This window comes from Rhamphochromis longiceps, linkage group LG7 (genome assembly GCF_057381845.1).
Source record: "Rhamphochromis longiceps isolate RC_006_pf linkage group LG7, R_longiceps_female_GT1.1, whole genome shotgun sequence".
Lineage (NCBI taxonomy): Eukaryota > Metazoa > Chordata > Actinopteri > Cichliformes > Cichlidae > Rhamphochromis > Rhamphochromis longiceps.
In genome coordinates, this window is record NC_140563.1 from 66,621,232 (window position 1) to 66,731,939 (window position 110,708).

The following is a 110,708-nucleotide window of genomic DNA, read 5'->3' on the forward strand; positions in this document are numbered from 1 at the left end:
TGAGGTGCTGCTGGTTGACAGTGTCCCAGTTCCTCAAGATTACCTGAAGGTGGACAGATCATGTATAACACCACCACTCAGACCTGCACCCCTTGCTAACAAACATGTCTGTGTTTCAGTAAAACCTGCTAGCTGCCTGCTGGGTTCTCCACGTGTGATGGTTCGAAGCCCTGGCTATCACATGGGACACTGTTTCGAGGGTCTGGGGCCACTCTCAGTCAATGTTGTGAACCCACTGAGATGGGGTTGGCAGCTTCCGCAGGAAATGCCTAACCGTTGCTATGGGGTTTGGTAGGTGGAAAGCCTACTGTTTTGGTGTTGAAACAGTTATGGATTTGATTAATTGTTTTGTTTATCATAATCATTTGACAAACCACAGGTTTGTATTTATGGGAGGGGGTGCCTTGTTACTTGCAAAGCAATTCATAGAAATATGTAAATGTGACAAATATACAAAAACTATGAACTCATCACTGCAAAATCTCCAGTGTTAAATTAACAATTTCGACACTGTTTTATTAACACTTTTGACAGTGTTATATTTCTACCAGTAACCTAGTCAGTGTTAAAGATTAACAATGACTAACATTAGCAGTGTTGTTTGTCTAACACTGAAATATTACTAGCATTTTTAGTTATTTTCCAGTGATGGAAAATCAGCACTGCTCAGTGACTAGCTTACTGTTGGAAATATAACACTGGCAAAAGTGTTAATTTAACACTCAAAAGAGCGGACACATAGAGACACTTTCTAGTGTCAATTTAACACTGGAGATTTTGCAGTGCATGAAGGGGGAAAATACTCAGAATAGTTCTTCCACTGCATTGCCTAAATCAGGTTTGCCTGTTAATTAATAACGTTTATATAATTGACAATAAAATGACACTAGAGTTCTGTGTAATTGACATGTATTCTCACGTTATAGGATTATTTGGAAATTTAAGCTACCGAAATTAAATGTTGTCAGCACTCTTAATGGATGTGATATTTCCTGAGTTCAGTGCCAAGTGGTCACTTTCTGTTCCTAACTTTTGTAACATGTTAAATACAGAAGCTGTTTGCATATCTTAGGAAATCTGAAAGGTTCAAATACATGTTAATCACACTTCCCTCACAGGATTTCCCAACAACATGCCACAGAACTGCATGTTGAAGGACCTCTGTCCTTTTGAGTGTATAAGTTGTGTTGCTATTAACCCTCTGAGGTCTGACCTTAACCAACAACAAGTGTTTGTGAACTAAAAATAAGGAATGTGGGATACTGTTTGTCCGTGATTTGAACAGCCCAGCGTGTGCTCCCGACGAAGGGAAAACCAATTCTGCAGGGGAGACCTACCTCGGCACTTGTGCAGGTGAAACCAAAGGGCAGATATGCTTCACCATATTTTCTAGTGTTTGGCTTTGAATGAAGTTGGCTTGGAAACATATTCAGCGATGCTTCATCTCCTGCTTTGCGTTTGTGGAGGCGCCCCATGCTACCAGTGTCCAAGCGTTGGTTTTTTTGTTTTTTTCCCTTTACATACCACGCCCTCCCTGCAATGGCTCTGCACCCCCCCTAGGGGGTGGCCCCCACACTTTGGGAAGGTCTGAGCTAGAGTACAAAGTCAAGGGAAAACAGCTGTCAAGCAAGCTCCAGGTGAAACCATGAAGATATTTAAAGTATGCAATGCTGTTAACATCGGTCCAGTCAACAGTGACCCGTTTAGGCTTATGTTCACATTTACCTCTTTACAGGGAATTGTTAACCATCTCGCACCACTGAAAGGGAAATCTTTTAACAGGACTGCAACCTATTTTAACCACATTTTTGTTTGGCATCCGAATCAGAATACTTTATTAATCCCGAAAGAAATTAGGGTTACAGCTGGCAGCACGCTAATGGCGCATGCGCACTTACAAAGGAACCTTCTGACCAAACTTTACACAAACAACACATTGGGGAGACATGTCAGAAAGGTAGGCTGATAGGAAAAAAAACAACGACAATACATAACATGAGGTAAGAGGAGGAGAAAAAAACTCCACTCAGACTAAGCTCCTAGTGGGAGAACAGTTTGATAACAGAAAAAACACCTCAGCACAAAAAGCACATGACTATCAATACACCATAGAAACACAAGACAAGCAACAGGGGCGGGTAAAGGGTAAGAGAGAGCCGGTGTAGACAGCGCATCCGGTCCTGCAGCGTGTCTGCGCTGGTCCAGTCGACCCGCCATCTTCCCCGGTAGGGCACAAGCATCGAAGGCGTTTGGAAAGGGAGGGGGGATCAGTGTGTGCATATCAGTGTATGTGTGTGTCCAGAGTTCAGCTGAGACAGTGTCCTTCGCCCTGCCAGGCTAAGTAAACAGTCTTCCAGCCAACCCAGGTGGCCTTGCATGGAATGGGGGGAACAGTCTAAACACAGTCGTTATCAGGGTGTTTTGTTCAGCTCCAGCCTTGAGGCCGCAGCTGGCGCCGAAGGGGTCTGTGCATGAAGTGATGATGGTTTTTACTTCAGAGCGAACAACTCATATGAATTTCAAAGCTGTTCTAACAGTCCAACACTGGTCTCTCAATCTCCCGTTGGAGAGCCGTGAGCTTTCTATGATGTTATCCAAACTTGCGTTCCGTGATGTTGTCATTCTTTTTGCTCAAAGAGCAGGTTCTGAGAACTCACGACCGCAGTGCACTTCCCCAAGATGTGATTGAATTAGCGCTCAAAGGTGTTATTGGAGCTAGCCCCTCCAGATATAATCCAGTTTTTCACTCAGAGGTCTTGTTCTTAGTATTCACGGCAGCCGTGTGTTCTCCAAGATCTTCTCCGTGCTGCACTCAATGAGCCCATTTTGAGAAACTCACGCCTCGTCCCATCATTTCAATCCCAGCGGGCAGCCTTGTGGGGGTTTGAACAGTCGGTTCCGTTTCCTTAATTCTTCGATAAGTCAGGGCCAAGCCAGCTCCGATCAGCAAGAACCCTGTTATCATGGTTCCAAATAGGTAGATATCTTCAGCAGTCAGGCTCACCCGAGCCCAGACTTCTCGTTGAGAAGGGGTGTCAATTGCATTCAGAGACCAGTTGATCAAATCCATAATTCCTCTTTTAGGTTTTAGAGAACAGACTGTGAGAGTGTTCCAGGGAAAAGTAAGTAAAAACACAAGACAAGACAAGGACATAAGCAGCTAAGCAGGAAAGATAAGGGCAGGAGAGGAGAAAAGTGCGACCGCCTTCGCTGAGAGCCAAAACAGAAAAAGAGAAAAAAATGGCATGTGGCTAAAATGCAACCTAACCCTAACCAGTGTTGGGTAAGTTACTTTAAATTAGCAACTTAGTTACATTACTAGTTACTTCTATCAAAAGTAACTCCGTTACTTCAAGTTACTCGTTACTTTCAAAGTAACTAGTAACTAGGGAAAGTAACTTTGGTTTTACTCAGAATTCTCTTGTTAATGTGTTGCTTCCATAACTTTGCCAGTCTTCTAGCTTGCTTACTTGCCACAAGTGCACTGTGCCACCTACCAATAGAAAGGAAAAGATAATGTGCATATTTCCACGAGAGAAATTCCACGCCTGGACCGTTGTTGACCGCCGCCATGATTCTAGCCTACGTCACAGCGTCATGTGCGCCTTTTACATCCAACACAAAAACTGCAGTCGTGGTGCTTTCGATTGTACTCAGAACTCGGAAATTCTGCCTTCTGAATAGGAAGATGTAGGTAACACCAGACAGCAGATGAGCTGCATACAGGGCTGGACTGGGACAGAAAATTGGCCCGGGCATTTTGACTAGAGACTGGCCCACCATTATAGGAAAAATCATAAAGCCTTTGAATGAAAACAAACGCTGTTCTGACAGTGATGTTCACTGTTCTGATGGTATATATGCATCAATCGTTTGTAAGATTCAGATAATTATTTTTTAAAAGCTAGACATTTTAAATGAGAATAAGAAAGAAAAGTATATCTTTGTGTCCCCCTTTCCCTGTTAATGCCCTACCTGCCCCCCTGGCAACACTTTGCTAGATCCGCCCCTGCACAGTTACCAGCTGTCAGCTACACAGAAAAGGATCCTGGTGTTATTTGTCTCTGAGAAACAGTTCATAACTTCCCTTCAACTCATTCATGTCACCTAAAAGGTAAACCTGTTTCTCCATCACCTGTTCAGCTCTGATGATTCAGTAAGGACATCTCAAAAGAGCGGACACATAGAGACACTTTCTAGTGTCAATTTAACACTGGAGATTTTGCAGTGCATGAAGGGGGAAAATACTCAGAATAATTCTTCCACTGCATTGCCTAAATCAGGTTTGCCTGTTCATTAATAACGTTTATATAATTGACAATAAAATGACAGAGTTCTGTGTAATTGACATGTATTCTCAGGTCATCTGGATTATTTGGAAATTTAAGCTACCGAAATTAAATGTTGTCAGCACTCTTAATGGGTGTGATATTTCCTAAGTTCAGTGGTTCAATACAGAAGCTGTTTGCACATCTCAGGAAATCTGAAAGGTTCAAATACATGTTAATCACACTTCCCTCACAGGATTTCCCAACAACATGCCACAGAACTGCATGTTGAAGGACCTCTGTCCTTTTGAGTGTATAAGTTGTGTTGCTATTAACCCTCTGAGGTCTGACCTTAACCAACAACAAGTGTTTGTGAACTAAAAATAAGGAATGTGGGATACTGTTTGTCCGTGATTTGAACAGCCCAGTGTGTGCTCCCGACGAAGGGAAAACCAATTCTGCAGAGGAGACCTACCTCGGCACTTGTGCAGGTGAAACCAAAGGGCAGATATGCTTCACCATATTTTCTAGTGTTTGGCTTAGAATGAAGTTGGCTTGGAAACATATTCAGCGATGCTTCATCTCCTGCTTTGCGTTTGTGGAGGCGCCCCATGCTACCAGTGTCCAAGCGTTGTTTTTTTTGGTTTTTTCCCTTTACATACCGCGCCCTCCCTGCAATGGCTCTGCACCCCCCCTAGGGGGTGGGCCCCACACTTTGGGAAGGTCTGAGCTAGAGTACAAAGTCAAGGGAAAACAGCTGTCAAGCAAGCTCCAGGTGAAACCATGAAGATATTTAAAGTATGCAATGCTGTTAACATCGGTCCAGTCAACAGTGACCTGTTTAGGGTTAGGTTCACATTTACCTCTTTATTGGGAATTGTTAACCATCTCGCACCACTGAAAGGGAAATCTTTTAACAGGACTGCAACCTATTTTAACCACATTTTTGTTTGGCATCCGAATCAGAATACTTTATTAATCCCGAAGGAAATTGAGGTTACAGCTGGCAGCACGCTAATGGCGCATGCGCACTTACAAAGGAACCTTCTGACCAAACTTTACACAAACAACACATTGGGGAGACATGTCAGAAAAGTAGGCTGATAGGAAAAAAACAACGAAAATACATAACATGAGGTAAGAGGAGGAGAAAAAAACTCCACTCAGACTAAGCTCCTAGTGGGAGAACAGTTTGATAACAGAAAAAACACCTCAGCACAAAAAGCACATGACTATCAATACACCATAGAAACACAAGACAAGCAACAGGGGCGGGTAAAGGGTAAGAGAGAGCCGGTGTAGACAGCGCATCCGGTCCTGCAGCGTGTCTGCGCTGGTCCAGTCGACCCGCCATCTTCCCCGGTAGGGCACAAGCATCGAAGGCGTTTGGAAAGGGAGGGTGGATCAGTGTGTGCATATCAGTGTATGTGTGTGTCCAGAGTTCAGCTGAGACAGTGTCCTTTGCCCTGCCAGGCTAAGTAAACAGTCTTCCAGCCAACCCAGGTGGCCTTGCATGGAATGGGGGGAACAGTCTAAACACAGTCGTTATCAGGGTGTTTTGTTCAGCTCCAGCCTTGAGGCCGCAGCTGGCGCCGAAGGGGTCTGCGCATGAAGTGATGATGGTTTTTACTTCAGAGCGAACAACTCAAATGAATTTCAAAGCTGTTCTAACAGTCCAACACTGGTCTCTCAATCTCCCGTTGGAGAGCCGTGAGTTTTCTATGATGTTATCCAAACTTACGTTCCGTGGTGTTGTCATTCTTTTTGCTCAAAGAGCAGGTTCTGAGAACTCACGACCGCAGTGCACTTCCCCAAGATGTGATCGAATTAGCGCTCAAAGGTGTTATTGGAGCTAGCCCCTCCAGATATAATCCAGTTTTTCACTCAGAGGTCTTGTTCTTAGTATTCACGGCAGCCGTGTGTTCTCCAAGATCTTCTCCGTGCTGCACTCAATGAGCCCATTTTGAGAAACTCACGCCTCGTCCCATCATTTCAATCCCAGCGGGCAGCCTTGTGGGGGTTTGAACAGTCGGTTCCGCTTCCTTAATTCTTCGATAAGTCAGGGCCAAGCCAGCTCCGATCAGCAAGAACCCTGTTATCATGGTTCCAAATAGGTAGATATCTTCAGCAGTCAGGCTCACCCGAGCCCAGACTTCTCGTTGAGAAGGGGTGTCAATTGCATTCAGAGACCAGTTGATCAAATCCATAATTCCTCTTTTAGGTTTTAGAGAGCAGACTGTGAGAGTGTTCCAGGGAAAAGTAAAAACACAAGACAAGACAAGGACATAATAAGCTAAGCAGGAAAGATAAGGGCAGGAGAGGAGAAAAGTGCGACCGCCTTCGCTGAGAGCCAAAACAGAAAAAGAGAAAAAAATGGCATGTGGCTAAAATGCAACCTAACCCTAACCAGTGTTGGGTAAGTTACTTTAAATTAGCAACTTAGTTACATTACTAGTTACTTCTATCAAAAGTAACTCCGTTACTTCAAGTTACTCGTTACTTTCAAAGTAACTAGTAACTAGGGAAAGTAACTTTGGTTTTACTCAGAATTCTCTTGTTAATGTGTTGCTTCCATAACTTTGCCAGTCTTCTAGCTTGCTTACTTGCCACAAGTGCACTGTGCCACCTACCAATAGAAAGAAAAAGATAATGTGCATATTTCCACGAGAGAAACCCCACGCCTGGACCGTTGTTGACCGCCGCCATGATTCTAGCCTACGTCACAGCGTCATGTGCGCTTTTTACATCTAACACAAAAACTGCAGTCGTGGTGCTTTCGATTGTACTCAGAACTCGGAAATTCTGCCTTCTGAATAGGAAGATGTAGGTAACACCAGACTGCAGATGAGCTGCATACAGGGCTGGACTGGGACAAAAAATCGGCCCGGGCATTTTGACTAGAGACCGGCCGCCATTATAGTAAAAATCATAAAGCCTTTGAATGAAAACAAACGCTGTTCTGACAGTGATGTTCATTGTTCTGATGGTATATATGCATCAATCTATCAATTGTTTGTAAGATTCAGATAATTATTTTTTAAAAGTGAGATATTTTAAATGAGAATAAGAAAGAAAAGTATTTCTTTGTGTCCCCCTTTTCCTGTTAATGCCCTACCTGGCCCCCTGGCAACACTTTGCTAGATCCGCCCCTGCACAGTTACCAGCTGTCAGCTACACAGAAAAGGATCCTGGTGTTATTTGTCTCTCAGAAACAGTTCATAACTTCCCTTCAACTCATTCATGTCACCTAAAAGGTAAACCTGTTTCTCCATCACCTGTTCAGCTCTGATGATTCAGTAAGGACATCTCCTGGTTTCATCTTCATGTTTCCCTCTCACCAGATATACAAACCGATATCATGACCAGCAGCTTTTACAGCTGTGGCTCCAGCAAACATCAGCTGATACTAGAGAATAATATTAAATAAATTCTAACAACAGCTGATCAAGATTAAACGTGCCGCTGTTGTTTAGCGCGACATCCGCTGGTTTCCTCTTTCTGGGGCAAAGTGGGTGATAAACAAACAAGAGAGAAAAGCTGATCATTGATCAGTTTCATGATTGAAGTAGAAACAGGAGAGGGAGGGGGAGAATGAGAGAAGAGGAGGCAGCTGTGCAGCAAAGACACAGAATAACTCCAGCTTTGTGTCTTTTTTATTGTAGCTGAAGTTCGGGACAAACTGTTCCTTTTCAGCTCAATAAGAAACGTATAATATTTTCTCTGAATACCAGACGATTCCGTTTTTTTACAGGATGGTTGGCAACTCTACTAACCAACCTTATGAACAAAATAAATTTCAACATCAGTAACATCATAGCACCCACCCAGATGTATAGAAACTCCGTCATGCTAGCTAGTACACAGTACGAAAAAGTCAGCATAACGAAAATAAACTCCACCTAAACTTGGTTTATATCTGACCCAGATAGACTGCAGGGCCCTATTTCAGGAAGCCGGTTTAGTGCAAACTCTGAGTAAGTATACCCTGAGTTAAAGAAAACTCTGGGTTTTCGGTTTCACAAAGCGAGTTTAGATTAATTCTGAGTGAGTTACTATGACGACACACTCCGTGAAGCTAAAATGCCCCCTAGCAGGTTTACTTCAACTAACCCTGACCTTCTCCGCCTCTTTGTCAGAAACCTGACTGTAGGAAGTGTCAGACATGGCGTGCTCCTTCCTTGAAGAGCCAGTAGATGTTGAAGCCCAAATTCGCATGTTATCGGCATATGCTGCCATCAGAATTTCGGCCTCAAGCGCTGTAAAATACATTGACCGCGCCTTCTTTCCCTCCGTCTCCATGGTGACTCGCTTAATCTGTGCTCCACTAATCAGGGCTTTATGTATCCTCGTGTGCGCGCTTAACTTGGGGTTAAAGCAACTCCGCGTTGACTGAACTAATTGTTATCAGCCTTTGTGAAACCGAATATTCCGAGTTGGACAGTTCGGGGTTACTCAACCCTGTGTATCATTTTTCACTCTGAGTTTTCTAAACCGGCTTCCTGAAATAGGGCCCAGGTCATAACTTCTTACCTGAAGTTCAGCTCACCTGACACTCGGACCGGCGGCTGCCTCGGGTCTCTACTCCTCCTCCGTCCCCTTTCCCTCCTCCACCTGCTGGCCTCCACCACTTGCTAATGCTACTAAATCTGTGGAAGCTCCGTGATAGGCACCTCAAAAAGTAACGAATAATGACCCTAAATCCCAGTAACGATTAACGCGTTACTGATTTTGGCATAACTAGTTACCGTGCTCGTTACCACAATAATAACGTAGTTACTGTAACGCGTTACTTAATAACGCGTTAGTCCCAACACTGACCCTAACCCTAAGTGGTTTGCTTGTGACCAAGTGGCTGTTAGTATGTAACAAGATGGCTATCACAGATTTGCTATAAAAAACATCTTGATGATCCTCGAAGCATTTGGGAAAATATTTTGTGGACTCATGAAACATAAGCTTCACTTTTTGGAAGGCTTTGGAGTCACATCAGAGCTGGTATCAAACTTGCAAAGCAATTCATAGAAATATGTAAATGTGACAAATATACAAAAACTATGAACTCATCACTGCAAAATCTCCAGTGTTAAATTAACAATTTCGACACTGTTTTATTAACACTTTTGACAGCGTTATATTTCTGCAGTAACCTAGTCAGTGTTAAAGATTAACAATGACTAACATTAGCAGTGTTGTTTGTCTAACACTGAAATATTACTAGCATCTTTAGTTATTTCCCAGTGATAGAAAGTCAGCACTGCTCAGTGACTAGCTTACTGTTAGAAATATAACACTGTCAAAAGTGTTAATTTAACACTCAAAAGAGCGGACACATATAGACACTTTCTAGTGTCAATTTAACACTGGAGATTTTGCAGTGCATGAAGGGGGAAAATACTCAGAATAATTCTTCCACTGCATTGCCTAAATCAGGTTTGCCTGTTAATTAATAACGTTTATATGATTGACAATAAAATGACACTAGAGTTCTGTGTAATTGACATGTATTCTCAGGTCATCTGGATTATTTGGAAATTTAAGCTACCGAAATTAAATGTTGTCAGCACTCTTAATGGGTGTGATATTTCCTAAGTTCAGTGGTTCAATACAGAAGCTGTTTGCACATCTCAGGAAATCTGAAAGGTTCAAATACATGTTAATCACACTTCCCTCACAGGATTTCCCAACAACATGCCACAGAACTGCATGTTGAAGGACCTCTGTCCTTTTGAGTGTATAAGTTGTGTTGCTATTAACCCCCTGAGGTCTGACCTTAACCCACCCTAACCCTGTATTTTGGAGAAGAGCAAAGCAGACGTTTTTTTTTTTCCTTTTTGGGGGGGTAAAATTTGTTTTCCATGTGTTGCAGTTAGAATGGTTATTTTCTGTGTTGCCCAATTGCAAGTCTTGGAGAAAAATTTAATAAAAACAAAAATGATATATTCTGATTGCAGAGGTTCAGAGTTCAGAGGGTTATGGTTGGGGTCATCACCGACAATGGCTTAGACCTCAGATGGTTTAGTCTGCCTAAAGCTAATGTGTTTAAAAGGCAAAGTACTACATAACTCCAATCCCGTGCTACGTGATATTTTTGGCTTTTGAGAATTTTTCAGGTGTTAAAAAAAAAATCGACATTGTAATTTTTACACATTTTTACACATAAACCATAAACCAGAACAAATATTTTTTTGTTTTTTTCTGTAGTGTGTTTAGCTTGCAATAAAAAGTGCCTTGATGCAACTGTTGTTGTGATCTGGTGCTGTATAAATTAAACTGTATTGAAGTGAAGAGCCCCAGGAGGAAAACGTGTCACAGAGCATGATAATATTTTAGGGATGTCATAAAAGTGTTACTCTGACAAAGTAGCTCTACCAGGATCTCCAACTCAGTATCTGGAGGATGTGCAGGAGGTCCAACCTCTCTATGTGAAATGCATAACTGGAAATGTGTGCAAGGTCCGTAAGACCAAGTACAAAAGATAAGAGTTCATTTTGAAATCAACATCTTCTAGTTTCTGAAAATATGCTTGTTCAGCATGTAGCTCAAATGCAACCCAACCCTAGCAGTACTCCTAAGCCACTGGCTGATTCCTGGTGGATGCTGAAGTTAAAGGATCTGATGCTAACATTTTGGTGTTTTGGGAATATGAGTAATAACTGTTTGGTGGATGACAGACCTTTTCCAAAAAGTCTTTTTTGTGCTTCTCCAAACAAAGTGTTTGTTCTCCTCATCAGTAATGGAGCAGCAGGACCCCCATCTGTCACTCGTTCAATTTTTCCTCATCAGGTAGAAAATTTCACGTGTTGCTGCAATCCCAACCACAAGAGGGGAAGTGAAACTCAACACACGCTCACAGTAGAGCTTAATGGGAGTGTACACAAGTTAGCTGCTGCAGTCACACACATGCCAAAATCACACTAAGACACTTTCATGCAGTTCTGCCGAGCGATCCAACATGAAGCTGTATGTGATTGTTCCACTGTGTGTGCTGTTTACCATCACCCAGCAGGTAAGAAAACACAGAAGACATTGTGATATTTTAATTAAATTAACTGCTTTTTATTAACTGATTTTTGCTTTGTTTAACATTTTAAATTTCAGATATCTTTGTCTGAGAATTGTGTCTGTGAATTTGCACAATCTGAGAAAAGTTTCCCTCATGACAAACTGGAAAGAGTTCAAGGTGCTGCCTTAGACTGCAACAGCAACCTTATGCCACAGAAGGTATGTGTGTGTGTGTGTGTGTGTGTGTGTGTGTGTGTGTGTGTGTGTGTGTGTGTGTGTGTGTATGTGTGCATTCATGCTAAGTACTTTATAGCCACTGCTCTGCCTGCAGATTATAAAGCTGGAGAGTTTGCTCCTTGGTTTGGATCGCCGTCTGCCTGTACTGGAGAAGGATGTATCGATGCTGGAGAAAGAAGATGATGGAGAGCTCTACGGTGTTCTCAGCCTCTACGTCATAGAGAACGAAATGACTGAGATCAATGAGCTGATTGATAAGCTCAACAGCACCAGTCTGGAACAGGAGCGTGTTACTGCTGCGACAACTCAACAGGTAAATTCACAAACAGATGAGGCATTATATTAAGAACTTGCTTTTCAAGTCTCGATCGCGTTTTAACGTAAAATGCTTTTTTCACTTGATCTCTGAAGTCTTGGTACTTGGCAGACAAAGCAAATGGTCACTCTGACTTACACACATCTAAAATAATTTACATTCCCATTAGAACATTTTCAAAATGAGTTACTGAAATTGATGTTTTTGAAGCTACTGAATTCTATAAATTCTGCAATGACAGAAATACATCATAACAACACTATAGTCTGCTTAGTCACAGTACTGCTATGACTTGGCCTTCTCACTGTATGTGCCGAGCCTGGCAGTCTTCTCAAAAAGTAGTCTGCTTCTCTAATTCACAGACTGCTCAGTGGTTGCTCTTGTTTTCCTCAAAGACTGCTCCTAATTAAAGGCTCAACACAAAACATTGTTTCTACCTGTAGAATAAATACTTTGTCTAATTTTTATCCATGGCAAGGTCTTCAGTCAGGCATAAACCCAGCCTTACTTAATGCACCATTTTCATGTGTCAGCTTGTATTTTGAGTAAATGCTCATTCAAAACTCTTACCATATTTTACGTGCAATTAAAATGAGTTTTTGATCAGAGATCTGTGATGTCTGCTGATGTCAGCTTCAGGACCTGAGAGAAGAGATGCAGGAGCTAGAGACATTTGACACAATGCAAGTGGTGAAAAGACAACAAGCCAACCAACGCCTGAAGAGGCACCTGGAACAATGCAAGAACGGGCTTCATCCCACCCACCAACCCACTGAGCGTCCACATGGTAATCCCCAAAAGCTTCCTTTATGCAGCTCAAAGCGATCTGACTATAGCATAGCATTTGCATATCTCCACACCTGCACAGATACCCAACATTAATTTGGCAGATATCAAAAAACGTGCTATTTAAGCTGCTTTAGCATGTCCACATTTCTGCAAGCCACTTTAAATTGAATTCAATTTTCACCTTTCAGTTTTAGTTATATAGCGCCAAATCACAACAACAGTTGCCTCAAGGTGCTTTATATTGTAAGGTAGACCCTACAATAATACATACAAAGAAAAACCCAACAATCAAATGACCCCCTATGAGCAAGCACTTTGGTGACAGTGGGAAGGAAAAACTCCCTTTTAACAGGAAGAAACCTCCAGCAGAACCAGGCTCAGGGAGGGGTGGGGCCATCTGCTGCGACCAGTTGGGGTGAGAGAAGGAAGACAGGATAAAAGACATGCTGTGGAAGAGAGACAGAAATTAATAATAAGTACGATTTAATGCAGAGAGGTCTATTAACACATAACGACTGAGCAAGGTGACTGAAGAAGCAATACTCAATGCATCATGGGAATCCCCCAACAGTCTACACCTATTGCAGCATAACTAAGGGAGGATTCAGGGTCACCTGGTCCAGCCCTAACTATATGCTTTAGCAAAAAGGAAAGTTTTAAGCCTAATCTTGAAAGTAGAGATAGTGTCTGTCTCCTGAATCCAAACTGGAAGCTGGTTCCACAGAAGAGGGGCCTGAAAACTGAAGGCTCTGCCTCCCATTCTACTTCTAAATACTCAAGGAACAACAAGTAGGCCTGCAGTGTGAGAGTGAAGTGCTCTAATAGGGTGATATGGTACTACAAGGTCATTAAGATATGATGGGGCCTGATTATTTAAGACCTTGTATGTGAGGAGCAGGATTTTGAAATCTGGATTTAACAAGGAGCCAATGAAGGGAAGCCAAAACAGGAGAAATCTGCTCTCTCTTTCTAGTCCCTGTCAGGACTCTTGCTGCAGCATTTTGGATTAACTGAAGGTTTTTCAGGGAGGTTTTTGGACATCCTGATAATAATGAATTACAGTCGTCCAGCCTGGAAGTAATAAATGCATGAACTAGTTTTTCAGCATCACTCTGAGACAGGATATGTCTAATTTTAGAGATGCTGTGCAAATGGAAGAAAGCAGTCTTACATATTTGTTTAATATGTGCATTGAAGGACATGTCCTGGTCAAAAATGACTCCAAGGTTCCTCACAGCGTTACTGGAGGCCAAGGTAATGCCATCCAGAGTAAGAATCTGGTTAGATACCATATTTCTAAGATTTTCAGGGCCGAGTACAATAACCTCAGTTTTATCTGAATTAAGAAGCAGAAAGTTAGCGGCCATCCAGGTCTTTATGTCTTTAAGACATTCCTGCAGTTTAACTAATTGGTGTGTGTTATCTGGCTTTATGGGTAGATAGAGTTGGGTGTCATCAGCTTAGCAGTGTAAATGTATGCGGTGTCTTCTAATGATACTGCCTAAAGGCAGCGTGTATAATGTAAACAGAATTGGTCCAAGCACTGAACCCTGTGAAACTCCAAAATTAACCTTAGTGTGAGAAGAGGACTCTCCATTTGTAAGCAACAACTTTGCAACCAACTTCCAGCACAGAGCTTTCTTGCATTCTGTATGTTGATTAATCATTGCAATATCGGTTGACAATGATGCCTGCTGTGTTCTGTACTGGAGTTTTGCTGCTGCTCTCCACTTTCCATGAAAGGCCCGGAGCAGAGCAATGCAACCAAACATTAACTCTTGCAGATATAAATAGTAGTCTTACCTTGACTATAATCCTGCTGAATGAACTACTATAGCCATATATGGGAAGAAATCGGCCATGCAAATTAACACTCTCGCTTTGTTTCCTTTAACATTTTATCCTCAGGTAATTGTCCCTATGGTCAGTTTCTGAATATAAGTGAACCGAGGGTCTACACAGCAGGAGAGTATCCTGGTTCATACAAGTATGGTGCCTGGGGTCGGGATCCCAAACCAGAAGCCGGGAAGGAGAGTTGGTATTGGCGGGTAATATTGACTTCCAGCAACAGATATGCCCACTACGTCCGTTTCTATTCCACCTTGAGCTCCCTCATCATTGGGGTGAGCGTCCCTGGTAAGAACCTGTCCTTTTGTAATATTTTTTGTGGCATACTGGGGAACATTTAAGTGTAAACTATTTACAGTACGGAAGGCAAGGTGTAGACTGACTTTCCTCCAATAAAAAAACGTAAGCTAGAACTAAACACTTCTGCTAGTCACACTACAGAGTCAGTTCCCAAAATTGTGGAAATGTAAGTTGTTTCACAAAAGGCACAAAAGCAGAACTGGCTCTATAACAGCATCACGTTTAGGGATGAGTATCAAAAACCAGTTCTTGTTGAGAACAGCTGAGGTTGTTGAGGTTCCCACTGTTTCAAAATTCCTTGGAATTGTCGATATCGATTCCAGTCGCCCCGAATGACGTCACCACGTTGCGGAGCGTCATTTACCTGGCAGGAAACATGGTGGCTCAAACACTCAAAAGTGTGGTTATACTTTACAAGAACTGATGACAACACGGCAACTTGCAAAGTAGATATTTCATTTAAGGAAGGACACACTACAAATATGCAAAAACATTTGCTCACAAAACACGCGATGACCGTAAATGAATGTCGTGTTTTTAATTCTGCTCCGGACTCGTGAATCTCAACCCAGCAGCAGCGGTAACGTTTGCACGTCCTCTCCCGTTAATGCGGCAGATAAATAATCAACTACCAGTGCATATTATGTTAGCGCGATCTGCCTTATTACAAAACCTGCCATTACTGTGCATTTAGGTGACCGTGATGAGAGAGACAGAGTCTGGCTCAGATGCTGGCAGTTCTCACTGCAGTCTACCGGTAGCGTCTCCTTTCAGGCCAGGATAGACGAATGTCACCGAGCAGTGACTGAGTTTGTGGTAAAAGGCTTGCACCCATTTGCCACAGCAGATGCCCCGATTTTCGCTAAGTGAATGTGTTTAATTGTAGGCAGGGACATTACTGGATATTCTTGTGTAATTGCTACAGAATAATTTATGTTATACTTTGTTATTGCTACAGAAGAATATTTATTTTATTATTTTACATTTACAATTTTTTTTCCTGGGGACCCTGTGACACCCCATTGAAGAGCCATAGGTTGGATCTCTTAAGATCTCACTGTTGGGTTTGTAAGGCCATGTTACTTCTAAATTTCTATCTTGTTCAAAGAGAAGATATAAAGCAAAGTTCTAAGCTAATCGACCTTAGTGTTCTCCTTCTTAAAAAAAGAATCGATAAGAGAATCGATAAAGAATCGAATCGTTAAACAGAATCGAAAATGGAATCGGAATCATGAAAATCTTATCAATACCCATCCCTAATCACCTTGCTCTGTCTATACTGCCAGTCTAAAAGTAAGTTGTAGATAGTGACTCCAGTAAACTCCTCCAGTCTCTCAGTAGTTTTTTTTTTTTTTTTTTTTTTTTAAAACACAGCATGAATCATGCGAAATCTTCTGATACTTTCAAAATCCGGCTCTCTTCCTGACAATCTCAGCACCAAAGGTTCACCCTGAAGGTGTAACTAATTTTAAAGAAAATTCAGTCAATCCTTAAACTTTTTAAAAAGCTAGGCACTGCTGGTTTTAGCAACATTGGGTCAGACGGGAATACACTTCAAATTTGTTGAAGGCTAATTTCAGCAGAGGATTGACACACAAGAGAATGTTTGTGATCCTGAAAATAATTTAAACAATAATCAAAGACCAATGAAAAGATGTACCCACCAAAAAAGCACAATTATTTTTTTGTGGATAATATAAAAACAGTATTATAAAATGTAATAGGTTTTGTTTTTTAATCAGGCTTGTCAGTTATTATCTTTTTCTTCCTTTTTCAGGCAACGTCCAGATCAGTCCCTCAAATCCAACTACCAACACCATCCAAGGTCCAAATAATGTTCTGTATGGAGGCGCTTTGTACTACAACTGTTACAACAAGGATGCCGTTTGTCGTTTCAACCTCACTTCCAAAATTGTTACCACCTTACATCTACCCAAAGGAACCAGGTTGATTCACTTAACTCTGTTTTTAAAAATGGTTATTTTGTAATAAAGATAATAAATACAGTTTTTATTTTTATAACAAGAATAGCAAATACTCTTTTTACTCATATTTTACTCAGTATAAATATTAGTTTTGCAAACACTCTCATGGGAAATATATTCTTTTAAAAAGGAGAAACCATAAAGTACAGGTCTTTAAGAGATAAGCAAACATGACATTTTTTGGTGTAAAACATTCATTTCTGTCCTCTGTTAATCAGGTACAATGCAAAGGGTAACTTCTGCAACCTTGAAGAATGCTACCAATGCACTGACCTGGACCTGGCAACAGATGAGTCTGGCATCTGGGTGGTCTACACCACCACCCAGGACTTTGGCAACTTGGTTCTGTCCAAGGTGGAAGAGGGTGAACCACCAAAGCTCGGACAAACCTGGCACACTTCAGTCTACAAGCAGGCAGTGACCAACACCTTCATGGCCTGCGGCGTCCTCTACGCCACACGTTACGTCAACGAAGAGGTCGAGGAGATCTTTTACTCCTTCAACCCCGTGACGGGACAGGAGAGGTTCAACGTTGGCATCTTCATGAAGAAGTTGGCTCCTAACATTCAAGCCCTGAACTACAGCCCTGTGGACCAGATGCTTCATGCCTACTGTGACTCCTACATGGTCTCTTACAAGGTGCAGTTTGAGTTACTGGATAATCAGTCCTGAAGCTAAATACTCACTCCAGTAATAGTTACTAAAGAATAAAAACAAGCATTGAATTTCTGAAAAATGACAAATACTATACACAATATGCATTATCAATTTACATACTAAACCAATTTACTGTTGTCTCTTTCTTTTTACTGTTTTCCTTCAATCAATTAAAAGCATACACTTCTGGTGTGGTTTTATTCAGTGTTATATTCAGGCTATGTTTCAAAAGTCAACATGGAGCTACTGGTATAAATTTAGATCAAGTAATTGTATAGGAAGTGTAGACTCCATCAGGAAGTCAGTTCAACTGGCAAACACATCTCACTTCTGAAAATTAGAAATATTTAAAGACCACAAGGTATGGTATTTCCACAATATTATAAAAAGATGCAATATCCTTCAGCAGACAAGGCCTCAGTGCTGGGTATTGCCTTCTGTACCAGAAATGACTTCTGATATTTTGCCTAATAGTTCCCTCATCTCCAACATCAGTTGGCTGAAACATGTTGACCCTTCTTCTCTCCACCTTCAAAATGTTTGATTTACAAGTTTACAAACTACAAGTTTCTGTTAGATTTGTATTCTTGATTGTCATTTATGCTTAGAAATATCTACTCATATATGCTTAGAGTGTTATAATCAATGTCATGTTGGTAGAGGTTTGATCCTTAATAGTCTGCAAAGGCTTTGTGTACATTCCAGAGTGTTCTGGCATTCACACCTACATCCTGGGAGAGGTCAAACCTTCTCTTATTGTTTTATGGTAGGATAAACGTAGCTATATCAGTTTTAGGCTAAGTGCCTTTTGTTTAGATGGACCGCTAGACTCCTGGCACCAGCTTTGGGGAGTCTTCACAGGGTCACATCTTGACCCCCCCCCCCCCCCCCCCCCCCCACACACACACACACACACACACACACACGCATGCTTACACAACGCACAGGCAAGGTACTCTTTGTGTGTATGTAGACGTCATATGTTAATGAACCTATGTATATTCATGTGAGCTCAATAAAAGGAGTGCTATGGGGAACCTGGCTGAGAGTCTGACGGAGGTCAAGTGGGTGGAACGACACTTGGCTCCAGGCAGGTCTCCCTCATGCATGAGTAACACAAAGAACTTTGCCTACTTGGTGTTCAATGCCTTTGCTGTGTAGTTAAATTGTCTCGTTCCAGCGGTGGGCCTGTGCTAGACAGAGCCAACAGTTTCCAAATGTATGTTCACATTATTTTCAAGCGTTTTAATGAGATGATCTACTTTGAATATTTTATTACTTGCCTACATTGTATGTATCTGGTATATGTTCCCATTACTCAGGTGTACAGTACATAGACTGCTAGCCAAAGCTAGCTTGCGTACAGAGAGCAAGCTTGTATAAGAACAGGCCTCAAACCACACTTTACCCTGTGGCCTCTGGCATCATAAACGCAATATTGCGCACTGGTTATGAAGAGAACCTTGAACCTTGAGCTGCTCTATATTAACCACATTTTTGGTGTCAAAGGGTGTCTCTCTATTAGGCTTCCCATGCACCCAAAACGTGACAGAAAACACCTGAGTCGTCAAATTCTGACGTAAAGTCTTTATTTCTCACTTGTTACTTGATCAGTACATTGACAGAGACAGTTTACTTTGTATATGTATTTATATAATATATTTAAACTTTACAGTACACATCTGGATGACAACGAAGTCGGTAAGAGTCTTACTGTTGTGAATAGAAACAAGCTCAGAGGGAAGATTCCCACAATATGAAACGATCCAAATGAGAAAAAAGAACTTATTGCTTAATACAAATTGGTCATAATGGCAGTAAGAAGAGAAATAGTGTTAGCACATGGACCAATAAAATACCATGAAGAGGTTACACCCTATTATTGTCTTTAAAAAAAATCTCCAAGAGAAGAGGAAAAGAAATACATTTTCTCACAATACGGTAATGTTAGAGTGCTCGGTTGGGGTAACCCGCTCTATAAATAAGTACCTACAAGTGCAAGGAGGACCAAGGTCTATACAAACTGATCCAGCGCTAGCTTACAGGACCTGTGGACTTTCACAATTCAACTTCACTATTTAAAGACCTCGAAGAGGAAGGAGCAGATAGGAGATGGGTTTTCATGTACATGGTTAAATGTCAAAGATAAAAGAAATGGAAAACATAGTGAGGATGAGGTGTGGGTTGACAATACTGTACAGCACTTCAAAAAGGGACAAGATACATTCAGGAGCCCCCCCAGGCAGTTTGAGTCATGTAGGAGGATGGCAGAAAATAGCTTAGTGAACAGAAGAAACAGTGAAAATGATCACAAAATCTGCTACATGCAACCTTGAGTTTTTGTGAAGTTGGCCGATGAGGTTCTATAAGAACGTCTTTGATCTGATCCCTGTTTTCTGCGTTTTGAGACCATTACTGAATATTTCAAGCAATTCAACAATCTCTCCAGCTTAAACGAATTCACATTCTTTTCCTTTAACATTCATTCAGCCATGTTTCAGGTCAGAATCTCTCTCTGTGTTTTGGTAATGATCTTTTCCCTTCCTCTTTACACAAATATAGCATTTTCTCATTTTCATTCCCAGCCTGTTGCTTTTTAGGGCCCCCTGGTGCTCACAACTATGACTAAAACACTACCGACATCTTAAAAAGTGACTTCAGCTGATAGCCCTTTAGGGTGCAGCTGGGTTTGCCTGTGAGAGCCGGGGCACCTTGTGATTTTTTTTTTGTTTTATTTTATTTTTATTTTTTTAGAGGGAGGGGTTTTGTTTTTTGTTTTTTTAAGTGGCTGGGGGTTACCCTACATTCCGAGCTTGGAGCCCAAATGGCGCCAAAAAAGCCCCGCCCCTTACAGGCTGCCTCAGGGAAGTGCACACCTCAGCAATTGGTAGCTACGCCCCTTCTGACAGGGGACCAAAGGGTTTTCCTGTAAAACTGAAAGCAGACGAAGGTGACTATGGTACATGAATACTGTACATTAATGAGCTAAAATCCAAGGGAGCCCATCCCTGATCACTATTAAGGTGATCCAGGATTACAGCAGATTGCAGCACACAGTTGCACTAGTCTAAAACTACACATATATACTCACTATGTTGCACTACACCAGTGAGATCGTGGCTTCACGGCACATCAAAACACCCACTAACCACATAGCAATGGATTCCATCTTGCATGTGAATTTTGTGTATTCCTTTTTTTCCATTACAAAATCCAGCCCACGCAGCTTTCACTTCAGTAGATGTGCGAAAATGTGTGTGTGTGTGTTTGTGTGGGTGGGTAGCTTTGGTATATCCACAAAGAGGGGCTGGATGCTGTAACGGAAGGCAAGTTTCTGTGACGTCGACCCAGAAGCGAGAGGTTGTCGGGCTGGCCTGGTCCTGCCTCAGCTCCCCTCCCTGGTCAAGTTTGGTTTGAGTCAGGCTGTGATTGTCATCTTAAGAGACCACAAAGAGCTGCCTATGGCGAGAACCACATCCATGCACTACAGCTGCAGGCTAATGAAGGTGTTTGCATCCTCTATTTAACTAGCCACAAGTAAGGTGCTAATGAAGAATGCCCTAATACTAGAAACTAATTACATACTAGAATGCCCTAAGATTACTTTCACATTGACATGCATATACATGTTAATAAATACTTCTTCTATTCTAGTATTATGCAGTGGATTATCTGAGAAATGTGAGATGACACGCGGCTTAAAGCTGCACTCTGGTGTATTACGCTAATTTAGCTCCAAGCGAAATTTTGGAGCTGATGCATTGTAACATCATGTTCCTGTGCCGGCCCTGCTCATGATGGGAATGTAAAGGGGCTTTCTGTGAATAAACGATTTTTTAAATGCAATTGAAATTGAAATTCTAGCTTTCTGACAAGTTCCTCGTTAACACAAACAGGTTAATCTGCACTTCAAGCTCATATAGCTACATTAATATTCCTCACTTTGCAAACTATATATAAGTATTTTGCTCGTATGGGTGCATTTTCCACCGTCTTTATTAAGCATTTACATGCTTTGCAGTGTAAGATATTAATAGTTTCAGGCTCACTTGATTTCACAGAAGGTGTTTTTCAAGTGCTTCATAACAACTTTGCTGCTACATTGGCTACGTTGGATTTGATGTTTTTAAATAATTTTTGGCTCATTTGATACCAAACAGCTCCAGATTGTCTTCTCACGCAAAATCAAGATGACTCAAAGACGTTAATGTAAATATTATTGTGGCAAAAAGAAGAAGGTAAAGCAGATAAACTGATAAAGCTCCCTGGTGGTGTAGTGGCTTGGTTTTGGTGCGCTTGTGACTGGCGGCCCGCGTGTAATTTCCTGTTTTGAGGTAATGAGCCTCAGAATATGTCTCAGATACTACACATGCAGAAGCACAGACAGCCTGAAAAATAGCTTATTATTTCAAAGTTTGAGCTGTTATAAACCTGGACTATTAATATTTTAATGTAAATGCATCAGTGGAGATAAGTTGAAGCATATACTGACAATATCACACTGTTTCAATCTAGTTATAGTTCACCCATTTGAAATAAGGTCTTACCAAGTGCAGCTTTATAGCAACGTTGTGAGCTCTAACTATGCTTACAAATCCTCTCTAGCGCTACAGGTGCACTCGGCTACGACATGCTGTGTTCTGCCGTCTGCCTAATTCTGGACACCCCCCCCCCCCCACCCGCATGATTCTCAAACTTCACAGAGAGAGATGCTCACAATCTGTCACATAAAAACAGAAAACACCCCATAAAAGTACTGCTCTCACAACACGTTCTCATCCCAAACAGTAACATTTTACGCTAGGTGACAAATCGTCAACATATTACGTTTTCGGGCACCCAACACGTTCCTACATGACGACATCGGAAAACTGAGGACCTATGACAACCGTTTGGACTCAATCTACACATGTTTACTCTTCTCCTTCAAATCGCTTGGGAAAACACTATTTAACGTCATTAAAGTGGTGGTTAAGCTTAGGAACAAGGTTATGGTTAGGGTTAGGGAGAAGGTTAGGTTTAGGGCTGGAATACAGGGCTGGAACGTCTATTACCGCGGGACCGTCATTCCACTGGATTTCTGCCATAACCCGGCGCGTACCATAAGAACGCGGAAGGTCACCTTTCGCGTTCCTCAGGAACGCCGCGGGACGTGACAAAACGTCGGGATGTTACGCCTCGGGAGTGAGAACGGTCTGGCTCTCATTGCTATGTCCTGCACTTTTACCAGCTCGTATCAGATTTCATCACTAGCTCTTTACAGCATATTTCTGTATGGACTGTTGACAGAATTACTGTTTTGTGTGTTTGGGGGGTGGGAGGTTAGAAAGGGTGCACGCAAAGAATGAGGCCACACTCAGCAAACACAAGAATGACACTTCAAGAGTAAATGCTAAATCATTGAGTGGTGGGAGAAAGGAAATTGAGGTGGATATTTAAATGTGTTTAGGGTGTTAAAGTAGCGTTACATATGGAATTTTACAGTGGAGGAGGGAAGAAAATGGCAGACACAGGGATAAGGAGGACGTAGATGAAGACAAAGAGAGCTGTCTTCAAATATTACTATCCCTGTCCATCAAGCCTGACTACCTCTCTCACACCTTCAATTCCACCTCTTGTTTGCACAGCCCGCCTCACTGTTTCTCTCTCCATCCCTCTACTTCCTCCCTCCCTCTTTCTTCCTGTGGTTTCTCAGCAGGACACCTCCATGGTATGGGTGACTGCGCCGACTCCCTCAGTGCTGTCCGAGTGGGTGCAGGCTCGTGAGCGGGATCCCTCCACGGAGCCGCCGCTGGTCAGGGAAGCCGTCCTGGAGCGAGCTAGGCGGGTCATACTGGCTGAGGGCACTGGGAGAAATTTCAACATGTCAAATTTCTTACATTTTTGAAAAAATAAATAAAAAAGTGCAATCAGTAGATGTTGGGGGGATGTAGGGAGCACATGCTAATGTGGATAACTGAAGAATATGTTTCTTCATAGCAGGTGAGAAACGGCAGCTGACTGGCTCATACAACAGTCATGAATTGTTAGGCTTGTTAATTAAAGCTGTTAATGTGTCTACCTGGAGACACATTAACAGCACCATGTACTCAGTCTGTGATATAATAAGCTCAGTTGTTCTCATGGGAACAGACTATGATTAGTGTGGAACTGGGTTTGTTTGGTCATTATTAAATGACTGCACTGAAGAAAGATAACAAGTTGAGCAAAGACATTTTTGGATTTCCTTAGAGTAATCAGGATTAAGTTAACCTGTATTCACACTTCACTGACTTATTATGGCTTCTTCAGGAAGGTGAAACAACCCAGAAAAGCATCCCTGACAGTTTTAACACCACACACGTTAGCCTACAGTTTTTCACTTACACAGTCAGTAGACAAAGACCAACATCAGGAGCCTGTTTTCAGCCAATTTGCACATTAAAGTTTAATATTTCTTCTTTGACCTCCATTATTACCTGGGTATTTTGTTTTGCTTCCCACTGAAAATAAAACTAAAATTTGCTGATAGGAAAAATGAGCAAAAATCCATAATTTGTAATAAATTGGAATGCAAAGGTAACCCTGGGATATTTGAATATCAAAGCTGAGTTTTAAATAAGGTCAGAAAATCATGGCTATTTGCAGAAAAACACTCAAAGCTCTGGACTTAAAATTCTCCTATCAGGTAAGCTATGCTTTATAAAATCTTCTAAACAAAGTTCAGTTCATTTCATTCCATCTTTCTGTGATACAAGGGAAAAATAAATTTTTAACCAGTGTAACTAAAAACAACTTGGTTTTGTCAACAGTTTATTTACGTTTTTTAAAGACATGGTGAATTATTGTTAACTTGGTCTGAAAGTCTTTGCTCAAAGCTAGCTGAACGCCATGCAAAGAGCAGGACTGGAGATGCAATGGTAAAGGAATGGGGGGAGTGGAAGTAAGGGCAGTATATTTTTCCATTGGAGGAAAAATTATATTTGATAAAACAAAGATGGGGGGTTAATGTCCTTAGGATAAAAGAAACTCCAAAAATGAGAGCAAAAGTAAAAAAAAAAATAACCATAATAATAATAATTAGCCCAAAATATTATATTCACAACCAAATGAAATTCAAAAGAAATTCTAAAATACCACAGTCATTGAATAGGGCAATAACAGGTCAGAGGTGAACGGGGAGGAGGAAGTACCTGGCCCTCCACTCAACCTCCGATCCTTCACATTAGCGACTGAAAGAACGGGGCAAGGAAGACAGAGGGCAAGATTAATATTGGTCATAACCCTCTGCATAAAATACATCATAGCACACTCACTCGACACTACAAAAATACACCTGAAAGTAAATTTTAAAAATAAAACAAAAAACACTGAATCCCACTCTGTCTCACTAACTATGGCGGTTTGGAGACTTACTGTAGCCCATCCCCTGCAGGAAATACTTGAAGGCTTCTGTCAGTTTGGCGGGCTGGAAAAAAAACACATCAGAGTTTTTATTCCACTCAATTCTGAGGAAACAGTGTCTTAAATGTGGATGGTGAGTTTGTGCTCTGTGGTGTTTTTATTTGTTTGTGTAGCAGCATCTTCATGATGCAAAGTGGTTTGTTTGTGTTACCTGTGTGAGCTGGGGCAGTCCACCAGAGTCAGCCATCTGCCACGGGAGGAGACAGCAGCCATCAGCCAACTAGCATATGATCAATCAACCATCTCTGTCTGTGTGACAGATCTATCTATCTATCTATCTATCTATCTATCTATCTATCTATCTATCTATCTATCTATCTATCTATCTATCTATCTATCTATCTATCTATCTATCTATCTATCTATCTATCTATCTATCTATCTATCTGTTTGGTGTCTTTGGTGGTCTATCATCAAGGTAAACAATGTCTATGTTATTATTTTTCTTGTATTTTCTTCTTTATGAAACATTCTGTCAGAATATATCGACCCAAGTATTTCTAAAGCTTGGGTTCAGTATTTCTTGTTTGTGAATATGTTCATAAATGTGTTCAGATTTATTATTCAACTTCTACACACTGAATTACTTCCAATGTAGAGTAATTAAGAAATAGCTATTTAGGATGTTTACCAAAATTAAACATATTTCTTTGAACAACACAACACTAAAGTAAAAAGGGTCAAAATAGCTTTTTAGAAAATTACTGAAAACTGAAACAAGTTGTTTTATTGCTGATGATCACACGTCTACTTTTCCTTTGTGTGTCTGACTTTAAAATGTTGCTTCAGTGAATCTACAGCAGTAGTAGGTGAAACGAGAGCAAACGTTTACCTTCAGGAAGGTGGTGTTGGTCGGGTCCAGTTTGGAGTTACACTCGACCTTAAAGACAAAACAGCAGGTTGAGCTGACTAAGCCAGATAACAAGAACAATCACATCTTTTTGCATGCTTTCTGATGACTTCATCAGGCAACATAACATAAATGTCCACACATTTACAGATAACATTCAAGTACAATCACGTTTATTTAGATACAGGGAAATTCAGAGTGTTTTACTAAAAACGTAATAACACACAAAAATATATTGTTGAAAGGCGTTCCTTTACTCTCAGGCAAAATAAGTGAGCTACTGTTTTTATAGTAGTGGTTTGCATGGCCTCACTGGTTACGTCAAAAATTGTTGCAGAATACAGAGCCGGGGGCCAAAAGTCACACTAGCAAGATTGGTGACACCATGATCAGTATGTTTCCCAAACTATGTAATTTTCTGCACACATACCAAATACAGTAACACTTAAAAGAGATTAACAAGATAACACAAGACAACACAAGATAACACTGGCTTCTTAGAGTTAACTCTTTCCCCCATAAAGTTGACATTGGATGACCTCCACTGTACCTTTATGATGAGTTTTGAAACCTCAGTATAAATCAATAAAAACATGGTTTGATGACCATTAGAACAGATTCTGGATTTTTCCTGTACAGGTAAGCTGTATAGGCAGAGCTCACCCTCTTCTGACTGAGCAAATGTGACGGATTGTCATGGTCCTGGGTCGGTGACTTTTTGTACTTTTACTTTTGATAGTTTTATGTATTATGACTGTTGTGTTTTAGTTTCCCAGGGTTTAGTTTGTGCTCCCTCTGTTTGGTGTCATCCCTGCCTGTGTATTACCTCTAGTGTAGTCAGGTCTCTGTGTTTAGCCCAAGTCTCTGAGTCTGTGTCTTTGCATGTGTGTGTGTGTTTTTCCTGTTTTACTTTGAAGGTCCGTGTGTGATCTCAGTATGTTCAGTTTACGTTTCCCCTGTCCCGTCATGTCTGATTACTCCCAGCTGTGCCCGCCTTCTGTGTCTCATTCCCTCGTTATCCTTCTCTGTATTTAAACCTGTCTGCCTCTGTTAGTTGCTGGTTTGTCTGCGTGTCTTCCTCTGTTGTCGCTGGTTGTCTCTCCATGTCTCCTGCATCTCCATGTGTCTCTAGGTTTCAGGTTTGTTTTCTATGCTTAGTTTTCCCAGTTTAGGTTTTACTCAGTTCTGTTTTTGCCACCCTCGCCTTTGTTTGAGCACGCTCCTTTAATAAAGCTTCCTCACCTCAGTTGTGCTGCATCTTGGGTCCTTTAATAATTCCATACGGCTCGCCTCGTGAACCGTGACACAGATATTATCAAACTTACCCCTAATCCAAAGGGAAAAGAGTTAAACTTCTCATCTCTTACAAGGGTACATGTCATGTACCATTTAACCAGTTATGCCTAATATACTGCATATGCTGCGGAGACTTCCATACGGGTTTTACTGTGTCACTTTTAGCTTGGATTATATTTTTTAATTCCTCAGATCTGTTTGGCTATATTGCTTGGTTTTCTTTTTGGGGCTCTGCTGTTGTTCATGTCCATGTGATTGGCCATATTATGCCAAACCTTACATATGAACACACTCAAAGGTTGATTGGGGAAATGTGAGCTGACAGTGAGTTCATAACTAACATCCACCGTTGGCCTATCTTAATGAAGATATTCTAATTCTATTGATTTTAGACTTCAGTGCAAGAATCAAGTCTAAGATCTAAAAATGCAAATTGCAGTGAGCAAGCAACAGCTATAAAGCCAAATGAAACTGCTTGCTATAATTAAAAAAGACACGACACACCTTAAACTACTAACCCATATAGAGTGCTGGCGTGCTTTCAACACACACTGAAACACTTGCTATAGATGGAAAACTTTCAACTCCAAGATAAACAGTGTCAGGACTTTATCAGAGATGGTGAATGTATAGTCCATATATGGAGACGACCCAGATACTGCAGTATGCTGCAGAGATGACTCACTCCAGCAGGATAAGATTCATCCGCAGTGTGTGCACACACAGATGTGCACAGAAACACAAACGATGCCTAACTGCTCACATGTGGACATGCAAAAGCACATTCAGGGCATCACACAGAAACCAACGAGAACATGCTTTTGCTCTCTGCTGCATTTAATCTTTAATCCTTTACACAGATTCCAAAAATACATTTTTGGTAATCTTGACAAAATAAACACGTATAACTGTGAGATGAATGCACATCTGCACTTTTTTGAATAAAATAAGAATTTTTCTTAAAAAATTTTTTAGACAAGCTTCATCTGCTGATACAAAACTGCATATCAATTACAAATTATTTGCACAGCTACAACAAAACAGTTGCAAATTAGTTGCAGGAAATGCAAATGTGACTCTTATAAATATGCATCTCTCCATATTCCACTCACTCTGCATTAACAGAATAGAATGGAATAGAAATAGCCTTTATTGCCTTTATTGCAAAATTGCCAGGCAGATGGAGCATGCAAATTAGTAAGTAAAGGGAAATATGTATAAGAATATGTACAAAATGTGCCGTATATTTATGCTTAAAAAAAGGAAGAAAGAAAAGCGTAAAGTAAGTGGAGCATACTCAGCAGCCTCAGCTGGTCATATCAGCAGATATGAAATATTAATATGACCTCCATCTGTCACATCCAATAAATTAACCTCTGTTCACATCTCTCACTTCCTCGCTTCCCTTCCCTCCATCCCTGCTTCCATCTCTCCATCCTTCTATCTTTTCAAGAGGTTTTATAACAACAACATCACTCTCCCTGCATCTCGTTCTCCATCTCACAGAGGATGGAGTGATTTGATATCAATTTGAACAGGCGGCAGATTAACTGGTGCAGAAGCACACATATCTGGGCCACTTCAGACAGCCCCAGAGCGAGAACGAGGCCATCTGGCCTCTGGAGAACACGTACACAAATAGACACACACACCTATAGTACACCTATAGTAATGCAGACAGGCAGGGGAGAAGGAGGCTTGTAGAGACGTCTCTGCTGGCTGACCTGTTTCTTTATTCACGAATGAGCACAGAGTGAGAACAAAATACTGAACAGAGTGAGAACAGGTGGAGGAAGAAGGAGGGGAGGGTCTGCTGGTAAGCTAATTTTTATTTACTCTGACAAACTGAGTCAGCTCTGTGGGGAATTTATAGAAGCAACATAAAGACGAAAAGAAACTGATGAAGCACGGCTACTACATGATGAGACAAAAAGGTCACAGACTAATTCCAAGTCCCCTCAAAATAGTCATACAAGCCTAAGTGATCCCACTCTGCACATTTTCTCAAAGATAAGTTCATTAAGTGAGAAATGTTTAAAACCTGCAGAGACTTATCCACTGAATCTTCAGCTTTAATGAGCATTTAGGGGTTTCAGCTACTTATTCAGCTGTTATTAAAGTGCTTTAATGGTAACAGAGTAGAGGTTCTGGTACTAGTGGTTTAAGGCCATTTGGGGTGTGACCAATATAAAACCTGTGCGGGATCATGTTTGGTACCTAAACAGGGAGAGAGTTTTTGTTAAATACCCTGATGAATGCATTGGTCAAGCATTACAGTTGTTTTTATGGAGCTTTAGTGCATTCATGGTGGCCTTATTGGTGGCATCAGACAGACACAGTTAGTGATTAACACGTGAGCATTTAGCAACTAAAGAACCAGATCTTTCTCTAAGGAGCTGGTGGAGACCAAAAGCGAAGCTAAAAGAGCGTAAACTAGACTAATGTTTGTCACATTGCCAGAAACATTGGTCGGAATAAATGTAAAGTTTTGATGTTTTGCAAGTAGGAAAGAGAAGATTTTGATCAGTGTAGCTATCCAAGTAATGAATATAAAATATGAATCCAACTGAAAGATTTTTTGTTTGTCTTAACTGGCTTTAGACAAACAGAAAGAAAAAGAACAATGACTCACCACTCCTTCCTCTGCAGGCGCATTGTCTCCAACAACCAACATCACAGGACACCTAGAGGCCATCAGTATTCTTTGTGAACATCTTAAAAATTTTAAGCATTGACATGATTTTGCTAATTATCACTTACAGCACACGTAACTCTCTCAGATTAAATATATGTCTGTTGTTCTGCTGTCGGGTCCAGACTACATGTTTGAAGATGCCTTTTACAAGAGAATCTTTTACATTATATTATCTAATCTTTTATAGCTGTTTATAATATCATGTGACTGTATTTACTCAACACAAGAAACTCATTATTCTAACAGCTGGTCAGCTGATTCCAGTGGTGTGTCAGTCTGTCCAAAATTAACAAAAATAAAAGCTTTAACCTCCACTAAACCTTAGATAACACTGTGCTGTGATGGCACATCTGAAGACTTACTTCAGGGTCTTGGCGTTAAGCACTGTCCCACTGCGGTTCATCTCCAAGTCCCTCCGACTGAAAGGGGCAAGACAAGATAGACGAGTTTAAAAAAAAAAACGCTGCGTGTTTATGTTTGTTGTTACGTTTATTATTCATATTACATATATTTATATGACTTAAAAATACACTGAGTTTGAGCTTCCACCTGTTGTACATGTTCCAGAAAAGCTGCAGGTTGAAGTGGTTGATGTTGTTGTTGATCTGCTGCCTGTAGCTCTGCACCAGCTCTGTGTTGCTCACCAGCTCCTCCTGCACAGAAATACAGCTGTGGTCAGTAGTACTCGCAGTTATACAAGAATAAATAATCAGTCGAATTGGATGATGACAAAATTACTTTATTAAAATTGTTTTTTTGGGTTTTTTTGTGCTGCTCTGTGAGGTTTAGCCCCCACTGAACTGGTGCTGAATGCAAACCCTAACCGTACCTGTACCTTTGGTAATCCGAATACTTGATGTTTGTTTTCAGTGTTATGATGAAATTGTTCCCCAAAGTTTTGTCAATCAAGGAACAAAGAAAACCATAATTGCTTCTTAGAATGAGGAACCTGTTATTAAACTTCAAAGAGTTACAGTAAACATATTTTCTTCCTGTTTTCCCGTCATGCTTGAACAATAACTGTAACTGTAATTTTTTTGGACAATTACAATGTTTTTTCCCTGGCATAAACAGTTTTTGAAGAGAGCAAAAATCTCATATTCTAATGGGGTTTGGATTAGGGTTAGGTTTCTATGGTTTTCACCTGCAATGACTTTGACCTCAGAAACTTAAGCACACTGGAAATTAAACAACATTATGTTTAAAGGTGAGTTTACCTGGCTGAAAAGATGTGGCAGCACCGTATCCGGCAGAGCGCTGGTCAGACCTGACAGCTAAGGGAAACAGAGTTATTGCAATGAGAAATATAAAAGGCATACGTAGGCTGATAAATGTGAAAATGGATGGATTAATGGATGGACACAGTATAGGAGAGGTACCTTGGTAGCAGCCCAGTCAATCCATCCCTTGCCATTGGGGTCGATGTTGAGCAGAACCAAACCCTCTACCAGCTCAGGGAAGATCAGCTGAGCGTAAAAGACAATAGAATCTTTTTGCACACCTAAATGGAAATGCTATTGTTGTTTCATAAATAACAATGAATAACTTTTGACTTACAGCAAATTTGGCCAGAATATAAGCTCCAGCTCCAACACCGATTCCAACGATGCTCTTGAATCTAAACAAGATCAATGAGACAAATAAGGATGCAATGGTTTAAATAATTCATATGTGTGGAAACCACAAGTATTGCTGCAGTGCCTACATGACAGAAAACTACTGTAGGACACACAGATGGGAAATTTATACGTGCAAAGAACAAGTGTTCTATATCTCAGACATGAAAGGTACTGTAGGCTCAGACTAAAATTATATCCAGCTGGCAACATCTGATATTTTCTAGTCCTATAAATTAATTTTCTACAGTTGTCATTAAATGAACTGAAAATGCATGACACTCGTTTTCATGTGAGGTGATTTTGTGTAGAACACAAATGGGAGCAGAAACATTTTTCTCTGATTTTGAACAATTTAACATGAAAATACAAGAAAAATACAGAATTTTTGTAAATTCAAAGCACAGAGCACCCACCCAAAGTGCTCCACAACAGTGGGCAGCATGCCAGCCAGCTGGTCCATGGTGGGGTACTGGTACCTATGGAGAGAAAGTAATGACTCATTTCACTCGAAACAATTTAAAAATCTATCAGATTCAGAACTCAGATGAGTTATTCCCAACATTTTTCTTTCAAATGTCAACCACCCGTTATGCTGTGTAAATGGGCGCTGTTTAAAGTGAAAGTAATTATATAGAGTTCTATGTGCAGGATCTGGACGGTTCAGTGACGTCTCTGTTCCCCTCAGTTAATGGTTCTAGATAATGGCACTATCTGCACTCATGTTTAAACAGATTATGCACTATCATTGATGACCATTGATGAATGAAATTACCCTTTTTGTCTTTCTGTTTGTTGTGATTCCTATTAAGGAAACTGCTTAATAGGAATCACAAGTTTGAATAATAATAATTTTTGGACTGACCAGCTCATAATAAGACTTTTCAAATGTAAAACCATTACACCCCCATAAATAAATACAATAAAACTAGATAATAAAATTATTCTATAGTATAATCAATAAAGGGAATATCACAATTTAAGAAATTAATTCAATTAATGATTTAAGGCATAAAAACCTATAAAACTTCTCAGTTTGTAAATGACTCCACTAAACACGAGATAATTAATCAGGGAAGAATAAATAATTCTCCATTCATTAGATGTGTTTTTTGTACCCTTGTGGGAACTGTGATGCTCCAGTCTGCTGTCCCGGGGCATCGACGTGGCACACCACAAAATGCTTGGTGATCTCCTGCATGTCTTCATTACTGAAGAAAGTGTTGAAGCACAGCTTGTCTGTAGGAGAGTGAGGAAATAAGCAGAGGTAGCACGGGGTGAGAGGACGGAGGGCTGGGAGCAGAGGAACGTGATCACATTGAATGTGCACCACACTCTGAGAGGATCTTGAAGGTGGCCATCTGTGCAGCTCATCCTCTGCCAGCAAGGAAAGGCAAAGTCTCCTTCTAGCAAATCTGACACACAGCTTTTATTCACTTTTGTTTCTAACTGAACTGATGAATTTCTTTATTTTAATGTGGTTTTTACACTTTACAAAATGGTCTGAAAATGATCTTCAAATGTCACTGATGCTTGGTGATGAGAAAACAGTGAGAATAGCCAAGGGCTGCGTGGAGATGCTGCATATGCAGTAGTGGGACATTCATTGCACAAAAAAGAGAGGATCCATATTCTTTTCTTGGAAGGAATGTCTGATTTATTTCCAGGGTCACGGAGGATTTCCCTCACTGTAGAGCTCTATTTCCTGAACCACCACAGAGAACATTAAATTCTGAAATAGCTTCATGTATAAAAGATGTCAGTTCTCTTATGCCCTCCTCCCACCGGCTCTGCAGTTGGCCTATTTTCTGCTCATGTGTGTCAGACTCAGTGAAGCCATGCAGCAACATTGTTTCCTCCTTGGGCTCTGCCTGAGCAATGCTAATTAAACGGACCAATTAACAAGACAACTAGGCTAGAGATGAAAATCAGGGGAGGGGAGCTGGACGCTCTGACTTTGCCGCAGTGCCGGCTTGCGGGCAATAATATGAATGCTACGTGACCACTGACGTGAGAAGTTTCTCATCACCAACACGCTGAATCACCGCTCAGCTCTTTCACATTATACTCCTACTGACTCCGTGACCTACTTTCTCCCTCTGTACTTTCTTTATCTGCCTCTCGTTCTTCCTCTCCTTTTATTTCCCATGCCCTGCATCCTGTACAATTAGATGCACACTTTGTTTTCTTTCCTAACAATTTCTACTCCGTGACCTGATTTCTACTTCTTAAATGAGCCCTTCTCTCCCTCGGCCTCTCTCTCTTTTTGCTGCACTCCTAATCTCTTTCTCTTTATTTCACTTTCTATTTTTTCCCAGCCCCCTCCTGTTCTCTTGTTCTCTCTTGATCTGTGTTTTTAATAGAGGGAACTGGCAGATTGCTGTGCCATCTGCTGATTGGGAGTCATTTTAATGGAACAATAAGCCCCCCACCAATTTTTCTTTATGCTTTCTATTTTTTACTGTGACTCCTTTCATCCCTCGCTCTTGCTCCATCCTATGTGATTGTGTGCTGCAGTCAACTGATTTAGTGACTAGCTGTGAATACTAATAGCCCTGTGGTTCTGCTGCAGCAGCAGAACATTTTCTATATGCATAATATTTGTGTGTACTTTTTTCTGGAGTGAGTGGATTTACGTGGGTTTTTTTCACCACCTGAGACAGACTGATGCAGAAAAATGTAGTCAGATATTTGCAGTCATACATATATCACCTCCGCTTCCTCTCATACCATCCTAATTCACCCCACCCTCCTTATCCCACCTCCACCCATCAAAGCAGCACCGCAGTGCCGCTGGCGCCGCCTCGCCTCCCTCTGCAGGATGTCCATGTTTTTCTGACCTACATTTCATCGATGCCTCTCAGCATCTCAATTTAAGACAAATGCTTTGGTTTTTTTCATTGTTTTTATTTTTACCCCACCTATGTATATGCCTCATTAAATTAAATTAAGTGCAGCAGTGCCTTTGCTCAATGATGGGAGTGTCATGACAGCATCCAGCTCTTGGTGCATGGAATGAAAATCAAGTCGCGATGATATGTTATCTAATGATGACAACATATTTTCTTGTCAAAGATAATTAATCTTGTCAAGCACCAAATGCACACAGCTTTTTAAGTAATTTAATGGTTTTTATTTGTTTCTGTGAGATGATGAAGTCTTTGCTGTGCTAGTTTTAGAGGAAACCTTTATATTGGTGATTGGAAATGACTGAAGGAGCTTTGAATGAGTCCCTCTTCAAATTAATCCTTAATTATGTTGTACTGGACTCTGGTGCAGTGACTCAGTACATCGTCTGTCAGAAACACAGAGACACTTTCATGTTCATGCCAAGTTTCTTCTGATTGGCTGGTTCTTGTAAACAGCAGGTTTGAACATTAGTTGTGGGCTTCTCCTGTGTTCATGGCGAGAGCTGACATCATGGAGAGCCAAGACTATAAAAAACTGTCAGCATGATTCACAAATATTTGACCATGGTTACGATGACCGTCCACCACTGAAATAGTATACATGCCCCAAACTGCTGACTCTAAGTCATTGATTACAACGTAAAATGTTCATTTCATGTAATCTGGTCAAAAGACATTTTCTTGAATGGGACACATTCAGTTTATATCAAGCTGATTTCTTTAATAATTTTTTTAAAGAAATTAATTAATAAAAATCTAATCCAATACACGTGCTTCTTTTAAATGTGACTCAGGCTGAAAAAGTGTGTGTTTGTGTGTGTATGTGTGTGTGAGCGTGCAAAGTAAAGGTAGAAAGCCAATTATCACCTTTGATAAGTGCAGAAACAGGAGCATCTGTTAAGACACCAACACAATACTCACGGTTCAGTCCCACATCGTGGTAGGTGAGGATAGCGGGCTTGTTTCCCTTGGGCGCCCCTCGGATCACCACATGCAGCATCCCATAAGGGGTCTCAACATCATGTTCCTGTGAAATACACAAAAGCAGACATTTACCTGGTGGTTCGCACATAGTCGCCAAACAACTCCTTCGAGGGTGCAGATGTCCTCATTAATCCGTTATCGCAAGAGTTTCCCTTTGTGCGCCAGCACACATTAAACACTCATAATTTCACCTTCTTTTTGTTGAACTTGCTCTTTTCTCATTAACAGCCAGTTCACACTACGCTCCTCATTAATCTTCCATGACAGAAGCAAGTGCAGCGATAATTAGTGGATAATCCTACAGATGATCTATTGGACATTAATTTACTTAGAAGGTCGTGTTTTAAATAATTCAACAGTCAGTGGCTTTCAAGGTCTAGAGTCCAGACTCTGATGGACTATTTTAAAAAGCAGGAATATGAAATATGAAAACAATTTCAGTATCAGTGGCTAACTACTGTTTAGAAATTGCAAAAACAACTAAAATAATTCAGCTGCAAATTGTGTGGAGACTTTCAGTAAAAGTCATGACACCCTTTGGACTGACTGACAAACTGTCATCCAGTCTTACACCAGTGGGAGACACCATGTGTGGTTCTTGTGAGTTTGAGGCTCCAACTCTGAAAACAGCTCAACGGTCTCTAAACTGGAAACTGTCACTTCTGATGAGGGTTAAGCTAATCTTCATAACCTTTGTACACCTTTGGTAACACTTTAAAATAAAACCACTGCTAATACAGAAACAGAAACTGATGCTTAAAAAGAGTAAATGCTGATATTTTTTTCTATATGTTTATTTTATTTTGGCAGAAAACAATGTTTAAAAATAAACTGTCAAACTCTCTGTTTCACATTCAGAATAAGAAACATGACAGATGAATATTAGCAATCCATATCTGTGATTTGGGCTGATCTATGTTAGCTTTATTGTTTGCATTTATATTTTTATTGGAATGTTGATATGTTTACCTCGAGGGAAAAATAATATGTCATATAAATAAACACCTTGAGCCGATGCTGATGTATATCTGCGCATCCCGACTTACATCGAAATAATGCAGAATCTACTAGAGATGCTCTTTTATTATTGTTGTTATTAATAATAAACAATAATCGTTATTTGTATGCAAAAAGACTCGCACGAATGCTTAGTATAAAATCCTTGGCAATTTAAAAGCTCCAAATATGCAAATATGGAAAAAAAAATCATATTTCAGAGAATATGAGTCCTGTGTTTTTTACCGATGTGACATCATCAAATAACTTATGTGTGCAAATGTGTCGAGTTATGACCCACATTTTGTCAGCATCTGCTGACCACAAAAAGCCAAACTCAAAATGGAGGCAGGAAAAATGAGAAACCATCAACTGCGCAACTAATACACACACACACACACACTCTTCACACAGCAGAGTGATGCTTTGGGATTATTATGCCAGGTTCAGGCGGTAAACTGCACTGAAGCCTTTATTGATGCTGCTCCCACTCTGGTCTATATTTTCCACTCTGAAGCAAACACACGCTGACAGGCTGCCATTACTGTCCTCCCCTCAGCATCCGTTCACACCTTAAACTGTTCAGATGCAGAGAAACAACTGCCTTAAATTCTCTGTCAGCCTGCTGCTGTCAATCTGCAGCATCTCCGACGCCCTGCCTGCTTCTTCTAAAATAACACACAATCATTGTGGAGTTATTTAAATAACTCCCAAATGACTCACAGTGCAGAAATACAGCAGTGCCACGGATGCAGCCAAGTGACAAAATTCCACATAATCCTCTCTTCTAGCAGCAAATAGTCATGCAGCCAACAGCTAGGAGTTAATCCGGCCGGATTATCTCTCTATTATTTCAGCGTTAACATCAGTGTTATCTGCAATCAGCATTCTAATTTGAGGCAGTTACTGCATCAGAGGCTTTGTTTGCAGTCTGTTGTAGTGACATTACACAGACACATGAGCTCCTCAGATAATTGCGATATCTTTAAGAGAGAATCCAAGCTTCCAACAATAACCGTCTGTGCAGCAACATGACAAAAGCGAATTATGTTATTTCGTTTGTATTACAAAACTAGGTGAACAGAAAGAGAAGGCTGCCTAGCCTGACCTGTCTCCCCAATGTGATGTTTGTGTATTGTATGTACGGTCGGCAAGGTCTGTCATCTCGGTTGTGGGCAAAAGACCTGCAACTGACAAATAAAGGCTATCTCATCTCATCATCTCATCCCAAGTATGCACCAACCTTACTCGTCTGCTTCAAGGTTGCATAAATGACACTGCAGAAGGATTAACACTTGCCCCACACGCCCTCGTCTGCAGAGGTATGCGCATCAGAGCATTGCACAGAATCTGTGTTAGTGCGCTTAAGTGTGTCAGTGGGCCAGAGTCAGAGCAGCCCATCAACTGACACTGACGCTGCAGTTTCAGCTGAATACAAAACAGCAGCACACAGCAGTACACAGAAAACACGCTGCTTTTATCTCCTGCAGCAACACCTGCGTTCTATATGATTCAGAATAAACAGAAGCATCACAAAATGAACTGGCAAAGAGCAGGAAAAGCAGTGTTTGTGGTGTTGATGACACTCAGGATTGGTCCTGATCAGTCACTCACCCCGTCCCAACACTCAGGCATGGCTCCCTCTCAAGTCTACGCTCAGCTGATGAAGAAGAAGAGGAGGGTGCAGACAGGCAAGCGAGCAGCCAGACCTCTCCTGTGTTACGGGACTAGGTCCTGGTGAGGGTGGTCTGCAGGACGAAGGGTTGGCTAGTGGATGCTGCAGAGTCTTTGTCTGCTTTGCTGCGCTCCCAGCCACGCTCTTAAACAAGGAGCTGGAGCCGCCCTCCCCACTCCCACTCTCTCTCTCTGACATTCTGCAGGCACCCGAGGCAGGCCGGAGACAATTGGCTCACCGTGCTGCCTCCCCTCCCCTGGATTGGTCCGCTGGCCTGTGAGTCTTCTGTGGCTCTCGCATCAGCACCACTGCTCTACTTTTGATCTTGTTTTGCTTTGCTGTTTTTCTCAGCAACCAGTTACCTTTGAGCCTTTTCCTCTTCATGAATTATAGAAAACGTTTTGTTAAAAGCCTTTACTGTGTGCCAGACTGGACATGGCATTTAATGTGGTGATGAGATTGATTATTATGCAGTTAAAGGATATCATAAAAAGCCAAAAGGAGAAAACTGAGCTTTTGACTCACAGAGATTACTTGTACCTGATTGAGCTGAGTATAGCTGAGTATGTGAGACTTTGTTCATGTTTAATCTGAGCTTCAGACACCAACCTTTGGGGCAAGCAACAAGCAAAACTCAGTGTATGTTTGCATTCCTGGAAGTTAAGTACCAGCGAGGAGCATTTAACTAGACAGAGGTTTACAGCAAAGGAGTCACATGGGCCAAAGAATGAGTGGTGAGTGAGCCACATGAAGCCAAAGAGGTCAGACATTTAGGTACTGACAGGTATTGAACTGGTAAAGACAATGTACACAGAGTACAGCGAGCAATCAGTGGCAACACCTCAGCGTGTGTTGCAGATGATATACATCAGCAGGATAAAGTAGCATAGCACAAAAAAGCAACATGATGGGAATAGATAAGAAAATTAAAGTATCCCAAGAGAGGGCGCCACATACAAAGCTTGCTTAACATCTAAAAGACTGTAAGACGTCCTCACTCAAAGCTGGCAGCAAAAAGTAAGGTGAGCACCTGTGTTTTCCCTCCACCTTCATTTCTCTGGTCAACAACAACATTTTTCTGTGGGGGTCAAGCAAGACTCGCCATCACTATCAGACACCGTGCAGCTACAGTAGGAGAAATATTTATTTAATGCCCTGCTGAATTTGTAAGCTTGCTCACCACTAAGAAATAAAGAGACTCTGATTTTCATGGTCATTGCATTTTGCTATAGAAAATCTGTGGAGGCAGCTGAAGCTTCAAGTTAGCAAGCGGCAGCCAAGGAACGAGACGTGTGCGGACCTGGTGGCTGCTGTGCTCGCCAACAAGGGTTTCTTCACCAAGTACTAAGTCATGTTTTCCTTGGGGATCAAATACTCATTTAATTGTAAACAAATCAGTTTATAGCTTTTATTTGATGTGCTTTTCTGGAGTTTTTGTTGATATTCTATCTCTGTCAATTAAATTGAAACTACAATAAAAAATTATTTGTGAGTGAGCAAATTTACAAATTCAGCAGAGAACAAAATAATTGTTTCCCTCACTTTATGATGGGGCATACAGCTGGGACAGGGTGATGATCTGAGGGCAGAGACATAGGCCTGGGTTGTTTTTAAGCACAATAAATTAAGGTACACTGAGTTTAAACTCAATGCACAACAGTATTGATACTGTAATCGTGTGCTTGTGTATCATAAAACTCAGCTACAATAATACAGCCATCTGCCCAGCATGGTGTGGCAGATTTGGGTCATGGACAAAGACTCTCTGAGGGTGTCCTGTGCTGTCTGGCCCTGGGACACTGTCAGCAGAATATTTGGATCCTGCGAGCTGCAGTTTTAGGTCTCTGTGGATGAAGTGTGGTGTCCTGCTGTGAGAGCTTGCCGGAGCTCAGAGTAGCTTTTGTTATAGATGGAATCGTGCATGCTCAGCAACATTGCTGAAGTACGTGTGGTACGTGTCGAAGTCACATCCACATGAATGTTAGTACCTGATGTTTCCCTGCAGGGTATTGCTCTGTAACAGGATCGTTGGTGTTATCAGTCTTTATCTTTAATGAATAATACTGTGTACAGTTGCTGTATTTCTCCATTTTGAGGGAAGCATGCTAAGGTGGAGAGAGCGAGGGATACGTGCATGTTCTCATGGCTGGGATGGTGTCTGAGTGACTATCGAGCTGGCTGCAGACCCTCCCCCTCTTCTCTCTGCGCTCTCATTTAGCAGCCCTGCATTTAGTCCTGTCTCTCAGTTCTCCCTCTTTCCTCTCCCTTTCTGCCTTCTTTTCTTTCCCACTCTATCCCCCTTTCCTGTTGAGAGAGAGCGCTCGACATGCTGACTTAGTAACTGTAAACACCACTCTTTGCTTTCCCATCCTTTCTCTTTTACTTTGTCCCCCCTTTCCCTTCCTGCTGGAGATTAACTCTCTCCCTGCTGAGTCTGCATCATGCTGTCTGCGTTAAACATACAGTCTCTGCCATCAAGCTTTCGAGGAGCAGCAATGGGAAAATCAACGCAGAAACGGATTCAAACGCAGGAATGAAATACAATATGTTGCTCATTAAATGTCAAACATTTTTATCTCAGCAGCAATTCGTAGGCCCACGCAGGCACAACTATTCTGATTCCTCACGTCTTTTTTCAGATCATAATTTAAATTTGGTGCTGATCTATAATCATCTGAATGTCTATGAGCATTTCTACCAAAAATTTCACAATAAACTGATGTTTTCACATCATGTGATGAATGTAAATTTTAACCCAGTCAGTTCTTATACGCCTATATTAGGTCTACAGTCAATCAGTCTGCCAGCTTTAGAGGAAAAGAAAAAAATTTTTTTTAATACAAAACATATAAATCATGATGTTTTTGTACACTTACTTTTAGTACCTCGACCTAACCAAAGAGTGAGTGAACATGAAAAAAGCCTCAAAGGGAACAGAAAGAAAATGTTACCAACTGGGATTAAACCTCAGTCCTCTGGAAGAAAATGTTCCTTTTACCAACAGCTAGAAGAATTTTTATGATGCAATCTTTTATTTGTAAAGAGAACAACAGCTTATTCACACCGTAGCCCGATAGACCAAAATAACGTTTTGAAATTTCCGTCCCTTTAATACGAGCAGCTTTACTGTGTGACTACAGACGCAGTGTCCACTGTTAGTTTGTGTGCAAAAATAAAAATGGCACATTGTGATTTCACAGCAGCCTACGCACTGTAATTGTTTCTTGGACAAAAAGGAGTAGATGCCCGCTGATATTTTGTTTACTATTAAAACCATAATCTGCATTTGTACATAAATGACAGTAATTTAAATCCCAGTGACTCTTCCCTACAATTCTAAAGTCTGCTTTTGGCACATTTCAGGAATCTCTCATCCGGCAAAGCTTTGTTCGATACTCTGATCAAACCAACTGCACATTTTCACAAATTCAGCAGAGATTTTTTTAGCTCATCGTCCATCTCCAAACACCTTACGATCGTAAAATTAGAACTGTTGATGAAGAGATGGTGTTTATTTATGGCTGTAGATTCCTGGGTTACAGCTGATCACTGGTTATATTAAAATACAGTAGCTCAAACAGCTGCAAAACCTATTTCCCCAGCACGGAGATGCTGAATTCTATAAGGCAAAACCACAAATATGTGTCTCCGAGTCTTCTATCAAAAGTTACAGCTAACTCTAAGGATTCAGTAATACTAGCTGTACCTCTTAACATGTTCACTCTGAAACTGGAGAAAAGGAGTTCAAATGTTTGCTGCGTATAAACAGATTGAAGCAACATTATTTTATTTCACTTGGATATTAGATGCTTTAAACTGTTTTGGGCATTTGCAGTGGAGGGATAGTGGATATATTGGACAGTGAATACAGAGCTGCCAGGCAGGAGGAAAAGAGGAAGATGACAGATAAGATTGATAAATGTAGTGAGAAGCAGAGGGTTGGTGAGACAGTCCTGTCCCCTAAAGGGAGCAGCACAAAGAACAAGAAGAGGCGCAAGAAGTTCTGAACATCTGTATATTTTGTCTTTTGTGAAACCGTGCACAGTTATCGCTTGAGAAAAAAAAGATCTCACTGCGACAGCCTGTTTAAATAAAGCTTTTAAGCTCCTTTTACTCAGGGAATAATTAACTAAGCTTATTTAAAACAACATGTGTATTAGCAGTGTTTCTGCAGTCAGAGCTGTGAATGTGAAAGACTTGGGGTTTTGTAATTAGAGTCAGCCCATCAGCTGCCACTATGTGCCTCCATTACATTAATGAGCGCTGTAATTAAACAATATAATGCAGATCGTTTGCATTATGCAAACAAATCGCAAAGGGATGCAAAACTACTACAAAAAAACACAAAAAGAAACCCAACAACAGCACAAAAGCAGCCATAAAATGACTTTAAACAGTTAAAACGTGAACCGACAAGGATCCAAACAGACCACAAAAACACTAAACCACAAAACGAGATGCCAAAGAACTGCAACAAGTTTTTCTGCCCCACATCTACTGCGTGTAGTGGGTCGAGGCCTTTCCTGGCTTGCTCTACTTCGGGGCTTTCCTTTTGATCTTAGATGCTGAATTCTGTCACTCATATTTTTGTTGAAGTCAAACTGTTTTATAACAAACTGTAAAGTCCTTTAAAAATCATTTTCATCTTTAGATCACACACATGTTCATACAGTCCAGTATCAATGCTGATGTTTTAAAAATAATGACGTACTTTGTGTCACCACTAGAAAGCTGTGTGAGAGCTCCTTTATCAGTTGAGCAATCACGATGGATCATGGAGGAAGTAGTAAAAACTTTCCCTACCCTACCCATCGTACACAGACTTTCACAGAAATCGCACATCACGTGGAAAAGAATGACTTTTATAAGTGAGGCAGAAACCTTTAAAATGCAGCGTTATCATCTGAAGCATCAGGTGGAAGTGTAAAGCAGACGTGTTCTGTGAAACGTCTGACGCTCAGCACACGTTTGATTAAAATAAACCAGCAGAGGTGAAGTGTGAAGCTCCACTCAAGGCTTATTCACCAGATTATGTAACAGTTCATGAAGGTTTATTCAGGTGTTATTAGCTAATTAGCTGGGTCCAGTTAAAAATCATGGCCCAGCAACTCATAGTCAAGTTGATGACAAAGTCGTTTTTGCTGTGAAAAGCCCTCGTTGTGAGTTTGTTTTATTGATTTATTGTTGGCTCTGTTGTAATTCTAGCTTTTGCTTCCCTCCTGTGTTTTAATGTGTATTCTCTGAGTCTCAATGGGACTACATGTATAAATAAAAGTTTAATTAAACGTTCCGGGAATGATAATACTTCAAATGTGATGCAGGTCATAAAATGTGCAAATTTAGATAACAGCAGTTATTCTATATGTTGCAAATAAAAGACATTTGTTTACTTGATGTTTGTGACACTGTGATGCCTCTTTATGGTCAGCTCTGTGTTCTATGTACCAAGTAGCCAAAATGTAACTTATATATTCAAGGCCACATTTTAAGAGCTAAACTACTCAGCTAAACCAAGTCAGCACCAATGACACAAATATTTAAGAGCAAAGGTTGCACAAGGAAGCAGGCTGAGTTGAAGGAGGATAAGATATTCTTTGCTGATCCCCATATGGAAACTCATTTACTGAATTAGGAGCAATTAGCAGCTATCATAAGGTGTCAGGGGACCAACTCGAACCTGCAAGCCTTGGTCCAGGGAGAATTAATCAGTGCCAGTATATAGAGAACACACACAGAAGGGTCCCACTCTGGCCTGCATTCAAACCTAGTGCTAACTACTGAGCTATTGCACTGGCCATAAGGACAGAGAGGGTGTTGAGACTAGTAGTTAAACAGATGCCATTTTATGACCAGTAGTCAATGTAGTAAATTAGGTTAACAGATGTAGGCCATATATTATCCTTTAGTTCTGATGGTGTGCTATGTATGTAGTTTAGTCTCTATTATACTCTTGAATAAAAGAAACATAATCATTTTGTAGTTCATTAGATAAAGTGTGCATTACTCTGTATCCTTGATCAGCTGTGAATGTCTTACACTGTTTTCTTGAAATGTTTTATTGCTGAATCATGTGAAGTAGACTAGGTGTCTGGGCAGAAGAGATAAAACCACATTCCTTAACCCCCTTCCTACTTCACACAGAAAGACAGGGAGGCAAGGTCAGGAGCCAGGCTCGCTAAGAATTAGAAAACATGTGAAGATGCAGCTTTTATGACAAGGAGGGGGGCTGTTACTAGCTATAAAAGTCTGTGAAAGTTGCTACCATTTTGAGACATGCTGTTGACCCTCTGCAAGCATCTCTCCCGTCCGGACGCTGTAATGCTCTGATTGTTGAATTGTATGGAAATAAATGATTGTTGATTGAGCATTTATACACCGAGTATTGTCCTTCCTTCAGCCCAAAGATTAAAAGAATTGGGAGATTTCAACAAGGGTTAGCTTGAAAAGTTTTACAAGCAGCAGTGTGTTTGAGTGTGGATTTACAGTACTTAGCAGGATTAGGAGAAAAAGATCAGTCCAAGCAAGAAGCACACTACATCGCCAGATGTAGCTTCTAAGTAGTTCCAATACTGCTCAATATACATTTGATTTTTTTCAATATTTAGCAATATATTGGTGCCAGTGTCCAGAAGGCACTTCCATACTTCATTGTCATCTCCCTCTTGAAGGGATCATTTGATTCAGGAAGACATCACTGTTTACCCAAGTAAGCTGACACAAAGTAATAACAAAGAAAGATGAAAAGGCCACAAAACACATGATAAAAAAGGTAACGGAGAGAGAAAGTCGAGCTTCCTCTCTCACACATCTACTCATACCTTCCAGTCACCTGGTGGCATCAGCTGTTCACAGCTATCCTGCAGAGAGAGACAAGCAGACATAACAGACAGAGAGAGAGAGAAAGAATTAAAACTGGAAGAAGAAGTAGTCTGAAGTCACACAAAGAAATATTCCTCACACATGCACTGTTGGAACTGAAGAGCAGCACAGACTGTGCACTGTAGGTCCAAACCACAGACACACAACAACACAGTTTCCCAGAGGCACGTCAGCAGTACAGCACACAAAATGCACTGTACTGTCTGTGACTTTTACAGTCATTATGGTAATTTCTGTGACTCTAAATATACATGTGTTTTTACACAACAGTCCGAATGGATTCAACAGAGGGCAAGACAACCTGAAGCTGCAAATCAGCACAGTGTTTAACTCCTCTCTGCAGTCACCTGTTTCTGCATTCATCTGGTTATTGCTTAATAACTTCTTGATAGATAGAATTATTATATCATTAAAACTGTATGCGGAAATAACTGAATTAATCTTCAAGAACTGTGTAAAATTACAGAACCGGATAAAACCACAGCTTTGATTTCGTGGTTATCGTGCTTCTTCTTTATGAATGTACCATTTTGGATGCCCAATTTGATATTTTACATACAACGTAAATGTTGCTTATTGAGAAAGAAAGAGGGAAACAATAAACTGAAGACGCCTGCGTCCACACACACAGGACAGTGCTGCAGAGAGCAGTAAAAATCAGCAGAATCTGAAATGCAGGCTTTCTTTCCAGCACTGACTATTTTTCATTTTGATTCCTGAGCCACAGTATACTTGATGCAATGCAATACTAGATAAACACTGATAAAAAAGTGTTCTTACTTTACATCTAGTTAATAGTTTGCAGTCTATCAAACGTCTGCGTGTGCGGTTAGTGCTGTAATGTGCATTCCCATTCAACAAAGATGATTTATTAAAGCGCATGTGGGAAACTGGGAACAAATCCGCAGTAAGAAAAGAAAAAGTGATGGAGAATGGTGATTTTTTTAAAAAAAAGAAGTAAACAGCCAGATCCCCTTGACAGGAGCCACTTCAGCAGCGTGTGCAGCTGTAACGCTGAGGTAAATGATCGAGGCATAAAAATAACACTTTTGTCGTCTGGCCTCAGCGGTGAAATGAGTCACGTCCTCTGGGCCAGTCTGACACCTTCACTGCCAAAAATAAAAAAAATCAAATCAAATTCAGAGACTGATTGATGACAAGCTGGTTTGAGTCAACGTGACAGCTGTGACAGTCAAAGCGTTCCAGCTCTGCCAGACAAATTATTAATCAGACAGTCGATATTTTTTAATCTTGCACGAGGGGCTCACTTTTTAGGGAACCTGGTCTCGACTGACAGTTGAAAGGATGGGCTCACCTTTTCTAAAGTCTTAAAACAACGCTCACACGTGCACTGAGACACGGTTTGAGATTTCAATCAAGTGACTCTCATCCAGAGTAAAATTTAATTTAAAAAGTACTTGCTGCTGAAGTTATGGTAACACATGTACAGGTTTAAGTCGACAATACAAAATATTAAGCAGAATATAATATTAATATCCATTAAAAAAATCATCCCAGGATATGATGCTACTTTAAAAAAAAAAAACACTTTTGATATTAAAGTGATATTTTTTATATTCCTGATGGTAACAAGTTAAAATGACATTTCAAGCTCAAAAAACGGCGAGTATCATAAAACATACTGTTAATGGTATGTTAATTAACATTATGTTAATGGTAGAAAACTAAAATGCTATTATGATGGTATACGAACTAATAAAAGCAAGTAAATATGTCCAAACAGACAATATTTTTTGATATTACAGTGAAACCACTGTTTTAATGGACAACCCAACAACTACTGATCCGGCTCCATAAAAGTAACATAAGAAAATCAATCTTTTTGGTGTTTATTGGGGTCTGGGCCATAGAGGCAGCGACCTAGGCAGAGATTGTGCCACCCTCAGCCCTCAGCATGTGTTAGGTCTGCCCCGGGATCTCCTCCCATTCCCTAAACACCTCACCAAGGAAGCATCCAGGTGGGGTTCTAGTCATGTCTGACCTACCTCCACTGGCAGCGTCCAATCTAGAGACATACATATTAACTGGAAAGCACGCTATATCAGAATGGGAATAGCTATTTAAATGTACATTTTTAGCCATTTATTAAGGAATTTTTACTTTTTTAAATTTCATAATGATGTCATTAGTATCACACACGTGCACAGTTTTAAATACAGGCAGACACTTGATTTATGTCCCACAGTATCCCACAGTTCATCACGTTTCAGTGCTCAGCTAAACTGATGTTTGTTTTAAGACACAAATAAACACAGTGAGCCCATCGTTTGAGAGCAGATGTATTTATAAAAAGCTTTTTTCTTTTCTGTCATAAATAAATGCATCCTAATGTGTAATAAAATAACACATGATTAGGAGTAACATTTAAAAGGATTTTGTTGCCATTTGTCATGACAACGGTGACTTCACCCATCCTAACCTGTGTTATTTTGGAATGTATCACTTATTCTTGCTCTGCTGCTTTTGGAAAGCTTAAAGCAGAGCAGGAACATCTGGAAATCCGGTAAAAAAAAAAAAAGTGAGTGCATGCACATGAGGTTAGACACCAATCAGAACATCACACAGATGGTCTTCACACTGCTTTGTTATTAAACATGCACAGTTTGAGTCTTAGGTTGTGAGTTTATATGAGGGATTCTGGAAACATTTCTGAAAGAAAATATGACAACATTAAAAATGGAATCTGCACATATGCATAGTCAAAAGAAAAAGTGCTGGAATAAGGGATGATAGAAGTTTAAGTAATTAGTAATGAATACTGAAAAAAAGGAAAGGAGTGGCACTCAGAGTCAGATCAGGGACACACCTAAAAAGAAAGAAAGATGTCACTAAAAACAGCGGGACCTGAAGTTGCCCAGCAGAACAGAATGAGCTAACTGTGTGGTTGTTAGAGAAGGTGAAGGTGTGAGGGTGACACAGAAACGTAAAGGGCAACTTCGGTCCCCGCAGATTTCATGCATTGTTCTCAGATGGAAAATGTTAGTGATGATAGTACGGTGGTCGGACCAGCAGGTGGCACTCTTCTCTTTCTTATTACTCCCATCCCCAGCAGAGTAGGGGATGTGCTGCATCTCAGTTCAGGGAAAAGGAAGATCACAAACACACTGCTCATGGAAACCAATAGGGATGAACTCTTAGAGATGGTGTAAGGCTTCCTTTACTGCAGGTGATCCCCACAGACTGTGTACTCTGTAAGGCTGCATAGTGACGCTGTTGTGGAGATGTTGTGGTTCTTTGCCGGCATCTCTGACTCGCTGTCAGTAGCTGGTTTAGTGAATGTTTGCCTTCATTTTTAGGGGTTTTCTTTTCTTCCCCGCCAGATATTTTTGTTGAAATGCAGGACTATGTATAATTAATCAGGTAGAGAAAGATCTGAGGAATGATGTGATAAAGTCTGATCTTAGAACGGAGAGGGGAAACAATGTTGTCATTGAGGCAACAAGTATAAAGCAGCATAAATAATACTCTACAAGATAGTAGGCCTAGTCACAGGTTTGTGTGTTGCAAGTGGTTTTATAGATTATATATAAGAGTAAGATATGGGGATTTTATTGTGAAAGTATTTGACGTATAAAGGAAAATATGCACTGCAAACCAAACATGTTTCTTCTGCAGCTGTTAACACATTTAAAATATTTAACATTTAAGAATAAAACATTGAAAAATAAAATTGGAAGTCTAAAAAATTACATTTGATCAGAGTTAAAGGCTAATTTGCAAAGCTGTGGTAGTTTCCAGGTCGGTTGTTTTTTTGACACATTTTTTACTTTTTTCTTGTAATATGATTATATTGATATATGATATAATATTTTTATGTGATATAACCAGTGTTGGGTAAGTTACTTTAAAATAGTAACTTAGTTACATTACTAGTTACTTCTCTCAAAAGTAACTCAGTTACTTCAAGTTACTCGTTACTTTCAAAGTAACTAGTTACTAGGGAAAGTAACTTTGGTTTTACTCAGAATTCTCTTGTTAATGTGTTGCTTCCATAACTTTGCCAGTCTTCTAGCTTGCTTACTTGCCACAAGTGCACTGTGCCACCTACCAATAGAAAGGATATGATAACGTGCATATTTCCACGAGAGAAATCCCACGCCTGGACCGTCATTGACCGCTGCCATGATTCTAGCCTACGTCACAGTGTCATCTGCGCCTTTTACATCCAACACAAAAACTGCAGTCGTGGTGCTTTCGATTGTACTCAGAACTCGGAAATTCTGCCTTCCGAATAGGAAGATGTAGGCAACACCAGACTGCAGATGAGCTGCATACAGAGCTGGACTGGGACAAAAAAATCATCCCGGGCATTTTGACTAGAGACCGGCCCACCATTATAGGAAAAATCATAAAGCCTTTGAATGAAAACAAACACTGTTGTGACAGTGATGTACACTGTTTTGATGGTATATATGCATCAATCTATCAATCGTTTGTTGTAAGATTCAGATAATTATTTTTTAAAAGCGAGACATTTTAAATGAGAATAAGAAAGAAAAGTATTTCTTTGTGCCCCCCTTTCCCTGTTAATGCCCTACCTGCCCCCCTGGCAACACTTTGCTAGACCCGCCCCTGCACAGTTACCAGCTGTCAGCTACTTAGAAAAGGATCCTGGTGTTATTTGTCTCTCAGAAACAGTTCATAACTTCCCTTCAACTCATTCATGTCACCTAAAAGGTAAACCTGTTTCTCCATCACCTGTTCAGCTCTGATGATCCAGTAAGGACATCTCCTGGTTTCATCTTCATGTTTCCCTCTCACCAGATAACCAAACCATATCATGACCAGCAGCTTTACAGCTGTGGCTCCAGCAAACATCAGCTGATACTAGAAATTAATATTAAATAAATTCTAACAACAGCTGATCAAGCTTAAACGTGCTGCTGTTGTTTAGCGCGACATCCGCTGGTTTCCTCTTTCGGCACAAAGTGGGCGATAAACAAACAAGAGAGAAAAGACGATCAGCTGATCACTGATCAGTTTTCATGATTGAAGTAGAAACGGGAGAGGGAGGGGGGAGAATGAGAGAAGAAGAGGCAGCTGTGCAGCAAAGACACAGAATAACTCCAGCTTTGTGCCTTTTTCATTGTAGCTGAAGTCCGGGACAAACTGTTCCTTTTCACCTCAATAAGAAACGCGTAATATTTTCTCTGAATACCAGACGGGACGGTTGGCAACTCTAATAACTTATGAACAAAATAAAGTTAAACATCATTAACTTCATAGCACCCACCCAGCTGTATAGAAACTCCGTCATGCTAGCTAGTATGCAGTACGGAAAAAGTCAGAATAACGAAAATAAACTCCACCTAAACTTGGTTCATATCTGACCCAGAGAGACTGCAGGTCATAACTTCTTACCTGAAGTTCAGTTCACACTTGGACCGGCGGCCGCCTCGGGTCTCTTTTCCTTCTGCGTCCCTTTTCCTTCATCCACCTGCTGGCCTCCACCACTTGCTAATGTTACTGAATCTGTGGAAGCTCCGCCATAGCCACCACACGAAGTAACGAGTAACGACCCTATCTAAATCCCAGTAACGAGTAACGCGTTCCTGATTTTGGCATAATAACTAGTTACCGTGCTCGTTACCACAATAATAACGTAGTTACTGTAACGCGTTACTTAATAACGCGTTAGTCCCAACACTGGATATAACAAACTACGTATGGTAACAACGCTTCAGTTTTATTGTTTATTCATTTGGTGAAAGAGAAAAAACTGATGCTCGGTCATTGGACCTAGTTTTTGTTTGTTTATAGAGTTTGACTCTGAATCTGACAAGAAGTTTACAATGCGTCACTACAACTGTCATGCTAGCTACTGTCATGCTAATACTGATACTAAATGCTACATTCTTCTATAGTGACAATGACAATTTGCTGATGACACCCAGTTATATCTCTCTTGCAAACCTGATTCCTCCCTCCCACCTTCTTCCCTTACAGAATGTCTATCCGAGTTAAAATCCTGGTTTAGCTCTAATTTTCTAAAGCTCAATGAGGATAAAACTGAGATCCTCCTTATTGGCACCAAATCCAACCTTTTGAAGGCAAACCATTTCTCACTCACCATCGATAACTCCACAGTTTTCCCTTCTCCTCAGGTTAAGAGCCTTGGTGTCATCCTAGACAGTTCACTTTCCTATAAATCTCACATCAATAATCTCACCCGTTCTGCCTACTTCCATCTACGTAACATTAATAGATTGCTTCCTTCTCTTTCCACCCAGTCTACGTCCATTCTTGTCCATAGTCTTGTTACCTCCCGTATTGACCACTGCAATTCTCTTTTGCATGGTCTCCCCCAAAAATCCCTCCATAAGCTTCAACTGGTTCAGAACTCTGCTGCTCGCATTATCACCAGAACCCCCTCCTACCAGCACATCACCCCTGTTCTTCAGGAACTTCACTGGCTCCCTGTGAAATTCCGGATAATTTTCAAACTTCTTCTGCTCACCTTCAAGGCCATTCATAACCTCGCTCCTCCTTACCTTTCTGACCTGTTAACCACCACCTGTTCTGCCCGTTCACTTTGTTCTTCTTCTTCTATCCAGCTTGCTGTACCTTCCTTCCGCCTCACCACCATGGGAAGCAGAGCTTTCAGCTGCTCTGCTCCCAGGCTGTGGAACTCTCTGCCCCCAGAAATAAGAAACATTGGTTCTCTCCCCCAGTTTAAATCCCAACTCAAAACTCATCTGTTCAAATCTGCATATTCACTGTGAATCCACTGTTTGTTCATTTTATCTTGTGCTTTTATTTTATTGTTCTTATTCTGCCATTGTTTTACTAAGTGTTTTATCCTATTGTAAAGTGTCCTTGGGTGACTTGAAAGGCGCTCATAAATAAAATTTATTATTTTTATTATTATTATTATAATTTAACACAATTTATGTTTAAAAAAATATCATAACCATAATTACCGGTGCCAAAAATGGCAAATATCTTTACATAAACCTTTACTTGTGTTGAGATTTTTGAATTTAAAACTAAATATTGTGAACAATTTACTGATCTTATTACTTAAGTGAGATTTTCTACACAGGAACTGTTTTTTACCATAATTGCTCCCGACTTTGTCATCCACCTTAGAATATTAAACATCTATTTTAGTGTCTAGTCTAGTGTGTGTTTGAATCAGTGTACTAGTGATCAGATGTTTCTACTTGTTATGGTAGTTACCGGGAGGACCCCGCTGGTCCGACGGCGGGTCTGGCGGAGCCAGTGCCGTGCGAAGACATGCCAGCGGTGAGTGGAGCGACTGGGGGGAGGGGGGTTGTTAAGAGGCGCGGGGGCGGTGGGGCCCTGGAGCCCCCCTGATGCCTCCTCTCCTTTATCCTGCTGTGTTGTGAAACAAGCATAACAAGGTGGTTACTGGGAAACATCTGGGGAAGACATAGCAGCAACATACAGTCAACATGAAAACATGCTAATCATTCATGGTTTATTTCTAATACGCTTAGAAATGAGCTCCAGGGGTGTCAAACATCAAACATAAGGTTCACAGGCCTGATCTAAATTCATATACGCTGCATGTTTTTGTCCCTCGATGGGTAAAAACTGTAAACCTTAAAGTGAATGTGCGGAAAAAATCCCACAACTCTGACTATCTATGTGTTTTGGACATTTTCAGAAGGATCTTTTACTTCTCTACTAAGACCGAGTTTATTAATATTAATTACTTTAAATCAAATTAGAATGAACCGGCATTTATATTGTGACTTACCAACAAAGCACCACTGGGCTGTAAATCAGGCCAGTGAAAAATAATGAGTTTGACACGCCTGCTCGAAGCCTTTAAATGTCCAAGGAAGGAGATTTCTTGCGTAACTTAATTGCTTTGTTTCTGTTCCAGTGTCATCCCAAAAGGTCAGGCTGAAGATCTGTGGCCTTCCTTTTATTGAGGAACAAGTTGTGGGCAGAGACCTGCTGGAGTAGACTGTCCACATGCAACTCAAAACCAGGACCATGCTGGATTCATATCACAAGGGAAGCTTCAGAGCGGAAAAGTGTGTCTCAGCTTTTAGACATACTAGATGTCATGTTAGAATGAATTATTATTACAGGTTATATGATATAATAAGACATAAGTAACATTTTGTGCGATGTCCTTTTAGCCTTAGTACCCCTAAAATCTAAACTAATTCAAATTTCAAGCACTAGTAAGTTAGTGTACAAAAATCTTTTATTTGTTATGAGGCTTTTAGTGTGAAACAACAGCTGTTGTTGTTTTTTCCTTGGCTTGTGGTTATTCATGTCGCAGCAATATTATATTATGCTGAGAAAAAGAAAGCATAATGCTGCCACCACCGCGCTTCACTATAGGGACGTATTAGTTAGAGAACCTTCTAAGTTTTTTCTACCATTTAAATGCACCACTGTTAGTTTATTTCTAGTTTTAAAAGCTCAGACACATGAAAATCTTACAGTTTCTGTTTCGCTGGATTTTAGGACGTCTCCGCTGTCCCCATATGAACTGAATGCAGCATTAGTCCGACATGCCTTACGACGAGTTTACCAGTGTTTGGTTCCAGAAGGTAATCACTCAGTAACCGCTCTTAAAGGTCACTAACATGCTACTGCAAACACCGGAGCAACAGACTTTGAAAGAGCTGGGGGGGATAAAAGTGTGAGTGTGTCTGGGGTGAAGTGCTCTTCGACTGAACGATAACTTGAGTCGTGCAGACACGTAGCTTGATCGATGGCTCCGTTATTTACAAGCAGAGAGTCGTAATGAGCAGGGCTAACAACCTTTAGCTGATCAATGGCAGAATTAGTCGTTCATATTGATGCGTGGCATGTTGTGCTCCTTCAAATAAGCTACTGAGACAAAAAAGACCTACTCTATATACTAGATGTCTTATTTCTGACGCACTGGTAAAGTGAGTCACGCCTAATGTGGTTTTATTTGCCGCCTCTCTGATTCCTCCAGCACAAATAAGAGGCCTGTCTGAAGCACAGGACTTGTCCACATGTATTTATGCTTGTTTTCGTGTTCTTCTGGGTTTGATTGATGTTGTTGCCAATTTGTTTCTATGATGATCACAACAGCTTTGTCACAATTGCCCAATCAGGGTGCGCAATCAATTTTCTTTCTCTGAACTTGCCCTGCTGTATTGGCTCAAGCATCCTTCATCTCTTTTCTTTCTTCTCCATTAACACAAAGTCACTTCACCAGGAAATTGCTCATATCTGGCCTCTTCAAGTAACTTTTTCATTTGGTATTGTCTATACCATTTTTATCATTACTGCAATGAGAGGCATTCAAGCGCCCCTGACTCAGCCACAACTTGTACCTGTTGCTTATTTAATGGATAAGTGGACTGGAATAAGTGGCTCTTATGTAACCACCTACTGCCTATTCACTGTTTTTCACTCTATGTCCTGCACCGCTCCCTCTCTCTCTCTTACCCTCCTCTTAAATGAGCTTTCATCTTCTCACAGTGCTGCTATCAAAGAGTCATGGTTGGATGGAGTTCATTAATTTCCTCCTCCACTGGTAAACAAGCTCATTGTCTAATTATAAGTCATCACAGCTAATGAGCACAAACATCTCCGTTATAATATGCCAAGAGTTTCTGAGGATGTCATCCTGCGCACGCTAATCAGCTACAAGACAGGAAGGTTAATGGCAACAAAGAGAACGCACGGTAAATAAACAGGTCGACTAACCATGTCTGAGTCCACTCCTCTCTGCTCCGGCAGCAGGGGCTTCTCCTCCGTGAACTGCTGCTCCTTCATCCCCGCCATCCTGGACAGCAACCTGCAATCACCATGGCAACACGCAGAAAAAGACACATCTAAGGTTACGCTCGCATTTCATCACACAGAGCACGCTGTGGAGCTGACCTTAAAACAACAGTTAAAATAAAACAATCATTCGCATCTCTGTGAGAAGACGGCAGCGGTGACGTCCTTCACCGGATGATTTCAGAAATCTGGGAGGAATCGGATCGCTGATTAAATGTTTCTGCTGACCTGGAATAAACAGAGCTGCTCACAGATGAGGAGCTGATTGGAAACAGAGACGGAATCATGATGCAAAACAGCTTTGCTACAAACCTGCTGCCATCCTTTGAAAAATTTTACAGCAATGAAAAATGTATTTCTATCACTTTTTGGAAACATAGAGACAAAATTTACATATACAGTGGGGGAGATAATCTAGAGCACAGTAATGACCAGAATTTTAAAAAGCCTGGGAGAAATGTCTAAGAGCAAATCCCCCATAGTGAGTCAGTCGATCCACTGGAGGCATTTATGACATTTGTAGATGCATATTTTTGCCTTCTCTTTTTGTGCTATTGGTTGTAACAAAAGGGTAAAACATGGCAGTTTTATCCAAAAATAATTCAAGAGCACAATTAAACAAAAAATGACTCCAAGAATGCATTTCATGTTAAACCTGAGCCCTAAATTTAAAGTGATGCTTTTTCTTAAACATCAATGTACACTTCTGTAAATGCTTGTTGGTAGCTTTTGAAGCATGTTTCATAGACTAGCTTCTGGCTTCGAAAGCACAATATACTAGCAACCAAAATGCTAATGTTAAAGCTTCTTGTTCAAAATCCGTGAGTGATGTTGCTATGATTACGCCCACTTTTTATATAAAAAAAAACATGCTGTATTTAAACGCTACTGTAAACATGTAAATACTAGAAAATGTTGCAGCAGCCAAACACATGCCAACTGGTCTCTAACAAGTTAGTTAGCAGGTATGATAGCGCTCCATGCTCTTGTTCATTTATGGCTAATGCTTGCTCCAAAAACATGGCTGTAGCCAAAATACTAACACTGAGGCTTAAAATGCACACACTATAAAATATGGGCTAAAGCACAGACACTATGTCCATCTTTTACATAGTGTGTGGTTCTGCACAATTCTAGACTCTGTATGTCAGTCCCCGAGGAGTAAACCAAAGTGGAGAGGAATAAAGAGGAAAAGTATGATCATCACTGTAATGATCATACTTTGCAAAGTAACAAAAACGCATTCACAATTGGAGTGGACATAGATGCTTACTGACCGCGATTCCTCTTTTAAAAGTGGAGCTTGGGAGTACACACGCTGCAAGAAAAACAGGGCTACGTGAAGGTCTGATCAAGCAGGCTTATTGTGCTTTACAACACGGCCACAGCACGTAGTTACACACAAGGAAGCCAACAGACACTGACACATGAACACACCCTGCGAGTGGGCTCAGCCAGCATCAGAAGATTAACAGTGCTAGATGTTGACATCAGTCCACCAACAGTGAAACACAGAGGAGCATGCCCACGCTCAAAGGGCTCAGGGCTAATTTAGCTGATACTGCAGGCCTCAGCACTGGAAGGCTTTGTTGCATTTATTTTACATTAAATAGCACTATCAAGACAAACTGAGGAGATGCAATGCCCTTCACTGGTAACCATCAGCCCAAATCAGCTGCATGCACGGCTGACAGAATTGTGTTACAGTTTGATTTCAAAAAGTACTTCACTCTATACACTTTAAGGACTTTCTCTGCCTCACATTTATGGCCAGTTTCATCACCAATTAGGCTAACATGCACATCTTTGGACTGCAGTAGAAAGCCAGAGCACCCGGAGGAAGCCCACGCAGGCAAAGAGCAAAAAAGGAAAGGCCCCAGCCAGGATTTGATCACTGTAATTACATTGCCACTGTGTTGCTGTCTGTAAATGCTAACCACTTTCAGGCTTTGGTGAAGCATGTATGGATTCTGTAGGTGACCCTACAAAGCTGCAGGTATGGTCACCAGCTAACTGCCTTGTCAAACCAACTCCTAATATTTTCAGTAATAGATGTGCAGCAGGTGTTATTTGACATTTTCCTTTTCAAATTTTCTCAAATTTCAGTTACATGAATCGATTAAATATCAAAGCAATAGATACTGAAAATATAACATAAAACCAAAACTATATGAAATATCCAAAATGTTTAATGAGATTTGGATAAATCCCCTTCAGCACCACCCTGACCGTGACATCATCATCTCTGCGTCTGATCCCTTCTGTCTCATTTTTCGTTCTCTCCAGCCTCTTTTGTCCTCTACTGCAGCCTCTCTCCTCTCTCTGGCAGTCATGCAGCATAATCTCTGCGTTTTATCCAACACCCTTAAAGAGACAAAGCCCAGATGCCACTTACACTTGCTCCTGGACGCTGATGAAGTGTGTGTTTGTGTGGGTGTGTGTGACCTTACAATGTCAGAACTACTACTTAACATGGAAAGAATCTTCCACCCTAGGAAACAAAACACATCATCGCAGCAGCGTTTTTTAAGCAAAGCTTCACCAGTCAAAACAAATATATGACTTGCTCTGTCTGTGCTAGTGGCAGTGACAGAAGGTGACTTTCTGAGCACAGAGTAGACTGCAGCCTTTGTGTCTGGTGCTCAACTAAATTCTCCAGAGCTGAATGCCTACGTCAGTTTACTGAGTCTGTCACTTAGTGCTGGGCATGTGTTTCATGGCACAGAATATATAGAAAGTCACTGGGACCTAAAAACTTCATGTATACAATCACAAGTTAATTTATTTTTAATGTTTTAAAAACAAGAATTAAGAATGTATGTTGTGGTTTTGGATGTCTAACACAGTATTTTGTGTGCTGAACTTCTAAGTCCTGCTGATTGCTGGTTTATATTTTTGGTATTCCTTCTTTCAGTTTACCCTTCCTCCCTTCTGTCACCCTTCCATTGTAAAAGTCTCAATCAGTGATTTCCCCAGTTTACTTATTTCCTGTTTTATTTTGGTAAGCCCTTTCTTGTATGTTTGGTATTTAGTTTTACCTTCCCTGTCTAGTTTTCCTGATTAGTTACAGCTGTGTTCCCTGGTGTTTCTGTGTGGAGAGAGCGCTGCTACGCACCTAGCGCTAGCATTGGAAGGAGATGCACTGCAGGTACTCCTTGACCTAGCCCCGGCAGAGCAGCATGAGCTCCAGGCCCTCACCATGGCATCAAGAGGCGATTTGGGCAGCGGCACTCCACTGATCAGAGCAGGGAGCATCTGACCATCCGGCCGGGGGAGAGCCTGGGCACCTTTGTAGTGGATGTTTTGCTGTATGCTTGTCGTGGCTACCCGGATTTCCCAGCAGCAGCCCGTGAGGAGCTTAGCCTGCATGCTTTTCTGCGAGGACTCTTTCCAGAGTGACTGCGCCAACACGGACGCCTGGCCATGCCTCGAACTTGGGCGTCCCATCGACAGACCGACCGTTGCTACCGGTGTGATGAGCCTGGCCATGTGGCACGCGACTGCCTGGCGCCCGCCCCGAAGACCAGAACTATGCGGCCTCAGGGAAACAAGAGGGGGAGCGGTGTAGTGAGGGGACCACCGCTCCAGCTTCCTGCCCCCCTCCAAGAACAATGCACGGTGGTGGGCCGAGTCGGGCATATCAAGGGACTCTACCTGAGCTGCTGTGTTGAGGACCAGCCCTGCCAGGCTCCGGTGGATACGGGGTCTACTATTTCCCTAATACGACCTGGGGTGCTCCCTGGGACGTCCGGGCCACTTGTGATGGGTTGGTCACCCACCGACACCCAGCTGATGACGGTGACAGGGGATAGGACTGACATGCGGGGGAAGAAACCATTGCGGATCCGAGTGAAGGATCTGGAGCTGGTGCATGACTTCTGGCTTGCTGACATCCAAGACCAGTGCATCATCAGCCTTGATCTACTGACCCGCTGGGGGGCCTGTGTTGACACCGTAAAGCTGGCTATCACTCTTGGTACAGAGACTCTGGCCCTCCAGTGCGGCCAAAAGCAGGGAACGGAGGGGACCACAGACAGACAAGCCGGGCTTCAGGCAGCTGCCACTCAACAGACTTCGGATGCCGGTGGCTCTGGACCATCTCTACTCGCCTCAGCCCCAGCCTCTAGGCCAGACAAACCTCCCTCGACCGAGACAACCCAAGCTGTTGATGACCTGTGGCAGCGCAGCAGCGTAGGTCTCACCGTTGACCAGTGCCAGCGGTTGAGGTGCCTCCTGGACGAGAATGTGGACATCATCGCCGCTAGTGACAAAGACTGCAGGCAGACGCGGCTGGTTCAGCACACCATCGACACCGGCTCTGCTCAACCCATCCGTCTGCGCCCACACCGGCTGCCCCTCTCGAAACGACAGGAGAACCGGGCCCAGGAGGCACTGGGCATGGCTACTGCTCAGGCCACAGCCAGCCGAGGGGGATGGCTCCCGTTGACCACGCAGCAGCTGAAGCGGGAGCAGGAGGCTGACGCAACGTTGGTTCAGGTGAGGGCCTGGCTGGAGGCGGCACAATGCCCAGGTTGGACGGGGGTGTCGGGACAGGGGCTCGAAGTGAAGGTCTACCACTGCCAGTACAACAATGTGGAGACCCACGACGGCCTCCTAGAAAAGAGCCTGCGACACCAGGTGCCAAGGGGGAGCTTTCATGCCTGGCGACAAGGTTTGGGTGTGCTGCCCAGTTCGCAAGAGAGGAGTGCCCCCCAGGCTGTGCAGTCACTGGCAAGGACCGGCAGAGGTCTTGGAGCGGCTAACAGAACTGGTTTACCGTATCTGCATACCAGGCCCGGGGCGCATGGTAATGTTGCACCAGGACAGACACCGTACCGACCGCCCGCTCCAGCAGCCGCCGGGGCAGGGGATGTTGGTGGCACCCCATGTTCTGATGGGGTCCCCTGCTATTCGAGATCGCCTTTGTGTTGGGTAATGGGGTTGTCGGGGATGACTGACCCCTTAGGTGTGGGCTATGTAGTGGGTCAGGGGTGTTTGGCGTTTGACAGCTACGTTCTGTTGTTCCAGGCGGCAGCATTATGTTGCTATGATTACAGGTGACGCTCTCTCTCTGCGACTGTGTGTTTCTGGGTGGAGAGAGCGCCTTTTTGTTGTTGTTGTGTTTTCTGTTGAATGCTAAATAACGGCTGTGCTCCCTGGCTAACTTGCGGGAAGCAAGACCAAATGACACCTCTGTCTCCTCCTTGTCTGAGCTCGCCGCAATATGTTGATTCATGGTTTTCTTCTGTTTTTGTTGTACCGCCTGCTATAAAAAGACAGGCCAGGAAAATCTCCTCCATGTTTTTCGGTGTTTTTTGGTCCATTACTTTAACACTGTGATGCTTACGCCTTTGATAAAGTCTCACAATTGTCACCTTTCTTTTTCTAGATATAAAAATATGGATATGTACTGATAAATGATGAGAATTATAATATTTCTGACTGTCTGAGGCAAAATTTCCCCGATTCAAATCAAATCGATCGAATCGAGGTCTTGTGAATTGTAATCGAACTGATTCTAGAAATCAGTGAGGACACCCAGCCCTAGTCTGTTGCGTTGGGCTCTTTTAATAAAACTCCTCATTTAGGCGATAACGTGGAATCCCACCATCTTTATTCCAGCTCACTCTATGTTCATGACATAGCATCACTTCCTGTCTAGAAGGGTAAGTACTGCCCCCTAGTGGCGCATGATATTCACCAATATAGATTACACCACATCCCCTTTACTGAAGTCAGACTGGTACATTCTTTTGTTCTTCAAACAAAACATAACTGCATATAGTTTTTTCAATACAGGCATACCCCAACATTTCAGGAAACATAAAGTCAGTATTGTCATAAACACTTTTTCTTTTCCTCCTGTAACAGAATAAACACTTTCTCTTTTCTTTTCAACCTGTAACAGAATAAACACTTTTTTCTTTTCAACATGCTACTCTTAAAACCACAACTTAGCATTTGAAACACACTTTTCCGTTTTCAAACAATCAGCTTCACAGATCAAGTCTTTTCGGTTTAATCACCTCCCTACCAGACCGGGTTCTAACCACACCTGGTGTATGGGGTGCGCTTGGCTCAGAAACTGTCTCTGTAGGAGTAGCTTGGATCTGTGTGGCTTCGGTTTGAGCCTCTGTTTGCGGGATCGGCACAAGATGACTGCGGTTCCTTCTAATTGTCCCTTGGGGCCCACTGATGACGTACGATCGTGGAGTCGGGTGGACTGCTGTCACTGTGCCCTGTGCTCTTGCATCCGTGATCCAGACTGGTTGTCCTGGCACCAATTTATCCAGTTCTCTTGTTCTATGTCTCTTGTTAAAACTTTCGGTTTGTCTCAGCCGTTTCTCTCTCTCCGAACAACTAACCTGCTGAAAATCAGGCAGACGGGGCTGTAAGGTTTCAGGAAGCATTGGCAAGGTAGTACGAAGCCTGCGCCCCATGAGAAGTTGAGCCGGGCTGTAGCCATTTGCCAGTGCTGTTGTTCTGTATGCCAGCAACGCCTTGTATGGATCGCTAACCTTTTTGAGGAGATTCTTGACGGTCTGGACGCCTCTCTCCGCTTTGCCGTTGCTCTGCGGGTACCTGGGACTACTGGTAACATGCTCAAAACAGTAGTCCTTTGCAAAGTCTCTCATTTCTTGACATGCAAATTGTGGCCCATTATCGGTGATCAATACTTCAGGGATTCCATGGCGTGCAAATATTGACTGTAAATGCACAATCACATTGGCTGAACGAGTTGGACTGAGTTGAGCAATCTCGACATATCTCGAGAAGTAATCCACTACTAACAGATAGTTTTTGTCTTTTAGTGTGAACAGATCAGCTCCTAAGTTCTGCCATGGCCTCTCAGGTAAACGTGTGGGCATAAGAGGTTCCCTCACATTAACTCTCTCCTGAATGCACAGCCTGCACTTAAGGACAAGTTCACCGATCTGGTTACTCAGGCCTGGCCACCACACTGCTTGTCGCGCACGTTCTCTACACTTGACTACTCCTTGGTGTCCCTCGTGTATTTTGTCCAGAACTGCGTTTCGCATGTTTGCAGGTATGACCAACCTTGTACCTCTCAGTAGTAGTCCATTGTGTACACTCAAAACTGCTCTTTCAGACCAGTAGTGCTTTACCACTCCCTGCAGCTGGTTCCTGTCCGGCCAGCCCTCTGCACAGTACTTCATGACTTGCGAACAGACGCTGTCAGACTGCAGCTGCTCACGGAGATCTGAAAGGTATTTGCTGCTAGTAGGAAGGCCCTCCAGCACTGTGTCAACGTAGATATCAGTGTCCTCCATAAGGTCATTGTCTCTGGGAATCACGTTGCCTGCCAACGGCAACCGTGACAGCGTGTCGGCCGTGGTGAGGCTTTTGCCTGGAATGTGCCTTATAGTGTAAGAATACCTCATCAGGCGCATGCGGAATCTCTGTATCCGCGGTGGAAGCAAATCCAGGGCTTGTCCTCTGAGTAGGCTCACTAGTGGCTTATGGTCGGTCTCAAGCTCAAAGTGTAGCCCTAGAATAAAGTCACTGAATCTTTCACAGGCCCAGGTGAGCGCTAGCGCTTCTTTTTCCAGCTGAGCGTAGCGCTGCTCTGTGGCTGTCAATGTCAATCATTGTCTTTCTGTAGTAAGACTGCCCCCAACCCATATGAAGAAGCATCTGCTGAGATCTTCTGGGGTTTGTTTGGGTTGTAGAGCTGTAGCACTGGTGCAGATGACAGTTCTTGTTTTAAACTGTTAAAGGCGTTTTGTTGCTCATGCCCCCAGTACCACATGTTTTTAGTTGAAAGCAAGTCTCTCAGTGGTTTGTCTTTTTCAGAAAGGTTTGGGATGAATTTCCCCAGCTGGTTCACCATTCCTAAGAAGCTCCTAAGCTCACTCACAGTGCTTGGCTCTTTCATCTTCTGCACCGCACTAGTTTTGTCAGGGTCGGGGCTCATGCCTTCAGATGACACAATGAATCCTAAGAATTTCACTGCTCTTTTGCCAAACTCACATTTTGACATGTTCAGGGTGACGCCTGCCTTCTCTGCATGGTCGAGGACAGCGTGGAGTCTCATGTCGTGCTCCTCTCTTGTAGATCCCCAGACCAGGATGTCGTCCATGTGGCATACGACTCCCGCGAGGCCGGCTGTCACTTCCGTCACCATCATGTTTTGGAAATGCTCTGGTGCACTGGAAATACCAAATGGCAGACGGTTGAAATGGTACCTCCCAAATGGCGTAATAAATGTGGTGAGGAGAGCAGATTCTTTGGACAGCGGTATTTGCCAAAAGCCCATGTTAGCATCAAGCTTGGAGAAATACTGTGCCCCTGTGAGCATGCCTAGTGTTTGGTCGACAGAGGGAAGAATATATCTTTCACGACACACCGACCCATTTAAAGGTGTCATGTCCACGCAGATGCGGACTGTCTCTTTGTCCTTTTTAGGGGCTACGACCATGCCGCAACACCAGTCTGTGGGCTCCTCCACACGACTGATCACCCCCAACTGTTCCATCCTCTGTAGCTCTGCTTTGACTTTGCCCAGTAGTGGGAGCGGAACACGCCTGGGCACTTTCAGTGAATAAGGTTTAGCGTCGGGCTTCAGCTTAATCGTGTACGGTTTTTGAACAAGCCCGAGCCCATCCCATAGCTTCGGGTACGCTTTCTTCACTGTCTCAAGGTCAACATTGTCCATTCGGGCAATTAGTTTCAGTCTCACAGAAGCTGTCCTGCTTAAGAGAGCTACACGCAGATTTCTGACTACATAGATTGTCTCTGCAGTGCTCCTGTCACTGTAGGAAATGTCCTCCTTTGTGGACCCAAGCACGGTCAGTGCTGCACCTCCTGGTCCATACAGTGGCTTCTCAGCTTTTTGCAGATGCTCATTTGGGTGCTTAATGTCTTTGAATGTCTCTTCTGAGATAGCTGTGACATCTGCCCCCGAGTCTAATTTGAAGGTCATGCTTTTGCCTCTCACGCAGATGTTAGCAAGCCACGGGTCTTCTCCTGAATCCAGTTCACCTAGGAAGAGTCCATCTGCACAGTCTGCCACCTCATGCACAGCTGTAGACCTACAAACTCTCCCGTAGTGTCCACGTTTCCCGCAGTTGTGGCATTCCGCATTTTTAGCTGGGCACTGTGCTGCTGGGTGCATCTGTGTTTTTCCACATTTAAAACACGTTTTATTTTCTTGTTTTTTTATTTGTGGTTTTCGTGGCTTGAACTGCTTTTGCTCTCTGCTTCTGAATTTATTGGGCTGTGACTTTCTGACATGCACGGCGTCCATGGCTGTTTTGCCTGTGCTGCTTTCGCCTCTGAGGTCAGTTTGCTGTCTTTTTATTTCCTCAGATTGTCTCGCCATTGTGATAGCTTTGGTTAGCGTCAAATCTTTGTTGAGCTGCATTCTCTCCGACAGTGATGAATCTTTAAGACCCACAACGAGCCTATCCCTCAAAAGTTCATCGTGGAGTTCACCATATTCACAGTTTTCAGCGAGAGCATATAGAGCTGTTATGAAGGAGTCAACTGTTTCCGCTGGCTGTTGTACTCGCTTATTAAACTTTGCTCTTTCATAAATCACATTCTTTCTGGGGACAAAATGTCTGTCAAATGCGTTTCTGACCGCATCGTACTGCTGGCGCTGCCCGTCTGTTAGGTCTAGTCCCCTTAGCACGTCGTCAGCCTCGTCTCCCATGCAGTATACTAATGTGTTCACTTGGTTAGCATCAGTTGAACCATTCAGATTACTTGCCATTCTGAAACGCTCGAAACGTCTGATCCACTTCTCCCATTCTTGGGGCTTTGTGAAGTCGAACGGTTCCGGTGGCTTGATGGTGAAAGTAGCCGCTGGTGGAGCTGCCGTAACCGGGCCAGGAGTCGCCGGTAATGCTGCTGCTTGCTCCGTCATTTTCGTCACTAGCCGTTCGCCAAGCTGACGGTTATTTTTTTTTCACTGTCTCTCTTCGCCGCCTAGAGCGAGTGCACTTCTGACACCATGTTGCGTTGGGCTCTTTTAATAAAACTCCTCATTTAGGCGATAACGTGGAATCCCACCATCTTTATTCCAGCTCACTCTATGTTCATGACATAGCATCACTTCCTGTCTAGAAGGGTAAGTACTGCCCCCTAGTGGCGCATGATATTCACCAATATAGATTACACCACAAGTCTACTGGACCTCTGTAAACACTTTGCTATCGAGTTTATGGTGTCATTCAGTCATTTCAGGTCATATTGAATAAAAAGTTTAAGTCAATTTAACAACTCTTGGTCATATGTGTGAGTGTGTGATGTGATCATTGGCTAATGACTGGTGATTAACACTTAAATGATTAAAGTTGTTACCAAATGAGCGTGCAGTTTTACAGCCAGAACAACAAAATAGCAACGCCCACGAATACTAAACTCAATTTTTGCCTTTTACTGTTTAATTTATCTTAAATATATTTAAGATATCTGTTAATTTTAAACAGTAAGCTTTTTATATTAACTATAAAAAACAAATGTATTTAATTTTACAGTACTGTATGGAATTTCTTATGTATAAAAGTTGCTACACTTAGGATTTTTACAACATTCAGCACTAACATCACTGTTAGAGTCTGTTACAATTAAATCAGGTTAAACAGATTTAATGGGACACTGAGTCAAATATTAATTTTAACTGGTTGTTTCAAAAGAGCTTTCCAAACAGAGTGTGTGAAATCCAACATGTGGTGACGTTTTCTAGTTTTTGTGTGCTCACAAACTATGAAACGTTCACGTTACTTAATTTTAACTCTGAGAAAATTAACATGAATTTTGTTTGGTTTACCAAATTCAAATATTTGAACTTAATGAACTATTAATAAATTGACACTACACAAGTGAATGAAATTTAACTGACAAATTTATGACCTGTTCATGAAACTTAATCAAAATACGTTAAGCAAACCTTTCATTTTTAGATGGAGATATGGTGGCATGATGAAATTACCTTCATTCTACAGATTAATTTTACTGCGATTTCTATGGACTTGGTTTGACCTTCAATAAATGATTGTTTCATTTGATATCTTCCTGAATAAGAGTCTTTCTTTGGGGTCCTGTCTTCACCAAATATGATATAGCATAGTAACGTGCAGCCACAAGACACAGACATGTTTGGAAGGTTTTGCACCATATTTTCTAGTCTTTGGCATGGAAGGAAGTTGGTTTGGAAACATATTTGGCGATGCTTCATCTCCTGCCTTGCGTTTGTGTGGGAGCCCCATCAAAAACCTGTCATACCGTGCCCCCCCCCCCCTGCCATGGCTCTGAAGAGAGAGGAATACGCTGCTGCACATCAGCCTTTTAAAGTAAGAATTCTTGTTTCAGTCTTTTGCAAAAACATCTAATATTACTAGAAAACAAAAATGTGCTAGCCACCTCAGTCACTTTGTTCTCACCATAGCAAAGATGCTATCAGGTCAAAACTTGATAGAGAAACAAATATCACTGTATAGAGACGAGCCATGTGCATTTTATTATAGTTTAATTAATTTTGAACTATGTAGTTTTATTGTTTTGGACTCTTTTTTCCTAATGTAGGTGTACTCAGACCACCAGCATTCAAAGGGGTTTAAAAAGAAAGCTCAAATATAAGTTAATTAGTAAAAGGCTGAAATTTTTAAAAAATCACAATGGAAAAAGATTTAACAAACTGAAAGCAGGTGTAGATAATAAACTCATGATCCACGACTGCACTAACAGTGGACACCTTAACAATGTGATAGTCCCGCATTGAAACTACAATATCACTAAGGCAGACTACAAAATGTGCAGCATAGTTCACCCCAATGTTTTCTTTAGTTTAGATCAATAAAAACAAAACCAGCAGTAAAAAAATATCACTTCATTATAAAGTTTGATATTGAGAATAAAACATATAGCCTATAGTTTTTTTCAAGAAATGAGTGACAAAGACAGTGATTGTATCTGCTAAAACCAGTAAGATGCTAAGGTGCTGTATTCTGAGCTAGCTAGACGTGACAGAGTGTCTCTTTAGGCTGTAGGACACGGCATCCAATTTCAGCTTTTAGAAGGGTCAGGGCACAGGACAGTTTTTCACTTGCCCTCAGTCCAACTAATATGAGTTAAAGAGGAAGACAAGGACAAATCAGAATGAGGTTATTTTCCACTGTGCCACAGGACTCTCAGTTGAAGTTAAACTTTTGGATCATAGCTACACTCGTTGCGTACTGGAGGAAAGTCTTTTGTAACCTAGCATTAGCAAGTGCTTGAGAGGAACACTTTGAAAATGAGGTCATTAGTGCTTCAAGGCAAAAGAATAAAACGCCCCTTAGTGGACACAGACCCAGACTCTTCTTTGTTTCGTTAGCTTGGGCTTTAATAGCAATATCAAAGAGTTTATGCTCATTAAAGTTACATGTTGCTTGGTGTTATTAGCGCTGAGGAAAGAAAACAGAAGAAGAATCTCTGACTACTTGTCTTCACATTAAAAACTGAGTTCTTTTAAAACAACATTCACACAAACGTCAGTCAAGCCTTCTTCCAGACCACATGTCTGTTTACCTCTTTCCTCCTTGTTTCCTTCCCCTCCTGTCTAGTTTATTAAATGGCTGAATGTGACCTTTCTGGAGCCACTGGAACAGAGCCATGAGGGGCATTAATATGAGAACAGAGACCAGACAACAACACCTCCCTTCGTCCTGCTTCCTCACTGAATAGCTGCCTGTCTTCCTTTTTCCTCTGTAATCACTTTGCCTCATTATCACCATTTCATCTTCATCATCCTTCATCTTTATAGAAAAGCAACACTTAGTTTTCCAGTTTGTTAAACTGAGAAGAAATATGTCAAAATGGGTTTGAGTTATATGCAGTTAATACAATAATGGTGGCATATTTGTCACTATGAATACCAGAATTAGACAAAAACTGTAATCGTAGCGATAGTTATTTTTCATCAATGCTGCACTTCAGAGGTACTTAAGCTGTCTTGCTGATAAAATGTCAGAGCTCATAGTATAACAAACACTGACCATGACCGAGGTGTTTTTGTTTATATAAATTGTGAAGTGAAGTTAAAAAACCATGAAAATTTTTTGCTGTACAGGGTGTGATTAAAGCGAGGCCCATAGAAACAGAAACTGTTTAAATTTAGCTAATCCCCCCTTTAACGCTTTCTTTTTAGATCGCTCACTGGAAACCCCTGTATGACCACTCAATAACATCAAACTATTCTGGATGTTTTGAAAGCTGTTAAAACTATTCATCTGTTTCTACATTTCAGGGTCTCTTTTTTCAAAGGAATCCAGTATTTTTTACGCCTTTTTTGTCCGTTTCATATGAAGGCTTTTGTTTGCCTGTTGAAAAGCGTAATCTCAGTAGTTATATGATACCCAATTAATTGTCGTGTAGTGGGCTTTGCATTTGAACATAAACACTAACATAAAGATCACATGTTTGTCCTCATAGGACCGGGATTTGTGCCACCATGGACTGTAGTCTTGGACTAATGTAACAATGTGACCCCAGGGAACATGCTTTTTTCGCCGTGCTAGAATAAATACTAGAATAAAGTGCAATTGCACATCCACTACAGTAGGTGGCAGGGTTTTTTGCACCGAGCATGTGCACACACACAGCACACAGCAGGATGTGTGTTTTCAAAATGTTTTCTTCTTCCTAATGGGGACGTAAGAGAAAATAATTGAGAAGCACTGCTGTAGTTTGTTTATATTTTTAATTGGTAATTATGCAACAGTTTAGCCATGTTATGGAGTAACATGGAAATAATGTATCATTAAGTAAATAACCAGTAATATGTAATAGATTACTTTATGTTACCTTCATATTAAAGTAACAAAGGAAGTGACTGGTTAAGCTGAGAGATTGCACTTAGTCACAGAAGATAGCAGAGCTGCTTGGATGTGACACAGATACTGCAGCTCAACGTAATCTAAGAATAAAACTATAAATTCTTATGTCAACTGGGAATGCACTTTTGTGGGTCTTCAGACTCCAACACAGTCTGGTGGAGATCAACTCGTATCGCACAGAATGTGTGAGCTGTCTAATGTCTGAACAGACAAACCCTAGTACAGAGACACGAACGTCACTGACCAATAATCCAGTGAAAATGACAACTTTACCCACACTATGCACATGTTTAGAGTATCTGTGAGCTCTGAACCTTAAAGATGTAACGGATAAAAATAAATCTTCAAGGATTAGCACTTTATCCTGATTTCACCTCAATAAATCCTTGGAATGAATTTCTCATTTGTCTGCATAGAAAGTGTTGCAGTCCTGCCTCCAGGGTCATCATAATATATCTGAGATATAAGGATAGCTTATAGTTCATTATCCAAAATATTTCTGTTTGCTGGGCTCTGATTGAAAAATCTATATTATTTTCTCAAGTAGCTAAAGTCACTCTTTATTTTGAGATTACTGGTGCCCCCTTTTTAAAATAATATCATCATTAAGTTGATATTAGGCATTCAAAGTAGGTGTGAGCAAGTGTCACTCACCATCTTCACTCTTTCATCTAAATATGGTTACTATTGATTTGAAAATGTCAAGATGGTAAAAACTTAGCTTAAAAATGTATCATTATGGAGATTCAAATTCAAGTTTGACTGGACCCAGAATACAGAGAAGAAGAAAAACCTAAAGCCAGTCATATAAGGCTCATTAAGGTTAGTTCTTAGCTTTGGTTAAAGCTAATTTTATATTTTTGGCCCACTGATAATTGAAAAATAAAATCTTACAGGGGGAAAATAACTGCAACAAATAGTGTAGCTTCTTAGCAGAGTATCGTCTGCTCTTTCAGACGTTTCCAGAAATGTAGAGTTTGTTGATTTTAGTTGCATTTAAATTAATGTAACGTATGTATTTGAAATAACTTGTTAAACAATCTCTTTCATTCAAGTTGACTAAAAACATAAAGAGGAATCCCTTTTTCAGACGTATTAGCTCAACTTAAAAAGAGTTAAACATTGTGGACTTTTAAACTTTGAATATTTAGTTTTAGTTAACAGTTTGTTGTGGGTCTGAGTATAAATGCGATGTTCCCAGCACTGGCTGCAGCTGTCTGTGTGGTGTTCTTTACTGGTACTTACTTTGTCTCTGCATATTTTTGTTTCTCTGAATTTAGGATTTGTCACAGCTGTTTGACAGTTTTCTGTCTCTTAGTTTTTCGTCCATTCTTCTAAACAGACTTGACACATTAGTTCTCTTCTTGCCCCTCTTGCATATGTCTGTGGTTGAACGCCTACCCCATCTCTTTAACCTTTTTTCTTTCTTTCACGCCGTTGTCTCATCCCCTCGTCTCTGCCTTTTTCCAGGCTCTTTCTCACCAGCTCTATTATTCACTTTGTCGTGCTTATGTAAGACAGCTGGTTGTGAAATCAATTACCGTTGCATTACATCGGCTATATTTGTCCTTGTGACGCCATTGCTACTAGTGGAAAGATACCATTATCGTCTCCTATGAAGTCTGTGTGGTGTGTAACTGTGGATCATCTGTAGATGATTTTTAAATTTCTATTGAGAAGGTGTTTTCCATTAGATGTGTGTAGGATTTGGTGTCGACATTGCCCCAAGAAATGTTTTCTAAGATAGTTTAGGACACAGTTGGACGTAACCCATAAGCAAGTTATTAGGTCAGCATATTTCCTCTGCAACGTGGAAGCTTTAGGATCTTCTAGAATGAATTATTAGGTTATTAAAAATGTACCTGAGCTTTTGTAAAACACTGTTAGGTCCTTATATTAACAACAATTTCTCAAATGTCATGCGAAAGAGCCAGGGTTATTAATCTTTCTCATCATATATTCTTTGAGCTCATTTTGTGGTTGAATGTCTTTGTGCTACTTTAGTATATCTTTCTTCTTCTTTTTTTTTGCTTGCTTTGCGTCTCCGTAGATATTTTGTGTATGTGTCGTTGCTTTGGCCCTCTTTGTGAATGTCGTGCATCTCTTTGCGGTTGTTTTGGCGTTGATCAGAGTCTGTTCTTGTTTTAATCTCTGTTCTTGTAAGTTCGAGTCTCTTTGTGTTTTTGTGTCTTGGTGTTGTAGTTGCGCCTCTTTTGTCTTTTGTATTATTTCTTATTGCTGCTGTTTTGTGTCTTCACAGAGAACCTCTACCCGATTAATAATTATCACTGTAGTTGGTACAGGTTTTCTACTACGCAATAAATTCCTGTTTCCCCACCCCTCGTGTATCTGCTGAGTTCTCCTTCAGCAGTGTGAAGGATCTGGTAAACAGCACTGTCGGCAAAGCTACTGAGATGACCAGTGAGGCATGTGGATATCACAGTCAACTTGCCACAGAGGAGGGCCTAACTTCAAAGCCTCTCTTCATCCTCTTAACTAACTGTGGTCAGGCAGCCAAAGTGTCAGTGGGTGAGAAGTTATTTACAGACCTGTTTTCAGTGTCCCTTTCACTGAGGAATGCTGCCCAGAAAACAGCAACAAAAAAAGAGCTTTTTTTCCTTCAGTGAGCTTTTCGAGTTTGGGGAGAAACAGTCAGTCTCTACAGCAGTTTCTTGAGAACAAAATGGACCTGTCCTCTTTTCTTTTCTCTGCCTCTGATGCTTCTGTTTCTCTCTTTAGCTCTGCCTAGGAATGGTTGCCATGACAACCAAGCTCAGTCCCACCAGGCATGGCTCACCTTTTTCGCTTTTAAACATTTATTTTCTTATTTTAATGAATCTAAACTAGCAAATTTGCACATTTTCTACGTTTTAAATGTTTACTGCTTTGATGAAAGCTTCGTCTTTGTTCTTTTGACTTCTCTTTTTTTTTTCTTTATATTTGTTTGTTTACTTCACCTCACTGCTTTATTAATCAATCACAGAGCTGAATTAGAACTCGAATTTGAAGTAGTGTAGTCATCAATCTAGAAAGAGGAAACAGGAACAAAATATACTAAAGTTCAAAGGTGAAAGTGAAACTTTTTTTGTACAAAATCTGGTCTGTGCAAAAATATTCGGTGGGATTATGGTCGGGTGTTTTCTATAGAAAATATGTGCTGGAAGGGAAAACCTGCTTTACATGATGATAATACATGTGACCCACAAAACAACACGAAACAGTGAGTGAAAAGCTGGAAGACTTCAGTTAAAAACTGGTATCATTTTACATTATACAGGTGTGACAGGAAACTGTCACTTTCCTTGCAATCTGCACATGACTTCACGAGTAAAGTTACACATATTTGTCTCTATTATTTCAGGGTTTCACCTTATAATCAAAAGCACTGTTGTTGTGATTTGGTATGATATAAATAAAACTGACTTGAATTAAACATTACTGACAGAACGATTCCCAGGAAGGCACATAGTGGCACGAATTCCATTATTGTATTAACTCTATTATCACTCTCACTCCTAGCCCTGTTTTAAAATTACACATAATGCCCTCTTTTGTTCTTCATTCACGAGGACCTCTTGCCAAATTACACATCTCAGTGTCGCACCATGGTAACCCTTTCTCACACTGCTTCCTTGTCCCTGCTCATTTGTGTAGGGTTATGAAACCATTTGTATCACTTTGGATTGTTACTGTGTATCTGTTCAGGTGAACTCAGGGCAGGTTAGAGAACTAGTGGAGGGATTTTAATAAGTCTTTATAAAAAAAGATGTTCTATGAATTATAGGAAATATTGGTGCACATCAGAAGTAAGCACACAGTACACATGCAATGCTGTGTGCTGCTGAACCTTTATGCTCTGATGGGGGTTTTTTGCTTCTTTTTACCTCTACCCCATTTCCTCGAGGCGAAGGCCTCCGTTGTAATTAAAATGTGTTGTTAATCCATAATCCAAATACAGGCTACAATGATTTATTGCAACACCTTTTGGTACAAATTTGTATTACACAAAGTACAGCATTTCCCTGATATATTGTATATGAATTAACTTTGTTAATTTTCAAAGATTCTGAATTATTTTTGCTCTCTTGATAACTTTTATTTCTTTTGCCTGTCATATCATTTCCTAAGTCTGGGTTAGACGTCAGTGGTAATAGTGGTTTTTCAACTTGGAGAAAACTGTCTGCATTGATACACTAATATAATGTAGGTAAAAGACAGAAAATAGGTGCGATAAAAACTACATGAACAGAAAACCAGGAGTCAATCTTGGCTGTTGATATTTATAGAAAGTGATCAGAGAACATAACAATAAAACCCTTGTGAATCTCATCTGAATGAGGCCTGAGGCAGCTAAAAACTCAGTTAGTTCAAGTTTGTCAGGTACTGGACATTTTGCTGCTACAGTTGGAACAAACCGTCATGAGAGTAAAGCTACACACGGATTTCCTGTATCTGTGTTAGTTATGCAACTCTGAGGGGAAGGTTGGAAACTGTGTCGCAGGTCTAGTCATTCAGTGACAGTGAAGCACTTTAATAACTCACGTCATCCTTTAAAATACTCACACTTATCACCCTAGGGACCGTTTTCTGCCACGCCCGAAAAAGTGCTATAAAAAATTTATATATTAATATTTTTTTCCACTTTAAATTAGCCAATCTTTTAGACCTACTTCTCCTTGAAATATTCATGTCAAGTTTTAATTACATTTCGCGGATTTTAACCCTTTATATCCCGGTTTCGTCACATGAGCGCACTGCTTTTTTTGCCCCAAAAAACAAAAAACTTGAATATTTTCCAAAAAAAACATTTGAGGTAATATTCAATTGTTATTATAATTAGGCCTTTAGATGGACTAAAGATTGGCACCAAGAGTCATTTCGATCGCCTTTTATTTTTTTTCCAGGAGCGGATTTCATAAAATGCACACTATCGACCACGCCCAAAAAGTGCTATAAAAAATGTATATATTAATATTTTATTCCACTTTAAATTAGCCAATCTTTTAGACCTACTTCTCCTTGAAATATTCATGTCAAGTTTTAATTACATTTCGCGGATTTTAACCCTTTATATCCCGGTTTCGTCACATGAGCGCACTGCTTTTTTTGCCCCAAAAACATAAAACATAAAACATAAAATATTTTCCAAAAAAAACATTTGAAGTAATATTTTATTGTTATTATAATTAGGCCTTTAGATGGACAAAAGATTGGCACGAACATTAATTTCGATCCGGTTTTAATTTTTTTTCCAGAAGCCAAAAATGTCCCCAGGCGGCGCTGCTGCTCCTGCTCCCCCGGGGAGGAGTGCCTCTGCCGCGGGTGTGTTTCGCGCAGCGCCGGAGCATATGGTTCGGTTCCCGTGTCTGCAGCACACACTTCCGCTACCACGTGAAAACAAATACGTCATTTCCTGTTGATTAAAAAAAAAAAAAAAAAAATCAAACGAACCTAAGGGCAGAAAATGGTCCGGAACGAGCAGCGGGCCAAGCTGCTGCTGTACGCGGGAAATTAGTCTGCCTTTTCCGGGTATCTGTCTCGAGCAGGCCGCTGGAGAACATGTGTATGTTCCAGCAGGCGTCACATGTGGAGCAAGGGCGCCACCCGGTGGACAAATAAAAAAATTACAACTCTAAGGCCAGTACTGCAAGCGGAAGCGGAAACATAACCGATCACGATCGATTTGACCGTAATTTTTTTGCCGTGAAAAATAGCGTTTATAATGGGTTTCAATGGGGCACAAAACGGTCCCTAGGGTGTTGAGTGTGAGTATTTTTGCTGCTAAGCCGTGTTAGGCTGTTGTAAGAAAATCAGACTGAAAATTTGAAGATTTTACAAAAACGAAACCGGCTGGCAAGTTTGGCTATGCTACACCCAACACAGCGGAAATGGCGTTCATACGAATGAAAAAAGTGGCACAAAAAGAGCCCAGTATGACGTGAGGGTTAAGTGGATGCAGTTACAGTATAGAGGCTAAGAGTGACGCTTCCTGTCAGGAAATCAATTGCACTGCCATGTGGAGGGGAACCATCTGATCTGACGGACACTCGCTCAATCGATGCTTGGAAAGTGGGACAGCACAGGACAGCAGAGGGACAAATATGACGACATAGTGTCACAAAAACCATGTTTAAATGTTTACAAGGCCAACATAAACCAGCAGAAGCCCCTTTAATAAAAAGCAGTGAGGCAGAAACACTGGTGTGATGTGCAAGTGTCACATTATATGTACTCCCCGCCTTGTAGTGCTATAGTCTGCTCAACGTGCCCTAAAGGCTTTTCGGTCACTGATTCCAACACTTTGAGCAAAAGTGCTGAGGCTCAGCTTCCTCTCCTGCACGGAGGATACAAGGTTACCGACTCTGCTCGAGTGTATTAATTAGACATATGGCTGCCACACTGCCCACCAAAGGATATGGATGTGGGTCTCTAACCCTTCTCCTTTTTCACTGTGATCACACACATCTATCTATAGATAGACAGATAGATATAGGAGGAAAAAATTTAAATAGTTTGAAGAAAAAATGTTTGCTAATAAATGAGGACGCTCAGTCACAAAGGTGGAAGTCAGGGATGAAATATGTCCAAAAGGAGCTCTGCTGTGATTCTGTAACTGCCAACAAGAATCCTCACAGAACTGATGTTCCGCTTCCTGTCTAGCCTCAATATGAGCACACTGAGCATCACATAACTAGCTGCTGCATTTTGACTCTGCCAAATATCCCATTCTTGCGAAAGAAATATCTCTAGGACTTCCGAAGGACTTCGATTGGCACAAAGTTTCACTTAGACTCAAGGATGAATTTATTCACTTTTAGATCTGTAAAACTTCAAATCTGTCCAATATTTATGAATTTATTTACATTTGACAAGTATCTCTGGAATTAATGATGAACTGAATAGACTTAAGCTTCCTTGCTCTCAAACACTAAGCTTCAGTTTAACTTTGACTGCCTTAAATTTAAACCATGTCAGCCAAGGTTTAAATTAGGGTTTTGTGGCATATTTAGACTTTTTGAGGATATAAGTCACAGGGTGTTACTGAACATTGCTGGTTAGCCATTTATGCTTGAATTTAATGAAATTCTCTGGATTTTCATCTGTTTTATATTCTATACTGAACATTTTAAAAGCAATGAGGACTGAAAAGCACAGGAGATTTTGTTAGCAGTGCTAAAAACGAGGCTTTGTGGTCGATTTTTGCAGAAATAAATTAGGAGAAAATAATTTTTTATATGTCAGTAGATTAATTTGCAGTTCAGTTTGTTAAAATGTTAAAATTAAAACATTAAAAAGCATTTTTAAAGCCTGATATAAAACAGGCTTGTGTACACTTTTGCATGGCACTGTACCAGAACTAGCTATCAGGAGCCTGTGGGAGCATTGCTAATGGCAGCCTGCTTAAGAAGAAAAAGATGGTATAGCTGTGTTTCAGTCCTGATACAAAACAAGTTGTTTTAAGCTTAGAATCAATAAAAGTCTCGTTCCTGGTGTTCTGCTTTAAGTCACCTTCACTGAGCTTTGCTCCACCGGATCTTCCATCCCTTGTTCTTCAGTGAATGTGAGCATTAGTACACTGTCGACTGCTTCACTACCTGATTCCAAAAACCTCTCTGGGGCAGATTAACTGGTATGTCATTTATCAAAATGCTTAAACATGTCTCAGATTTTGAAATGAAGCCACTTAAAATGTTAAACAGCAGCACAGCCCTGTCCCCGAACAGCCATCTATCTCGTCCTGTATCTGCTGCCTTGTTTCATCCCTTGTTCACTTGATCTTGTCTTTTTTATGATATTGAGCTAAGTAGATGCAATTCCTAAAGGAGCTTCCAGCAGATGTTAATCCTTGCTGACACAACCCAGCATTCACTCCTACAACTCACAACATCTCTTTCATCTCCATTACCTATGCTGTTGGCTTGTGGGTGGAGAAACACACCTTCACATGCATCTTCTTCCTTTTTAATGCAAAGAAAAAAAAATCTCAACATTTCTTAAAACAGTTTTTAACTCACAATTAGTAACAGAGCTATTTCCACTATTTGAAATGAGACTTTTAAATATTTATAGCTGCTGAATGTCTGGAGATGGCTGAGAAGCTACCTCAGAGCCAAGCTATCAATGTAGGAGTGGAAGATTAAATATTAAATATCAGCTATCGGCTCCAGACAAACACACAGCGGCACTTTCTGTTCTGGCAGAAAAAGTTTCCTCGTCAGAGAAATCAGATGAAAGCTTTGCGTCTGCAAAAAATGCTTCACTCTGGAGTCAGAAAAGCAGCTTAGAGACAATAAGTAAAGTGCATTCATACTCAGGATATTCAGAACGTAATGTGACCTGAATCAGACAGGGTGAATTTAAAATGGAAAACCAGCATAGAGGATGTAAGGAGGGTCCGGCCGCACAGTGGTGAGCTCACACGTTTGACAGCACATTCGCTCAGAGCTCTATTTTCACCTCATCTCTCAGCGGGAACGTCAGAGTCAGGGTGTGACAGGGTCATGCTCCCGAGAGCTGGACTTACCGCAACAGTGAAATGATAATGCTTACATTAGTTTAGATTTGCAAAGAGGACGAAACACTCCGGTTATTGGCAGCTTTCAGAAGACAAATTTAAGCGTCTCTAAAGTATCTTCAGCTCGCACCAGAATTCAGTTCGAGACCAATTTAACTTCGTGTTGTATTTTTCCCCCTGGTGAATGTCTCAGTACATTTGCATGGGCAACTCGAGCTGCACTGTGTCATGCTTCACTCTTTTCAGGTCATGCACTGAACTCAGCCTCCTACTTTGGTGACCACGTCCCTGTGACATGTCTGCACTGTTGCTGCCCTGCTGTTTCAACTCCTCCAGCAATCACCATTCAGGATGTTTACCCATTAATTCTCAGTTTCTATTTGCAGGAAGTGATGAGATTCACAGCCTGGGAAGGAGAATGAGCTTTATCTCTGATTCATCTCAATCTAAGAGCTGACATTATTATTCATCAGTTGAGGGATGCAAGACTTTGACTTTGTCTGCATGCCATCATTTTTACGCATAACTTAAGTAAATGCCACACTGATGTACATTCTGATATGTGATCCCAGCTTTGAAGGAGTTTCTTGGGTGGATGAGGAGCTGGCACTGCCTGAAGTGTGATCAGTGATTAAAGTGAAACCCACTTGAGTCCCACAGCACATACAGTTATTCACCTCATTAATTCCCCCGTAATGGAACCGACGACATGTTCAGAGGCACTGTACCGGGTCCTCCTTAGCTTTTCCTTCCAGCAGTTTTGGCTGAGTAAACATTTTGTTTTTGATCATCACCTTGTTTCACACACACAGGGGTGTGTTCACAGCTGCAACTTTACTCAGCAAGTTTGCAGAAAGTTGAATAAGATAACTTGAACTGATGTCGAACAGCTGCAATAAAAAAAAAAGCTGAGGCAACACATACGGCTGCCTGTAGCTGTTATTCTCCACCACTGTGTAAAATCATGACCTAAATAATAACATTATACTGCTACAAGTTTTAAACAAAGACTCCCAAAGGGACAACAGCCCAAGGGCGAGCAGCTCTTCACACTGAACCAAAGCTCGTAGGTGTTGAATACTAAAGTCTTACAGCTCGCTTCTCAGTGTTTGCTGATTTTGCTGTTTTCATGTCTTTGCAAAGTCAGAGGCTGAGGAGAACATGCATGAAGGACTGTTTTTTTTATATAAATAAAATTGAATTGAAGTGAATTGAAAAGGAAAAACATAAAACATCAGTAGAACATCTGTGAACTTCCTAGTTTTAATGATTTGTCCTGTGGTTTATAATTTCCTTCTCTGTTCACCTGGATGTGGCATTTTCAGTGGGAGGAACATTTGGTCTGAGACTGAAGAAGTCACTTTGTATTTCTCCCAATAAAAATGCTACAGTGTGATGAAGGAAGCTTTCTGGGATTTTCATACCGGGATGACTCAGCATGCATCGAGACAAGAGTTTTCTGTGTAACTGCTGAGCCACATTGCAGCGCGAGACCCGCTGCAGGCTATGGAAACATTTCCCCAGACAGTGATGCGTTGCTTTCTTTACCTGCAAACTTTGATGGACACTGATGATGGGACACTGCCTCAGGAGTTTTACGTGAATGCACAGCGGCAGGTGTTCACGGTGAATGAGGAATAAAGGCCCCGGGCTGTTTTTCATTGTGTTCTTTTGGTGTTGGATAAAAAAAATCCTCTCTTTTTCCAGCGTGACAATTCCCCCAAACAGAAAGGTTCTAGGACTTGTAAAATGCTGCCAGAGTTGTTTGTGTAACTTATATGAAGAGACTGACGTAATTCAAGGTTTTCACTGAGTGTGGCTCTGCATCGTTTGCTCTTCTGGGGCTTCTTCTAAAAAATATTTCCTTCACATTGCAAGCGTCTCATCCTCCTCGCAGTTATGTCATGATGCTGCAGAACTGAACTTTTAGAACCTGCTAACAGCCCAGCACTATCATCATCCACTGTATTTTAGTCACCGACATTCACACGTCATGACTTGAATTTATTTGGCTCATGCTGAATGGCACAGTTGGATCGTCCGGCAGTGGCGCTGAAAAATGCAACCAAATGTCCCTTCTAGTGATTGTGTTTCTATGGTCCGCCCACGGCGCTGTAGGACGAGCGCCAGCAGGACAGGCGGGCAGACAGCGTGTGGTCACCAGCAGTACACTGATGGGGGAGGGGAGCGGTCGGTGGATTCTTTCCTGAACCGAACGGAGAACCCGATGTCAAGAAGCGAAGCCCAATGACCCACGGTGAAGGGATGAATGGTTTCCTGAGCAAGCCGCAGTCACTTCCTCCACAGACGCATGGGTTTAATGCCACTACCACTGCAAGACAGGCCATAACCCACAACCCCAACAGCAGTGATTGGCCCTGCATTTTATACCTCACTGAGACTGGAGGTGTTACACCAAACAGGCATTGAGATGGAAATTTTGAGCTAAATTGTCAATATTTGTCACATTTAAATCTATTTAATGTTCAGATGTTTAGATCATTTTAGAGTTACATAAACATAAAAGTCTTAGAAGTGTTGTACATGCCTATTATTTAAAGACTTGGGTAACACTAACAATTTAATAGGCTGCATTTATATAGCGCTTTTCGAGACCCTCAAAGTGCTTTACAATTCCACTATTCACTCTCGCATACTGGTGGAGGTGAGCTACAGCTGCCCTGGGGCAGACTGACATGGCAGGCTGCCATATTGCGCCATCAGCCCCTCTGGCCATCACCAGTAGGCGAAGTGCCTTGCCCAAGAACGCAATGACCGAGACTGTCCGAGCCAGGGCTCGAACCAACAACCTTCCGGTTACAAGACAAACTGCCAACACTTTAAGCCACAATCGCCCTAATACACGTGTTGTTGTGTGGACTTAATGTGCTCTGATGTGTCGTCATTTGTCTGTGTTGTGTCGATTTGTTGCTCATTAAGCTGACCGGTCCTGCTTTAGACTGAGTGTAGAACCATACGCCCACTGATACTGGAATAAATACACTGCTCAAAAAAATTAAAGGAATATCTTTTAGTCAGGCTATAGCATCAAGTCAGTGAAGCCTCTGAGGTATTGATCCTATCAGTTACATAACAGAGAGGGTTGTTAATCATGTTCAGCTGTTTTGATCTTAAATTAAATAAAAACAGGTGAACTAGAGGGGCAGCAATGAGACAACCAGCAAAAACATGAAATTTACAGGTGGAGGCCACTAACATGTTTACCTCCTCATCTTGTCTGACTGTTGTTTCACTGGTCTTGTATTTAGTTAGGGCAGGGGTGTCCAATTAGTTCATTACCAGGCCTCTGGAGAACTTCAAGACATGTTGAGCCATTTAAATCAGCTGTGTTGGATCAAGGACACATCTAAAACTTGCAGAACACCGGCCCTCGAGGCCTGGTAATGAACTAATCATTTGATTCAGGTCTGTTGACCCAGGGTGAGATCTAAAACCTGCAGGATACCAGCCCTTTAGGCCTGGACTTGGACACCTCTGGGTTAGGGTATACAAACTACCTGTGCAACAGGTAGTCCACTCTTCCAGGATGCCACATCAAAACTTTCCACTGCCAGAAGGTTTGCTCTGTCACCCAGCAGAGTTTCGAGAGCACAGAGGAGATTCCTGTAGACAGTCCACAGAGGGACTCACAGGCCCCTAGAGGCCAGGTAGATATCAAGATGAAATCACTGGACCCAGTGTCAGACCCTACGCTGGCACAGAGGGTGCTGAGTTACTCTGGGTGCATGACAATCCCAGCCTCATGTTGCCAGAGTATGAGGCAGCTCCTGGAGGATGAAGGAATTGATACCTCCCCCCACGCTCGCCTGACCTAAAGCCAATCGAACACCAGTGGGACATTATTGTTCAATCCATCTTTTGATCCAATCATTCCAGGTTGCACCTGAAGGTGTTCAGGAGCTCAGTGATGCTCTGGTCCAGATTCACTTTTTTGAGCAGTGTGCATGGAGATATGTAGAGAGATAGAGACCGTCCAAATAAAAAAGAATGCACAGAAATGTAGAAATATATTTAAACAATGCATTTCTCATATTTTTAATGACAAAAAGGTTGCATATTCAATAATATATTTCTACATTCACATTTTCGTTCTGTAACATTGTAGCGTTAATAACTGAAGACTGAATTGTCCTCTTGTTGCTGCTTGACAGCCATTTGAGGGAAATATGAGGAGGTGCAAGAGAAACACGCCACATGTTTTATTTTTAGCTTGATGGATTATTTTCCTGATATGTCAGGATGCTATTTTCATTCTAGACAAATAACCCAACACTTAACGCTTAATCAGTAATCAAGAAATGATCACATCGCTATTTCCGTACTTCTCCTGCTGCTTTTCTGATGAGAGGTGTGTCCAGTTTTCTACTGATTTACATCTGAACCTGAGGGCAAAGTCATGTTTCTGCATATTATATGAAGCTGTTGCTTGTGCTGTGCCAGCCTCCATTTTTAATATATGCCCTCCATTAGTGACCACAGAGTAGCACAGAGCTGGCATTCAATAGCCAGTATGTAAGCAGCAGCATTCTCTTATCGATCGGATCATTTTTACTCTAATACACCATGAACATTCTGTGTTTTATACTGCAGCGTAAAACCCACAAATTTTGCTCTTTACAAAAGATGACTTACAGTCAGGAGGAAAAGTGAGTAAACCCCAGAGTGATGTTGCTTTGGTATCAAATGTTTCAAACTTGTCACAGTAACTGCTTGCCTCCAAGAAGAAATCCTTCTAGAAGCAAATCTCAGCTCCTAGGCTCTATTTTGAAGGATCTCTTTGAGTATTTGGGCAGTGATTACAAATAAAATAAATGACAATTATTTTAATTCATTTCAAAGGAACATAAAGACTACATGCATAGAATCACCAGACAAATCTGTTTGCTGACTTTGTCTCAAAATGGCATTAAAAAGGCACATTTTTCCTTTGGAACAACATGTTTGCTGTTACAGAGTTCTGCCATAGATTTTAATTCATGGTGCATTGAGAGGCATGTCTGTCTAATTTAATGTCTCTGGTGTTTGTTCTTGTGTGACATTAAAGGTCACACAGTAGGAATTCTTCCTTTCTTCGGTAAAACATGCTCAGCCAGCTCACAGTCGTCACTTTTGCTTCTTTAGAAAACTCTTTTTTCTTGGGTTTGCTCTCATGCTGGAATATTCCTCTGCTGCCAAGCTTCTGGACACTGGGATTCATCTTCTCAGCCAGTTTTTCAATATAGCCACAGGCACTTTTGATACGTCTATAAATGGTTAGCACCATTTCCAGCAATGCAGCCTCATATTATCGCTCTTACACTCCATGAAAGGCACTCGTCAGTGCCTCCTCCTGCACTTCTCGGAATCAGCTGATTTTTTTTTTTTGTATAATACTTCTTGTATATTTAATAAATTCAACTGAAAATTGTACCGTTCTATAAATATTTTCCAATATTTTCCAGAAATACATGGGAAATTAGATACTTTACGAACATGCTTGAGCCCTCTTAACATCTTAAGTACAGGACATGCATCAAATTTTCAGGGCTTAAAAGGTGTGATCGCTGCTGAAAACTTATTCTATACATCTGCTGTTTTTCCATTCATTTTTAGTCCACCAGTGTTCATCCGTATGTATTTTTGAGCTAATAAAATCTATTAATGGGAAGTATAGTTTGATGAGATACATTAGCTAATTTAATGATTGTAGCTCTTGAATAAAAAATATCAGCAAAATAGATTAAAAAAAAGATAAATCGCAACATTTACTCATTTTATTCTGATTGTTATGTTGAAAAAGTGCTATTATTGTTCCTACAAGTGTACTTCATTCAAGTCCACAGGTTTCTAGCTGTATGTAGATGTACTTACTTTCACTGTATGAAGCTTCTCCTTGTACTATATTCTCAATAAAAGGTTTTTCAGTTGTTCACAAGACAGAATACTCAACTAATCCTGCAGTTACCGTGAGGTGATACAGCTTTGAATCATTTGACATTAAAGGGATATTCCTTAGAAGCATACTCGGTTTTGTTTGCAAACTATATTTTGAGCACACGGTGAAGCTCTGCAACAAAGAGGCATTAATATGCATGCAGAGATGTGTGGAACATGGAGTTCCATCAACAATGAGTCAGTCACACAGGATAGTCAGCACCAGGGCTGGCATTTCAAAATTAATGGGTGACAGCAAAACATAACACACACACCGAGGGGAAAAAACAAAACAATGTGTGCGATGACGGGGCATGCTGATATGCTTTAGTGACATTAGCAGTTTGGAGAAAGATTCATCTCCAGTCAGGCCTCATAGACTCCAACATGGAACTGAAACTTTACAGAAATATGAATGTGCAAAGGATTGTTGTGTGAACCAACAAAACTGACGGGAGTATTTAATCACATTAAACTGAATCAGTTAGGCCCAAACACAAGACAAAAGTGACCAGGCTAGGATCAGCTGTACAAGCAAATTTCAGCTGATGTTATGAAAGGTGAAATCCAGCATCTTGTGTGTTTGTTTGTTTGTTTTTTCACCACATTTTTGGGATTGTGTATTTATTTAGAGCCAAGATTCCTTATCAAGCATCAAAATAAATAACTGTTAATACGTACAACCCAAGTTTTCTAAAAGCTGCTAATCTGTTAAACTACAATCCTTAAACAACAGCAGCCTTTAAGAAGAAGTTCATAGCTATTAGTGCATTCCTACGTACATCTCTGTACTGATTTATGATTCTTTATTTAGAATTTATGATATAATCCAAATATCAAGCCTACATATAAGAACTAGGATACAATAATATGGGATGTAAAACAGTATGGGAATTCAGTGGTAAGATAACAAATAATGGTATATAGGAAATCATTCACTGTCATTTAAAACAGTAGTATTAGCATCCTGTAAGCACGAGCTTAGCAAAAGCCCAGCTACAGGTTGAATTTAAACTGTTCAGGTGTTTTCTATACAGTCAGAATTAAATAGAGTGATGCATTTAAAAATATGCATATTAAAGCGATGAAGAGTCTGAAGGATGAGCAAACTGCACACGCTGGAAGAGGCTCATACCACGCGGTGTGTCACCTGGATGAGGTTTTTGCCAACGGTTGTAGAGAGAATTTTCAATTCAAGAGTCTGGCGTTATTCCCGGCCTAATTCCTAGTATCTGTTCCAGTATCTGTTGTGTGGTTTTTTTCTTCTTAAAAAAAAAAGTTAAAAAAAATAAAATAAAAGTTAAAAAAATGTATATATATATATATATATATATATATATATATATATATATATATATATATATATATATATATATATATATATATATATGGCAGATGGACTGCTCCTGTCAAATGCATGTTTGTTTAACAACAGAATTATGATTTTTGATTGGATTTATGGGCATTTGCTGGCTGCTGCAGAATGAATGCTTGAAACACTGGTCTGACTGATTGACAGAATGGGGCGAATGGACAGAGAATGCCATAGATGTATATCCACTCGGGTTGGATAAAGGAGAGACCTATGTGGTACAGTATGGTAGGTTATGTAGGTAGGTAGGTACAGTGGCTTTACGATCCTACGTACATGGTCTGCAGGAGGCTTTGTGGAACCGTGCAGCCAGCCTTGGGAGGGAAGTTCCAAAACAATCCAGGCCCCATCTAGCAGCAGGTATAAAAATACAAGAGACAAGAACTACTGTACTAGCGTTGGTGCATTGCAGGTGCAAAGGCAATAATAAAATTCACAGGTTATAAGAGGAAAGGTCATGCAGCAAAGCTACAGAGAACAGACAGAAGGAATAATAAGACAGGCGACAGAGGTCAGTAAGAAAATGGTCACAAAAAATTAGGGAGAAAAATGTAAAGGTTAAATGATAGAAAAGGACTTTTCTGTTATTAGGTGAGTGATATTTAATTAGTCAGATTTTCAAATCAATAAAAAAGCCATGGGGTTTCTAATAATACATCAACTGACTTTTACTGGCCTCTAATAGTGGCCAGAAAGACATGCAACAACCCTTTATAATTTATATAGATATAGTTTCCAGGAGACACAAGGATGCTACTGGGTTAGAGCAAAGATCCAACACAAATGGGGACGCAAAGGGGAAATGTATCAGCATGCAAAACACGGTAATAACAGTTTTGCTTTTGCAGTGGCTCGCTCTCAGTGCCAGCCTCATTGTCTAGCTATTGAAAATGCCACTGGGGGGAGGGAGATGGGGGCTATGGAGTGGTGCAAAGAACCCAAAGAGCAAGAAGAGTTGTTTCCAAACAGAAGGAACAAGAAAGCGAGCAATGAAAGCTTCACATACCCGACATCTCTTCTAAGGCATAGTTTTGTTACCCCCATCTGAAATGTAGGTTAATCTTGCTGTTTTGTACAAGGAAATGTCTTAACAGAATAAAAGTGTGTAGCCAACTTGAGAGCTGATGTGACTGCTAAGCACCTCACAGTCAGCTTAAGTTCTGCTCAGAGGTTAAAGTTGGGGAATTAGCCATTTAGCATTCCTTACTAAATAGTTAAATGTTCTAGAAGCATAATTTCAACAGTACAGTATGTGATTTCATGTGTTTGTCTTGTATTTTAGAGAGGAGATCACCACGTAACCACACTGTCAAATCTCACAACATGTAGCCTCTGACTTCAGCACTCTATTTCTAAGCTGTAGTGCCTCTTCACCTCACTGTGCAATACCTTTTGTGCAATACTTTTGTTAATAGTCAACGGTGCAATAGACTCCATACTTGAAATGTGCAATTCACTTGTATTTTTATTTTTATTCCTATTTATTCTATTTATCCCCTTCGTATATTTTATTTATATATGTCTCTGTATTTATATATGTGTGTGTGTGTGTATATATATATATATATATAATATTCTGTAACTGTAACTTCTGTCAGTGCTGTGCTTTTGGAAACCGAATTTCCCAGAGGAACCCACCCGAGGGATTATTAAAGTTTTATCTTATCTTATCTTATCTTATTTCTTATCTGTTAATTCAAAGTAATAAAGTAATCCCCATCCAAAAGTCAAACTTTTCTCTTTGCTTTGTTTCAAGCAATTTACTTGTGACCAAAGTAAAGTGATTTGAACTAGTCAGAGCTTTATGAAGATCAAATTGTGGCTAAAAGGTTTTTAAGGTGTGAAAACTCTTGAAGTTTATGCTGACAATAGCAAAAATATCACCAGTGCTATCCATCAGCCTCCCAGTAGATGCACGTTTCAAATCAATTGGAAAATTCTACGTGAGATCTTTTCCTATTTAGGGTTTTCATAAGATTGTTAGAAAACTTCACCTCCTACCTTGATCGTGAATTCAAGGTGAACAAATTGAAAAGATTAAAAGAGTCATGTGACTGCAATGTCCATTTTTTATCTGACTTCTATCTACACAGCAAATTCAAAAGTGTTAAATTTTTTGGTGTTAATAGTCTCCTTGCAAAAGTAGAGTTAATTTTACTCTAAGTAGAGTCACATTCTTTTAATGTAACTCTGAGGTGTAAAATGATAGTAGTTAAAATCGAGTGTTAAAAATGAATGTTTCTCTGTCAAATCTGGAGGTGTTACAATGGAAACATTAACTCTTGACCTCTTAACTCTGAACTCCTAGAGGGGCTATGACACCAACAGAGTAAATTCACAGACTCCGCCCCCAGCACGGCTCCAATCGAAGCTGAAGTGAAGCCGTTTCAGAACATTTTGCTCTACATATTTGAGTTGTTTGCCATGCTTGGTAAGTCATTCTTTCAAAGATTGTTTCAATTATTATTATGAGCTTTTACTTCTGTGGCTCTTTGGAGTTGAGACAAAGCTGTGTGAAAGGCATTAGCCATGTTGCTCGGTGATAGCATAATATTCTGTTTTAGCTAGCTGAAAGGTATTGTTTGCGGGCAAATACCACAGCCTTGAAAAAAAAGCTTGCATGTGAATTTTCAGTCAAACGTTTGGTCAAATACACCTAAAACAATGTCTAGAATGTGAAATGTTGGTATAATGGTGCTACTTGAAGCCTGAAAACGATCGCCCATAAAAAAATAAAAAATAAACGAGCAAACAGCAGTAGCAGACGTCCTGACTGGGTTCCACGGTAGCATTTAGATCCCTCCAGAGTTTTGTGCACACGGTTTAGGTAAAAATGAAAAAGGTTGAGGTTCTACATTTAGTTCAGTATTACCTGTTGCCTGTGTCTTTGTCTTTTGGGAAAATACTTTACACAAGTAATGGCTCAAAAAGGATTCCTTTTTTTTTTACTGTGCTGCAATTGTTTACTGGATTATTTGTGCCATTAATTAGTCTCAACTAATTTTTATTCGATCTCCACACAGGATATGCTTGTGAAGATGGAATATGGGGGAGAGCAGAAGTGCGTTGAAGTTCCACAAAGTGATGAATGAAGGACATGCATATTGTATTGAAGAAATAAGTGATGAGAATGCTGTTATTTGCATTTACCATGTCAGACCTTTTGATAAACAAAATTCTAATGAAAGTGAGAACATGTATACTGTTACATCTTTCAGAAAATGTTTTGAAATTGTGGTGCACAGTTCAGAATAAATGTTTTTCAAAAACCATTGCGTCTTTTTAGTAAATGTTTATTTCCAAAAGAAATTTCTAGAAGTTCAGAACAGTAAAATTCCCGCTTTTTAGAATGAATTAGAAGATAACTCTTACGTAGTTAAACTAAAATACTCTTTGAGAGTTAATATATAAACTCTTAACACCAAGTGTTAAATTATCAACTCCAGACAGATTTGGTGTTTAACACTAAATGAGAGTTAACGTACCAACTCTCCAAAAAGAGTTAAATTAACACTCTCTGGTGTGGACCCATATAGACACTTTAATAGTGTTGAAATCAAATCCGACAGTGTTAATTTGGACATGCTGGATTTGCTGTGTATTTATCATCTTGTAGTTTATAAAGGATTTTCCCCATTTAGCATGTAATTAAAAAATAACATCAACAACACTAAGTCTAACCCTGGATGGGCTGGTCAGTGTTAAGTCCTTAATGATTCATATCTGTGCTTTATGCATGTGCAATTGTATGTTTGCTATGCAGATGTCGTGAACTGTCAGAACTGTGCTAATTACATTTAGCTTCCTAAGCAGTGGCTGTTTGCTAGCTTTTAAAGCTCCTCTGACTTGGGGCTTGGTATTGGGACTTTCCTACTACTTCATATGCTTTGTTGATCTGACAGGTTGTCTTAAATTTTTCATCTGCACAGATGCGTGGCTGTGAAATTTCCCAATACCTTTGATTTTCATGAAGTCCACAAGATGTAAAGTCAGAGCTTGAACTTGTGGTTAGAACCAGCAGGTGAAACATGGAAGCAGGATCGCTCGTATCTTATTGCCATTTTGGACACGTAGTAACCCTTATTGTGCTTTTTATAGGGGATAGTGACCTTTTTACTTTGAGTTGTAGTGCAATACATAGTAAGTTGGATGTAGGGAGCAGGAAAATTGCGGATAATTATGAGCTGTTAATCGGCGCATAGTAGCAGGAGTTGACATGATTTATAAGAAAAACCCAAAACTGCATCTCTTCCACTGGAAATTAAGCAAGATTTTAACTCATGTTGTTCATACTTGTAGAAAATTCTGGAATAATGTGATAAATCTATATCCCCAAAAATCCCCTCTGGCCAAATATGGACTAACTGGATTGGCGATAAGGTGTGAGCTAGCATTGCTGTGTGGCTCGTGATGAACAAGAGCAGGAGCGTATTGCTCTTTGTAAATCTATTTATAAACTGTGAGCTGAGAAACAGACCCGCTCCCGAAGGGGAGGCCAGCTCGGATTCAGCGGCTGTTTCATGTTCTCAAGAAGCAGCAGGAAGAATACGAGTCAATAAGTTTTGTAGTAGCTTGAAATCTGAACATAGCAAAAGATGCACTGCAAGAAAATGATAAGGGAAGTGCATTTGCTGATCTGATAGAGAAATTATGTAAGAGGTGCAAATAAAAATGAGACATCAACACTGTTGCTTTTTCAAGGATATGAAAAATGCTCTTTAATCTGTTCATCTGTTCATTCTGCTGCTGGTGTGACGCTGCAAACCTCACCGAGTTCTGATAAAATCTGCATATACATTAATGTTGTCTTATATGGTTCTTAGTTTTTAAATGCGATCACCCAGCCACTTTATTTTGACCACGATGCCCCGATGCTTGATGGTTCTAATCTGTCTGGTCCTGCCAAGACCACTGAGACAAATGCAGGCACTTTCAGGGCACCACTAACACAAGCCTGCACCAGATTCAATCAACTTTTATGACTTCCACCTACTGTCGATTCATCATCCAGCTGACTCAATCTCCTTCAAATCCAGCATTGTTTTCTTTAGCACGCATCGCTCCCTCCCCTGCCATTGCCAAAGTCAGACACATCAGAATGAGACGATTATTAAAAGCATCAAGACTTTTTTAAACTACAACTTTATAATCCAACTGTAAACCAGGGAAATACAATATAAATGCAAAGGCTTTGGGTTTAATACATAATAATAATCCTGTCTGGTTTTCTAAATGTCACACTTTTGTTCCTGTGGGGTCAATAAATTCAACCTCTTGACATCCTGTTCTCACCAATGCAGAGGCTGGAAACAGGGGTGTGTATATGTGTGTGTGTGTGTGTGTCTGTGAGAGAGAGAGAGAGAGAGAGAGAGAGGAAAAGTAAAAAGCACAAAGCTCCAGCAGCAGCATTCACATACACCGTGCCAAAATTCCTGTCCTCATTTTAACATCCTCCTCCTCTAGTCCTCAAACACAAAGCAGGCTCACTGCATCCGAGCTCAAAGCTGAGGGTAGAGTCAAAACACGAAGCTTCTCAAAGAGTTCACCTGCAAATGACTGTTTGCCACTTAGGTAGAAACTGTTGAATCAATATCACAATCCAGGCAGACAAAGCTTTACGGTACCTGTGGTGTTGTTCAGAGCTTCTGTGGCCGCAAAGTCTGGTGTAGCTGTGTTTTCTGTGTCCGTCCCTCAGGCTGCTACAGACTGGCTGAGTGTACGTCTCAGAGTGTTTGTGCGTGAATGTGTGTGTCTTCCTGTGGTCGCACTAGAAATGAGAGAGAAAGAGCTCTCTCTCTCTCCCTCCCTCTATCTCCCTCCCCTTCCTGATGATAAACACAGAGCACGTGGCTTCACCAATGATGCAGCACGCTGACAATCACAGCACCGAGAAGCGAGGAGAGAAGTGAAGGATGAAGGAGAAAGACGCTGGTAAAAGTATAACAAAGTGAGTCTGGTTAGAAGGAAAGCGTGGGAACGATCTTGTTCATCATACCAAAAATCCAGAAGTCTTTTTTTTTCCTCGCCAGTTTCAACAACTAGTCATCTGATCTGCTTCAAACTCACCAGGTGTGCAGGACACACGAGTAGGTGCACTGCAGAGTCGGAGGTCATAAGGATGACTATAGTGCCTGCTCTACTGTGTCTGTGTGCAGGGGGAGGGGCATATATAAACACAAGCGTGTTTGAATGACATTCATTGACATTAAGTTTAAATAAGTGCCAAACATTATTCTAACTGTAAATCTCAGCCTCGTGAAGATAAAGCTGTAAAGTCTTTACTCAGCACGATCTGTTTCCTGGCTTTAATGTTCTGTGATTAATGATTTAATTCACTCATGTTGTTTCGATTAGTGGTTCTCAAGAGAACTACTAAGAGTCTGTAAATGTGTAATTGTTTCGTTTTTGTTTGCCTACACGTGACACACGTGTAAGTTGTACCTATAGAACCAGCCAGGCTCTGCACCGGTGCCGTTCTGCAGCCCTGAGCTGGCAAGCTTTGAATTTACTCGTGATTTTGAAACCAAGCAATGAAAATACATCCATCCAAATCTGGAAGAACGTATCCTTTTCTGAATGCCCAATTCTGACACGGCTCTCAGACGTCTTCACGCCCACAGACACACACAAACGCACACACACTCAACCCAACAGCCCACAGGCAAACAGAAGAGCTATTTTGTCTGGGTAAAGCAAGCGTCAGAGGAGCTTACCATGTTTGGGCAACTGGGGCATGAAGTGATAGGGGCACTGATAGCGGCATCATCCATGTGTCTCTGGCAGAGCACTGACCTCAGCTCTGCTTTGAATACAGTAAGACTTGTTTATAAGAAAAGATTAATTTTAGGCCTGCAATTTAAACTTGTCCACCTTCCATCTGTAACCCCGTGTTCCAGAGATGGGAGTGTGTTGTTTACAGGATTGGAGAGCATATGGGACGGTCACATAATCCCCTTTTTTGGGCACCTTACATCGCTGCCGGCCCGAGAATAAACAGAGCCTGATATTGTTTAAACATTTAAAGATTTGGGTAGCTCCGACCTGTTTCCTGACATCTGAATCACGACTCACATTTGTGATGTTACCAGATATTGATGTGCCTAAACATTAGAGACAATCACAGATGAAGCAAGCACCAGTGTGAGTGATGGGGCAATGAAAAGAAACTCATCATAGCTCTCCAATTACTTTTTGTTAAAACTAGTGACATTAAGCATTCGTTTCCCACTTCATTTTTACTGTTTCTTTACTTTTAGATACCATTCGCTGTTCCTTTTGGTTCCATGTTTTTGGCATTGTCATCTTGGTGTTTTGGAATCCAAGCGTGGCCTGAGGTACTCGACCGTAATAGGCTAAATGAAAAGCACGTTTCATTCAATGAGATGACAAACGCCGGGTCACGGAGCAAGTTAGAGCCAACGAGTAATTTTCTTTTACACCCAAACACCATCTGTTGGCCATTAGCAAGAAAGTAGATTTAAGGCACAGTGCTCGTACGTCTGTCGTGTGCATTAAGAGCCCTAATGAGATTACGAAGAAGCACCTGCACGAGGATCCACAACACTTGAAGAAAACTGAGGAGGAGAATGATGCCAGCATTCCAGCAATGGCTAAACTTTTAGCTTGGCAGAAGCTGTCCCTCTGTGGGAGAATTAACATGCCTGCTGCTGGTTACATGATAAAGGAAACGCTGCAAATATCAACTTGATATGCACTAAATCGTTACACTTAAAGGTAGCGTAAGTTACTCTTCTCATACTTTATTAGGATTAATCTGTTAAAGTTACAGTGCATAAAATCTCACCACTAGATGTCAGCGCATTACAGATTTCAGTCAAGGGAATCCTGTTTTCTTACAGGACGGTTGTATGGCTAATTTGCTGACAATAAGTAATTGCGACAAGATCAGGAATAATTAATAAATAATGTTTTTGATAAAGCCCTGACTTCAGTTGAGGAGATGAGGTGAGGAGGAAGAGGATCACGTGGTATTCAGGTGCTGGTGGCGTCGTCTCTTTCCTCGCGTTTTATCTCAGATGATAAAATATAGGTATGGTCCTGCATAACTTGAATCTGAAGGTGCAGACACAAAACAAAATATGCCTCCACGGCACACACATGCCTACGAGTTCCCTTCTTCTCCAGCTTCAGTGTTCTGCATTTGTGTCTGGCCACGTGCATACGACTGTATTCGACCACTGAATTCAACAAACCAGCCTTATCTTGTGTAGTTTTTAATTAATAGAATTATGCATTTATTATTTTTGTTCATTTTTAGTATTTATGAGAATGTATCTATTTGTTGAAAGACATAATAAGACACATAATGAATGTATATTTATAAATACTGACAGTACGATAAAACGTAACATTAAACACTGCTGGTAATATCATCATACTCCATGTACACATATATTAGATGATAAAATGAGTGGTCTGTTCTTGTTACCAAAACCGTGTGGCTGCTTAACATGATATCATTCTTAATAGAAAATATTAGATAATAACAGAAAATACAAACATATCACATTTTGCTTGAAACACTTGACATTTATGATCTAATCACAAGCATCTGTGTCTACAGGCAGCTCCCATAACCTCGCTGTCAGAGCGCTTTCATCAAATGTTTGTTGTTACTAGGCTGTAGGATTGTCGTCTTCATTGTTGGATTGCAAATAACTGGTTAGAAAATTTAAAAAAGGAAGCAACTAAAGGATAAGGATCATCTGATGTATCGGGGCAAGATGAGGATCGTATTATTGTCACAGACAGTCTAACCTATGTAGCAAACCCTGAGCTGACCCATTACACAGCACGTCCAAACTGATGGCGATCTTGCCAACGCACTCTCACAACTCATCTTGATCGAGCAGCATTTAAGAATTCCTCTGAGTCCAATTTAAATTTAATGTATTCGGTTTAAAGGGATGCATGACTCAGACCGTCATTATGTAAAGCTATGCTGTGTCATTCAATAAAGCACTAAATGTGATACAGATAGAGCTTTTAAAGACATATGTGAGTCCAATTTACGTCATCACATGCAAATTTAGAGCATTTGGCAGATTTGGCATCCATATGGTGCTTGTGATGAGATTCTCCTTTCTTTCAGACTCAGACAGCGATAGAAGCCACTTTTTTCTCATACCTGCTTCCTTTAGTGCTGCTGCAGTGGAGAGCATTTACAACAATGCCACTAATAAGTTGAGACATTTTAATTGCAGTGATTTTATTTGCCGAAAGACAGCTCAGTTTTATTTTAATAGCCCAGAATCACAAATCAAAGAGATGCCGCAAGAGATGGAACAATTCAGCATCATATAAGTGGTAATTAGTGAGCAAAGTTGTAAGGTAAATAAAGCCTTTCTGCAGTATTTCATACATTGCATGATTCATCAACAATACACTTCAACAAATTACCCCCACCAAGTTATCTTCATTCATTTTAGTGCCACCTGAGGATGAATTAAAATTTCACACAGATGAGTCATATTTGAGGAGGGGGAGGGAGCGAGGAGGGGGGTGGGGGGTGGGGGTGAGGGAGTGGAGTGTAGGTGGGCAACTCAGGCCTGTTTTTCAAAAAATATCTATTTGGCAGGATAAAGAAGGTTTTGCAAATGAGAGTAATTACTGTAATAATAATCAGCCTGCCCTCTCATACAGAGTTCACAGTAATAACAAAATGCAGAACAGTTTGTTATGTGATCACTTTATCCCACTGCATTACAGATCAGATATATTTTGTTATTAGATAGTTGATATGTCTGCAAATGTGTTTGGGCATTAGACTCTGATATTAATCACAATTATCATCAGATGTACTTTGCCCACAAACTGTGTTCCTTTATTAACACAAATCTTTAGTAATTATGATTTCTTTGGTTGTTTTTCTGGCACCAGCTGTACAGTGAAAACACTTTGGATTATAGACGACGTTTAAAGGGTGTACCCAGTTCACATGACATCATTGGTTTTGAGTAAACCACTAAAAAAAATCACCCAGCATAATGTTGTTTTTAAGGGAGAAACTGTTCATATAGGCCAGTTTTGTACCAGCTGTGAACATAATTTCATTGTGGTTCACAAGTTTTTGAAAATTTCCGCTCTGCCGTCATCTTTTAGCTTTGGCGGTTGTCGCGTGTGGTGTATAAATACACTAACGTAGGCTTATTAACCAGTAACTGTCCTTTTTTTCCAGTCACCAGGTCTATCACGAGAACAGTGCTGCTTTCAGTGTAGCCCTTGAAGTATTTACATTAAGAAACTGTTTATTATAAAAACCATAGCTTAGCAGCTGACAAATAAGTGTATTTGCAGTCTTACTTACTGCTGAAGAACAACGAAACATTTTAGTCAGTGATGTAATGGAAAATGGTGATAAATATTTGAATACTTTAGCAATTTTTCTATATATATTTACATAATTTGTATTCACTGACTGAATGCTGCCTAACGAATTTGTGGTATAACCCAAAAGGCTAATCTCATTATGACTCAACACCAGTCAGCTCCCTACAGCGAGGCTGGAGACCTTAACTGTTCTCTAACTAGACCGCCACAGGCTCAATCTCTGCAATCTCCCAATGTGTCCATCAACAGTCATGTATCCAGCAAAAACATCCTAGAGCAAAAAAACTTAGACCCCATCAGCTTACTCCAAATCCCTCTGCGCTGAGATGCCAGCCGAGTGCACGAACTTTAAAATTAAAGATTCAAGGTTTTTTTAGTAAAAAAGAGTTGAGCACCGCTATGTGACAACTTTCCTCAGGAGGAAAAAAGGAAATGTAAAGAACAGATGAGATTTCTTCATCAACCCTGTGACAGCCAGCAGCAGCTTTTCCTGACACATTTGTGTCATGTGGAGTTACTTGATATCTGTTGACACGTGTCAGAAGCTTTTAGACTGCAACCTGAAAATTGTTTCGTTCACTGCCGAGCAAACTCAGACTTCCCTTCAAAGGTTGTTTTAACCGCACGTTGAACTGCAGCCGACTTTGCCACTGCAGTCAGAGTCAGTCCGGGATTAAATGTGACAGTTGCATAACATCAATATAAAGATCATTAACACACCGCTGAATACATAACACTGCAATTTACTGAGGTATGTAACATGTTCAGTCTAAGTGTGATTGTAACTGCTAGAAAATTCAATTTTTTTGAGTGTTTACCCTCTGTCATTTTTTTTAAGGAAATTAAATAGAAATTTGCATATATGAATTTTTATTTGTACTCTTTTTGTTTACATCTGGCATTTTTTGTACAGTGCAATTTGGCATCACAGGGTTAAAACTATGCATGGATTGTGTGGAGAGCGCGCCAAAGAAATAGCGCTGTCTTAATAGTTCAAGGTTTTTTAATTGAATTTCATCTGTTCAGTTGGTCTGTGCAGCATTTTATTTTTTATCATGTTTGTGTTCACTGCTACGTTACAGTTTCAGAATCATGAAGATAAACAGCTGGTGAACTTTTTTTTATAGGGGCTTCATTAAACTATGAAGAAAAAAATCAAAATGACATTGAAAGAGCCGTTAAAGGCATGATATGAATGACATATTTTTATAACAGGTCACAATATTCACTAATTTTATGTTCTTATGGCTAATTAATTAAGTGCTTAAGTGTTTTTTTGGGATGTTCATTGCTGTTCTTTTAAATTTAGATTTTTCAATTTAACTCTATTTTCCATTTTATTAAGAGGTTTGGGGCTAACGTGGCTCAAGAGTTGGCAGTTTGTCTTGTAATCGGAAGGTTGCCGGTTCAAGCCCCGGCTCCGACAGTCTCGGCCGTTGTGTCCTTGGGCGAGACACAGTGGCGCCAGTGTCCGGCAGCCTCGCCTCTGTCAGTGCACCCCAGGGCAGCTGTGGCTACAATGTAGCTGCCATCACCAGTGTGTGAATGTGTGTGTGAATGGGTGGATGACTGAATGTAGTGTAAAGTGCTTTGGGGTCCATAGGGACTGAGTAAAGTGCTATACAAATACAGGCCATTTACCATTCTTATTAAAATAGAAAATAGATGCATTCATTTACAAAATCTTATTTAGAAGCACATAAACAGTGAGGATGGAGGAATAACTTTTCAAAGAGCTCATCAGTGTAAGTGTCTATTCCAGCTTGGTAATAATGCTGTAATACTGAGGTAATAATATGAAAACAAGAATGTAATAATATGGAAATAGCAAGCTATTACCTCTAAATAACCAAAGTAATATCCAAGTAATGGCCAAGTTATATCTTGTATCAACAATGTTGTATCTGAGTAATGTTACGCTGAAATGTATGTAACTGGGGAACAAGGGTCAGAAACTGGAGGTAGAAATGTGCCAGAGCAAAACCAGTTAGTAAACCAGTAGTTTGGTAACAGTATGCTAGCAATAAAATGGTAACATCTGTGTATTTGAATTTTTTTTTTATACTGACTTTAATAATCTCATAATAATAGAGCAATATAGGCTGATGCTTTCATGTATTAGGGAACTGTTCCCACACTGTAGAGCCGGAATTAATCATTTCCTCTAACCCTTACATTAATCTTTGTTTGAAAGTAACAGCATATTTATTATGTTTAATGATTCTGCCTGTGGTTCATTGCCCCTTTAGGATTCCAGTTTTAATTTTTCATCCTTTCAAAATGTGCTGAAAAAGAAAAAAATAACAACAGATGAACAAAAATGCACCTGGTGGCACTTTTGGAGGACCTTTTATAGAAGGTGCTTGCATAGCTGGTTTTTCCCTCTTATAGGGAGCAAAAGAATATAAGCTGCATCAGTGAATCCACTGGGAAAACTAATCCTCTATAATCAACACATACACAAATATCAAGGCTTTGTGATATCAACCTGACAATGAGCTTGTCACACAACGGTGGAATTTCCAGCAATAATGAGAAGTGTTAGTTGTAACTATAGCTATAACTAAACTATACTTCTATGTCTGAACATAGTCGGACAGCAGTAGCTGGAACCTGCAGCCAAGAAACTGGATAAACAGCATGTTCCCTGTGAAGCCTCAACACACACACACATATATATATATATATATATATATATATATATATATATATATATATATATATATATATATATATATATATATATATATTAGGGGTGCAACGATACACAAAATTCACGGTTCGGTTCGGTTCGATACTTTGGTGTCACGGTTCGATATTTTTTTGATACAAAAAAAAATGTTCAAGCATTTTTAATTTGTCATTTATTAAAATTATAAATATACATTTTAACTCAAAAGTACAGTTTTTAAATTTAATGTTGCTGAAACAACAAAGTAATAAAAAAAATAAATCTATCTGATGGATAAATCCCACATCTTTGCAAAAGAGAGTTTATTACAGAGAAATGGCTCTTTCCAAAATAAAAGCTATACTATACGCTTCTTCTGGGCTATATTCTCAGCAGCATATTAAACATATCAGGTTCCTATAATGCTGGGCAGACACTGTGCGATTTTTTCAGTCGCGCGATACAGCTCCTGCTCAAACTGTACGATTGACTCGCAGGGGTTAGAAGTTCGTAGGTCACAATGCAGGGTCTCACACTGTACGACCCGATGCTCTGATGCGACCCGAGTGCTCACACTGTGCGTCCATAAAATGAAGGTTATAACAGAAATTCTGTCGCTCGCACTCACACAGACCATCAACTTTGCTAAATTGCTAATAAAAAACATTGATCAGGCAGCTGTGATTGAGCAGCGATGTAGATCCAACTATTTTCACGGTTGTTGTGGTCGTGATAATTTTGTGAGGCCACATCGAAAAGGCTCGGATGAGCTTTCCAAAGTTCTACAAGTTGTGCCTCCATCGCTTGTGTCCAGATCTTTTTCACTGACATTTGTCTTTGCGTGTGCGCAGTGTGAGAAACTGCGGTGACAGCCTCACGACAGTCGCGAAATCCTCACGACCAAGCGATTGATGATCGGGAGCTGGTCGTGAGGTGTTAATCGCTTCTCGTTACCCCACGTATACTACACGATGCACGACGCACGATGAAGGCAAAATCGGGCCGATCGCCAAAACGGTCACACGACTCAGAGATGGGCTCAAAATGAGCAAAAAAAATCACACAGTCTGCCCAGCATAAGGAGAATCATGTGCTAACGGCTGTCTAAATGACTCGGGTAAAGTTTGTAGCATGCGTGCTTGTTGTTTTTGTCTGCTTCCACTTGTCTTTGCACTAGGATGATGACGGAGTAAATGTGCAGTCATATTCGTTGTGTTCCCACTAGTGCTGTCAGCGTTAATCTCGTTGAAATGACATTAACGCCACAACACGGCAAATCTCCGTTAACGAGCTACTGCGGATCGCCCGTGCGTGCGTGGGGCTGGACGGCCAACACGTTAACGAGCTAACTGCGCTAACACACTAGTTCCCACCAATGTAACTGAGCATTGCGTGGCACATCCAACATACTGTTTTACTTTTGTCCATGACGCGCTTACCTTCTGGGTCATACGTCACATGAAAACCAAAATAGTTCCAAACGCCAGATCTGAATGAGGGTGGGGGAGCTTCAATTTGCCATGTTGCAACGAGCTTAGCTTCTGTCTCGCTAGTTTGCCCTGCACTCAGTGAATCTGCGTTTGACTACTCCGCCTAGGCTGCACTGAGCGCTCAACACAGACAGCATCGTCAGAAGGAAAGTTGATAAAATAAATAAAAAATTTTGTATTGTTCGATACATATGCCTACCGAACCGAAAGCACTGTATCGAACGGTTCAATATCGATACGAGTATCGTTGCACCCCTAGTATATATATATATATATATATATATATATATATATATATTATTGTGGCGGTAAACACAGACGACACGAGAGCTCTCGATAAACACTGCTCGTTTATTACTCATCACCACAGAACTGAACACTTTCCCTCCAAAACACAGCCACCACACTTCCTGAGAACTGGGTGTGAGTGGAGCCCTCCAGTGGTCCACCACACATGCCCCCCCCCCCCCCCCCCCGAACACCCAGTAGGGTCATCCCCTAGTCCAGAACCCTTGCTTTAATTAAACGTCCAGAACGGCTGAACCGGGGAGGTGGAGAGCTGGCGGAGGGGAAACGAGCCTGAGGGCCAGGCTGGCATGGGCGGTCAGGAAAAACTGAAGATAGCTCGGGCCCCGCCAGGTGGGGGGAGCTCCCAGAGGAAGAAGCAGGGTTGTCCAGTCCAGTGGAAGGCGGGAGTGGAAGGCGGGGGGCCTGAGCCAGCACCACCTGGTCATCCAGAAGCACATGTGCTGGTTTAAGTCTGTCAATAGAAACAGCCTCCTGCCGACCCCCAAAATCCAAAAGGAAATGCTTCCGGCCGGTTGAATAACCCGAAAGGGGCCGTCATACAGTGGACGCAGCGGAGGCCTGTGAGCGTCATGCCTGACAAAAACAAACTGCAAAGAGTCCAACGACCTCGGAACAAAGGTGTCGGGCACACAATGGTGCACTGGGCCAGGAAGAGAAAACGAGTCTCTAGGGGGACGGAGAGACAGCACAGAGGGAGCAAAGCACGGGGGTGGGCTCTCAGGAAAGAATTCCCCGGCGACCCGGAGGGGCTGACCAAGGACAAGTTCAGCCGGGGAAACCCCAAGGTCTTCTTTAACCGTGCAGCGCAACCCCAGTAAAACCCATGGAAGGCGGTCAACCCAGTTGCCATCTGTGAGAGAAGCACGGAATGCGGCCTTAAGCGACCGGTGGAAACGTTTGCACATCCCGTTGGCCTGCGGGTGGTACGCAGTGGTGCGGTGGACCTTGACCCCCAGGCCGTCAGCCATGGCAGACCAAAGCTTGGAAACGAACTGGGGGCCCCTGTCTGAGGTAATGTCAGCGGGGGGACCGAAACGTGAAACCCACGTTGACAAAAATGCCCTGGCCACTGCTGCTGCTGTAGTGGACGCCAGAGGCACTGCCTCAGGCCAGCGGGTTGTGCGGTCCACTACAGTCAAAAGGTGCGTGAAACCTTGTGACTGCGGCAGAGGACCAACCAGATCCACATGCACATGATCAAAACGCCTCCCTGGAACGCGGAAGGATTCGAGGGGCGCCTGTGTGTGCCTATGGATCTTAGCGCGTTGGCATGGGATGCATGCGGCTGCCCAGTCTTTCACCGATTTACGAAGGCCTGGCCAAACGAACCTAGAGCTGACCAGCCTGACCGAGGCCCAGACGCCTGGATGAGAGAGGGCATGTACGGAGTCGAAAACGCGACGACGCCACGAAAGGGGAACTACAGGGCGTGGACGGCTGGTGGAAACATTGCAAAGCAGGCTAGGCCCGCCGTTCCACACGGGTCTGTCCTCCAGTACAAGGCCCGTTTGCGCAGACCGAAGGGCAAGGACGTCCGGGTCGGCCTGTTGGTCAGCGGCCATAGCCTCAAAGTCTATGCCAACATAAACAGGAGAAACCAGCACACGGGATAGACAGTCAGCCACGCAGTTGGACTTACCAGCCACGTGCTGAATGTCAGTTGTGAACTCGGAAATGGCTGCCAACTGGCGCTGCTGGCGCCCGCTCCACAGATCAGAGACCTTTATGATCGACGTACGCAGTGAAGCTCCGACCCTCGAGAAAAAAACGAAAATGCCGTGTGGTGAGGTGTAGGGCAAGCAACTCCCTGTCAAAAACGCTATATTTGCGCTCACTGTCTCTAAGCGTGCGACTAAAAAAAAGCGAGCGGTTGCCAGACACCGGAGACCCGCTGCTCTAACACTGCGTCGGAGGTCAACGCAATCTCCGCCGACGGAAACGGGTGGGCCAGCAGGGCGGCGTTTGCCAGCGTGGTCTTGGCCCCAGAAAATGCCTGGATGCGTTCAGGGAGCCAATCAATCGGGTCCTTAGCTGTTTTACCCTTCAAGGCAGCATAGAGAGGCTGCAGCAGGTGCGCAGCTCTGGGGAGAAAGCGGTTGTAGAAATTGACCATCCCCAAGAACTCCTGCAGCGCTTTAACGGACGTAGGACGCGGAAAAGCCGAAATGGCCCGGACCTTGTCTGGCAACGGAACCACACCGTCAGCGGAAATGCGGTGGCCCAAGAAATCCAGAACTGGCAAGCCGAACTGGCACTTGAAGGGGTTGACGATCAGGCCGTGTTCCGCCAAGCGTTGGAAAACCTGATGCAGATGGGACGCGTGCTGACTCTCAGAGCAGCTGGCCACCAATATATCGTCAAGGTACACGAAGACGAAAGGCAGCCCGCGCAAAACAGAGTCCATCAACCGCTGAAAAGTCTGGGCGGCGCCTTTCAGACCGAACGGCATGCGCAAAAATTCAAACAGGCCGAAAGGGGTAATAACGGCAGTTTTGGGGACGTCTTCGGCGCGCACGGGAACCTGGTGATACCCCCGCACCAAGTCAATTTTAGAAAAAATCGAGGTGCCGGCGAGGTGGGCGGAAAAATCCTGGATGTGGGGAATGGGGTAACGGTCATTCTCCGTGACATTATTCAAACGGCGAAAATCCCCACACGGCCGCCACAGACCGTCTGACTTGGGCACCATGTGTAGCGGAGAAGCCCAGGCACTATTCGAGCGCTGCACATTGCGGCAAACTCTTCCCGAGCGATGGAGAGTTTCAAATCAAATCAAATCACTTTTATTGTCACATCACATGTGCAGGTACATTGGTACAGCACATGTGAGTGAAATTCTTGTGTGCGAGCTTCACAAGCAACAGAGTTGTGCAAAATACAATAATGGCTACATCTGAAACTAATAAATATATGTACAATATATAATAGTATATGCATTTTTGGATGTGTATACTAAATATTTTTCTACGTGTGTGTGTGTGTGTGTGTGTGTGTGTGTGTGTGTGTGTGTGTGTGTGTGTGTGTGTGTGTGTGTGTGTGTGTGTACACATATTTTACAAATTAAATAGAGTAAACAATAAATAAAATATATAAAATAAAATATACAGAGTGAGACATGTGCAAAACAGTGGCGTTACTGTACAGTATGGAGTGCATAATGTTAAAGTTCCAGTAGTGAAGCTGAGGTGTCTATGAAGTGTTCAGCAGTCTGATGGCCTGATGGAAAAAGCTGTCTCTCAGTCTGCTGGTACGGGACCGGATGCTGCAGAACCTCCTTCCTGATGGAAGTAGTCTGAACAGTTTATGGCTGGGGTGACTGGAGTCCTTGATGATCCTCCCCGCTTTCCTCAGGCACCGCTTCCTGTAGATGTCTTGGAGGGAGGGAAGCTCACCTCCAATTATCCGTTCAGAGCACCGCACTACTCGCTGGAGAGCTTTGCAGTTGTAGGCGGTGCTGTTGCCATACCAGGTGGTGATGCATCCAGTGAGGATGCTCTCAATGGCACAGTGATAGAAGGTCCTGAGGATGCAGGGGCTCATGCCGAATCTTTTCAGTCTCCTGAGAAAGAAGAGGCGCTGCTGCGCCTTCTTCACTGTTTTGTTTGTGTGTACTGACCACGTAAGATCCTCAGCCAGATGTACACCAAGGAACCGGAAGCTGCTCACTCTCTCCACAGCAGCGCCGTTGATGGTGATGGGGGTGTGTACTTCTCTGCACCTCCGGAAGTCCACTATCAACTCCTTTGTCTTTGCGACGTTGAGGGTGAGATGGTTGTCTTGACACCAGTGGGTCAGGGCGCTGACCTCCTCCCTGTAAGCTGTCTCATCACTGTTGGTGATAAGACCCACCACTGTAGTGTCGTCCGCAAACTTCACAATGATGTTGGAGCTGTTAGTGGCTGTGCAGTCGTAGGTGTAGAGTGAGTATAGGAGAGGGCTCAGTACACACCCCTGTGGAGCACCAGTGTTCAGTGTGATGGGGGATGAGGTGATGCTGCCCAGTCTGACAACTTGGCGTCTGTCAGACAGGAAGCTAAGGATCCAGCTGCAGAGGGAGCTGCTCAGTCCTAGATCCTGCAGCTTCCTGTCCAGCTTCGAGGGAACGATGGTATTGAATGCTGAGCTGTAATCTACAAACAGCATCCTCACATACGTGTCTCTCTTCTCCAGGTGTGACAGGGCAGTGTGTAGTGTCAGGGCTATGGCATCATCAGTGGACCTGTTGTGGCGGTATGCGAACTGTAGAGGGTCCAGTGAGTCGGGTAGTGCAGAGCAGATGAAGTTCCTGACCAGCTTCTCGAAGCATTTGCTTACGATGGGGGTCAGGGCTACAGGTCGCCAGTCGTTCAATGAGGAGATGGTGGAGGATTTGGGTACAGGGACGATGGTGGCCATTTTGAAGCAGGCTGGGAGTACAGACAGAGAGAGGGAAAGGTTGAAGATGTGCGTGAACACTCCAGCCAGCTGAGCCGCGCATGACTTGAGGACGTGGCCGGGAATCCCGTCCGGACCAGTAGCTTTGCGTGCGTTCACCTTCCTGAAGCACCTCCGCACATCCTCCTCAGACACAGTGTGCGCACTGACGTCATCCGCGGTGCGCACACTGTCCGGTCTCATGGTGTTCGCTGTGTCGAATCTAGCGTAGAATACGTTTAGATCCTCACACAGAGAGGCCGTGGTCTGCGGTGTGCTGGTTTTCCCTCTAAAGTCTGTGATCGTGTTTAGTCCCTGCCACATACTCCGAGGGTTGTCAAACTGTTGCTCCACCCTGTCCCTGTATTCACGTTTGGCTGCTTTGATCGTCTTCCGGAGTTGGTAATGTGCGTGTTTGTAGTCCGATGTGTTCGCGGAGGCAAAGGCGGTGCTCCGTGCCGCCAGTGCCGCGCGAACATCTCCGTTAATCCAGGGTTTTTGATTTGGGAACGTTTGATTTGTTTCGCGGGGTCGAGGCGGCACGCGCGTGCGAACACCGGGGGACCGACCGTCGGAATATAATGTTCAACCCCGTGCTTCGTTGCCGTGTTCGAGAAATTAGGAACAGTCAGTGAAGGGAACTCCAAGAGCAAACGCTGAAAAACATTCCCTGAAGTCACTAAATTAGCCCAATTCAGGGGCTCGATGGCGCGAGTGAAACAGGGCATTGAAGAAAAAGACAGTGCATCGATTAAGCGTCTGTTAGCGACGCGACCAGCAGTCCGTGGGCACAAAGAAAATCAGCGCCCAAAATAGGTACAGAGCTAGCGGCAACAACAAAGGTCCATTGGAAATCCCGACCATGAAAACAAACAGTCACGAACCTTTCCCCGAACGTTGCGATGGGAGAGCCATTAGCCGCAATAAGCTGCGGTCCGCAGCCCGCTGCTAAACTGTCGGCTCCGGACGGGGGAAGGAGGCTCTTCTGGGAGCCGGAGTCAACCAGGAAACGTCTCCCAGAGCACGAGTCTTCTATGAAGAGCAGTTTTTCTTTGTCGCCAGCGGTCGCGGCCGCTACAGCGCGCTGGCGGGGTCCATGTCCCAGGGTCGGAAAAGCGCAAGGCGGCAGGCAGCAGCGTGCTCCGGCGCCAAAACGCTGATGGTAGAAACAGAGGTCCCGTCCGTGGTGTCGCTGTGCCGCAATCTTTGCCGTCAGCGAAGGATCGGGTACGTCGTGGCAGGTCAGCGGGGAAGTGGAAGGCACCGCCGACGAGGCTGGAACTAGGTCGTGATCGTGGAAAGTGCGGGTAGCCAGGAGAATACGATCCGCATCCTCAGCCAGGGAGCGATAATCCTTCGTGCCCAGAAGCGGAGAGTTGGCGAGGCCGGCTCTCACGGCCGCCGGCAGCTGTCGGAGGAAAATGTGGGCGAAGAGGAATCCCCCGTCATCTGGTCCGAGAAAGGATAGTATGTGCTCCATCAGTTCGAGAGCCGTACCGCCACCCAGGCCTGAGAGGGAGAGGAGCTTCTCGGCTCGCTCTGCGTCGGTGAGGGCATAGCGCCGAAGAAGCAGCTCCTTAAGGGCGGCGTACTTCCCTCGGGTGGGTGGGTCCCGGAGGAGAGTCAACGCACGACGGGTGGCTAGCGGGTCGAGAGAAGCCACCACATGGTGATATTTCGTGTCGTCAGCCGAGATGCCACGAAGGGCGAACTGAGCCTCCACGTGCACGAACCACGACGGGAGATCGTGAAGCCAAAAGTCCGGCAGCTCGAGCGCCACAGCAAACGTAGCTGCAGCCGGAGGCAGAGGGCTGGCGGCTGCTGATGCATCCAGAGCGGAGTCGGCGCCACCATTGGACTGCAGCATGTTCGAGTCAGGGGTCACCAATGTGGAGGTAAACACAGACGACACGAGAGCTCTCGATAAACACTGCTCGTTTATTACTCATCACCACAGAACTGAACACTTTCCCTCCAATGCACAACAACAACACTTCCTGAGAACTGGGTGTGAGTGGAGCCCTCCAGTGGTCCACCACAATATATATATAAACTAGGACTCGATTGCATGTTGATAATTAATGTTACTAATCAATTAATCCTCCTGACTTAATTTGTTCTTTCACTCGCACCATTAGGTTTATGAAATATGTGTTTTGGGTTTTCATTCAAATTGTTCTATGCAACCTCTCCAGAAGAGTCATTTACATGGTTTTGGTGACCTTAAACTAGCACCTTGATCTGCTATTAATTATTACACAGTTTTCCCCATACAGTCAGTCCTCATTTCATTTCATTTAAATTTTCCTTTATTGCTATGATGAGGTTTGGCTTGTGGTTTTGAATGTCTCCGCAACTGTTGGATGGATCGCTATAAACTGAAACAATATAAATTATGACATTTCTAATCAAAAAACTGCTTATCTAGTGCCTTCATCCTCATTTAACACATGTCAAAAACATGAAAGCTGATATTAGTACTGAAGTGCATCACAGCTTCACAGAGCTGTGGTGGGCATGGCTGTCAATCTGTTACAGATTGTTTGTATCGGGTCTGTTAAATTAGCTTTTTCTTCTCTTGCCAAATATATGAACGGAAACACCAAAATCTTTGTTTCACCCACCTTCCCAGTAGAGATGGACCGATCCGATATTATGTATCGGTATCGGTCCGATACTGAACTAAATTACTGGATCGGATATCGGAGAGAAATAAAAAAAAATGTAATCCGAGTATCACAAAATGACCTCACAAAATGCGCTACTTGGCGTAACCTAGCTCGCCGCATCGGAGCAGTATGTGTCACGTGACAGAGCGGCTGTTGTCTGCCAGACCTGTCGGTGGTCTGTTGGTGCATTTGGAGCCTCGCTACATGCTTCCTAATCGCAGCATTTCATCTCGGCGAAAACTATCCCAGAGAAGTAAAGCAAGTGCGTAAGTTCATCCCTGAATGTTTGCATAGTATTTCCACATTAAGCTTAACAACTGATATATTGAGCCACAGCTGGACTGGCCATCGGAGTTCCATGTTGAGGTGAAAAGGAAGCAATTTGTCCCGTACTTCAGCTAGAATTAAAAAATAGACACAAAGCTGGAGTTATTCTGTCTTTGCTGCGCAGTTGCATCTACTTCTCTCATTCACTCCCCCTCCCTCTCCTGTTATTACTTCAAACATGAAACTGATCAATGATCAGCTGATCGGCTTTTCTGCTGCAAGTCCTGTCTTTCTTGTTTATCACCCACTTTGCGCTAGAAAGAGGAAACCAGCGGATAAACAACAGCAGCACGTTTAAAAGTGATAAGCTGTTGTTAGAATTTATTTAATATTACTTTCTACTATCAGCTGATGTTTGCTGGAGCCACAGCTGTAAAAGCTGCTGGTCATGATGTTGGTTTGGATATGTGGTGAGAGGGAAACTTGAAGATGAAACCAGGAGATGTCCTTACTGAATCATCAGAGCTGAACAGGTGATGGAGAAACAGGTTTACCTTTTAGGTGACATGAATGAGTTGAAGGGAAGTTATGAACTGTTTCTGAGAGACAAATAACACCAGGATCCTTTTCTAAGTAGCTGACAGCTGGTAACTGTGCAGGGGCGACTCTAGCAAAGTTTTGTCAGGGGCCAGGTTGGGCATTAACAGGGAAAGGGGGGCACAAAGAAATAGTTTTCTTTGTTATGTCATTTAAAAACTTTGAATAAATAATTATCTGAATCTTAAAACAAAAGTGGTCATCCGATTAAATGTATAGAAATCCATTATTGTATATAGTAATATACACCCTAGTAAGCTATAGTACTTTTTCCTTTGGGAAGGTACCATCTGTGCAGTCTGCAATTCTGTTGAAGAAAGATGTTGAATCTATTTAATTATTGTAGAAAAATAATTGATTCTGTGCATTTGTTTTACACGCATTAAATTAAAGTTGATTACATCGATTAAGTGCGGGGGTGGTTCACTGATATTTTTGCTGGGAGTTGGCAACCCTATTAGTTAGTACTCTTTAAAATACCAGAATAGGGAGGATGGTGTAGGTTTAAATTTATTAGATTGATCAGTGTTATACAAAACAGTTTTGTTGATTACAAAATACGCTATATCGGATCCATATTGGTATCGGCAGATATCCAAATTTATGATATCAGAATCGGTATCGGACATTAAAAAGTGGTATCGTGCCATCTCTACTTCCCAATGCCTTTAAAATGCCTTTAAAATGCTCTTTAAGACATACAGTTAGGAAGCACAACTGTTCAAACACAGACAGGAAATTAAAACGAAGCATGAGTCCCAAAGCTAATCCCCTGGCATGCCTGTCCCAGATGTCCGGTCCTATTGATCCAGTCTAAAAAGCACTTTTTCTGTGCACGAACGTCACAGAAGCCCAAACAGCGTCTGCTGCCAACAGACTGACTGACCTCTGAGAGAAGTGAGCTGCTGTTTTAATTATTGTGACTCATCTGCCTGTTATGCTGCAAATTGGCCTCCAAAGATATGTATGCCAAAGTGTTTCTGTGCAGTATGGGGTCATTACAGGCATCAACTGCTTCTAGTAACTGTTGTGAAGTTGTATAGTTTACAAAAGAGACAGAGCCAGGCGTTCTGTAGTCAGCCACAGATGCAGGAAATGGCTTTGAATGACCAGGCCTAGAACATAAATGTGTTCTTCTCTTATTATTTATTTATTTATTCAGTTTTTAATTTGGGTCACAACCAACTACATTTAACAACCTGAGACATCCTTTCAGAGGATTATTTTAAAGTGATGGTGTTAGGTACAACTGCAACATAAATTATTGTGTTATAACCTATTACTGCTGTGTTTAATGGTCTCAGATGGTCATTACATACTTCAAATTTAGTTCCTTTTTTAATTAAACAAGGCAACCTGAAAAGATAATATACTTTTTTTAACACACAGAAACAGTGATGGGCAGAAAGTTTTATCATCAGCTGATTATCTTGATTAACCAAAACAATTTATGAATACAAACTTGCAGTTTGCAGATTTACCTTACCACTGTAATTTTGAATATCTCAGCTGTGTGAAGCCCATCGTTTATACCTTTAAAATAAAAGGTATAAAATTGCCTTCCTAAAGCTCTGACCTCAACAATATTAAAAATTAGTGGACATTATTTATAAAGCCTGGTTTGTGCAAAAGAGTTTAAATACGCTCTACCAATTTTGCTAAAAAGAGAAAGAGAGAGAGAGAGGTCAAAAGATGGACTAAACGCTCTGACACAGTAGTCGTGTGAGCAGCTGCAGTAAAGAAAAGAAAAGCTGAAGAGGACTGAAGTGTCAAAGAGGGCGAGCATGTATCCAGGAGAACAGACAAGTGTGGAGAATCAAGGTTATGAAGAGGTTTGAAAATGTGAAGGAGGGTCTTGAAGTTAATGCTTAGGTGAACTGGAACCCAATGGAGCCACTTTACTCCAGGTGTTATATGTTCTGGTTCTGGATATAATGTTGTCAGCTGAATTCTGCCATGAAGGACAAGAGTGCTGTCGAGGATGACACCCAGAGTCTAAACCTGAAGGGAAGGAATGACTTTAATTTCCTTTAAACGATCAGAAGCGGGTGTGGGCAGTAGAGCAGGGCAATATGACCAAAAATATTTATCACGATATACATTTGAAAATTTGTGATAACGATATAACTGACGATATAATTGACACTAGACAAAATACTTTACTCCAATACTAAACTCCACAACTTTATTAGTGCAAAAAAAAAAAACCCCATCAATGTATTTGTTGTCTGTTGTGTCTCTTTCTCTCTCTTTCCCTCCGGCTCTGTTCCTGTACTACTACTAGTGTAACGCGCGTTGCAACTTCTTATCTGGTGCACGTCTTTTATTTTGACAGCGAATGCGCACCTGCGGACCACTTATGTGCACCCCTGATTATAAGGGGCACTGTCGATTTTCAGAAAAATCAAAGGATTGATTTTAAGTGTGCCGTATTTTCCAAAAAAAACGGTAATAATGACGGCCCGCTAGCATGCTCTACCAAAAATAGTGCTTTGTTGTGTATCTGATGGACGAAAGCTAAACCAGTTCCACACCACTGAAGTTGCAGCATTTTCACAAACCAATTCTGGTTCATCCGTTTCATTCAACGATCCGCTTTCGCCCTTCTCATTCTCCGCCATGCTTTTTGCGCCATGTGCGTATGAAAACAAAGGCACTGCTCATGCGCGTTTTACCCATATTCTATTGCGATATTTCATTTTCTTATCATTGCCCAACATTATACCGGTATTACCGTGAACGGTATGATATGGCCCAGCCCTAGTGGGCAGGAAAATGGGAGAGGGTTTGGAAAAGAAATAGAACTGGGTGTCATCTGCATAAAAGTGAAACTGAATATTATATTCCCTAAAATACTGCAGAGATAGGAGATAAATAATAAAGAGAAAACCCCTGGGGCACACCCCAATTAACTGAAGTAGAGTGAACCATGAGAGAGGTGGTCACAAGAGCCGTTTTTGTACTATGGAAAGAATGGAGACCAGAATGAAGATGTTCATATCGTGAGCAAGAAGTGGGAGGGAAAGTCCATCAAGAGTAGTGGGCAGTGAAACAAGTTACTTTACCTTACTAATTGTCATGGTTCTGGGTCCTTTTGACTCGGCATTTTATGTTTCTTGTGTTTTTATGACCTTTTGTGTTATGGTTTATTATTCTTAGTGGTAATCCTGAGTTTATTCTGTGTTAAGCTTTGTACATTTAGGCTCCCCTCGTCTCTTTGCTCTCTGTGTCCCTGTCTGTGCATCTGTGTTTATATAGTTGTTTGAGTTCTTGTGCCTTGTTTTCCCTCCTTGTGTTTTATTCCATCACGTTTGTCAGCATCTCCCTCCGTTCTGTGTTGCGTTCTCCCTCACGGCTGTGTTTCTCCCTGTGGATTTAGATTCTTAGGTTTTTCCAGTTTAGTTTTGTATTGTTTTGCATCGAGCAACAAAACTGGGGGTTTTGAGTTCACGTCCTACATCTAAGTCTGCATTTAGGTCCTCTTCCTGCCTGCACACAGCCGGATCATGACACTAATGTTCTGTGTGATTTAGAGAAAATCCAAAACAAATTCAAACTCAAATTCTTGTTTCTTTTAAGCCATTAAGAAATTGATTCTGTATAATCATTTCAAACTGGAAAAAGAACAATTCAAGGAATTCATTAAAAACTAAAGTTACCAGAACATTCATGAGTGGATATTCTTCATTTTGACCACAACTTCTAATCTAACTGGTGTTGAGAGGGTACAAATATACATTTGGCAACAACACACAAAGACATTTTTT

General features: G+C 41.6%; 2 protein-coding genes and 1 long non-coding RNA gene across 6 annotated transcripts; 2 read left to right on the forward strand and 1 right to left on the reverse strand.

The window, feature by feature from the left end:
• Positions 1–10,940: 10,940 nt before the first annotated feature.
• On the forward strand, positions 10,941–18,521 carry LOC146666760 (olfactomedin-4-like). Its single transcript, XM_085411422.1, has 7 exons — positions 10,941–11,274; positions 11,367–11,489; positions 11,602–11,820; positions 12,457–12,610; positions 14,521–14,748; positions 16,538–16,706; positions 16,964–18,521. The coding sequence occupies exons 1-7, from the start codon at positions 11,221–11,223 to the stop codon at positions 17,415–17,417; spliced, it is 1,401 nt and encodes a 466-aa protein (XP_085267548.1). The 5' UTR covers positions 10,941–11,220; the 3' UTR covers positions 17,418–18,521.
• A 1,599-nt stretch (positions 18,522–20,120) lies between these two features.
• On the reverse strand, positions 20,121–89,928 carry ndrg4 (NDRG family member 4). 4 transcript variants are annotated; one of them, XM_085414890.1, is made up of 18 exons: positions 89,800–89,924; positions 54,436–54,526; positions 51,946–52,104; positions 44,685–44,723; positions 35,133–35,238; positions 32,421–32,541; positions 31,719–31,781; positions 31,244–31,304; positions 31,066–31,152; positions 30,904–30,960; positions 30,236–30,339; positions 30,049–30,105; positions 29,624–29,675; positions 25,678–25,725; positions 24,997–25,032; positions 24,798–24,849; positions 24,575–24,613; positions 20,121–23,248 (listed from the first exon to the last, which is right to left on the reverse strand). In XM_085414890.1, the coding sequence occupies exons 2-18, from the start codon at positions 54,511–54,513 to the stop codon at positions 23,094–23,096; spliced, it is 1,314 nt and encodes a 437-aa protein (XP_085271016.1). In that variant the 5' UTR covers positions 54,514–54,526; positions 89,800–89,924; the 3' UTR covers positions 20,121–23,093. The 4 variants fall into 4 exon arrangements, with proteins under 4 accessions (XP_085271016.1, XP_085271014.1, XP_085271013.1 ...); XM_085414888.1 differs by lacking the exon at positions 51,946–52,104 and having other exon boundaries at positions 89,800–89,928; XM_085414887.1 differs by lacking the exon at positions 24,575–24,613 and having other exon boundaries at positions 89,800–89,928.
• On the forward strand, positions 86,273–87,445 carry LOC146666762 (uncharacterized). The gene is made up of 2 exons (XR_014912462.1): positions 86,273–86,606; positions 87,199–87,445. It is a non-coding gene; the product is annotated as an uncharacterized LOC146666762 (long non-coding RNA).
• Positions 89,929–110,708: the final 20,780 nt, after the last annotated feature.

Coding starts and splice junctions, on each gene's coding strand:
- ndrg4 (XM_085414890.1), bottom strand. CDS start 54,513: ATGGCGGGGATGAAGGAGCAGCAGTTCACGGAGGAGAAGCCCCTGCTG. Junction 31,782..32,420: donor GCATCACAGTTCCCACAAGG/GTACAAAAAACA, acceptor TTCTCTCCATAG/GTACCAGTACCCCACCATGG. Junction 30,340..30,903: donor TGCCACATCTTTTCAGCCAG/GTAAACTCACCT, acceptor ATTTCTGTGCAG/GAGGAGCTGGTGAGCAACAC.
- LOC146666760 (XM_085411422.1), top strand. CDS start 11,221: ATGAAGCTGTATGTGATTGTTCCACTGTGTGTGCTGTTTACCATCACC. Junction 11,490..11,601: donor GCAACCTTATGCCACAGAAG/GTATGTGTGTGT, acceptor CTCTGCCTGCAG/ATTATAAAGCTGGAGAGTTT. Junction 12,611..14,520: donor ACCCACTGAGCGTCCACATG/GTAATCCCCAAA, acceptor TTTTATCCTCAG/GTAATTGTCCCTATGGTCAG.